The sequence below is a fragment of the Salvelinus fontinalis genome, chromosome 4 (assembly GCF_029448725.1).
Source record: "Salvelinus fontinalis isolate EN_2023a chromosome 4, ASM2944872v1, whole genome shotgun sequence".
NCBI classification, from domain to species: Eukaryota; Metazoa; Chordata; class Actinopteri; order Salmoniformes; family Salmonidae; genus Salvelinus; species Salvelinus fontinalis.
This window is the reverse complement of record NC_074668.1, coordinates 53,425,089-53,569,267: the sequence shown is the minus strand read 5'-3', so window position 1 is coordinate 53,569,267 and position 144,179 is coordinate 53,425,089. Positions and strand designations below refer to the sequence as shown.

The 144,179-nt window shown below is 39.7% G+C and overlaps 3 protein-coding genes and 1 pseudogene across 5 annotated transcripts; 2 read left to right on the top strand and 2 right to left on the bottom strand.

Annotated features, from left to right (window-relative positions):
- Positions 1–2,324: 2,324 nt before the first annotated feature.
- LOC129853995 (NLR family CARD domain-containing protein 3-like) lies at positions 2,325–17,909 on the top strand (annotated as a pseudogene).
- A 12,629-nt stretch (positions 17,910–30,538) lies between these two features.
- On the top strand, positions 30,539–39,580 carry LOC129853999 (uncharacterized). Its single transcript, XM_055920588.1, has 2 exons — positions 30,539–30,944; positions 37,200–39,580. The coding sequence occupies exon 2, from the start codon at positions 37,209–37,211 to the stop codon at positions 38,136–38,138; it is 930 nt and encodes a 309-aa protein (XP_055776563.1). The 5' UTR covers positions 30,539–30,944; positions 37,200–37,208; the 3' UTR covers positions 38,139–39,580.
- On the bottom strand, positions 39,529–68,924 carry LOC129853998 (uncharacterized). Of its 3 annotated transcripts, XM_055920585.1 has the most exons (9): positions 68,834–68,921; positions 67,203–67,263; positions 51,921–52,064; positions 51,172–51,303; positions 46,454–46,594; positions 43,331–43,447; positions 42,758–42,842; positions 42,400–42,628; positions 39,529–41,988 (listed from the first exon to the last, which is right to left on the bottom strand). In XM_055920585.1, the coding sequence occupies exons 3-9, from the start codon at positions 52,046–52,048 to the stop codon at positions 41,690–41,692; spliced, it is 1,131 nt and encodes a 376-aa protein (XP_055776560.1). In that variant the 5' UTR covers positions 52,049–52,064; positions 67,203–67,263; positions 68,834–68,921; the 3' UTR covers positions 39,529–41,689. The 3 variants fall into 3 exon arrangements, with proteins under 3 accessions (XP_055776560.1, XP_055776561.1, XP_055776562.1); XM_055920586.1 differs by lacking the exon at positions 67,203–67,263 and having other exon boundaries at positions 68,834–68,924; XM_055920587.1 differs by lacking the exons at positions 46,454–46,594; positions 51,172–51,303.
- A 9,217-nt stretch (positions 68,925–78,141) lies between these two features.
- On the bottom strand, positions 78,142–116,003 carry LOC129853993 (NLR family CARD domain-containing protein 3-like). The gene is made up of 13 exons (XM_055920581.1): positions 115,934–116,003; positions 112,434–112,703; positions 108,041–108,157; positions 105,594–105,710; positions 103,211–103,327; positions 100,828–100,944; positions 88,364–88,448; positions 88,006–88,234; positions 85,835–87,623; positions 85,377–85,550; positions 80,159–80,332; positions 79,924–79,970; positions 78,142–79,414 (listed from the first exon to the last, which is right to left on the bottom strand). The coding sequence occupies exons 2-13, from the start codon at positions 112,685–112,687 to the stop codon at positions 78,858–78,860; spliced, it is 3,777 nt and encodes a 1,258-aa protein (XP_055776556.1). The 5' UTR covers positions 112,688–112,703; positions 115,934–116,003; the 3' UTR covers positions 78,142–78,857.
- Between the last annotated feature and the right edge of the window lie 28,176 nt (positions 116,004–144,179).

Below are 144,179 nucleotides of genomic sequence, written 5' to 3'. Positions count from 1 at the left end.
ATTGCACTCTATACTGCATTACTATTGGCTCTGGTCAAGTAGTGCACTATATAGGGAATAGGGTTCCACTTGAGACAGAGCCTCAGACTTGAATCACTGGTCCTGGAGACTGCTAGTTGTTCATACGGTATTGTTTTTAATGATTAACCTTGAAATGCAGTGGACTGAATCAGGGTCACACAGTGTTTGTTGGAAGTCTTAAACAAATCTACTTTGAAACAAAGGTGTACACCTCTGGGCTTAAAACAAGAAGACACCTGTACCATGTCAGATATGGAGTTGAAATGTATTGGTTTTTCATCCCAATATGACACTTTATATACATCACAGTTGACTGAACTATAACAAAACCATTTGGCATAGAAACACCAGATTTTCGGCCTAAAAAAATGTATTATGTTAATTAAATATGAAATTATTAAAATTATGAATAACATTCCACCTATAAGGCCACTAGGTAATCTGACTGCAGGAAAGGACTGCAGGTAATATGTCACGTTCCTGACCTGTTTTCTCTTGTTTTTGTATGTGTTTAGTTGGTCAGGGCGTGAGTTGGGGTGGGCATTCTATGTTTTGTGTTTCTATGTTTAGGTTAGTGGTAATTAGCCTTATATGGTTCTCAATCAGGGACAGGTGTTTGACGTTTCCTCTGATTGAGAACCATATAAAGGTAGGCTGTTCACACTGTTTGTTTGTGGGTGGTTGTCTTCTGTGTCTGTGTATGTTGCACCACACGGGACTGTTTCGGTTCGTTCGTTCGTTCGTTTGTTGTAGTCTATACCTGTTCGTGCGTTCTTCGTCATTTTGTAAGTTCTCATAGTTCAGGTCTGTCTACGTCCGTTTGTTATTTTGTAGTTTGTTTAAGTATTTTTGTGTTTTCGTCTTTACTTTAATAAACATCATTATGTCAAACTATCACGCTGCGCTTTGGTCCAATCCCTACTCCTCCTCTTCTTCTGAAGAGGAGGAGAACAGCCGTTACATAATAATGATAAAATATGAATAACATTCCACCATGAGGTCACTAGGTAATCTGACTGCAGGAAAGGACTCCAGGTAAGGACTCCAGGTAATAATGATAAAATATGAATAACATTCCACCATGAAGTCACTAGGTAATCTGACTGCAGGAAAGGACTCCAGGTATTAATGATAAAATATGAATAACATTCCACCATGTGGTCACTAGGTAATCTGACTGCAGGAAAGGACTCCAGGTAAGGACTCCAGGTAATAATGATAAAATATGAATAACATTCCACCATGAGTTCACTAGGTAAGCTGACTGCAGGAAAGGACTCCAGGTAATAATGATACAATATGAATAACATTCCACCATGAGGTCACTAGGTAATCTGACTGCAGGAAAGGACTCCAGGCAATAATGATACAATATGAATAACATTCCACCATGAGGTCACTAGGTAATCTGACTGCAGGAAAGCAGTAGCTACACAGAGATGTTATTGTAAACCCATGGCTTTTCTCGTAAACAGGTTAAACTGGTTTTCTGATTATGATGACATGGGGTCAGTTTCACTAAACGTTAACAGAAATGATGGCGTCTTAAGTTAATCAGAAACAAAAATGACAAAGTTTCCTGACATTGGTGCGGTGAATAAACCGTTCCCAAGGTTTCTGTCTCAGCACAAAGGAACATCTCACTGACTTGACATGTTCTGGTTTTGAATTCAGGCTGCAAGGTAAAGATCCTACCAGGCATTATTCATGTATGATGTTGGTAGAATGTTGAAGTTGGGATAGTAGTAAGGATCCTACCAGGCATTATTCATGTATGATGTTGGTAGAATGTTGAAGTTGGGATAGTAGTAAGGATCCTACCAGGGATTATTCATGTATGATGTTGGTAGAATGTTGAAGTTGGGATAGTAGTAAGGATCCTACCAGGGATTATTCATGTATGATGTTGGTAGAATGTTGAAGTTGGGATAGTAGTAAGGATCCTACCAGGGATTATTCATGTATGATGTTGGTAGAATGTTGAAGTTGGGATAGTAGTAAGGATCCTACCAGGGATTATTCATGTAGGATTTTGGTAGAATGTTGTAGATACAGAGCCACTTGTCATCAAAAAGGTGCTCTCTCAGCACAACAAAAAAAATATAATTTACTTGACATATTCTGGTTGTGAATTCAGGCTACAAGGTAAGACTTTTCCCAGGGATTTTTGTAAAATGTGTAGAGAAATTAAATGTATGGTGTAATTTTTGTACAGTGAATGAAAGTGAAACACTCAGATCTAACAGTCCATTTCACCTGTGACAGCTACGTGACAGTTCAATCATACAAAATGGTGCTAACTGGGCGTAGGCAATAAAATTTAAAAACATATTGTTCATATATTCGTATATTGTGGATATTTTACAATTTGTATATTTTTTTATGTATTATAGTTCAATGACATGTTGGATCTCTGTTTAGGGGTCATTGATTAATAATGAGTCTCTCTGGGGAGAGAGAGGAGAGGGGCCCTGCCTCTAAAATTAGTCTCTCTGGGGAACATGACACCAAAGCTAAGAGGTGAGATGACAATTTTGTTTAAGAATGTATGAGCAGTTTATATCCAAAACGCTATATCCATAATTTTTTCACATTTGTGTTTTTTCATCAGAAATTAAGTATTCTGGGTACCTTCATGTGTGTGTAAAATATTACTTTTCTAAGATTCATAGATTTTGGTGTCTGATATTTTCTCCTAAACGTCAACTGAGCGGCGCAGAGACACCATTCAAATGTGTGCAGACTCGTTACAACCTCAGCTGTAAACACACATTGATTGTGTCCGTCTGTAACGAAAAGAAAGTGGTCTTAGTTAAATTCTATGAAATTATTTAGTATTTCTTTTTCATTTTGGGGGCTGAAAATCACAGCAAATATTGTTACATCACAGCAAGATGAAACTAATATTGTTACATTCTCTAGATTCTTCCATTTAAATTTGCACTATAGAGCGCCACAGTGGAGGTGTTATAATACCCATAACACCAAGCGGTCAAACAGGGAAATGGTTCCAATAGATTTATAGAGCCCCACAGTGGAGGTGTCATAATACCCATAATACCTAGCGGTCAAACAGGGAAATGGTTCCAATAGTTTTATAGAGCCCCACAGTGGAGGTGTCATAATACCCATAACACCTAGAGGTCAAACAGGGAAATGGTTCCGAAGTTTTTCCAAAAATAACATGAGCTGGTGCACACCCAGATAAAAAAAATATATGTGGAGGTGCTGACTAACGGCGAATAAGCTATAAGAAATTAGTGGCACACTCCATATATAAACTCCATATATAAACTCCCAGTAATTTATTGGGTAAATCACCAATGTTTCGGCATCACTGTGGCTTCTTCAGGGTGATGTCATGAATACTTGAACCAGGTTATGTAGACAAACAGTGCAATTAGTGCAAACAATGAAAATAGTGAGGGTTGTGTCATCATGATTAAGTTAATTAGAATGAATTAGTGAAACTGTTAAAAAACAATAGTTTATGGCATATTGAATATATCAGGCTATTGTTATCATATGAAAACATAATTGAATATTGTACATAACATTAGCACCAAAATACAATATTGTTTTGTTCAATTTCACATATTTAATTGTTTCCTATTTAATGTAATGTTTTGGTTCAACCTTAATGCATAATAAACATCATCAACAGGGGGACATATTGGGTGTACTGTGATAAGATGTAGAAAGAATATATCCATTTAAAAAAGAGAATTGTTCATAAGAAGGTCCTGAGATCAACGTCAATATTCAGACCACTAGGGGTCAATGTTTTTAGACAGGATATCCTGTCTCCCTTTGTAGTAGTAGGATCTCCATGTTACCTCCTCTCCTTGGTGGAGCAACATGCTCAATGCCTGTGTATTTGAGGGAGGAGATTGGATGGTTAGCTTCAACAAAGTGAGCTGCTACTGGATAGTCAGTGTTCTTACACCTGATTGAGCTGCGGTGTTCAGCTATGTGTTGTTTTAATTGTCTTAATAGTTTGTCCTACGTAGGCTTTTCCACATGAACAGGTGATCAGATATTTTACTCCTTTGGTCTTGCATGAGATGATACCTCTAACAGGGATGTTTCTACCTGTATGTGGGTGTCTGAAGAAGGATGTTTTCATAGTGCTATTGCACTGTGCGCATGAGCCACGTTTGTAGTTCCCATTTGGAATGAGTGTCAAGAGTGTCTGAGTGGTGTGCGTTTTGTTGTTGTTTTATACTAATACTTGGTGCAAAAGATGGTTGTTTTTCTTCTTTGGTTGATTTTTTTAGCAATTCCTCTCCTGGTTTGTGAGATATTTTCATCATTGCAGCATCAAGAGTTGTGTCTTTGTAGTCTCTCATTTTAGCTTTTAGCATTTTAGCATTGGTGTCAAAATCCTATAGTTTTTCCACTATACATTTTTCCCATAGAGAATTGTAGAAACACTTAAAATAAGAGATGTGTTTCGTGTAGGGTGGGGTGGCGCAGCAGTCCACGTGGGAAAATGTTGTCATCAAAGTTTGTCGATCTCTGGATTTATGGTGCTTCAAGAAAATCGGGAACTTTGAATTATGACATCAGTGATCTTCAGGTCGGAGCTCTAGAAAGAGGCCCGAGTTCCCCACTTGGAATATTGAGTTGGATGACTGTTCAAACTGTATTTTCTCAGTCGGAGCTAGTTTTATTTTAAAGTTTACAGTTGTACTGAACATACTGAAGTCTGAGATTTCCCAGTTTCCAGTTCTTTTGAACGCAGCAGAATAACAGGTGGGGCTCTGCACCTGAATAACAGGTTGCCACTGCTCTAAAGCAATTATATGTGGCACAGGAACCACTGACTGGCTGCATGTTTCTATTATCTATTATCTATTATTACAGCTGATGAGGTTATTATCCAGATACCTGCTGGTACCTCTTAACTGGTTAGGACAGCTGATGAGGTTATTATCCAGATACCTGCTGGTACCTCTTAACTGGTTAGGACAGCTGATGAGGTTATTATCCAGATACCTGCTGGTACCTCTTAACTGGTTAGGACAGCTCATGAGGTTATTATCCAGATACCTGCTGGTACCTCTTAACTGGTTAGGACAGCTCATGAGGTTATTATCCAGATACCTGCTGGTACCTCTTAACTGGTTAGGACAGCTCATGAGGTTATTATCCAGATACCTGCTGGTACCTCTTAACTGGTTAGGACAGCTCATGAGGTTATTATCCAGATACCTGCTGGTACCTCTTAACTGGTTAGGACAGCTCATGAGGTTATTATCCAGATACCTGCTGGTACCTCTTAACTGGCTTTAGGACAGCTCATGAGGCTATTATCCAGATACCTGCTGGTACCTCTTAAAACTGGCTAGGACAGCTGACGAGGTTATTATCCAGACACCTGCTGGTTCCTCTTAACTGGTTAGGACAGCTCATGAGGCTATTATCCAGATACCTGCTGGTACCTCTTACAGCTCATGAAGTGTCCTAAATATCTGACAACTAGATGGAACACTTGTGAATAAAGAGGCTTTAATGCATAACTTTATTGTATTCCCATAAGAGTAGAAATAAAGACTTGGTTTAGTTTATTGTGTTGCACTGCTCATGTCCCCGTACAGATCTGTCCGTGTCCACGTTTGCTGTGGTGCCAAGCATATTGTCCGGTTTCGCGCAGAGTGGGCTGAGGTGATCTTGGGGAACAACGATGGAGTTTGTGGCACCGTCCTCAAACAATTGCATGGCATGCTTTTGCTGTAAAGCCTATTGTAAACCGGTCAGTGCCGTTAGATTACCAAGAATTTAAGCTTTCAACCGATATAAGACACTTGTATGTACATACATTTGTATGATTATTTATTTGAATTGCGTGCCCTCCGGTTCCACTAGTGGGACGACAATCCCTAAGAACCTTGTAGGTAACTTGTTGTTGTTCTTATTATTATTAACAAACTAACAGATACTTGGTGCACAAGCTCAATGTTCGCCTGTGACACACCCCCACTTTGTGGTGATTCAGTCTTGATGATGGCTGGCGCATACCCATCAATCGTTAAACATTTTCTGGTCATGGTTAACCACATTTCAGAAAAGGTATACAACCTAAACATAACGCATGTCCTTGTTCTCTTTTTCAAGATGTGGCTGATTTTAAACAGCAAGAAGACTTTTTAAAATGAAGAAATAACGCTTTTTTTTTTAACTTGTTGTTTCTAAATGGCTGCTGAGTAATTTTAATATTCATTGAAATCTTAATTCGTAGGCATGGAATTGAGCGAATGCTGCCCAGGTTCACTGAGTTGCAAACCAAAAGGACAGGTCTAGCGCTTTGTTTTGTAGGTCTGACGCAGTTGCTACCTCAGATTATGAGCCTAGCAGGTGTCGTGAATGAGTTATGTAGTACTGTTAAAGGAATTCAATTCCTATATGTTCAATTAAAACCCTCTACCCATTCATAAGAATTTGTAAGATACTTATTAGCATAAAATGGACAGAAACCAGTCTCAAAATCAATCAATCAACAGCGTTTATTCTCGAGAGTACTGACCATAGTACAATTTACAGCAACTGCGTCAGACCTACAAATCAATGAGCTAGACCTGTCCATTTGGTTTGCAACTCAGTACAATTTACATCAGGTTATATAATAAAACTGACGTCATAGGTTTTAAAATGTCCTTCCTCCTCTCGGATACAATGGCAGTACAGTTAGCGTTCTTACATTGTCTGCCACCTGTTAAACAATCTACAACCAGCCCAAGGTCTCTCCCCTCCCTGGGTAGAGACAGAATGTCCTGTAACGAACACATCATTCCAGCCAGTCTGATGATAACTCCATTTGTTTCTAACAAGGAACGGAAAGTCCCTGTTCTGATTCTTGACTAAAACAACAAACATTATATTCAGTATTATGATTATAATAAGATTCATACATCCATACGGTAAAATAGTAGTATTCTGTTTAGTTATAATTCTAAGTCAAGTGTATAAATAATTTAGTCATTATTCATAAAAATCCCATAACAAGTACCCACAGATGGCCACAGGGAGGAGCAAGAGAGATATAAACCCATACTGTTTTTTGCCTTAAAAACCCTAAACCTAACAATCAATCAATCAAATGTATTTATAAAGCCCTTTTACATCAGCAGATGTCACAACGTGCTATACAGAAACTCTAATCAAACGTATTACCTATTGCAGCCTTACCTCCTAACCCGAGGTATAACCTATTTTAGTCTTAACCCCCGAACCCTAATTCTAGGGAAGGGTAGCCTTGAACAGCCTAGAACACTTTTAGAAACTATTTTAGTAATAATATTATGTTAGTAAATACCATTATAGTACAAAATAGCATTTTGATTATTTTATTATTTTATGATATTTATTATTCCAAGGCAGAACACTTGATCAACAAGCCACATTAGTTGTATTTTTCATATGTGGTTTGAACTGGGTGACTTAGTAACCTCTATGTGAAAGTCCAGCAAATGGCGTGGGATAGATGGGGCAGGTTTGAGACTGATCTAAGGAATTAACCAGAAAAATACACTTTATTTCTCAGCTGCCTCACCAATGTCTGTTTGTGAATTAATAACTTTGAATTGCTAAATTTACAATAGATGGCAGCATAAGACCACAAAGCATCAGTTATAGGCTACAAGCAGCAATATGATTGACATAAAATAGCATGCAACCACAGACTATATTTCCCATGATTTTCTAAAGTGGTCACTCATTACTTTAGTTAGCTATATATCTCGTATTAGGGCTGTGTTGCTTTTGAGAGAGCAAAACAACTGTAACTATTGCAGGTATTGAACCCCAGGTAAATTATCACTAGTCAGAACATCAACCTTAGTTTACATGCAGTATAAAAAATCATGTTAATATCTGATATTGCGAGTAAACAACCTCTGAATAGAAAAGACAAGAGTGTCTTCCAGCCCGCCAATAAATTACATCATGCAACCCTCCCGTAAATTTACCTCAACATGCCCCTGGAGAAGGCAGAGTGACGGCAAAAGCTTTTTAGCCGTGAAACAGATTAGTGTGAAGTAATATAAATATGATTCACTAGTGCGAGAAATAAAAACAGGTAATAATAAATATGAATCATATTTATATTACTTCACACTAATCTGTTTAATGTTTTTTCAGTCCTTCCTCTTGCGTTAGCAGTGTGGAAAGGGACAGAAAGAAGCACACAGGAGTTTTCCTGTGAGGGGGAGTGGTGTTGTATCCAGGGAGAAAACTAAACTAATCTTCTGAAATGTCATTTGTGGTCTTATGCTGCCATCTACTGGAATTATGTAGCAACTGCAGTACTACTGAATAATGTGTAATTCCTTACTAAAGTAGTAATTATTATAACCATTTATAGCAAAACAAACAATGAAACAGACATAAACCAAAAACCTCATACATTTAGTCATATATATATAAACTATTTTTTAGATGGGTGACATTATCTGCCAAAGTAACACCCCTGTAGACAAAGAAGAGCTCTCCAGTAGGTACTAAAACATTCAATGGACATTTTCTCAAAAGTGAGGTTACAAGTTTATCATCTTTCAAAGCAGAATTACTTTCCCATTGTTCCTCAACTGTAGTGTATGATATACCATTGTATAGCTCTGAGTCTCTACTTTTATCCAATGTGAAAAACAAAAGATTTAAAATGTTGCTACATAAGACCGAATTGATCCCAGACGGTCACATTTGAGTGAGGATGATATATAGCATTTTGCAAAAATAAACATTATTATTTGTCCCTCTGAAATGAAACCATCAAGGGATAGATTTTAAACAACTACAAGTCTGTCATTGAACAATCCCATGCCATGATTAGATAGTGAAAAAACACACCAATCTCTTTCATAATTTCTTTAAACAATTAAAGCAAATTTCCGAACATTTCTGAAAAAGGATATATAGCGTTTTGGAATGAAACTCTTCTTATGTTTCCCCATCTGAGCTCAGAGTAGATGAGAGACGTAATGTTTGTGTCTGTTGTGTTGAAGTCCAATCAAGCAGGAGAGGCCAGCCTCCCCTGTACCCAGCTGTGTGTCCATGAAGAGTGACAAGTCTATGGGTCATCCTATACGGTTTAGAGAAGGAGACTTTTCTATTGAACAAAGGTAAGAAGAACTCATGGGTCATGGTCAGTGAGTTAAACAACACTGTCTCTAGTCATTTCTCCTCTCCCATTTTCCCATTTCTGTTTGTTGTTTTTATAATCCTTAGGCTAATCCTTTTGTCCATTTTCATAGTCCTAAAACAAAATTAAGCAAACACAACATTCCCTCTGTGTGTGTGTGTGTGTGTGTGTGCACTCCCTGGATGAGAAGTTGTAATCTCATGTTTTGTCCACAGAAACCAACAGGAGAGAACAGAGTCAGAGATTCTCAGTGGTCAGTCTTCCCAGAGTTACCAAGCAGACCTGGCCTCCATATTCAGTGTATGTGGTCCTTTTATGCACATTTGTTTTTGTTTACCTCAAGTTAATCTGTCAATCTGTCAATCATTCATTAACCTCTCTGGAGTAGGGGGCAGTATTTTCACGTCTGGATGAATAGCGTGCCCATTTTAAACTGCCTGCTACTCAGGCCCAGAAGCTAGGATATGCATATAGATGTAGATTTGGATACAAAACACTCTAACGTTTCTAAAACTGTTAAAATAGCGTCTGTGAGTATAACAGAACTGAAATGGCAGGCGAAACCCTGAGGACAAACCACCCCCCCCAAAACAAATTCATCCTACCACTGTTTTCAATGTCTGTCAATTTTATTATAAGGTGAAATCCTCCCCGATTGCAGTACCTAGAGCTTCCACTAGATGTCAACAGTCTTTAGAAAGAGTTTCAGGCTGGTTTTTGCAAAAATGAGGTAGAAGTTGTAGTTTTTCTAAGTGGCTCCCATTTTGGCTGTAGTGTTTCCATGCGCATGGAAGAGAGTGCGTTCTTTTTGTTTATGTCCGATAAAGACAATAACGATTTTCCGTCTTAAATTTGATCATTTATTTACGTATTAGGGTACCTAAGATTTGATTATCAACGTTGTTTGACTTGTTTGGATAAGTTCATTGGTAACGTTTGGGAATCATTTTATGTGCATTTTGATGGAGGGAAACTGGTGGATTATTGACTGAAGCGCGCCAGCTAAACTGAGTTTTTATGGATATTAAGAAGTGTTTTGTTATCGAACAAAAGGACCATTTGTAATGTAACTGGGACCTTTTGGAGTGCCAACAGAAGAAGATCTTCAAAGGTAAGGAATATATTATATCGTTATTTCTGACTTTCGTGTCGCAACTGCCTGGTTGAAAAATGATTTGTCATGCATTTGTATGCGGGGCACTGTCCTCAGATAATCGCAAGGTGAGCTTCCGCCGTAAAGCCTTTTTGAAATCTGACACAGCAGCTGGATTAACAAGAAAATAAGGTTAATTTTTATGTATTACACGTATATTTTCATGAAAGTTAAATACTTGAATTTAGTATTTTTGAATCACTGCAATTTCACCGGATGTTGGCCAGTTGGGACGCTACCGTCCCACATATCCATAAGAAGTTAAAAGGCCTTCGCTTGAAAAAGCAGCTAATTTGTTTATGAGAAAGCATTTCTTCTCTTTCTAAACTTATTTACTATATTTATTTCAGTTGCTTGAAGAGAATATTATGACATTTGTGAAGAACAAGCTGAAGATGTTCAAGAAGATTCTTAGTCCAGAACTCCCAGAAGGCTCTGAGAGTCAGAAGCAGGATAAGGAAATGGTGGACACTGAAGCTGAGAAGCGGGAGAGCAGTGCAAGAGAGGGGGCTCTGAAGATCACACTGCACGTCCTGAGGAAAATAAACCAGAAGGAGCTTGCTGACATTCTGGAGTAAAGTAAGATCTGTCTGCCTCATGTTGAATTATGATTTAGAACATTTAAAAGCTGTAGCTAAAGTACAGCTAAAGTAGCTGTGTAACTCAATGATATTGTAGCAGCCTTAACACAACACCTAGTGACCTCATCAAGTAGCAGCAGGGATGTGTTGTGATTAATTTATAGAGAGAGAGAGACAACATTAATAATACCATCAATAATAATATAATCAGTCACACCAGTCTGTAATGCATTATGAAAAGATTTACACATTTATACTGTCAGTTGAGAGAATAAATTATTATAATTTTAAACTTTATAACAGTCCTACAATACTGTAGGCATTACAACAGACGTGATATTAATATCCTCTGTGTTATTTCTTCATTCAGATGAGCTTGCTGTGATTTGCCAACATGAACTCAAATCTAATCTAAGAAGTTTCAATGTGTATTTGAGGGGATCGCTAAACAAGGAAACCCAACACTTCTCAATAAGATCTACACAGAGCTCTACATCACAGAAGGTGGAACAGGAGAGGTCAATAATGAACATGAGCTGAGACAGATTGAGACAACAACCAGGAAACAAGCAAGACCAGAGACTGCAATCAAATGTAACGACATCTTCAAACCCTTAACTGGACAAGACAAACTTATCAGAACTGTGTTGACAAAGGGAGTCGCTGGCATTGGAAAAACGGTCTCTGTGCAGAAGTTCATTCTGGACTGGGCTGAAGGAAAAGCAAATCAGGATGTCCAATTTATATTTTCATTCCCTTTTCGGGAGCTGAATTTGATGAAAGAGGACAAACACACTTTCATTGAACTTCTTAATCACTTCTCAATGGAAACCAAACAATCAAGAATCTCCAACTATAACAAGTACAAAGTTCTGTTAATCTTTGATGGTCTGGATGAGTGCCGACTGCCCCTAGACTTCCAGAAGAACAAGATCTGTTGTGACGCCACAAAGTCAACCTCAGTGGATGTTCTGCTGACAAATCTCATCAAGGGAAATCTGCTTCCCTCTGCTTTCATCTGGATAACTACCCGACCTGCAGCAGCCAATAAGATCCCTTCAGGGTGTGTTGACCAGGTGACAGAGGTACAAGGGTTCAATGACCCACAGAAGGAGGAGTACTTCAGAAAGAGATTCAGTGATGAGGACATGGCAAGCAGAATCATCTCACACATAAAGACATCAAGGAGCCTCCACATCATGTGCCACATTCCAGTCTTCTGTTGGATTTCTGCAACAGTCCTTGAACACATGCTGGAACATAAGAGAGAAGAGATGCCCAAGACTCTGACAGAGATGTACACACACCTTGTGGTGTTTCATACCAAACAGAAGAATGAAAAGTATCTTGGGAAAGAAGAGACAGGTCCACACTGGAATAAAGAGAGCATTCTGTCACTGGGAAAACTGGCTTTTCAACAGCATGTGAATGGCAATCTGATTTCCTATGAAAAAGACCTGAAAGAGGCAGGCATTGATGTCAATGAAGCCTCTGTGTACTCAGGATTGTGCACAGATCTCTTTAAAGAGGAATGTGGGCTGTACCAGGACAAGGTGTACTGCTTTGTTCATCTGAGCATTCAGGAGTTTCTGGCTGCTGTATGTGTTCCTCTCATTCATCAACAATAATGCGAATCTGATGGCCGAACCGCAATCAACGTCCAGGAACCTTTCTGCGCTGTTTAGAGACAAGCCTAAAGTTACTGTCTACAAGAGAGCTGTGGATAAAGCCTTACAAAGTGAGACGGGAAACCTGGACCTTTTCCTCCGCTTCCTTCTGGGCCTCTCACTGGAGTGCAATTAGAAGCACTTACAAGGTCTACTAACAAAGACAAAAAACAGGTACAGAGCCATGAAGAAACAGTCAAGTACATCAAGAAGAAGATCAGGAAGAATCCCTCTCCAGAGAGGTGCATCAATCTGTTCCACTGTCTGAATGAACTGAATGACCATTCTCTAGTGGAGGAGATCCAAAGCTACCTGAGATCAGGAAGTCTCTCAGAAGCCAAACTGTCACCTGCTCAGTGGTCAGCTCTGGTCTTTGTGTTGCTGACTTCAGAAAAGGAGCTGGATGTGTTTGACCTGAAGAAATACTCCAGATCAGAGGAAGGTCTTCTGAGGCTGCTGCCAGTGGTCAAAGCCTCCAGAGCTGTTCGGTGAGTACATCAAATGACATATAAGAACTAATCATCAGGAAGAAATGTTCAGTTTAGAGAAAAACATGTATTATAATATGTATATAATTTTATATTGAAAAACATATTGAATTTCACATTGATTTTCACATTAGTATAACAATATGACCATACAATTCTCAGAGACGGAAGATGAATCTATATGTTGTTTGGGAGAATAAACCAAATGCATCTGACATGGTCCTTCTACTCGACTCATTAAATTAACAGTGTGTTTGTGAAGTCATGATGATCTCTTTGTCAGGCTGTCAGGCTGTCTAGTCACAGAGGAATGCTGTGCTTCTCTGGTCTCAGCTCTGAGGTCAAACCTCTCACACCTGAGAGAGCTGGATCTGAGTAACAATGACCTGAAGGATTCAGGAGTGAAGCTGCTCTCTGCTGGACTGGAGAATCCCCACTGTAAACTGGAGACTCTGAGGTCAGTATTTCTGTAGTTGGTCAACAAGTGATAATTGTTCACCAGATCCACATGTGTTTACCAGGCACACATAGTCCACACCATATGTGTTTGGACAGTGAAGCTTACAGTTTTACATTTGGTGCTATGCTCCAGCATTTGAGATATAATGTTTAATATTAGGTAACAGTACAGAATGTCACCTTTTATTTGAGGTTAATGGTGAGAGGTTAGTATGTTTTGTTGTAGCCACTGTTATTGGTAATGGTGAGAGGTTAGCATGTTTTGTTGTAGCCTCTGTTATTGGTAATGGTGAGAGATTAACATGTTTTGTTGTACTCTCTGTTATTGGTAATGGTGAGAGGTTAGCATGTTTTGTTGTAGCCTCTGTTATTGGTAATGGTGAGAGGTTAGCATGTTTTGTTGTAGCCTCTGTTATTGGTAATGGTGAGAGGTTAGCATGTTTTGTTGTAGCCTCTGTTATTGGTAATGGTGAGAGGTTAGCATGTTTTGTTGTAGCCTCTGTTATTGGTAATGGTAAACAACTCCCAAAAGACTCAACTAGTGGCTAGAGGTTTAGAGGAGCTGGCTGCTAAACAACTCCCGAAATACTCATCTAGTGGCTAGAGGTTTAGAGGAGCCGGCTGCTAAACAACTCCCAAAAGACTCAACTAGTGGCTAGAGGTTTAGAGGAGCTGGCTGCTAAACAACTCCCAAAAGACTCATCTAGTGGCTAGAGGTTTAGAGGAGCTGGCTGCTAAACAACTCCCAAAAGACTCACCTAGTGGCTAGAGGTTTAGAGGAGCTGGCTGCTAAACAACTCACAAAAGACTCACCGACATGCTCCTCAGAGTCACTCAGATTGCTGCTGACAGTGATCTGCCAGAAACAATGGAAACTTAATTCCATACACATCAAATCTAGATTTTTGCAGGGAAAAGAGCATCAAGGGACATTCACATCTGACCTCCGCCTGAAGCTAAGGGTGAAGGAACACTGTGGAAACTAACAAGGTGTGTATGGCCTGGCAGGTGCATCACTCTACTGGTACAGCAAAGTCAAGGCAACAATGCTGAGTACAGGTGGAAAAATGTCACAAGTGGATCCTGCAGTTTTCTATTGGCTTGACTGGAGTACTTGCCTGTCATGTTGATGACTTCATCTGGGGTGGCTCACAGACCTTTGCTACAACTGTGATTCCACACCTCAAAGCTGTTTTCCTTGTCGACCACAAAGGAGCAGCTTGCTGACTGTGACTAAAAAGGGAGCATCCGGTCTTGTGCTCCTAAAGACACTTAGTAATGGAAAGTGGCAGCTTGACTAATACAAATATAAACTGTGTCACACAACCCATTTGTAATGAGGAACTTAAATAATACTTGGGACATTTCATTATGTTGTTGTTTTATTTGTCTTTAAAGAAAAGTGGGAGATTGTTAAGTTCATGTTTTAAGTCTCCCTATATTTCTGTTACTACGGTGATATCACTCTGTTATTAGTACGCCTGGGAGTGTCAGTGTTGATGGACCTGGCCCGAGTGTCATGGTAACCATGTATTGTGGTAATACAGTTTAGTAAACCTTGTTCAACTGGAACATAGTCGTTGTGTCATTTTGATTGAACACTGTTTACTCAATACAATCTAAATCTGATACCTCACTGTGTAACGGGCTTCCTCCTTCTCCTCATCCGAAGAGGAGTAGCAAGGATTTGACCAACGTGCAGCGGGTTGTGGATGCATAATGATTTATTAACACAAAGACGAAACACGAAAACAAACACTTGGAAGGATACAAAATAACAAACCGACCTAAACAGACTTAAACTTAAGAACTCACATGTAACACGAATAACGCACGGACAGGGAAAACAGACTACACAAAAACCGAACGAACAAACATACCGAAACAGTCCCGTGTGGCGCAACATACACAGACACGGAAGACAACCACCCACAACAAACAATGTGAAACAACCTACCTTAATATGACTCTCAATTAGAGGAAACGCCAAACACCTGCCTCTAATTGAGAGCCATACCAGGCAACCCATTAACCCAACATAGAAAACACATAACATAGACTACCCACCCAAATTCACGCCCTGACCAATTAAACACATACCAAAACACTGGAGACACGCACCTCAAAGCTAGTACGGGGAGCAGGAACAGGGCACACTGGACTCTCGATGCGCACTATAGGCCTGGTGCGTGGTACCGGAACTGGAGGTACCGGGCTGAGGGCACGGGGAGAAGGAACAGTGCAGTGCGTACAGGGCTCTGGAGACGCACAGGTGGCTTAGTGCGTAGTGCCGGAACTGGAGGCACTGGGCTGGAGACACGCACCATAGGGAGAGTGCGTGGAGGAGGAACAGGGCTCTGGAGATGCACTGGAAGCCTGGTGCGTGGTGTAGGCACTGGTGGTACTGAACTGGGGCGGGAAGGTGGCGCCGGATATACCGGACCGTGTAGGCGTACTGGTTCCCTCGAGCACTGAGCCTGCCCAACCTTACCTGGTTGTATGCTCCCCTTCGCCTGACCAGTGGTGGGAGGTGGAATAACCCGCACCGGGCTATGTAGGCGAACCGGGGACACCATGCGTAAAGCTGGTGCCATGTAAGCCGGCCCAAGGAGACGTACTGGTGGCCAGATATGTAGAGCCGGCTTCATGGCACTTGGCTCAATGCTCATTCTAGCCCTACCAGTGCGGGGAGGTGGAATAACCCGTGTTATGCAGGCTATGCACAAGTACAGGAGACACCGTGCGCTCTACTGCGTAACACGGTGTCTGCCCGTACTCCCGCTCTCCACGGTTAGCCTGGGAAGTGGGCGCAGGTCTCCTACCTGCCCTAGACCCACTACCTCTTAGCCCCCCCCCAAGAAATTTTTGGGTTGTATTTGCGGGCTTTTCGGGCTTCCGTGCTAGACGCGTCCCCTCATAACGCCGGTTCCTCTCTCCAGTTTCCTCCGCTCTCCGATAAATCCATAAATCCTGCTTCGTGCGCTGTCCGTTAACCCGCTGCTTGATCCGGGTTTGGTGGGTGGTTCTGTAACGGGCTTCCTCCTTCTCATCCGAAGAGGAGTAGCAAGGATTTGACCAACGTGCAGCGGGTTGTGGATACATAATGATTTATTAACACAAAGACGAAACACGAAAACAAACACTTGGAAGGATACAAAATAACAAACCGACCTAAACAGACTTAAACTTAAGAACTTACATGTAACACGAAGAACGCACGGACGGGGAAAACAGACTACACAAAAACCGAACGAATAAACATACCGAAACAGTCCCGTGTGGCGCAACATACACAGACACGGAAGACAACCACCCACAACAAACAATGTGAAACAACCTACCTTAATATGACTCTCAATTAGAGGAAACGCCAAACACCTGCCTCTAATGGAGAGCCATACCAGGCAACCCATTAACCCAACATAGAAAACACATAACATAGACTACCCACCCAAATTCACGCCCTGACCAATTAAACACATACCAAAACAACAGAAAACAGGTCAGGAACGTGACACACTGTCAGAATAGATATGGTGTGGACTGTATACTCAATACAATCTAAATCTGATACCTCACTGTCTTTTGACTGATACTGCTTTTTAAACTAGTCTGATCAGTCTACTCAAACATTTGTACAATAAAAGTTTCTATCTACAAGCAATAATTTGATAATTTGTCATTTCTATTATTTGATACATTAATTTATGAATAGATATGGTAGGTTTCAGGACACTAATGTATCTGAATATGTATAACAATATATACTGCCACTATTTTCACCACCAAAGAATAGCAGTGTGATTTTAATATGATTTGACTCTTTGCAGGCTGTCAGGCTGTCTAGTCACAGAGGAAGGCTGTGCTTCTCTGGTCTCAGCTCTGAGGTCAAACCCCTCACACCTGAGAGAGCTGGACCTGAGCTACAATCACCCAGGAGACTCAGGAGTCAGACTGCTCTCTGCTGGACTGGAGGATCCACACTGCAGACTGGAGAAACTCAAGTATGTAGAGGGTTTATGTCAACGTTCATATCAGACATGTTTGACTTATAAGGCTAGTTAAGACGAACATTCTAAACACCACTTGGACAAAATTATATGCTGACTGTGTGTGTGTGTCCTGTGTGTGTGCGTGTGTGTGTGTGTGTGTGTGTGTGTGTGTGTGTGTGTGCGTCCTGTGTGTCCAGTGTGAAACATACTAGACTCATACACACACACCCATGACACACACATACACACTGGGCACACACTCTGGACACACTGTGTGTGTGTGTGTGTGAGAGTTCAGGTGTATCCCTCAATGACTGTCTGTTCTTCTGCTTACATCTAAAGTGTGGAACATGGTGGAGAGTACACAATGAAACCTGGGCTTAGAAAATGTGAGTGTTGACTGCTGTGAAGAATATGACTACGAATAAGTCTTAATTCAAGTTAAGTCAAAGTCAAAGACCACCATCATTACTTACGTGGTCATATTAAATATCAGCTGTAGTTCTACAGAAGCAGAAATCAGGGACACCAAAGTTTACAAAGAGTTGTTTTGACAATGTGTGTGTAATTACTAGGAATAAGTGTGTTTTATGTTACCATACAGTATAACATATGATCATTCAACAAGTCTCAAGTTACCTTAACTTCTCCTTTTGATACCTAGAAACATCTACATTAAATGAGTTAGTGAAAAGTGAGTTAACATTCTAAGGTGAATGATGATGATTTCTAATATTGTGTCAGGACACACACACTGGACACACACACACAGGACACACACAAACACCTCACAAACACTGGACGGACACACACACACACACACACATATACAGGACACACACACTGGACGGACACACACACACACACACACACACACATACACACACACTGGACGGACACACACACACACACAAAAACAGGACATACACACACACACACAGGACACACACACACTGGACACACACACTGGACACACACACACACACACACTAGACATACACACACACACACACACTGGACATACACACACGCACACAGGACACAGGACACACACACAGGACACACACACTGGACACACACACACACACATACACACACACTGGACGGACACACACACACACACAAAAACAGGACATACACACACACACACACACACAGGACACACACACACTGGACACACACACTGGACACACACACTGGACATACACACACGCACACAGGACACAGGACACACACACAGGACACACACACTGGACACACACACAAACACTGGATGGACACACACACACAGGACACACACACACATACAGGACACACACACATACAGGATACACACACTGGACACAAACACACACACACACCTCACAAACACTGGACGGACACACACACACACACACATACAGGACACACACACTGGACGGACACACACACACACATACACACACACACTGGACGGACACACACACACACACACACACACACACACACACACACACACACACACACACACACACACACACACACACACACACACACACACAAACAGGACATACACACACACTGCATACACACACATACACACACTGGACACACACACTGGACACACACAGGACACACACACACACAGGACACACACACTGGACACACACACGGGACACTGGACACACACAGGACACACACACTGGACACACATACACACACACACACACACTGGACGGACACACACACACACACACACACACACACACACACACACACACACACACACACACACACACACACACACACACACACACACACACACACACAAACAGGACATACACACACACACACACACACACACAAACAGGACATACACACACACTGCATACACACACATACACACACTGGACACACACACTGGACACACACAGGACACACACACTGGACACACACAGGACACACACACGGGACACTGGACACACACACACACACACTGGACGGACACACACACACAGGACACACACACACACTGGAGGGACACACACACACATACAGGACACACACACTGGACACAAACACAGACACACACGCTGGACACACACACACACACACACACAAACACTGGGTGGACACACATACACAGGACACACACACTGGACACACACAGGACACACACACTGGACACATTCACACTGTGTCCAGTGTGTCCAGGGCATACATATACCCGTAGTATATTCACTGTTTTGGCACACTAGGTAAGACCTGGGCGGACCACCCCCTGTATTTTGGTTAAGGCACCAGGTGGTGCTAAGTTAAGTAGTGGGTAGGCAGGTTAGAAAGGAGAGGGGGGGGTTTTGACATTTACTTTCTTTGCTTTGGTTCCGTCCAGCCCCTTTTCCCCATATTACCGTGTAAAGGAATAAAATCCTAGTAAACGGTCAATTCTGCCTTTTGTCGTCCTTTCTCACACCTACAGTCCAATACCTATTTCACTTCACAGGGAGTTGAGTTGCAGCAGAGTGTCTCAGAGGCGTGCGTAACATAATGGGGGCTCATCTGGGATTCTATTAAACCCACCGGACCCTGCTGCACTGAGCTCTCTGTGGTTAGTGATTGAGGTGTGATGGTGGGTTGTGAGTTTGGATGACTTGTTTAGTTTGTGTCTTCAGTAGATTGCTGTGTACAAGATGGCTGCCTCAGCCATCTCCAAGTTTTTTGAAGCGCCCTCTATTGATTGTTTGGTGAGGTTTCATAAAGTAGACCTTTAAGCTGTAGCTGACCATTATGGATTTGTTATCCCTGAGAAAGCCCTGAAGGCTGAGCTTTTGGTGATAGTCAGGGAGGGTTTATTGAGAGAACAAATTCTCTCATTGCAAGGAGAGGAGACGGGTAGACCTTCCGATGCCAAGTCGGAGGACAGGGCGGAGGAAGGGGTTGCTCGTTCCCCCTTTACATTGCCTCGATACGATCCTTTATCTTCTGCTTCAGGTCGTTCAGACTCGACCGCAAGGCTGAAGGTAAGGCTGGCCCGGTTAGAAATGCAGCAACAAGATAAGGAGAGACAGATGAATTTTGAACTTGAAACTAGGAAAATGGAAATCGACATGGAGCTAGACGTCGGCTCCAGTACGACTCCAAAAGCTGCTCATCATCAAACCCACTTCGATGTGAGTAAAAACATAGCTTTAGTCCCTCCATTTCGAGAGTCGGAAGTTGATTCCTATTTCTCTGCGTTTGAGCGTGTGGACGCTGCGCTGCATTGGCCACTTGAGGTTTGGCCGCTCCTGTTACAATGTAAATTGTCTGGGAAAGCCCAGGAAGTAGTAGCTGCTCTCTCCCTGGAAGACAGTTTACACTACGATACAGTTAAAACTACCGTGTTGCGGGCTTATGAGTTGGTGCCTGAAGCTTATAGACAGCGCTTCAGGAACCACAAGAAACCCTCTCACAGTACTTTTGTTGAGTTTGCAAGGGACAAAGAGTCTCTGTTTAATCGCTGGTGTTCAGCCAGCAAAGCTAACACCTTTGCTGATATTCGGGAGTTGATGCAGTTGGAGGATTTTATAAGCAACCTCCCTGATAGAATTGTAGTTCATTTAAATGAACAGAAAGTGGCAACATTGGCCCAGGCAGCAGTGTTGGCAGATGAGTACGCTTTGACACACAAGACTGTCTTTGGTGCACCTTGTTTTGAAGGTAGGCTGATTACGTCATCAGTGCCTCATTCAGGTCGCTTTTCCTCTGACAACCCTAAGTCTTTTCATGAAATCCGTGAATGTTTTTACTGTCACCAAAAGGGTCCCGTGATTGCGGACTGCCCAGTTTTGAAAAATAAACCGAAACAGTCCCAGTCACCGTCCCCAAAAAGGAAAAGTTTGGGTTTAATCAAGTCTTTGGCTCATCCGTTGGCCCGAGTTATTGATTCAGCATTGGAGAAACCGGATCCTGTCTATGCTCTGTTTATCTCTGCCGGTTGTGTTTCCTTAACTGGAGAACAAGCTGATCAAAAGCCCATTCAAATCTTACGAGACACCGGGGCGGCGCAGTCAGTAATCATTACTGATGCTTTACCCTGGTCGCCTGAAACGTATTGTGGCTCGCATGTCATATTACAGGGGATAGAGACAAAAAACGTACCTGTACCACTACACTGGGTCCACTTAGTGTCAGACTTGGTATCAGGACGTTTCCGTGTTGGTGTAGTGTCTACACTGCCAGTAAAAGGAGTCACATTGCTACTAGGGAATGCTATTGCTGGTGGTAACGTCACTCCTGTGTTAGAGGTAGTAGACAACCCAGAAATCAAAATTGCAGATGAGAAATTGGTTCAATTATTTCCCCATGTTTTTCCTGCTTGTGTGTTAACAAGGGCACAATCTCGCAAGCTTGGAGATGTGGTGGATTTGGCTAGTTCCATGTTTGAGAATGTTGAGGTAGAAGACAATGCACCGAGTATTCCTTCTGCAAGGCCAACAGTTTTTACTCCTGTAAAAACTAAGGAAGGGGACAGTGAAATCGCGCCCCAATTACATGACATTCTTTTGTCTGTCACCCCTGAGAAGGTGATTGAATGTCAAAAAGGAGACAAGTCTTCAAGTGTTTTGCTTCGGTAATTTCCATTGAGGAAGCTAAAACTAAGGAGACCGCCTACTTCATGGAAGCAGGAGTTTTGATGCGTAAATGGGCAGCTCATGACACCGTTAATGACTGGAGTGAAGTGTGTCAAGTTGTTGTTCCTACACCGTTCCGACAGCAGGTGCTGTCACTCGCCCATGACCAGGCGTGGTCTTCAGAGGCGTGCGTAACACGCACACTGGACACACACACTGGACACACACTGGACACACTGGACACACACACCAGACACACACACACTGGACACAAACACAGACACACACGCTGGACACACGTTAAAGTAACATTCTCAGAACATACTGCACTTGTTTTATACTGTTTTAGATGGATCCTCTGTTTAAACATTTAAACTCTTATAATAACACCGTTAAAATACCAATGTGATCATTTTTTGTATGTATTTTTATGTTGAAAAACAAATTGTACAATTATATATGGACATACGCTCCATAGTTGTACAAGGATATATTGTACTCCTCATAATAAAACATACTTGAAACAAGAAAAGCATGTTAATTGTGAAAACAATTTCGTTATTGATTTTACGTTGCCTCTGCCAGTCGCAGGTCAGATTCATGGCAAACGTCAACCTGCGACTCGTTGCATGTAACAAAAATTTATTGAAATAGGAAACAATTAAATATGTGAAATTTAATTAAATAATAATGTATGTTGATGCTAATATGAGGTACAATAATCAGTTATGTTTCTATATGACAACAATAGAGGAGATGGGGATACATATAATAGCCTAATATATTCAATATGCCATAAACTATTGTTTTTTTTAACAGTTTCACTCAATTCATTCTAATTAACTTAATCATTATGACACACCCCTCACTATTGTCATTGGTTGCACTAATTGCACTGTTTGTCTACATAACCTGGTCCAAGTATTCATGACACCACCCTGAAGAAGACACAGTGATGCTGAAACGTTGGTAAATAACCAATAAATTACTGGGAGTTTAAATATGGAGTGTGGGACTCTCTTTATTGTGATATTTGAGGGTCATTATAGCAACAGTGTTGTAATGCAGGGTCACTATAGCAACAGTGTTGTGATGCAGGGTCACTATAGCAACAGAGTGTTGTGATGAAGGGTCACTATAGCAACAGAGTGTTGTGATGCGGCCCGGTGGAATCTCTCCAGACCAGAGGACTGTCTTCTAGGAGTGGAACCCTGTGACGTCATCATCAGAGAGGGAGATTCTAGATGCACACTCTCTCAGCCTTCTCTCTGCTCTCTCTCGCTCTCTCTCTGCTCTTTCTGCGCTCTCTATGCTCTCTCTCTGCGCTGTCTGCTCTCTCTCTCTGCTCTCTCTGCTCTATTCTCTCTCTGCGCTCTCTCTCCACTCGCTCTGCTCTCTTTCTGCACTCTCTCTCTCTGCTCTCTCTCTCTGCTCTCTTTCTGCTCTCTGCTGTCTCTGCTCTTTCCCCCAATCTCTCGCTTTATATCTTAACAGTGGTGCAGTTTGAACAATCACCACTTGCTGGCAGTGTTAAACCAGAAGTGATGACAACAACATCACTGCATCGAGAGAGAGAGTCTAATATACTGATATACATTGCATTCAGAAAGTATTCAGACCCCTTGACTTAATCCACATTTTGTCACGTTACAGCCTTATTTTAAAATGTATTAAATTGTAATTTTTCCCTCATCAATCTACACACAATAACCCATAATTGCAAAGCAAAAACGTAATTTTATGTGTGCAAATGTATATTTAAAAAACACTTTAATATTGCATATTCATAATTATTCAGACCTTTTACTCAGTACTTTGTTGAAGCACCTTTGGCAGCGATTACAAACTTGATTCTTGAGTTTGATGCTACAAACGTGGCACATCTGTATTTGGGGAGTTTCTCCCATTCTTCTCTGCAGATCCTCTCAAGCTCTGTCAGGTTGGTTGGGGAGCGTTGCTGCACATCTATTTTCAAGTCTCTCCAGAGAATTTTGATTGGGGTCAAGTCTAGGCTCTGGCTGGGCCACTCAAGGACATTCAGAGGCTTGTCCCGAATCCACTCCTGCGTTGTCTTGGCTGTGTGCTTAGAATTGTTGTCCTTTTGGAAGATGAACCTTCATCCCAGTCTGTGTAAACTATACTGGGTGTGTAGATAGTTAGAATAGAGGGAAAGAGAGAGAGAGAGGGAGGGTAGAGAGTCAGAACAGTGAGAGAGAGGGAGGGTAGAGAGTCAGAACAGAGAGTTGGGGTTCAACGAGGAACCTCTTTAGTTGGTGGGGGTTCTTGCAGCAGCCTAGCTGCCCAACTGAAACATTTGGATTTGAAAGGACAGCAGGTTCAGGCACTAAACTGAAACTGTAAAGATCTCCTCAATTCAAGGTTAGCTTTGTCCCTTGTATGATCTACATTTATATTGTTTTATGATGATCAGACAGATCATATTCCATATTCATATTCCATATTTGTCCAAAACTTAATAAAAAAGAAAATGGACACAAATCAATGGATATCAATCAAAAAAGAGGTAAGAACATGTAATCTACCAGAACATGTAGTCTACCAGAATATGTAGTCTACCAGAACATGTAGTCCAGTAGAACATGTAGTCTAGTACAATATGTAATATATTACAATATGTAATCTATTAGAATATGTAGTGTGGTGGTTAATTTCTGTATTAACAATTGAGGAGAAACAAACGTCACACACCAGTCAGCGTTATACTTAAACTACATCTTTAATAATAAGAGCTTTGCAATAGCATTGACTTTCAACGATTCCCCATTTCTAATGAACCGTTGAGAGTAACAACACAAAAGTACAAAGATCTTTTAGAGCCAAGATACACCCCTCTCAACCTACATGACGAACAACAGATACATAGAATGGTCACAAGGTTAAGATTTGTATAAAAGATATCTATAATACATAGCGGACAGAATCTGCTATGTCAACAGTTTATTGTACAGACCAGTGTCTGGTCCTCCTACTCCAAACTGGAACCGTCTCTTCCTGGTACGGTATAGAACAGAAACATTAGCTCATCCAATGGCATAACTCAATTGTCAACTCCAGATACTCCCATCTCAAGTAAAACCCCTTCTTGACCCCACTCCTGGACAAGCTCACTGAGGGGAGTGAGCTCCAAATGTATACATTCTAATAACAAGTATATCACATTAGAATATTATGCAGATAAGACATCTTAATTATCGATGTTACCCAACTAATTCTGATTCATCCACCACAGGCAAAATCAGGGCCCCACAGAGTGTTTCTTGATAGTTTTTAAACCCTCCCGCTATCCTCGGCTAATTTTGACCCGCCACTGATCAACCCTCCCGCTGTCCTCGGGTGAAAATGACCCGCCACTGTGTTGAACCAAGTTTTATTTTATTTGTATATTTTGTGGATCATTTGTAAGAAGGAGGCAGTCAAACTTTCTTAAACATCAGTGAAAACCATCCCCTCCAAGATGTTATTCAACTTGAAAATTCAATGACCTGTCCTAGATTGACCCCAGTAGTACAAAAGTGAACTGTTGCCTTCATTCATGTACCCATGTAAGCTGTAGGAAACAAAAGATACTACTATTGCCACGGTTATACGTCCAAACATGTCCGTACATGTCCAGACATGTGGAGCAGTGAAAACACTCCCCTCCATGATATTATTCAAATTGAAATGTGATGACCTGTCCTAGACTGACCCCTGTAGTGCAAAAGTGAACTACACGTCCGTACATGTCCAGACATGTGAGGCAGTGAAAACAATCCCCTCTATGATATTATTCAACTTGAAATGTGATGACCTGTCCTAGACTGACCCCTGTAGTACAAAAGTGAACTACACGTCCGTACATGTCCAGACATGAGGAGCAGTGAAAACAATCCCCTCTATGATATTATTCAACTTGGAATGTGATGTTTCACTATGAAACTATTTGTGAATAGATTAAATGTAATTTCAGCTTTTAAATGAGAAAACGGTTTGTCATAGAGAAACTCTGCTCACTCAGAGGCCCCGCCCAAGTGAACAGACATTGGTTATAAACTATGAAACACGCCCTTCTCTCCCCTACTATATAAGCCCTGTTATGAAAATGTAACCTCCTGTTCCAAGGACAAGAGGACGGCGGTCCCCACGTTAAAAGGACAAGATCACCAACAGAACTAAGCCAACCTCGGCGTGAGATCTGGTTGAACGACAAGAACCTAACGAAATTAGCATCGAATTGCAACGTGAAGATGACGATCAACACACCGAAAGGATGAATTTCGACTATACCAGCCAGAATATAGCATGAGTTTAAAGTATGGCAACTTGGTGTGAACTTTGAACTCTTATTCACTAAAGAAGTGATACCTCCTAGCTGTTGCGTTAGCAACCGCAGCTGTAAAAGTGGGCTAGGAAAGGACGGACAAAGGACCCGTTCTACCACACGACGACGGTACTACCAAGTATTCGTTCTACCACCAGACATTATTCAAAGGACAACCCGGCCTTCCATCTACGACCAACCGATCGAAGCGCAGCTCAGAGTAAATATTTATTACATTTTCCTTTTCCAAATGGGCGGTTATTTAGAATGCATAAGATACTGTATTTACGGTAGCATAGCTGCCTAATGCATTCAAATGCCAATGGTTTGATTGCATGACAAAAAACAAATGAGTTTAATGTATTAAATATAGATATAGGCATCATCTTTGAGGAAGTTTATATGTAACTAAAATCAAATAAATATGTTACTTCTGACACCATTATCTAAAATGACATTATCTAACAGATCATTAAAAACAGCTTAAGATTGTCCATTAATAAGTTGCAATGTAACTGTTACATGAATAACACGACAATCAACAGAGAGTACACAATTTACTACCAATAATAATGACAGTATTCACGACACCAAAACTATGTACAATGCAACGATCTTAGATGAAGGAGAACAGGAAAAATCATGTTTTCAAAACAGGTGTGAAGTTAGTGGTAGAAAAATTCAGGTCCAGTCAGTCAAGTGGGTTTAAATATACAAATATTCTATTAACCTGGCATATTGAGCATTTAAAAACCATGCATATGCATTAAGGCTTGTCACGGCACAGACAACATGAGGGAGACAGACAACTGAATAGAAGACAGTAAAGTCTGCTTACGTGCGGTCTCAAAAGGAGGTAAATCCATTTGAATTCAATCACTTTTTGACAGCATCCCTTTTGATTGAAACACAACTGTCCATAAATGTTTGCCGATGGAAGAAGTGGTCAGAAAGTGACATTTTGGACCTTAATGCCAAAACATTCAGGAGATTAAGGTGCTCAAAGTTGACCCACTTTGCATACCCCACCAAACCATGAGGTATCCATGTCTTCATAACTTTAAAAGAGAAACGGTTGAATTTGATCTCATTCAACTTTTTACTGTAGTGTGCTAAATCAGGGTCCCACAGAGTGTTTCTTGATAGTCTTTAAAACCCTCCCGCTGTCCTCGAGTCAATGTGACCCGCCACTGTGATCAACCCTCCTGCTGTCCTTTGGTGAAAATGACCCGCCACTGTGTTGAACCTAGTTGTATTTTATTTGTATATTTTGTGGATCATTTGTAAGAAGGAGGCAGTCAAACTTTCTTTAACATCAGTGAAAACAATCCCCTCCATGATGTTATTCAACTTGAACATTCAATGACCTGTCCTAGACTGACCCCAGTAGTACAAAAGTGAACTGTTGCCTTCATTCATGTACCCATGTAAGCTGTAGGAAACAAAAGATACTACTATTGCCACGGGTACACGTCCAAACATGTCCGTACATGTCCAGACAAGTGGAGCAGTGAAAACAATCCCCTCTATGATATTATTCAACTTGAAATGTGATGACCTGTCCTAGACTGACCCCAGTAGTACAAAAGTGAACGGTTGCCTTTATTCATCTACCCATGTAAGCTGTAGGAAAGAAAATATATGAATATTGTCATCGGTACACGTCCAAACATGTCCGTACATGTCCAGACAAGTGGAGCAGTGAAAACTATCCCCTCTATGATAATATTCTACTTGAAATGTGATGACCTGTCCTAGACTGACCCCTGTAGTACAAAAGTGAACTACACGTCCGTACATGTCCAGACATGTGAGGCAGTGAAAACAATCCCCTCTATGATATTATTCAACTTGAAATGTGATGACCTGTCCTAGACTGACCCCTGTAGTACAAAAGTGAACTACACGTCCGTACATGTCCAGACATGAGGAGCAGTGAAAACAATCCCCTCTATGATATTATTCAACTTGGAATGTGATGACCTGTCCTAGACTGACCCCAGTAGTACAAAAGTGAACTACACGTCCATACATGTCCAGACATGTGGCGCAGTGAAAACAATCCCCTCTATGATATTATTCAACTTGGAATGTGATGTTTCACTATGAAACTATTTGTGAATAGATTAAATGTAATTTCAGCTTTTAACCTGTTGGGGATGGGGGCGCTGTTTAGACTATTTATGCTAATTTGGCTAATTTTTTAAACGGCTTCCCACAAAATCCTTGATCGTACAATATGCATATTATTATTATTATTGGATAGAAAACAGTCTATAGTTTCTATAGGAGTTGAAATTTTGTCTCTAAGTGGAACAGAGCCCATTCTACAGCAATTTCCCTGACATGGAGTCAGATTTGAGAAATGTTGGCCACTCTTCTGAAGTCAGTTAAAAGGGCACTGTCGTTGCTATGACTATACGGACACTTCTTACGTCTTCCCCTGGATGCCTTTACGTGATGACGATTCCAACGGGGTCGATTGCGCGTTCACAGGCCCTACAAATGAAAAAACACTGAAGCTAGTCATTCTTTGGGAGCTGCGTCATGAGCCTAGAGGACACCGGCGCGCACCTGTTCCAAGCGTTAGTTTAGCCTGTTATATTTCTCCGGTCATCTTTTCACTCGTTATAGGAGTTAAAAACATCATAAGGTAGTTAATTTAAAGCGTTTTATAGCAATTTATATCCGTTTAGTGCGATTTTGGGACATTTATTTTTGCAACGATGTGAAAAGTTGGGCACGCTTTTCAGTTCATCCCGAACGCAGTTGACATTTCCACATGGCAAGAGGACAGCTTTCCACCAAAAGACGATTTCTCCCAAGAAAGGATCCTTTGCCCAAGATACTGATGGAAGAACAGCTCAAGGTAGGACATTTTTATTATGATAAATCGTGTTTCTGTCGAAACATTTTAGTGGCTTAGGAAGCCATGTTTTTTGACGTAGCTTCGCTTGGCGCAAACTGTATTGAAAAGTAAGGATAATTTAAAAAATGTAATAACGCAATTGTATTAAGAATTAAATTGTCTATCAATCCCTGTCCACCCTATATTTTTTAGTCACGTTTATGAGTATTTATGTATAAGAGTAGATCACTGTCTAAGTGGCGCAAGGACTTTTTCTTTACCAGCTTGTCTACATTTCACATTGTCTAACCATGATTTTGGTGGCTAAATATAAACATTTTCGATCAAACTGTATATGCATGTTGTAATGTGATGTTACAGGAGTGTCATCGGAAGAATTCTGAGAAGGTTAGTGAAAAAATTAATATCTTTTGGCGATGTTGACTTTTATCGCTCACTTTGGCTAGAATCAATGCTGGGCTGCTAATTGCTATGTGCTAAGCTAATATAACGATTTATTGTGTTTTCGCTGTAAGACACTTAGAAAATCTGAAATATTGTCTGTATTCACAGGATCTGTGTCTTTCGATTCGTGTATGCTGTGTATTTTTACGAAATGTTTGATGATTAGTAGTTAGGTAAACACGTTGCTCATTGTAATTATTCTAGTCCATTTGTGATGGTGGGTGCAATTGTAAACTATGCCATCTACCTGAAATATGCACTTTTTTCTAACAAAACCTATCCCATACCATAAATATGTTATCAGACTGTCATCTAATGAGTTTTTTTGTTGGTTAGGGGCTATAAATATCTTAGTTTAGCCGAATTGGTGATGGCTACTGGTGTTGGTGGACAAATAAAAGATGGTGGATTATGCTAATGTGTTTTTAGGTAATAGATGTACATCTTTACATATTGTGTCTTCCCTGTAAAACATTTTAAAAATCGGAAATGTTGACTGGATTCACAAGATCTGTGTCTTTCATTAGCTGTATTGGACTTTAATGTGTGAAAGTTAAATATTTTAAAAAAATATTTTTTTTGAATTTCGCGGCACTGGTTTTTCAGTGGGGGGGGGGGGTGCCGCTAGCGCCACGCTGATCCTAGACAGGTTAAATGAGAAAACGGTTTGTCATAGAGAAACTCTGCTCACTCAGAGGCCCCGCCCAAGTGAACAGACATTGGTTATAAACTATGAAACACGCCCTTCCCTCCCCTACTATATAAGCTCTGTTATGAAAATGTAACCTCCTGTTCCAAGGACAAGAGGACGGCGGTCCCCACGTTAAAAGGACAAGATCACCAATAGAACTAAGCCAACCTCGGCGTGAGATCTGGTCGAACGACAAGAACCTAACGAAATTAGCATTGAATTACAACATGAAGATGACGATCAACACACCGAAAGGATGAATTTCGACTATACCAGCCAGAATATAGCATGAGTTTAAAGTATGGCAACTTGGTGTGAACTTTGAACTCTTATTCACTAAAGAAGTGATACCTCCTAGCTGTTGCGTTAGCAACCGCAGCTGTAAAAGTGGGCTAGGAAAGGACGGACAAAGGACCCGTTCTACCACACGACGACGGTACTACCAAGTATTCGTTCTACCACCAGACATTATTCAAAGGACAACCCGGCCTTCCATCTACGACCAACCGATCGAAGCGCAGCTCAGAGTAAATATTTATTACATTTTCCTTTTCCAAATGGGCGGTTATTTAGAATGCATAAGATACTGTATTTACGGTAGCATAGCTGCCTAATGCATTCAAATGCCAATGGTTTGATTGCATGACAAAAAACAAATGAGTTTAATGTATTAAATATAGATATAGGCATCATCTTTGAGGAAGTTTATATGTAACTAAAATCAAATAAATATGTTACTTCTGACACCATTATCTAAAATGTCATTATCTAACAGATCATTAAAAACAGCTTAAGTATTGTCCATTAAAAAGTTGCAATGTAACTGTTACATGAATAACACGACAACCAACATAGAGTACACAATTTACTACCAATAATAATGACAGTATCCACGACACCAAAACTATGTACAATGCAACTTAGATGAAGGAGAACAGGAAAAAGCATGTTTTCAAAACAGGTGTGAAGTTAGTGGTAGAAAAATTCAGGTCCAATCAGTCAAGTGGGTTTAAATATACAAATATTCTATTAACCTGGCATATTGAGCATTTAAAAAAAAAAACATGCATATGCATTAAGGCTTGTCACGGCACAGACAACATGAGGGAGACAGACAACTGAATAGACAACAGTCAAGTCTGCTTAGGTGCGGTCTCAAAAGGGGGTAAATCCATTTGAATTCAATCACTTTTTGACAGCATCCCTTTTGATTTAAACACAACTTTCCATAAATATTTGCCAATGGAAGAAGTGGTCAGAAAGTGACATTTTGGACCTTAATGCCAAAACATTCAGGAGATAAAGGTGCTCAAAGTTGACCCACTGCATACCCCACCAAACCATGAGACATCCATGTCTTCATAACTTTAAAAGAGAAACAAAAGTATACACCTCACACACATGGTTATGGACTTTAAAAAATAAGACACCTGTACTATGTCAGATATACATGTACTGTTTAAATGTATTCAATTATGAGTTTGCATCCCAATATCACACTTTAAATATATTAACAGTACAACATTTGGACACACCTACTCATTCAAGGTTTTTTTTCTTCATTTTTACTACTTTCTACATGAAACTATGAAATAACACATATGGAGTCATGTAGTAACCAAAAAAGTGTTAAACAAATCAAATATATTTTATACTTGAGATTCTTCAAAGTAGCCACTATTTGCCTTGATGACAGCTTTGCACACTCTTGGCAATCTCTCAACCAGCTTCACATGGAAAGCTTTTCCAACAGTCTTGAAGGAGTTCTCACATATGCTGAGCACTTGTTGGTAGCTTTTCCTTCACTCTGCGTTCCAACTCCTCCCAAACCATCTCAATTGGGTTGAGGCCGAGTGATTGTGGAGGCCAGGTCTAATGCAGCACTCCATCACTCTCATTATTGGTCAAATAGCCCTTACACAGCCTAGAGTTGTGTTGGGTCATTGTCCTGTTGAAAAACAAATTATATTCCCACTAATCGCAAACCAGATGGGATGGCATATCGCTGCAGAATGCTGTGGTAGCCATGCTGGTGAAGTGTGCCTTGAATTCAAAATAAATCACAGACAGTGTCACTAGCAAAGCACCCCCCACAACATCACACCTCCTCCTCCATGCTTCACGGTTGAAACCACACATGCAGAGATAATCCGTTCACCTACTCTGCTTCTCACAAAGACATGGCAGTTGGAACCAAATATCTCACATTTTGGACTCATCAGACCAAAGGACAAATTAAAATATACTTTGATTAGTTTAACACTTTTTTGCTTACAACATGATTCCATATGTGTTATTTCTGTCACGTTCCTGACCTATTGTTCCTTTTTCTGTTATTTATTTAGTTGGTCAGGGCGTGAGTTGGGGTGGGTTGTCTTTGTGTGTTTTGTCTAGTCTAGGGGTGTTGTATGTGTATGGGGTAGAGAAGAGTGAGGTTGTCTAGTTATGTCTATGGCTGCCTAGATTGGGTCTCAATCAGAGACAGCTGTCATTCATTGTCTCTGATTGGGAGCCATATTTAAGGCAGCCATAGGCAGTAGGCTTTTGTGGGTAGTTGTCTATGTTGAACGTTTGTTGCTTGTCTGTGCACTTACGTTATTTAGCTTCTTGTTAGTTTGTATATAGTGTTCGTTTTCTCTCTCTTCTCAATAAAAGAAGATGTATTTTGCACACGCTGCGCCTTGGTCCAATCTCTCTCAAGAAGACGATCGTGACAATTTCATAGTTTTGATGTCTTCGCTATTATTCTACAGTCTAGAAAATAGTAAAAATAATGAAAACCCTGGAATGAGCAGGTGTGTCCAAACTTTTGAACGGTACTGTACATCACAGAAGACTGAAATATAACAAATCTGTTTGTGATAGAAACACCAGGTTTTCGGCATTAACATCAATGACTGTTGATTATTTATGAAAAATATTACTAACATTTCACTCTTGAGGCCACCAGGTCGTTTAACTACAGGAAAGGGCTACAAGCTCACAAACAGTGTTGTCCAATTATTTATTAATTTATTTAAATGTTTTTTAAAATTATATTGACATTTTAAAACCTTTACTGTCATTTATATAAAACTTTTGTAATATATTCTCATAACATAGCTTAGACCCTATTTCATACCATCTGAGGTTTTTATGTTGTGCCAGCTATCGGTTGAGATACATGTTCTTGAATACAGGTGGTTGTCATTTCAATCATAGAAATAGAATGGACCTATCCCTTTAGACCTCTGCAATTTTATCTGGCGTAATTTTTATTATACCAGGCTAGACAGTTAAGAACAATTTTTTACAATGACAGCCTACCCCGGCCAAACCCTCCCCTAACCCGGACGACACTGGGCCAATTGTGCGCCATGCTATGGGACTCCCAATCACAGCCAGATGTGATATAGCCTGGATTCAAACCAGGTACTATAGTGATGCCTCTTGCACTGCGATGCAGTGCCTTAGACTGCTGCGTCACTCGGTCCCCAATGGTACAACATTGACGTTTAAATTGAATTTAAATGTTAACTTGTAATTACTACCACAAAAATGACAGCCGGTCCATCCACCGTTGAATGTCAATTTAAATGGTCATGCCTATTCTATTATCTATGTTTCTATAATTTCAATAGGTTCCCTATGGAGGTTTGACAGTATAATATAAAACGACATACAGTTGAAGTCAGAAGTTTGCATACACTTAGGTTGGAGTCATTAAACTCGTTTTTGAACCACTCCACAAATTTCTTCTCAACAAACTATAATTTTGGTAAGTCGGTTAGGACATCTACTTTGTGCAATACACAAGTCATTTTTCCAACAATTGTTTACAGACAGATTATTTCAATTATAATTCACTGTGTCACAATTCCAGTGGGTCAGAAGTTTAAATACACTAAGTTGACTGTGCCTTTAAACAGCTTTGAAAAGTACAGAAAATAATGTCAATGCTTTAGAAGCTTCTGATAGGCTAATTGACATAAAATGAGTCAATTGGAGGTGTACCTGTGGATGTATTTCAAGGCCTACCTTCAAACTCAGTGCCTCTTTGCTTGACATCATGAGCAGCCAAGACCTCCACAAGTCTGGTTCATCCTTGCGAGCAATTTCCAAACGCCTGAAGGTACCACGTTCATCTGTACAAACAATAGTATGCAAGTATAAACACCATGTGACATCGCAGCCGTCATACCACTCAGGAAGAAGACACTGTGCAAAAAGTGCGAAAAGTGCAAATCAATCCCTGAGCAAAAGCAAAGTTCTTGTGAAGATGCTGGAGGAAACAGGTACAAAAGTATCTATATTCACAGTAAAACGAGTTCTATATCGACAAAACATAAAAAGCCGCTCAGCAAGGAAGAAGCCACTGCTCCAAAACCGCCATAAAAAAGTCAGACTACTGTTTGCAAATGCACATGGGGACAAAAGTTATACTTTTTGGAGAAATGTCCTTTGGTCTGATGAAACAAAAATAGAACTACTTGGTCATAATGACCATCGTTATGTTCGGAGGAAAAAGTTTAGAGACCCCTATTGACTCAGATCTGTATAGAGACCCCTATTGATTCAGATCTGTATAGAGAACCCTATTGATTCAGATCTGTATAGAGATCCCTATTGACTCAGACCTGTATTGTGACCCCTATTGATTCAGATCTGTATAGCAACCCCCTTTGATTCAGATCTCTGCTGCAGAGTAGTGTTTGTCATGTTGCATTTGTGACACAATCTGTACTTTTGATGTTGAACATGATTCGGCAGCCTGATGTGGCAAAGGAGTTTATTTTCCATGTCTTGGTTGATGACCCAGGATTCAGAACCATAAAGTAGGACCCAGGATTCAGAACCATAAAGTAGGACCCAGGATTCAGAACCATAAGGTAGGACCCAGGATTCAGAACCATAAAGTAGGACCCAGGATTCAGAACCATAACGTAGGATCCTTTTCATCAAGTCAGTTCAACAAATTTCTGCCCTGTTAGAGCTGCCCCGGTCAACTGTAAGTGCTGTTATTGTGAAGTGGAAACATCTAGAAGCAACAACGGCTCACCCGCGAAGTGGTAGGCCACACAAGGTCACAGAACGGGACCGCCAAGTGCTGATGCGCTTTAAATTCGTCTTTCCTCGGTTGCAACACTCACTACCGAGTTCCAAACTGTCTCTGTAAGCAACGTCAGCACAATAACTGTTCATTGGGAGCTTCATGAAGTGGATTTCCATGGCCAAGCAGCCGCACCCAAGCCTAAGATCACCATGTGCAATGCCAAGCGTCTGCTGGAGTTGTGTAAAGCTCGCTACCATTGGACTCTGGAGTAGTGGAAACACGTTCTCTGGAGTGATGAATCACGCTTAATCATCTGGCAGTCCGACAGACGAATCTGGGTTTGGTGGATGCCAGGAGAACGCTACCTGCCTGAATGGAAGAACTTGACTGGCCTGCACAGAGCCCTGACCTCAAATGTATCAAACAACATTGGTATGAATTGGAACACCGACTGCGAGCCAGGCCTAATCGCCCAACATCAGTGCCCGACCTCCCTAATGCTCTTGTGGCTGAATGGAAGCAAGTCCCTACAGCAATGTTCCAACATCTAGTGAAAAACCTTCCCAGAAGAGTGGACCAACTCCATATTAATGCCCATGATTTTGGAATGAGATGTTCGACAAACATGTGTCCACATACTTTTGGTCATATAGTCTATATAACCTACATTGCATTATGCAACGATGACAGGGTGTGACTGTTTTAGTGACAGGGCATAAATATTTAACCAAGCAAACGTATTAGACATTTAATTGTAAACTGGGTGGTTCCAGCCCTGAATGCTGATTGGTTGACAGCTGTGGTATGTCAGACCGTATACCATGGGTATGACAAAACATGTATTTTTACTGTTCTAATTACGTTGGTAACCAGTTTACCACCTCTGTTTACCACCTCTGTGGTATATGACCAATATACCACGGCTAAGGGCTGTATCCAGGCACTCCGCAATGTCTTAGAACAGCCCTTGGCCGTGGTATATTGGCCATATACCACACCCCCTCGTGCCTTGTTGGTTAAGTGAAGACAAGAGATACAGTTAGTATTTGCTAGGTCTTACTTACTGAAACATACTCTCAAGTTAAGTACCCTACTGCACACAATGAAGGTATCCAAAGGATGCTTGTTTAGTTTGTGTTTTAGAATGATACATTTTAGTACATTTGTTTAGCTAATGGTTTGACTGAAAATGTTCCTAATTTAGTATTATTTATGTACCGTATAAAAGGAACACATTATACAGATGTTTTTGATTATAAATATATTTAGTTGTAGAGATGATTACTTCCAGGAGTTGTGTGCAATAGATATTATATCTTTGTCTAAAACACATTACAAACACTCAAATGATACAACTCATTACAATGGTATCTCTTTTTGAAAGTAATCTTATTTTGTTATAATTTTATTTTCATGTTTTGTTTGATATCCTGTATTGATTCTAGAAAAATATCAAATAGAAATAAACCTTGTGAACTTATTCTGTCTCACCCTGTTGTAACACACAATTAAATCTGCTATTATTCCATTGTAAGTTTGTGTTGTCTTTTGTCTTTGTAAATAAGCGACATAGCTTCAAAATGTTTACAACTATCATGTGGAGCTTAAGGACGTTCATATCGTTGCATACAGCTCCATCTAAACCTTTATATTAGAAAATGTGTCATTACCTCATAATGATGTTGTGCAAACAATCTAGTTAAATAAAGAGACACACGATTCATCTAATTGTCAACTTTCATCTTTTCAGGGAAAGAAAATGCAGCGACAAAACAAAAGAGAAAAAACGGAGACCTATTTCCGTGGGGAGCATAAGAGTATAGAATCAATGAAAATGGTGACCCCACTAAGTTGTAGACGTCTTATTTCAAAAGACATTCCACTGTACCCCAAAGCTGACAAAGCGGAATTTCACGTGGACAAAGTCTGTCATGTAACCACTCCAACAGGTCTGGCAGGAATCATGGATTTGAGTGGATTTACAGCAGGGCAAAGAGGGGGTTTCACATGGTGGGCTCTTCACATTACAGAAGGTGAAATTGAGGCAGCAGAGAATCGCTTCCTTGAAAAGGAACAGCTTTCCTTTGACCCAAAAACGGGTGAAGAAAAAAGACACAATCCATTCCTGAGGGAATTCACCACCTCCCCTGTCTTCCAAAAGGGATCTCGGTATGGGAACTTTAAGTTTACCTTCCCCTTGGAGGATCTCATGCAGATGTACACAGAGCAGATCTGTGAGGGAGAGAAGCCTGTCCTGAGAGTCTATGAAACCGTGTTTTACCGGCAGGAGATCATGTACGTTGTGGTTGTCCACGGTCCAGAGGTGACAGAGTTTGATGAGTACCCACTTCTTGCTGATGAGGATGATAAGGCAATATGCATTTATAAAGATGGTCAAATTGTCTGGCGTGCAGAAGCAATATGTGAAACCCATACAAAGAAGCTGATCATCAACAGAGAGAGTGGAACAGTTGAAACAGAAGAACTAGGACGTGGTTATGAGTATTTCATGTGGGACCATGTGACCCTGGCATTCCATCTGCCAGTTGACCGCACCCTCGTAGTTGAAGAGAGAGTATTAAAGGATAGACTCCATGCATGTGAGGGTATCACACCTTTTCTCCAGGATGAGTTGTTAACACTAGAGGAGGCAGAAGAAGTAGTCAATGGCATAAAGAATGCTATATAGGGACAGTGCTAGTGACAATGCTACATAGGGACAGTGCTAGTGACAATGCTACATAGGGACAGTGCTAGTGACAGTGCTATATAGGGACAGTGCTAGTGACAGTGCTATATAGGGACAGTGCTAGTGACAGTGCTATATAGGGACAGTGCTAGTGACAGTGCTATATAGGGACAGTGATCGTGACAGTGCTATATAGGGACAGTGCTAGTGACAGTGCTATATAGGGACAGTGCTAGTGACAGTGCTATATAGGGACAGTGCTAGTGACAGTGCTATATGGGGACAGTGCTCGTGACAGTGCTATATAGGGACAGTGCTAGTGACAGTGCTATATAGGGACAGTGCTAGTGACAATGCTACATAGGGACAGTGCTAGTGACAGTGCTACATAGGGACAGTGCTAGTGACAATGCTACATAGGGACAGTGCTAGTGACAGTGCTATATAGGGACAGTGCTAGTGACAGTGCTAGTGACAGTGCTATCTGGGGACAGTGCTAGTGACAGTGCTATATAGGGACAGTGCTAGTGACAGTGCTAGTGACAATGCTATATAGGGACAGTGCTAGTGACAGTGCTATATTGGGACATTCTAGTGACAGTGCTATATAGGAACAGTTATAGGGACAGTGCTAGGGACAGTTCTAGGGACAGTTTTAGGGACAGTTATAGGGACAGTTCAAGGGACAGCGCTAGGGGCAGTTCTATGGACAGTGCTAGGGACAGTTCTAGGGACAGTTTTAGGGACAGTTCTAGGGACAGTGTTAGGGACAGTTCTAGGGACAGTTCTAGGGACAGTGCTAGGGACATTTCTAGGGACAGTTCTAGAGACAGTTCTAGAGACAGTTCTAGGGACAGTTCTAGAGACAGTTCTAGAGACAGTTCTAGGGACAGTGCTAGGGACAGTTCTAGAGACAGTTCTAGAGACAGTTCTAGAGACAGTTCTAGGGACAGTGCTATATAGGGACCGTTCTAGGGACAGTTCTAGGGACAGTGCTAGTGCTGACTTCTCAGATCTCAGATAAAACTCTCTCTAGTCAGTTGAGAATGTGATGTGTATAAAAGGGGCTCAATCACACAACCCTGATAATGCTAGATAACAAAATTGCCTGGCAAAACTGTGCTACATTATAAACATTGTAAAAATGTATTTCCCTTTCTTTGTATTTGCTGATGTCTACTATATCTAATGCAAAACATGCAGTGTATATATATATTCGTTAATGAATTTCCCAATCCATTCCATTCCACATACTTTAGTCTTAAACTCTGTAATGATTTACATAGCAGAAAACTGGGCTTACTTTGGTTTCCCACCTTTTATGTTCATAATACTATACTGAATAATACATAGAATGGGGCAAACTGGTCCAGTTATGATGAATACCTCCTTTGTGTTGTATGTTAATGTTTAATGAAGTCAAATAAAACATGTTCATCACCCATTGACTATTTTTGATTGTTGTTTTACAGACATGACCATTTTTTCCTGAACAGAAAAACAGATAAGTTGAAATGTTTATTGACATCTTCTTCACTGGACAGAGAGGTGTAATCCTGTTTCAATGGTTATTGACATCTTCTTCACTGGACAGAGAGGTGTAACCCTGTTTCAATGGTTATTGACTTCTTCTTCCCTGGACAGAGAGGTGTAACCCTGTTTCAATGGTTATTGACATCTTCTTCACTGGACAGAGGTGTAATCCTCTTTCAATGGTTATTGACATCTTCTTCACTGGACAAAGAGGTGTAATCCTGTTTCAATGGTTATTTACATCTTCTTCACTGGGCAGATAGGTGTAACCCCGTTTCAATGGTTATTGACATCTTCTTCACTGGACAGAGGTGTAACCCCGTTTCAATGGTTATTGACATCTTCTTGACTGGGCAGAGAGGGGTAACCCTGTTTCAATGGTTATTGACATCTTCTTCACTGGACAGAGAGGTGTAATCCTGTTTCAATGGTTATTGACATCTTCTTCACTGGACAGAGAGGTGTAATCCTGTTTCAATGGTTATTGACATCTTCTTCACTGGACAGAGAGGTGTAATCCTGTTTCAATGGTTATTGACATCTTCTTCACTGGGCAGAGAGGGGGTGGAAACATACATACTGTACATACAGATAACCACACGTGCGCCCTGCAATTACATCTGTGACCCTGTGCATGTGACCAATGAAGTGAGCCAGTTCAGAAAGGAGTCCCATCAGCTGAGATGGTACCAATTAGATACTAGCACAATCACGCCTACCTTATTTGGTGGTCTATTTAACCTGACCGGGTCTGTTCACTCATCCTGCTGCCGCTTGATGCCACTGCCACTATGTGCTGGCTTCTTGCTCTGCATTTATGCTCCTGCTACTATGTGCTGGCTTCTTGCTCTGCATTGATGCTCCTGCTACAATGTGCTGGTTTCTTGCTCTGCATTGATGCTCCTGCTACTATGTGCTGGCTTCTTGCTCTGCATTGATGCTCCTGCTACTATGTGCTGGCTTCTTGCTCTGCATTGATGCTCCTGCTACTATGTGCTGGTTTCTTGCTCTGCATTGATGCTCCTGCTACTATGTGCTGGCTTCTTGCTCTGCATTGATGCTCCTGCTACTATGTGCTGGTTTCTTGCTCTGCATTGATGCTCCTGCTACTATGTGCTGGTTTCTTGCTCTGAAGTGATGCTCCTGCTACTATGTGCTGGCTTCTTGCTCCCACCACCACCCCAGCCTCTAACTGTTGGGTTCTGTGCTCCTGCCGGGGGGATTGGTAGAGTTTACCGCACTCACTGTTTGTAGGTAGTTTTATATAATGACACTTTCCTTGGGCAGTGAGAAACCCTGAAGGAGCAGAGACTATATCGCAAGGACTTGAATTATTAATTATTTAATGAATGGTTAAACATGTTTCTATGTTGTGTTTCCTTTCTGAAATAAACTCTAAACTAAACTAAACTAAATCCAGTGGATACGGTCCAAGACAACTATAGCCAGTGACATTCAATAGAAGTTGTTTATGAGTTATGTGCTCACCGTTTTACAGCTGCTGTACCATGAAGCTGGGAATGTACTGGTACGCAGCACCTCAGGTCAAAGGCCTTGCTTCAGGGCATGATGGCAGTGTGTGGCATGTGACATCAGATTACATTACAGTCATAATTACAGCTTGATTATAACGAGTCTTTCTGCAGGTTTAGAACTGTGCATACCGTGCCCTCTCTCTCCTAGACATCACTCCCAGCTTGTGTACTTCCACACCCCTGTCTGTACTTTCTGTAGAGGCTGGAGACCTAACAAATGGTTCATGTGGGTAGCAGGGAGGTCTGACCTACAGGGGGAGACCAGGGGAGAAAACATGACCAGGAGATGAGGACCAGAGAGGGACTGCTGGGAGAAAACAAGACCAGGAGATGAGGACCAGAGAGGGACTGCTGGGAGAAAACAAGACCAGGAGATGAGGACCAGAGAGGGACTGCTGGGAGAAAACAAGACCAGGAGATGAGGGCCAGAGAGGGACTGCTGGGAGAAAACATGACCAGGAGATCATCATGATCATCATGACTTCACTTTGTCAACACAGTTTTGATAAGCTTGTCTTGTCCAGTTAAGTGTTTGAAGATGTCGTTACATTTGATTGCAGTCTCTGGTCTTGCTTGTTTCCTGGTTGTTGTCTCAATTTGTCTCAGCTCATGTTCATTATTGACCTCTCCTGTTCCACCCTCTGTGATGTAGAGCTCTGTGTAGATCTTATTGAGAAGTGTTGGGTTTCCTTGTTTAGCGATCCCCTCAAATACACATTGAAACTTCTTCTTTAGATTAGATTTGAGTTCATGTTGGAAAATCACAGCAAGCTCATCTGAATCTAGAAATAACACAGAGGAAATTAATATGATGTCTGTTTTAATGCCTACAGTATTGTAGGACTGTTATAAAGTTTTACATTATAATAATTTATTCTATTAACTGTCTGTATAAATGTGTAAATGTTTTCATAATATGTTACAGACTATGGTGACTGATTATATTATTATTGGTATTATTGATGGTATTATTAATGTTGTCTCTCTCTCTCTTACTCTCTTTCTCTCTCTCCTCTGTCTCTCTGTCTAAATGAATCAACACAACACATCCCTGCTGCTACTTGATGAGGTCACTACGGTTTGTGTTGAGGCTGCTACAATATCATTGAGTTACACAGCTACTTTAGCTGTACTTTAGCTACAGCGTTTAAATGTTATAAGACATCATTCAACATGAGGCAGACAGATCTTACTTTTTTCCAGAATGTCAGCAAGATCCTTCTGGTTCATTTTCCTCAGGACGTGCTGTGTGATCTTCAGAGCCCCCTCTCTGGCACTGCTCTCCTGCTTCTCATCTTCAGCATCCACCACTTCCTTATCCTGCTTCTGACTCTCAAAGCCTTCTGGGAGTTCTGGACTAAGAATCCTCTTGAACATCTTCAGCTCGTTCTTCACAAATGTCATAATATTCTCTTCAAGCAACTGAAATAAATCAAGTAATTAAGTTAAGCAAGAGACAAAATTATTTCTCATTAACACATTAATGAATGATTGACAGATCAACTTTGCTTGAGGTAAACAAAAACAAATGTACATAACAGGACCACATACACAGAATATGGAGGCCAGGTCTGTTTGATGACTCTGGGAAGACTGAACACTGAGAATCTCTGACTCTGATCTCTCCTGTTGGTTTCTGTGGACAAAACATGAGATTACATCTCCTCATCCAGGGAGTACACGCACACACGCACGCACGCACGCACGCACGCACGCACGCACGCACGCACGCACGCACGCACGCACGCACGCACGCACGCACGCACGCACGCACGCACACACACACACACACACACACACACACACACACACACACACACACACACACACACACACACACACACACACACACACACACACACACGCAGACACACACACACGCAGACACACACACACGCAGACACACACACACGCAGACACACACGCACACACACACACACACACACACAGACAGGGAGGGAATGTTGTGTTTGTTTAATATTGTTTTAGGACTATGAAAATGGAAAAAAGGATTAGCCTATGGATTATGAAAACAACAAAAATAAATGGGGAAATGGGAGAGGTTGAAATGACTAGAGACAGTGTTGTTTAACTCACTGACCATGACCCATGAGTTCTCCTTACCTTTGTTCAGTAGAAAAGTCTCCCTCTCTGAAGTTTATAGGCTGACCCATAGACCAGTCACTCTTCATGGACACACAGCTGGGTACAGGGGAGGCTGGTCTCTTCCGCTTGATTGGTCTTCAACATAACAGAGACAAACATTACATCTCTCATCTACTCTGAGCTCAGATGGGGAAACATAAGAGTTTCATTCCAAAACGCTGTATATCCATTTTCAGAAACGTTCAAATACATTATGAAAGAGATGTGTTTTTTCACTATCTAATCATGGCATGGTGTTGTTCAATGACAGACATGTATTTGTTTAAAATCTATCACTTCATGGTTTCATTTCAGAGAGACAAATAATCGTGTTTTTTTGCAAAATGTTATATATCTGCCTCACTCTCAGAGAAATCAGTAGTACTGCTAGGTTTTACACAGTAATAATATATATCTGCTTCACTCTCAGAGAAATCAGTAGTACTGCTAGGTTTTACACAGTAATAATATATATCTGCCTCACTCTCAGAGAAATCAGTAGTACTGCTAGGTTTTACACAGTAATAATATATATCTGCCTCACTCGCAGAGAAATCAGTAGTACTGCTAGGTTTAAAAAAAGTCAAATGTAACAAAGAACTACATGTTTGATAAAGAACTCTACAAATGATACATTTGTGACGTCAATATATATACAGTTGAAGTCAGAAGTTTACATACACTTATGTTGGAGTCATTAAAACTCGCTTTTCAACCACTCCACAAATATCTTGTTAACAAACTATAGTTTTGGTAAGTCAGGTAGGATATCTACTTCGTGCATGACACAAGTAATTTTTCCAACAATTGTTTACAGACAGATTATTTCACTTATAATTCACTGTATGACAATTCCAGTGGGTCAGAAGTTTACATACACTAAGTTGACTATGCTTTTCAACAACTTGGAAAATTCCAGAAAATGATGTCATGGATTTAGAAGCTTCTGATAGGCTAATTGACATCAATTGAGTCAATTGGAGGTGTACCTGTGGATGTATTTCAAGGTCTACCTTCAAACTCAGTGCCTCTTTGCTTGACATCATGGTAAAATCAAAAGAAATCAGCCAAGACCTCAGATTTTCTTTTTTAGACCTCCACAAATCAGGTTCATCTTTGGGAGAAATTTCCAAACGCCTGAAGGTACAACTTTCATCTGTACAAACAATAGTACGCAAGTATAAACCCCATGGGACCACGCAGCCCTCATACCGCTCAGGAAGGAGACGCGTTCTGTCTCCTAGAGATGAACGTACTTTGGTGCGAAAAGTGTAAATCAATCCCAGAACAACAGCAAAGGACCTTGTGAAGATGCTGGAGGAAACAGGTACAAAAGTATCTATATCTACAGTAAAAGGAGTCCTATATTGACATAACCTGAAAGGCCACTCAGCAAGGAAGAAGCCACTGGTCCAAAACCGCTATTAAAAAGCCAGACTACGGTTTGCAACTGCACATGGGGACAAAGATCATACTTTTTGAAGAAATGTCCTCTGGTCTGAAGAAACAAAAATAGAACTGTTTGGCTATAATGACCATCGTTATGTTTGGAAGATAAAGGGGAAGCTTGCAAGCCGAAGAACACCATCCCAACTGTGAAGCACAGGGGTGGCAGCATCATGTTGTGGGGGTGCTTTGCTGCAGGAGGGACTGGTGCGCTTCACAAAATAGATGGCATCATGAGGCAGAACAATTATATGGATATATTGAAGCAACATCTCAATAAATCAGTCAGGAAGTTAAAGCTTGGTCTCAAATGGGTCTTCCAAACTGACAATGACCCCAAGCATACTTCCAAAGTTGTGGCAAAATGGCTTAAGGACAACAAAGTCAAGGTACTGGAGTGGCCATCACAAAGCCCTGACCTCAATCCTATAGAAAATGTGTGGGCAGAACTGAAAAAGCGTGTGCGAGCAAGGAGGCCTACAAACCTGACTCAGTTACACCAGCTCTGTCAGGAGGAATGGACCAAAATTCACCCAACATATTGTGTGAAGCTTGTGGAAGGCTACCCGAAACATTTGACCCAAGTTAAACAATTTAAAGGCAATACTACCAAATACTAATTGAGTGTTTGTAAACTTCTGACCCACTGGTAATGCGATGAAAGAAAGAAAAGCTGAAATAAATAATTCTCTACTATCATTCTGACATTTCACATTCCTCAAATAAAGTGGTGATCCTAACTGACCTAAGAAAGGGAATTTTTACTAGGATTAAATCAGGAATTGTGAAAAACTGAGTTTAAATGTGAATGTAAACTTCCAACCTCAACTGTATATATGTATATGTATATTTAAATTTTTTATTAAATACAGTAATATGAGATCTGTATGTAAAACATTTACTTCTGAATTCTGCAGATCTTTTTATCCAGGACCTGGTTTCCCAAAAACATCTTAAAGCTAAGTTCATTAAAACCTTCGTAGGAGCATTGTTAAATCTCCGAGCTGTTTCCCAAAACCATCGTTATTAATGTGGAACAGCTTAGTGCATCGTTAGATGCTTTTTTACCCTCCTGCATCACTTTAATCACAGAAGATCTCTGTTAAACATAAAATCACATGGTTTATCCGTCTCTCTGTGACTGCAGATAAATACAGAACAAAGTTGACTACAAATACAAAGTTGCAAATGTCTTTGCAATTGAAAGAAACAAGCGACGTATAAAATGATTTGCCTCAAATTATACATTTAAATGAAACTGAGATGACTGCATTAAAATATAAACAGTAGGCTATAGGCCTATTACAATCAGATTGAAATACGTTTTATGTTTTATTGAGTTCTATTTTGCTACTTGTAGACTACGGTCTGTAATTTGTCTCAATATTTTTTTTAAATGTGTAGCCTAACGCTTTGATGTGCCAAATCTGTGATTTAGTGCATTTTTATTAGGTAAGGATTAGAATAAGCTGCCTCAATATTTGTAGCCATAGGTGATAATATTTCTCTAGGGGCTGAGTATTGTGAACGAATTATAATGTTAAGGAAAGATTTAAAAGGAGCAATCTGATCTGAGAGCAGCAATCTGATCTGAGAGCAGCACTCCCTTTCTTTAGATCCTATCAGTATTGATACATGCTCCACCAGACGTGATACCTTGTCATGCCGCTTATCCCCTTTCTGCTGGTCGGCCTGCGGCTATGGAACCCAGATCTGTTCACCGGACGTGCTACCTTGTCCCGAACAGGCTGTTTAGGCTGTTTCGACTCTCTCTCTCTCTCTCTCTCTCTACCACACCTGCTGGCACGAGACGACCGTTAGACCCAATGACGTGTTTCTGCCAATGAGCTTCAAATCAAATCAAATTGTATTTCTCACATGCACCAAATACAACAGGTGTACACTTTACTGTGAAATTCTTACTTATGAGCCCTTTCCCAACAATGCAGATGAAAAAAGGAAATAGTAACACAATACAATAACAATAATGAGACTATAAGGAGTACCAGTACTGAGTCAATGTGCAGGGGTACCAGGTAGTTGAGGTAATAATGAGACTATAAGGAGTACCCGTACTGAGTCAATGTGCAGGGGTACCAGGTAGTTGAGGTAATAATGAGACTATAAGGAGTACCAGTACTGAGTCAATGTGCAGGGGTACCAGGTAGTTGAGGTAATAATGAGGCTATATTTGAGGTAATATGTACATGTAGGTAGGGGTAAAAGTGACTAGGCAATCAGGATAGAGATTACATCTCCACATCCAGGGAGTGCACACACACACTCAATCACAGACACACGTTGTGTTTGTTTATTATTGTTTTAGGACTATGAAAATGGAAGAAAGGATTAGAATATGGATTATGAAAATTTAACTTGGAATATTGTTATACTCAGCAGTATAGTATCTGAGGGGGGATAGAGACTGGTTGTTACATCAGTATTACTATAGTATCTGAGGGGGGATAGAGACTGGTTGTTACATCAGTATTACTATAGTATCTGAGGGGGGATAGAGACTGGTTGTTACATCAGTAATACTATAGTATCTGAGGGGGGATAGAGACTGGTTGTTACATCAGTATTACTATAGTATCTGAGGGGGGATAGAGACTGGTTGTTACATCAGTAATACTATAGTATCTGAGGGGTGATAGAGACTGGTTGTTACATCAGTAATACTATAGTATCTGAGGGGTGATAGAGACTGGTTGTTACATCAGTATTACTATAGTATCTGAGGGGGGATAGAGACTGGTTGTTACATCAGTATTACTATAGTATCTGAGGGGGGATAGAGACTGGTTGTTACATCAGTAATACTATAGTATCTGAGGGGTGATAGAGACTGGTTGTTACATCAGTATTACTATAGTATCTGAGGGGTGATAGAGACTGGTTGTTACATCAGTAATACTATAGTATCTGAGGGGTGATAGAGACTGGTTGTTACATCAGTATTACTATAGTATCTGAGGGGTGATAGAGACTGGTTGTTACATCAGTAATACTATAGTATCTGAGGGGTGATAGAGACTGGTTGTTACATCAGTATTACTATAGTATCTGAGGGGTGATAGAGACTGGTTGTTACATCAGTATTACTATAGTATCTGAGGGGTGATAGAGACTGGTTGTTACATCAGTAATACTATAGTATCTGAGGGGTGATAGAGACTGGTTGTTACATCAGTAATACTATAGTATCTGAGGGGTGATAGAGACTGGTTGTTACATCAGTAATACTATAGTATCTGAGGGGTGATAGAGACTGGTTGTTACATCAGTATTACTATAGTATCTGAGGGGTGATAGAGACTGGTTGTTACATCAGTAATACTATAGTATCTGAGGGGTGATAGAGACTGGTTGTTACATCAGTATTACTATAGTATCTGAGGGGTGATAGAGACTGGTTGTTACATCAGTATTACTATAGTATCTGAGGGGTGATAGAGACTGGTTGTTACATCAGTAATACTATAGTATCTGAGGGGGGATAGAGACTGGTTGTTACATCAGTAATACTATAGTATCTGAGGGGTGATAGAGACTGGTTGTTACATCAGTAATACTATAGTATCTGAGAGGTGATAGAGACTGGTTGTTACATCAGTAATACTATAGTATCTGAGGGGGGATATAGACTGGTTGTTACATCAGTAATACTATAGTATCTGAGGGGTGATAGAGACTGGTTGTTACATCAGTAATACTATAGTATCTGAGGGGTGATAGAGACTGGTTGTTACATCAGTAATACTATAGTATCTGAGAGGTGATAGAGACTGGTTGTTACATCAGTAATACTATAGTATCTGAGGGGGGATATAGACTGGTTGTTACATCAGTAATACTATAGTATCTGAGAGGTGATAGAGACTGGTTGTTACATCAGTAATACTATAGTATCTGAGGGGTGATAGAGACTGGTTGCTACATCAGTAATACTATAGTATCTGAGGGGTGATAGAGACTGGTTGTTACATCAGTAATACTATAGTATCTGAGGGGGGATAGAGACTGGTTGTTACATCAGTAATACTATAGTATCTGAGGGGGGATAGAGACTGGTTGTTACATCAGTAATACTATAGTATCTGAGGGGTGATAGAGACTGGTTGCTACATCAGTAATACTATAGTATCTGAGGGGTGATAGAGACTGGTTGTTACATCAGTAATACTATAGTATCTGAGGGGGGATAGAGACTGGTTGTTACATCAGTAATACTATAGTATCTGAGGGGGGATAGAGACTGGTTGTTACATCAGTAATACTATAGTATCTGAGGGGTGATAGAGACTGGTTGTTACATCAGTAATACTATAGTATCTGAGGGGTGATAGAGACTGGTTGCTACATCAGTAATACTATAGTATCTGAGGGGTGATAGAGACTGGTTGTTACATCAGTAATACTATAGTATCTGAGGGGGGATAGAGACTGGTTGTTACATCAGTAATACTATAGTATCTGAGGGGGGATAGAGACTGGTTGTTACATCAGTAATACTATAGTATCTGAGGGGTGATAGAGACTGGTTGTTACATCAGTAATACTATAGTATCTGAGGGGTGATAGAGACTGGTTGTTACATCAGTAATACTATAGTATCTGAGGGGTGATAGAGACTGGTTGCTACATCAGTAATACTATAGTATCTGAGGGGTGATAGAGACTGGTTGTTACATCAGTAATACTATAGTATCTGAGGGGTGATAGAGACTGGTTGTTACATCAGTAATACTATAGTATCTGAGGGGTGATAGAGACTGGTTGTTACATCAGTAATACTATAGTATCTGAGGGGTGATAGAGACTGGTTGCTACATCAGTAATACTATAGTATCTGAGGGGTGATAGAGACTGGTTGCTACATCAGTAATACTATAGTATCTGAGGGGTGATAGAGACTGGTTGTTACATCAGTAATACTATAGTATCTGAGGGGGGATAGAGACTGGTTGTTACATCAGTAATACTATAGTATCTGAGGGGGGATAGAGACTGGTTGTTACATCAGTAATACTATAGTATCTGAGGGGTGATAGAGACTGGTTGCTACATCAGTAATACTATAGTATCTGAGGGGTGATAGAGACTGGTTGTTACATCAGTAATACTATAGTATCTGAGGGGGGATAGAGACTGGTTGTTACATCAGTAATACTATAGTATCTGAGGGGGGATAGAGACTGGTTGTTACATCAGTAATACTATAGTATCTGAGAGGTGATAGAGACTGGTTGTTACATCAGTAATACTATAGTATCTGAGGGGTGATAGAGACTGGTTGTTACATCAGTAATACTATAGTATCTGAGGGGGGATAGAGACTGGTTGTTACATCAGTAATACTATAGTATCTGAGGGGGGATAGAGACTGGTTGTTACATCAGTAATACTATAGTATCTGAGGGGGGATAGAGACTGGTTGTTACATCAGTATTACTATAGTATCTGAGGGGTGATAGAGACTGGTTGCTACATCAGTAATACTATAGTATCTGAGGGGTGATAGAGACTGGTTGTTACATCAGTAATACTATAGTATCTGAGGGGTGATAGAGACTGGTTGTTACATCAGTAATACTATAGTATCTGAGGGGTGATAGAGACTGGTTGTTACATCAGTAATACTATAGTATCTGAGGGGTGATAGAGACTGGTTGTTACATCAGTAATACTATAGTATCTGAGGGGTGATAGAGACTGGTTGCTACATCAGTAATACTATAGTATCTGAGGGGTGATAGAGACTGGTTGTTACATCAGAAGTTGATGGTTATCTATAGGAGCCAGATGGCTGTGGAATGTGCTGGGTGGACGGGAGGAAGTCACGGGATATACGTGATACGGGTGGAGATCTTTGGATTAGGCATCAAGGGGGTTGAGGTCAGGTCAGATTCCTTTAAGGGAGAAACAATGGTTTATTACCCTATCATTTACATTTACATTTAAGTCATTTAGCAGACGCTCTTATCCAGAGCGACTTACAAATTGGAAAGTTCATACATATTCATCCTGGTCCCCCCGTGGGGAATGAACCCACAACCCTGGCGTTGCAAGCGCCATGCTCTACCAACTGAGCCACACTATCACTTCGTCTTCCTGTCGAACCATAAAAGATGTAAGGATTGGAGAGAAGGAGCAGTGCCTAAATTGGAGTATATACGCTTGTGGTGGTGGAAAAAATGTTTTGTCTGAATGCAGCTGTATTGACCCTCTGGGCAGAATAAACTTGGTTAAGCTTTCATAACTGTCCGTAGAGTTTTTTACTCTGAGAATTAGAACCTAACAAAAACAACAAAAATAAATGTGAAAATGGGAGAGGAGAAATGACTAGAGACAGTGTTGTTTAACTCACAGACCATGACCCATGAGTTCTTTTTACAGTAGAAAAGTCTCCCTCTCTGAAGTTTATAGGCTGACCCATAGACCAGTCACTCTTCATGGACACACATCTGGGTACAGGGGAGGCTGGTCTCTTCAGCTTGATTGGGCTTCAACACAACAGAGACAAACGTTATGTCTCTCATCTACTCTGAGCTCAGATGGGAAACGTAAGAAAAGTTCCATTCCAAAACGCTATATATCACTTTTCAGAAACGTTGGTAAATTATCTTTTATTGTTTAAATAAATTATTAAACCACTACAAGGCTTTAAAGTGTATACTTTCCACTTAGAAATGTCAGACTTGATTTGCCTTGATGAAAAATGGATTAACCCCAAAATGTCCCTTAATTATAATCCACAAAAAAATGCACATTTGCTGATATTTTCCTGCTGTGAGAAACTGGGTGAAATGAAGATATGGTATTTTAAGCTAGCTAGGTGAGACAACCACATATCACAGTCAAATATACAGGATACAAACGTTCCATTCCTGATAAACAATGGATATATAGATATCTAGGTGAGACAACAACATATCACAGTTAAATATACAGGATACAAACATTCCATTCCTGCTAAACAATGGAGATATAGCATTTTGTTTAAAAACACATTTTCATACACATCTAAAATCTAGAACAGTTAGAATGTACCCATAAGAAATAATTTATGATTGAAAAAACGTTTTAGAATATACATTCTTAAACAATATTGTCAGCTCACCTCTTAGTTTTGGTGTCATGTCCCCCAGAGAGACCCATTTTAGAGGCAGGGCCCCCTTCCTCTCTCTCCCCAGAGAGACTCCTTTTGGAGGCAGGGCCCCCCTCCTCTCTCTCCCCAGAGTGACTCATTTTAGATCACTGACCCCTAAACAGAGATCCAGCATGATGGTTATGGTTAACACAGTGACCCCTAAACAGAGATCCAACATGTTGGTTGTGGTTAACACAGTGACAACTAAACAGAGATCCAGCATGTTGGTTGTGGTTAACACAGTGACAACTAAACAGAGATCCAGCATGTTGGTTGTGGTTAACACAGTGACAACTAAACAGAGATCCAGCATGTTGCTTGTGGTTAACACAGTGACAACTAATTATTGAATGTCAATTGTTCTCATTTATTCATTATCTCTTAGAAATAAAACATTTACTAACAGACACATCCAAACAGTAAGGTGATTTAATGCAAGTACTTATTCTAGCCCAATGACTACTCAAAACCCGCCCACAAGGCCTGAAAACTAGGCCCAAAAAATTGCCCCTGATAGGCCTACATTTTATTTCAGATAGACTACAGTAGGCTGGGCAAGATGATTTAGCAGCTTGCTTAGTACAAATTGACATATTAATTTATTTAACATGAATAGCAAGGAGATTTTGAGGCAAGAAGTGCTTCTGTTACCCAGTAGCTTGCTGCAATTGACACTGGTCTGACCAATCGGATTCCACGTTTCAAGATTGCTTCGATCACGTGGACTCGGATATGTCCCGGGTTACCTCAGACAATAACATTGATATATACGCTGACTCGGTGAGCGAGTTCATAAGGAAGTGTTATACCCACTGTGACTATTATAACCTTCCCTAACCAGAAACCGTGGATTGATGGCAGCATTCGTGCAAAACTGAAAGCACGTACCACCGCATTTAATCATGAGAAGGCGACTGGAAACATGGCTGAAAACAAAAAGTGTAGTTATTCCCTCCGTAAGGCAATCAAACAAGCAAAGCGTCAGTACAGAGACAAAGTAGAGTCGCAATTCAACGGCTCAAACACGAGACCTATGTGGCAGGGTCTACAGACAATCACGGATTACAAAAAGAAAACCAGCCCCGTCACGGATATCGACGTCTTGCTCCTAGACAAATTAAGCAACTTCTTTGCTCGCTTTGAGGACAATACAGCGCCACCGACGTGGCCCGCTACCAAAGACTGTGGACTCTCCTTCTCCGTGGCCGAAGTGAGTAAAACATTTAAGCGAGTTAACCCTCGCAAGGCTGCCGGCCCAGACGGCATCCCTAGCCGCGTCCTCAGAGCATGTGCAGACCAGCTGGTTGGTGTGTTTACAGATATATTCAATCAATCCCTATCGCAGTCTGCTGTCCCCACATGCTTCAAGATGGCTACCATTGTTCCTGTTCCCAAGAAAGCAAAGATAACTGAACTAAATGACTATCGCCCCGTAGCACTCACTTCTGTCATCATGAAGTGCTTTGAGAAACTAGTCAAGGATCATATCACCTCCACCCTACCTGTCACCCTAGACCCACTCCAATTTGCTTACCACCCCAATAGGCCACAGACGATGCAATCGCCATCACACTGCACACTGGCCTATCCCATCTGGACAAGAGGAATACTTATGTAAGAATGCTGTTCATTGACGACAGCTCAGCATTCAACACCATAGTACCCTCCAAACTCATCATTTTTAAAAATGTATTTCACCTTTATTTAAACAGGTAGGCAAGTTGAGAACAAGTTCTCATTTACAATTGTGACATGGCCAAGATAAAGCAAAGCAGTTCGACACATACAACAACACAGAGTTACACATGGAGTAAAACAAACATACAGTCAATAATACAGTAGAAAAATAAGTCTATATACAATGTGAGCAAGTGAGGTGAGATAACTTCTACTTGGTCACAATTCCGGATCCGGGAGGACCCCCATCAGTAAAAAAGCTGACTAGCATAGCCTAGCATAGCGTCACAAGTAAATACTAGCATCTAAATATCATTAAATCACAAGTCCAAGACACCAGATTAAAGATACACATCTTGTGAATCCAGCCATCATTTCTGATTTTTAAAATGTTTTACAGGGAAGACACAATATGTAAATCTATTAGCTAACCACGATAGCAAAAGACACAACTTTTTTTATCCACCATTTCTTTCCTGCATAGGTAGCTATCACAATTTCGACCAAATAAAGATATAAATAGCCACTAACCAAGACACAACTTCATCAGATGACAGTCTGATAACATATTTATTGTATAGCATATGTTTTGTTAGAAAAATGTGCATATTTCAGGTATAAATCATAGTTTACCATTGCAGCCACCATCACAACTCTCACCAAAGCAACTAGAATAACTACAGAGACCAACGTGAATTACCTAAATACTCATCATAAAACATTTCTGAAAAATACACAGCGTACAGCAAATGAAAGACAAAGATCTTGTAAATCCAGCCAATATTTCAGATTTTTTAAGTGTTTTACAGCGAAAACACAATATAGCATTATATTAGCTTACTACAATAGCCAACCACACAACAGCATTGATTCAGGCCAACAATAGCGATAACGAATAAACCAGCAAAAGATATAAATTTTTTCACTAACCTTCTCAAACTTCTTCAGATGACAGTCCTATAACATCATATTACACAATACATATAGAGTTTGTTCGAAAATGTGCATATTTAGCGGCACAAATCGTGGTTATACAATTAGAATAGTAGCCAAGCTGCCAACAATATGTCGGGAGAAATCTTGGGAGAGGCACCTAATCTAATCATTAACTAATCCTAAACTTGACTAAAAAATACAGGTTGGACAGCAAATGAAAGATACATTAGTTCTTAATGCAATCGCTGTGTTAGATTTTTAAAATTAACGTTACTACGACATACAGCGTGCGTTAAAGCGAGACCGCACCGAAATTAATGGCGGAATATGAGTTTAACATTTTTCAACAGAACAAGGAATTAACATCATAAATAGTTCTTACTTTTTGATGAGCTCCCATCAGAATCTTGGGCAAGTTGTCCTTCTTCCAAAAGAATCGTTGCTCGGTTGTAGATTGTCGCCTTCAACATTGGAATTAGCAGTAAACATTAGCCATGTGGGCCAGACTGTGCCCAAGTCCATAGAACGCAGCACAAATAAATACCCGAAAATCGCAATATGCTGATATAAACTGATATAACTCGGTTTAAAATAACAACATTATGATGTCTTTAACACCTATATCGAATAAAAACAGAGCCGGATATATCTAAGGGCTATAACGGGAGCTTTCTAGAACGACATCCTGAGGTCCTTTTTGCTTCATGGCTAAGAGAAGAAAGGGAGAACCCCACGTTGCCAGCCCATTTATAAGGCCTCAGATCTGCCCAGCAACTCCATTTCAATTCTCACTATTCGCTGACATCCAGGGGAAGGCGTATGCAGTGCATCTCAACCAATAGAAGACAGGCAAATTAATAAACCGACCTCAGAACAGCCTGCAGAATTCAGCATTCTCACATCCTCATAGGAAAATTGCTCCAACTCGAGTTCTGTTTTACTCACAGATATAATTCAAACGGTTTTAGAAACTAGAGAGTGTTTTCTATCCAATAGTAATAATAATATGCATATTGTACGAGCAAGAATTGAGTACGAGGCAGTTTAACTTCTTGAGAATACAGGGGGTGCTGTTTTCGCATTAGTATAATTGCCTCTACAGATTAAACTGCCTCTTATTCAATTATTGCTGTTACTATATGCATATAACCATATACCATTGGATAGAAAACAAGCTATGGTTTCTAAAACCGTTTCAATTTTGTCTCTGAGTGAAACACAAGTCATTTGACAGCACTTTCCCTGAGCAAGAAGAAGATTGCAAGATGTGTATGCTCGCTTCAACGCTCTGCCTATATATGGTCACGCCACCTATGACCCGAAACACACTTCATTCGTCTTCCTCTGGGTGTCAGGAAGACGTCAGAGGAGAAATTTTTTGTTTATCTTGTACTGACGTGAAATAAGACCTATTTCTTTAGCGTGACCGACAACTTCCGGTTTTCTGAAACGCGCGTTTTAGAGGTGCAATTGTCTTTTGTTATGCTGCGGTTACGGATGAAAACTATCCCCGTCTCGAAGTTTGTTTGATACATGTGACCATATCATCTTAATGTATGTTTTTTCAATATAGTTTAATCAGATTATTTGAATTTTTTCGGGAGTTTTGCCGTGTTCCGTTCTGTGAGTTTTTTAACTTTGGACAGAACCGTGCTAGTCGACCAGTACCTACGCTAAATGAAGAGGGAAAGTTGCCATTGTGAATGGATTGAACGACTCATCAGGACTAAGGACACCTTTATCAACATTCTGATGAAAGATCAGCAATAGTAAGACCCAATTTACGATGTTATTTCATATATCTGTCGTGCATGTGAACTGGTCGGGCGCGCCCAGCTGGTTCTGGCTGGCGTGGCTATGCTAATTTAGCGCTACATTTTGTTTTCGCTATAAAACATTTAATAAATCTGAAATATTGTTTGGATTCACCAGATGTTGGGCTTTCAATATCTGTACGCTGTGTATTTTTTCTGAAATGTTTTAAGACAAGTAATTAGTTATATGAAGTTGGTCTCTGTAATTGTTCTGGCTGCATCAGCACTATATCAGATTGCAGCTGCAATGTAGAACTGTGATTTATACCTGAAAAATGCACATTTAAAAAAAAAAAACTATGCTATACCATAAATATGTTATCAGACTGTCATCTTATGAATTTGTTTGTTGGTTAGTGGCTATATATATTTTCATTTAGTCGAATTAGTGATAGCTACTGACGCAGGAAAAAACTGTTGGAGTAAGAAAATGGTATCTTTTGCTAACGTGTTTAGCTAATAGATTTACATATTGTGTCTTCCCTGTAAAACATTTAAAAAATCTGAAATGGTGGTTTTATTCACAAGATCTGTGTCTTTCATTGGGTGTCTTGGACTTGTGATTTAATGATATTTAGATGCTACTATTTAATTGTGACGCTATGCTAACGATGCTAATCAGTGTGGGGGGGGGGGTGGGGGGTGCTCCCGAATCCGGGTTAGGTACTCGGTAGAGGTTAATTTGGGAACGAAATTATTACAAAGTGCAAACACCACCCCCTTTTGAGAAAAGGATAAGGGAGGTAAAGGCAAAAAAGGCCATGGTGGCGAAGTAAATACAATATAGCAAGTAAAACACTGGAATGGTTGATTTGCAGTGGAAGAATGTGCAAAGTAGAGATAGAAATAATGGGGTGCAAAGGAGCAAAATAAATAAATAAATACAGTAGGGAAAGAGGTATTTGTTTGGGATAAATTATAGATTGGCTGTGTATAATGTGCAGTAATCTGTGAGCTGCTCTGACAGCTGGTGCTTAAAGCTAGTGAGGGAGGTAAGTGTTTCCAGTTTCAGAGATTTTTGTAGTTCGTTCCAGTCATTGGCAGCAGAGAACTAGAAGGAGAGGCGGCCAAAGGAAGAATTGGTTTTGGGGCTGACCAGAGAGATATACCTGCTGGAGCGCGTTTTACAGGTGTGTGCTGCTATGGTGACCAGCGAGCTGAGAAGGGGGGACTTTACCTAGCAGCGACTAGGTGCTAGGAGATGACCTGGAGCCAGTGGGTTTGGCGACGAGTATGAAGCGAGGGCCAGTCAACGAGAGCGTACAGGTCGCAGTGGTGGGTAGTATATGGGGCTTTGGTGACAAAACAGATGGCACTGTGATAGACTGCATCCAATTTATTGGGTAGGGTATTGGAGGCTATTTTGTAAATGATATCGCTGAAGTCGAGGATTGGTAGGATGGTCAGTTTTACAAGGGTATGTTTGGCAGCATGAGTGAAGGATGCTTTGTTGCGAAATAAGAAGCCAATTCTAGATTTAACTTTGGATTGGAGATGTTTGATGTGAGTCTGGAAGGAGATTTTACAGTCTAACCAGACACCTATGTATTTGTAGTTGTCCACATATTCTAAGTCAGAACCGTCCAGAGTAGTGATGTTGGACAGGCGGGCAGGTGCAGGCAGCGTTCGGTTGAAGAGCATTTATTTAGTTTTACTTGTATTTAAGAGCAATTGGAGGCCACGGAAGGAGAGTTGTATGGCATTGAAGCTCGCCTGGAGGGTTGTTAACACAGTATCCAAAGAAGGGCCAGAAGTATACAGAATGGTGTCGTCTGCGTAGAGGTGGATCAGAGACTCACCAGCAGCAAGAGCGACATCATTGATGTATACAGAGAAGAGAGTCGGTCCAAGAATTGAACCCTGTGTCACCCCCATAGAGACTGCCAGAGGCCCGGACAACAGACCCTCCGATTTGACACACTGAACTCTATCAGAGAAGTAGTTGGTGAACCAGGCGAGGCAATAATTTGAGAAACCAAGGCTGTCTAGTCTGCCGATGAGGATGTGGTGATTGACAGAGTCGAAAGCATGGCCAGGTCAATGAATACGGTTGCACAGTATTGTTTCTTATCGATGGCAGTTAAGATATCGTTTAGGACCTTGAGCGTGGCTGAGGTGCACGCATGACCAGCTCTGAAACCAGATTGCATAGCGGAGAAGGTATGGTGGGATTCGAAATGGTCAGTAATCTGTTTGTTGACTTGGCTTTCGAAGACCTTAGAAAGGCAGGGTAGGATAGATATAGGTCTGTAGCAGTTTGGGTCAAGAGTGTCTCCCCCTTTGAAGAGGGGGATGACCGCAGCTGCTTTCCAATCTTTGGGAATCTCAGACGTCACGAAAGAGAGGTTGAACAGGCTAGTAATAGGGGTGGCAACAATTTCGGCAGATAATTTTAGAAAGAAAGGGTCCAGATTGTCTAGCCCGGCTGATTTGTAGGGGTCCAGATTTTGCAGCTTTCAGAACATCAGCTGACTGGATTTGGGAGAAGGAGAAATGGGGAAGGCTTGGGCGAGTTGCTGTGGGAGGTACAGTGCTGTTGACCGGGGTATGGGTAGCCAGGTGGAAAGCATGGTCCTGTGCAACTGTGTCCTTGACATCCTGAGGGGCCACTCCAGGTGGTGAAGGTAGGAAACAACATCTCCACCCCTCTGACCCTCAACACTGGGGCCCCACAAAGGTGCGTCCTCAGCCCCCTCCTGTACTCCCTGTTCACCCACGACTGTGTTGCCATGCACGCCTCAAACTCAATCATCAAGTTTGCATCCAACACTACAGTGGTAGGCTTGATTACCAACAATGACGACAGGGAGGAGGTGAGAGCCCTCAGAGTGTGGTGTCAGGAAAATAACCTCTCACTCAACGTCAACAAAACAAAGGAGATGATCGTGGACTTCAGGAAACAGCAAAGGGAGCACCCCCTATCCACATCGATGGGACAGTAGTGAAGAAGGTGGAAAGTTCCTCTGTGTACATATCACCGACAAACTAAAATGGTCCACGCACACAGACAGTGTGGTGAAGAAGGGGCAACCAACCTCAGGAGGCTGAAAAAATGTGGCTTGTCACCAACAACCCTCACTAACTTTTACAGGTGCACAATTGAGAGCAACCTGTCGGGCTGTATCACCCCCTGGTACGGCAACTGCACCGCTCACAACCGCAGGGCTCTCCAGAGGGTAGTGGGGTCTGCACAACGCATCAACCGGGGTAAACTACCTGCCCTCCAGACAGTGGCGGTTCTAGCTTGTATGGCTCCCTGGGCGAACCCCCCCTTCAACGATAGGGATACAACTGCTACCGGAAGACCACACAGGACGTTGGAGGCTGGGCAAGTGCCTACAGAGAATTAACGTGTCCTCTGTTTTATTTACAAAAAAAACACACAAAAAAGAGGAAGACGACAACTGAAGTAAAAAGAAAATGTAAGTCTTTTTCAATTGTTATGACTTGACTGTTAAGAACTTAATGTTGTGCCGTTATGTTTGCACTTTCTATTGAAAAGGATGATGTTACGGAGTGTAGTTGATAGGTAATCGACTAGCTGGGCTGTTCCCTGGACTCTATGTGTAGGGACTTGTACAATGCTTGAACAAGGCTATTGAACTTGACATTTTTGTCTGTCTGTATTCTTTTATCCAACATATCATACTGCTGTCTGTCAGCAGCTCAAGTAGCAGTTCTACGAACTAGCAATATCTCATTCCAGGTATTAATTATCTTACTCTGTCCTTTAGAATAAATTATTTTTCAGAAATACTTACTTTATTTGTCATTTCTCTCCATATAGTGTTTTCTGCTCTGTCGTCTCAAAATGGATCCTGTACAAAATAACAAATTGACTTTCTGTTCCAACCTGATAATAGTGTTTTATTGGTGACTCCACTAGATGGTAGTACACAGCTTCTGTAACTAGACTTTACAACAACAGTGACCACATTTACATGCGCACCAATATCCCGTTATTATTCGGGATACTCAAATATTCTGTTTTTGAGATGTATGTACACATCTTATCCCATGTACTGTTGTTTCTGCTGTCTGCTCAGGCTGTTTCACATATCATATGTATTGTGTGATGATGTTCTCATCACATCTTATCCCATGTTCTGTTGTTTCTGTGGTCTGCTCAGGCTGTTTCACATATCATATGTGTTGTGTGATGATGTTCTCATCTGATTGTCAAAACAAATCACTTCTTAAAGTAGGCTACTTGTGCAGTTTGATCCACTGTAATAATGTATTTATCTGATACTCTGTACTGGACCGTGTAGCCTACTGGCTACTTTTACCCCTAATTTAGATACCTTTCTGTTTATAATTTTCTACATTTGGTAGGCCATTTGTTTGTCAATTATAGTTTGATACATGCAGCTTCTCTTCTGTCATAACTTGTTGCCCCAGAATACTAAATAAAGTAGTGCTCTCCAGAATAATGTTTTACATTGATAGACTAAATAAAGTAGTGATCTCCAGAATGTTTTACAGTGATAGACTAAATAAAGTAGTTCTCTCCAGAATAATGTTTTACATTGACAGACTAAATAAAGTAGTGCTCTCCAGAATAATGTTTTACATTGATAGAATTAATGCATTAGTAATCTACTAGTTAACACCGGTAAAGTTGACCGTTTAAGTTTAGGGACCGGGAGAAAACACAATAACTCCAGAAGAGTGGAAAGATTGTTCCTTTTCAAAATGTCCAAATGTCATCAGTATGAAGGGTTTAGTTTAGGGACCGGGGAGAAAACACAATAACTCCAGAACAGTGGAAAGATTGTTCCTGTGCAAAATGTACAAATGTCATCAGTATGAAGGGTTTAGTTTAGGGACCGGGGAGAAAACACAATAACTCCAGAACAGTGGAAAGATTGTTCCTTTTCAAAATGTCCAAATGTCATCAGTCTGAAGGGTTTAGTTAAGGGACCGGGGAGAAAACGCAATAACTCCAGAACAGTGGAAAGATTGTTCCTGTGCAAAATGTCCAAATGTCATCAGTCTGAACGGTTTTAAGGAACAGAAAAGCTGAGAAAATGATGAAACACGTTTCTGATGAGGTTGAAAATACTGTCTGCTTGCATCATAGTGTCAGAGATAACACCTTACACTCTCATTCACATTATCTCAAGAGATACTGTCTGCTTGCATCATAGTGTCAGAGATAACACCTTACACTCTCATTCACATTATCTCAAGAGATACTGTCTGCTTGCATCATAGTGTCAAAGATAACACCTTTCACTCTCATTCACATTATCTCAAGAGATACTGTCTGCTTGCATCATAGTGTCAGAGATAACACCTTACACTCTCATTCACATTATCTCAAGAAATACTGTCTGCTTGCATCATAGTGTCAGAGATAACACCTTACACTCTCATTCACATTATCTCAAGAGATACTGTCTGCTTGCATCATAGTGTCAGAGATAACACCTTACACTCTCATTCACATTATCTCAAGAGATACTGTCTGCTTGCATCATAGTGTCAGAGATAACACCTTACACTCTCATTCACATTATCTCAAGAAATACTGTCTGCTTGCATCATAGTGTCAGAGATAACACCTTACACTCTCATTCACATTATCTCAAGAAATACTGTCTGCTTGCATCATAGTGTCAGAGATAACACCTTACACTCTCATTCACATTATCTCAAGAGATACTGTCTGCTTGCATCATAGTGTCAGAGATAACACCTTACACTCTCATTCACATTATCTCAAGAGATACTGTCTGCTTGCATCCTAATGTCAGAGATAACACATTACACTCTCATTCACATTATCTCAAGAGATACTGTCTGCTTGCATCATAGTGTCAGAGATAACACCTTACACGCTCATTCACATTATCTCAAGAGATACTGTCTGCTTGCATCATAGTGTCAGAGATAACACCTTACACTCTCATTCACATTATCTCAAGAGATACTGTCTGCTTGCATCATAGTGTCAGAGATAACACCTTACACTCTCATTCACATTATCTCAAGAGATACTGTCTGCTTGCATCATAGTGTCAGAGATAACACCTTACACTCTCATTCACATTATCTCAAGAGATACTGTCTGCTTGCATCATAGTGTCAGAGATAACACCTTACACTCTCATTCACATTATCTCAAGAAATACTGTCTGCTTGCATCATAGTGTCAGAGATAACACCTTACACTCTCATTCACATTATCTCAAGAGATACTGTCTGCTTGCATCCTAATGTCAGAGATAACACATTACACTCTCATTCACATTATCTCAAGAGATACTGTCTGCTTGCATCATAGTGTCAGAGATAACACCTTACACGCTCATTCACATTATCTCAAGAGATACTGTCTGCTTGCATCATAGTGTCAGAGATAACACCTTACACTCTCATTCACATTATCTCAAGAGATACTGAAATAAATCATATTTACCCACCCCTGTTCCCCAGACTAAATGAACATGTTCCCCAGACTAAATTAACCCCTGTTCCCCAAACTAAATTAACATTTGTTGTTTCATTTAAATGCAAGAAATGCATAATTCTGCAGTTCATATTAGATTAGTTTATAGGCCTAGAGTCAGTGTCCAGATTTCAGTTACTATTCAATTCAACCCATATGAATTTAAATTAAATTATGTTTATTTATGGCTACAGGGATACTCGTGAACAGGATTTCAACGGTGCATGTGTGACAAAGTGAAAATGTAGTTTCCATCAACCTCACTCGCGATGCGCGCAACGTGGATATCAGAGAACACCGCAGTTCCGGGTAGAGTAGTGGGTGAAACCATTCACCTAAGAAAGAGGGGTGATATGAATAAAGATTCCTTTCATTATGTGTTGTCGAATTCATAAAAAAATATTTGCTGCCATTGTAGTAAGGTTGGTAATACGAGAGGTCTTCAGACTTACCATTTTTGTATTATTTTCCTTGAAAGAACAAGTAGTGGGTTTTGAGTGCTTCTCCCCTATTTGGAAAGTTGGTCTGCCTGCTGTTCAGTCTGAGATATTCTGAGAGCACGTCTCCTGCTGGACATAACTGTATAACACAATAGTGTATTTGGAAAACGAGTTCATATATCGCAAAGTCAAAAGCGAATGTGACAATGTATATGTTTATGTTGTATTTAAAGCATATTTCTGCAAGTTTATCTAGTGTCTGCTAGCTTAGCTAGCAATGTTAATGACGAGCTAACTAGCACCGTCAATCAGTGCACTGTAATGTCACGCTAGCTATTGCTAGCAGGTGATTTATTGGTAATTCAAGACTTCTTAATTGAAATATTAATTGAATGTTTATTTTCTTACTACCTTAAAAGGTTTATATAAAAGGGTTGTACTTGTGCTCTGTATTTATGGATTAATGTCACTTCCCATTGAGGGCATGTATCTTTACTGTTGCTCCTATCTAACAGTTATATTTTGTCCTACCTAACCAGTGAACGTGTGGCTGTGACCGTCCTGTCAACTCATTTTACATTTACATTTTAGTCATTGAGCAGACGCTCTTATCCAGAGCAATTTACAGTTGGTCCTGGTGACTCCTGGGCCCTTATTCATAAAGGAAGTGTCTCAGAGCTGATCTAGGATCAGGTCCCCTCTCCATGTAATCTGGTTCATTATGATCTAGGATCAGGTCACCCTCCATGTCATCTAATTCATTATGATCTAGTTGTCAGAGCTAGAGTGGTGTTTGTCAGAACATGAGACATCCCGAAAATCTGTCTTCTCACAAAATGTTGTGTAGAGTTGGAAACGGTTTGGCCAACAAACTATTATGATACCACTCTATTGTAAACTGAGACTCGTACGAACACGATGGTGTTCTCTATTTTGCTCTAGGAATTACAACAAACTAACAGGGTGGAAAGTGATATTAGGGGTACGCAGAAAATCTTTAATTAAATAATATGAATGAAAAATTAAGAACAAATTAATGAAATGTTATTTCTGTGTCAAATCGCCAACTGGCAACCCTTCCCTTATGGGGTTATTAATTGCCACATAAGCAAGCATTACAATAATTCACTGTGGAAATTAAATGATAATTCTCCTTCCAGTGTTCTCTGCACTGCGCATCACATGAATAATGAAAATGGAAGGTAAAAATCAATACATAATAGTAAATAAGGTGATGCAAACAATAATTACATCCCTAGAGCAGAACAATAATATACATACATACACACTGTATATATATACATACAGTACATACACACTGTATATACACTGCTCAAAAAAATAAAGGGAACACTTAAACAACACAATGTAACTCCAAGTCAATCACACTTCTGTGAAATCAAACTGTCCACTTAGGAAGCAACACTGATTGACAATAAATTTTACATGCTGTTGTGCAAATGGAATAGACAAAAGGTGGAAATTATAGGCAATTAGCAAGACACCCCCCAAAACAGGAGTGATTCTGCAGGTGGTGACCACAGACCACTTCTCAGTTCCTATGCTTCCTGGCTGATGTTTTGGTCACTTTTGAATGCTGGCGGTGCTCTCACTCTAGTGGTAGCATGAGACGGAGTCTACAACCCACACAAGTGGCTCAGGTAGTGCAATTCATCCAGGATGGCACATCAATGCGAACTGTGGCAAAAAGGTTTGCTGTGTCTGTCAGCGTAGTGTCCAGAGCATGCAGGTGCTACCAAGAGACAGGCCAGTACATCAGGAGACGTGGAGGAGGCCGTAGGAGGGCAACAACCCAGCAGCAGGACCGCTACCTCCGCCTTTGTGCAAGGAGGTGCACTGCCAGAGCCCTGCAAAATGACCTCCAGCAGGCCACAAATGTGCATGTGTCTGCTCAAACGGTCAGAAACAGACTCCATGAGGGTGGTATGAGGGCCCGACGTCCACAGGTGGGGGTTGTGCTTACAGCCCAACACCGTGCAGGACGTTTCGCATTTGCCAGAGAACACCAACATTGGCAAATTCGCCACTGGCGCCCTGTGCTCTTCACAGATGAAAGCAGGTTCACACTGAGCACATGAGCACATGTGACAGACGTGACAGAGTCTGGAGACGCCGTGGAGAACGTTCTGCTGCCTGCAACATCCTCCAGCATGACCGGTTTGGCGATGGGTCAGTCATGGTGTGGGGTGGCATTTCTTTGTGGGGCCGCACAGCCCTCCATGTGCTCGCCAGAGGTAGCCTGACTGCCATTAGGTACCGAGATGAGATCCTCAGACCCCTTGTGAGACAATATGATGACACATGCACATTTGTGGCCTGCTGGAGGTCATTTTGCAGGGCTCTGGCAGTGCACCTCCTTGCACTAAGGCGGAGGTACCGGTCCTGCTGCTGGGTTGTTGCCCTCCTACGGCCTCCTCCACGTCTCCTGATGTACTGGCCTGTCTCCTGGTAGCGCCTGCATGCTCTGGACACTACGCTGACAGACACAGCAAACCTTTTTGCCACAGTTCGCATTGATGTGCCATCCTGGATGAACTGCACTACCTGAGCCACTTGTGTGGGTTGTAGACTCCGTCTCATGCTACCACTAGAGTGAGAGCACCGCCAGCATTCAAAAGTGACCAAAACATCAGCCAGGAAGCATAGGAACTGAGAAGTGGTCTGTGGTCACCACCTGCAGAATCACTCCTGTTTTGGGGGGTGTCTTGCTAATTGCCTATAATTTCCACCTTTTGTCTATTCCATTTGCACAACAGCATGTACAATTTATTGTCAATCAGTGTTGCTTCCTAAGTGGACAGTTTGATTTCACAGAAGTGTGATTGACTTGGAGTTACATTGTGTTGTTTAAGTGTTCCCTTTATTTTTTTGAGCAGTGTATATACACATACATACATACACACTGTATATAAATACATATACAGATAAATAAATACAGAAAAAAAGAAACAAGGCATTTGAACCCAGTCTGGAACAAAGAGAAGATTCATATGGGAGACAAGTCTATACACAATCTATATACACACATACCATTTACCACATAGAAGATTCATATGGGAGACAAGCCTATACACAATCTATATACACACATACCATTTACCACATAGAAGCTAAATATTTTTACAATTTAATTATAGGTAGACATTTTTCTTATATTCAAGGCTTTATCTAAATATTCCACAAACGGAAATACACAATGGACAATTTTTTTTTTCAATTTCTCCCCATCACTCATCACATAATGCCAGGGTATATCTGCTGTGCTTTCTGGAATAAGAGCAAGTGTATATTGTGGTAGAAAGGGCAATAGAGGATAAAATCCGTTTCAATCTCTATTTCTTCGAGGTCACAATAGTTACATAGTCTTTCCTCCATTTCACCACAATACCGACCTGTTTCAATACACAGAGGCAATATCCCTGATCTGACCTGTTTCAATACACAGAGGCAATATCCCTGATCTGACCTGTTTCAATACACAGAGGCAATATCCCTGATCTTCCCTGTTTCAATACGCAGAGGCAATATCCCTGATCTTCCCTGTGCACATAGCGATCTCTTGCTTTTAGGTAGGTCATACATAATATATCTCTCTGTCACACCCTGACCTCAGAGAGCCGTTTTATTTCTCTATTTGGTTAGGTCAAGGTGTGATGTGGGGTGGGCATTCTATGTTTTGTTTTCTATGTTTCTTTATTTCTATGTTTTGGCCGGGTATGGTTCTCAATCAGGGACAGCTGTCTATCGTTGTCTCTGATTGGGAATCATACTTAGGTAGCCCTTTTTCCCTCCTTTCAGTGTGGGTAGTTGACTTTTGTTAGTGGCACTTTAGCCCTGTAAGCTTCACGGTTGTGTCTTTGTTTGTTGTTTTGTTGGCGACATTTTAAATAAAAGGAAAATGTACGCTCACCACGCTGCGCTTTGGTCTCATCCTTCCGACGACAACCGTGACACTCTCACACACCAATTCACTGTTAATCAAACAAAAGCTTCTCAATTTGGGTTTATGATTCCTCTCACACACCAATTCACTCTTAATCAAACAAAAGGTTCTCAAATCTGGGTTTATGATTCATCTCCTCCACCCATTTTATTTTCATATTGCATCAACAGTTGTTTTTTAATCATATCTATGTCTCCCTTAATTTGGTTTTGGTTCAGATGTTCACAGTCACACTGTTGAAAAAGCTCAGACATTTCAGTTGCCCGGGCTCTCCCTATTAGATAATAAATACAATAATCATGGAAAAAGTAATTGATGAAAGAGACTTCAACTAGGACTATAAAACAATGAAGAAATTGTTTAACATTTTGTTATTTTATGGCTTATATTTCTTGTGGAAGTTGATAAATAACATCTGGGGACAAAAAAGCCTACATCTTCTGACAAAAAGAGTTAAAATGCATAGAATTCCCTTTCAGGATCCATAATTTTGTGTTTTTAAGGTAAAGGACACTTTATATTTAAAGTCTTTTGGTATCCACATTTTACACTAAATAAGAACTGATATTTCCTGTGGACAGAAAAGTCACCGCATGGTAGGAATGACTCAGCAGCACTCCGACACTAGTTTACTGTATTCCACATGTTCCCTCTATTTTATTCTAGGTTATTAACCTGAAATACTCACTTTACTGTGAAACTCAATTGCAGTTTAGCGATTAAACTATGAGCTGCTCTGTCATCTCAAAATGGCCCTGTACAGATACTTTCTTATATTCAGATTCAACTGCAGTCAAGGCGTCACCCCTTCATATAACAACAGTAACCTGAGGGTGGCTCTAACAGTCACTCTCATGCGACAGCAGTAAATCATGACATTGTGCCGCATCTTGCTTCAATTTTATTATAGTCTTTCCTTCAAGATATCTCTCTTACATTATTTTTGCTAAACATATAATTTACTCGAAACCAGGTTTAGTTGTGTTTTTCCCCTCCTTATTGTGTGACTTTAATAATTGTAAACAGGCCTACAAACCCAAAATGTTTTAATTTGAGAAAGTTTAATATTTGAGGCATACAAATGAACAGTCTTAAAATATTTGATGATTAGTTGAATCAGGTGTGTAAGTGCTGGTAAGAACAAAAGGGTTGAGAAACCCTGAGATAAACATAAAACCGTATAATTGAAAAGCTCCTCCACCATCTTTACCAGACGTTTTACTGATAACATGTAAACCTACTGATTAGTTTCCACTTTGAAAACTGCAACTCAGCTCAAGTAGCAGTTCTAACTAGTAATATATCATTCCTAGTATTCATTCACATACTCTTTCCTTTAGAATTCATTATTATTCAGAAATACTTAAGACATCGTTTACGGATCTTTTTATTTGTAAAATTTCGTTTACTCAACTTTGCATTTTGATAATTATGGTTTACCACTTATCATGCGTTTCCAGCGTTAAGCCTAAATTCCATCGTGGAAACCGGGCACAGGTTGGTCAGCATGATAAAGAATCAAATCTCAAGCCTACTCTGTCTATTGAATGTCTGACTACGACCTAACTTTATAATAGTTATATGTAGCCAAGACTTACCAGATTCTGTCCGTCTGTCCTTCAAATAAACACATTTATCCTACTTCTAATGTTGCGGAGAAATGTGCGCTGCATTTTCCACAGTCGTTTTGTAACGGCGTAGACCACACAGTTACTTTCACTTTCATATTAGGAAATCACGTCCCTCCTGACGTCACTGGTGTATGGTAAATTATGACGACAGAACCCTGTGAGATCTACTAACTAGTAATAATATGTCATTCCAGGTATTTATTCTCTTACTCGGTCCTTTATTGTTCAGAAATACTTTATTTGTACTTCTCTCCATGTAGTGTTTTCTGCTCTGTCATCTCACCATGGATCCTGTACAAAAAACACCTTTACTTCCTGTTTCACTGAGCCGTCTCCCCACCCTGATAATAAAGTGTTTTGTTGGTTTCTTCCACTAGATGGTAGTAAAAACCTGCTGTAACTAGACTTTACAACAGTAAATGTTTGGTTTCTTGGTCCTGTTGACTCCTGGGAAGTGTCTCAGAGGAGGAGTGCTGATCTAGGATCAGGTCCCCCTGTCCATGTAATCTGATTCATTATGATCTAGAATCAGGCCCCCCCTCTCTCCATGTAATCTGATTCATTATGATCTAGGATCAGGTCCTCCTCTCCATGTGATCTGATTCATTATGATCTAGGAAAAGGTCCCCCTCTCCATGTAATCTGATTCATTATGATCTAGGATCAGGTCCCCCCTCTCCATGTAATCTGATTCATTGTGATCAAGGATCAGGTCCTCCTCTCCATGTAATCTGATTCATTATGATCTAGGATCAGGTCCCCCTCTCTATGTAATCTGATTCATTATGATCTAGGATCAGGTTCTCTCTCCATGTGATCTGATTCATTATGATCTAGGAAAAGGTCCCCCTCTCCATGTAATCTGATTCATTATGATCTAGGATCAGGTCCCCCCTCTCCATGTAAACTGATTCATTACGATCAAGGATCAGGTCCTCCTCTCCATGTAATCTGATTCATTATGATCTAGGATCAGGTCCCCCCTCTCCATGTAATCTGATTCATTGTGATCAAGGATCAGGTCCTCCTCTCCATGTAAACTGATTCATTACGATCAAGGATCAGGTCCTCCTCTCCATGTAATCTGATTCATTATGATCTAGGATCAGGTCCCCCCTCTCCATGTAATCTGATTCATTGTGATCAAGGATCAGGTCCTCCTCTCCATGTAATCTGATTCATTATGATCTAGGATCAGGTCCCCCTCTCTATGTAATCTGATTCATTATGATCTAGGATCAGGTCCTCCTCTCCATGTGATCTGATTCATTATGATCTAGGAAAAGGTCCCCCTCTCCATGTAATCTGATTCATTATGATCTAGGATCAGGTCCCCCCTCTCCATGTAAACTGATTCATTACGATCAAGGATCAGGTCCTCCTCTCCATGTAATCTGATTCATTATGATCTAGGATCAGGTCCCCCCTCTCCATGTAATCTGATTCATTGTGATCAAGGATCAGGTCCTCCTCTCCATGTAATCTGATTCATTATGATCTAGGATCAGGTCCCCCTCTCTATGTAATCTGATTCATTATGATCTAGGATCAGGTCCCCCTCTCCATGTAATCTGATTAATTATGATCAAGGATCAGGTCCCCCTCTCCATGTAATCTGATTCATTATGATCTAGGATTAGGTCCCTCCTCTCCGTGTAATCTGATTCATTATGATATAAAAGGCTAAACTGATCCTAGATCAGCTCTCCTACTCTTTATGAATACTGTCACAGGTGACTCCTCAAGATGAGGCTCATGATTTAAATGTTATATTCTTTAAGAATCCATTAGTATCATTCATTGATCTGTTTTGCCGTGAACAGATCTGTGAGGTCTTAACTTAAAGGTTCTATATAGACTTTATGGTCATTTTAATGGGGTTGAACATCCATCCCATCAGATTGTGTAAAGGATTTTATGAGTTCAGAAAAATACTTACTTGGAAGCATCTCTCTGACCTCACCCTGCTGAAACACATTCAAGTAAAGACCACATAGCTACAGTTATATGTCTGTTTCTACCCACTTTTACAGCCAATGTATGGGCTGGTATCCATAAGAATCAGTAGAATATACAGACTAGTTACCCACCTCCCAGTAGATGGAACACAGAACTTTATATATACAGACTAGTTAACCACCTCCCAGTAGATGGAACACCGAACTTTATATATACAGACTAGTTAACCACCTCCCAGTAGATGGAACACAGAACTTTATATATACAGACTAGTTAACCACCTCCCAGTAGATGGACCCACACAGAACTTTATATATGCAGACTAGTTAACCACCTCCCAGTAGATGGACCCCACACAGAACTTTTAGCAATGCAGCATCTTCAGTAACCAAGATTTCCAGACACTCTCTTCTTATGAACCAGTTGCTTTTAAATGAAAGTTTTTGTACAGAAAACCTGCGGCTACGGTAGGATTCTAGTCTTATCTGGGCTGCGCTTCTGTTCCAAGATAGTCAGGAACAGTCAGAGTCGGAGGGGGTTGTGGAGCCATTATCCTGACGGCGCTTGTGGAAGGGTGGGTAGACTCTGGACACGGAGCTAACTGGAGCTAGGCAGCATCAACAATGTTGGGCTTGCTGGCAGTCTCGCTGGTTTGATGATGGTGCTCATCGCTCTCCTTTGGCTTTGATTGGCTACTTTTTGTCCATTGTCTGACGAAGCCTATTGTGGTGAAACGTCAGGAGCTCATTTTTTTAAATGTACTTTTAATCTTTTTAGAAACTTTTAAATGAACCACGTGGATTCTGACTGGAGACTCAGATAAAACTAGACAAATACACTTTTCTTTTTGTCTTTTTGGGACCAAATAAATTGATACCAACAGTGGACAATTCCCAGCAAAAGCATGGGGCTACAACTGTTAAGAGGAGAGTAGAGGGAGTTTTCCCCTTGGAGAACCCAGTGTGAAACACTGAAGAAAAACATATTGGAGAATAACAACAATCTCAATCTGAAGCTCTAAAGAAAAAAGAGGAATTGTGAAAATCAGGAACACCATTCTTCCTCCTGCCCCACCTATTGTCCCTGTATGAATATTAATTGGCATCTAATTGAAGAACATACTGCTTTATAGATCCCGCCTGACAAACAATTGTTTGGGCCTTACTTTGAGCACTTGCCCTGGGCCTCCATCGAGTCTCCATGTGTCAAGCAGTACAGAGAAACACCCTCTAGATGACAGCAGAGGCTCTTGGATCTACCCTGTCTCACCACTGGGCCTCCGTTGAGTCTCCATGTGTCAAGCAGTACAGAGAAACACCCTCTAGATGACAGCAGAGGCTCTTGGATCTACCCTGTCTAACCACCAGTTTAGTGACCTTGTTCCATCAATATGTCCATACTACTTCACAACCGATTAGAGGTCTTGACCAGCAATGTCCCATTGGGCTCAACCAAGCCGAGAGTGAGGTTCTAGAAAGAGGACTGACTTTCATACCAACTCCTAAACAGGTGTACTGCGGGGAGCTCCGGAGGGATCTACACGTCTATCATAGAAGATTGAAGTTATCAGATCATTTTGAATATGAAACAGAGTTTCCTCAGATACTATTTCCATACCCCTCACATTGGGAATCTCAGTTGGAGTCAGTGTCAGAAACTATACAGACTCTTATAGGTAGGAATGTGGCTTCCTTTTATATTACAGTATGTGTCCTCAAATGTTCTGTAATTGTACTAATTGAATAATAATAATTGAATTTCACAATTCAGAACCAGACCTGTATATCAAAAGGTTAACCTTACAATAAATAAAACAAATCAAGCTGTAGAAATATAGTGATTAAACCTGCAGATAAGGGGCTCAGATTGTTGTTATGGATAAAGTGAATATCTTCTAGACGCCAATAGCCAATAGATAATGTTAAACGCTATGTTCCATTGTCCCACTCAACACAACCAGAAAACACAAAGATTAATCCAGGAGATAAATTGTATGAGGTTAAAATAAGTTTAAAATTAATGTGACATAAATGGTTATATTTATGGAAAGTACATGTTAATTGCATTAGCCTATCTTTATCGCTCATTTTCTCAAAATGACATGTTCCCCGTGCTCCAATTCATTTTTCTCAGTCTTCAGAGGATGTACATTCACATTATTCCACACACAGGTTCTTGGGTCTTATGGTCAGACTTTTACAGAGGCTTTTTTTGATATCTTGTGTCGTTTTGATGTTAAGTGTCATTTTATCTGTAAATATATGCAAAACATGCATCCATCATACATGTGAATAGTGTTTTTTAAATAATTCCATGAAATGAACATCTTTTGATAAACTGTTCTGTAAAAGTCTGACCATTGAGTGTCTTATCACAATAAAACAAAAACAAAAAACATTCTGCCTTGAAGCAATGTGTTGAAAAACGAATTCTCGTAATATGCAAATGAGCGCATATTTAATGAGGTTTTGCCTCATTTGCATATTTGCATGTTATAATAAATTTAATTTGTAATACAAAAAGATATAGTATTTATGTATACTTTAAACTGGTACATTTTCAGTCTGATGAGAGTAAAGGAAATAAATCCCTATTAGCCTGTGGTGCCTGGGTTTAAGAGCAACTGGGCTGGCAGGTATGATTTAGTTTCTCCCTGTTTCTGGCCCACACTCCAGTACAGTAGGTGGTGGTAATGCACAATAACGTTGGATGCCATCTGCTGTTAAACCCCACCGAAGAAGAAGAAGAAGAAGAAGAAGTAGTAGTAGTAGTAGTAGTAGTAGTAGTAGTAGCAGCAGTAGTAGTAGTAGGAGCAGTAGTAGTAGTAGTAGTAGTAGTAGCAGTAGCAGTAGTAGCAGTAGCAGTAGCAGTAGTAGTAGCAGTAGTAGTAGCAGTAGTAGTAGTAGTAGTGGTAGTAGTAGTAGTCGTAGTGGTAGTAGTAGTAGTCATAGCAGTAGCAGTAGTAGTAGCAGTAGCAGTAGCAGTAGTAGTAGAAGAAGAACACAGTTGAGTCATAAAACCAGGAAATGGTTCCGATCGTTTTTTCACCATTCATTTTTCCATCTGGGATTTTAGAACTACTTATGAGGTCTGTGTTTCATGTTGGCTTACCCTGACATGATGTTTTGATAACTGCACAAATCTCTCTCCAACAAGGAAACGTTTATCAATAACTGTCATTGCACATTTTTTGGAGTAAATTGAGGTGAATATATTGATAAAACTCACCTTCTCCAAGAGAGAATTACACGGCTATCAAAATGTAAGGTAAGCCTACACAAAACAAACAACTAACTCAAATTTTTGGTAAAATTCACAATGTGAAAAATGAATGGTGGAAAAACCATTGGAACCATTTCTGCGTTTTTCTGGGTATAATGACACGTCTACTGTGCCGGGATATATGGCTAATTTAACATGAAATCGTCAACCCTGTTATGGTCAACCATGTTACTTTATTTGGCACTTAATAGGCACTATAGACATTTATTTAACCTCTTGAGATGGGAAAACATGTTTATTAAATTAAACATATACTCTTCCGACATAATTTAAAAATTAGGTGAAAAAAAAAAAGTTTCACTACCCAAAAGGGACTAATTTTGTTGAACAGCCCATGTGATTTGCTCATATCATGAACGTGAAGGTAAGTTTGTAGCCTACTATGCAGTTACAAAATGGCTGTTGAAGTTATGGCGCACATTTCTTGGCAACATTAGAGGTCAGATAAATGTCTTGATTCGAATGAACACATGTTTTATAATTTCTCTAATTTTAAGGTCAACCCTGTCACGTGAAGTGAACCACAGATTATTATCCATTATATTAACCAGTAGGGATGAACATTTTTGAAAAAAGTTTAGAGTGAGATTTGCTATGTGAATTTCATTGCCCCTCTGGCACAATCCCTAGACAAAGGACTGGGGGTCTTTTACTGTTTTAAAGCTCATTTCCTGTAATTCGAACTGTTTTTACACGGTTTAGGCCAATGACCAGAGAGGAAAATGAGGTGTGTTCAGGGTGCACTCATAATTCAACGACTTTGTTACTTTGAGATTTTGTGGGGAGAAATGTAAAGTATGCTAGTGTTTATTAAACATACTTTTGAGGTGTTTTGACACTTTATTCAGACAGTAATGAGATTAAGAGGTTAACCTCTTAGCGTAGGGGTCAGATTATTATAATTATTTTAAATAACGTACCCAATGTAAACTGACATTTTCTCTGGCCCAGATCGTAGAATATGTATATAATTTACAGATTAGGATAGAAAACACTCCAAAGTTTCCAAAACTGTCAAAATATTGTCTGTGAGAAAAATAATACTTATTCTGCAAGCAAAATCCTGAGAAAAAGTAACCCGGAAGTGATATTTAAAAAAATATATATTTGTTTCCTGGCCTGTCTATTATCTATATCCAGATATTTTCAAAATCTGACACCATAGGTGGATAAACAACAAGCTAAGCTGTGTTTTGGTATATTTCACTTGTGATTGCATGATTATAAATATTTTTAGGAATATTTTTGAATTTGGCGCCCTGCAATTCAGCGGTTGTTTAGGAAAGTGAACCCGTATTCGGTATCCGTAGCGCAGAAAAGTTAAATAAAGATTAAAACATTTAAAAATTGAAATGACAGATTGCCTCTTATCCGCTTGTTGTCCCCTTATGCCATAGTTTGTGCATCTCAATTGTCATTAGAAACCACATTTGTTTAATTAAGCAAGTCAGCCATATCAGCTATGTTTTTTTAAAGACAGTAAATGAGGCTGAATGACCTGTTTCGCTGCCAGACAAGGCTCCGCTGATAGCCAGGTGAAGCAGATTTTGGGACAGGTTTATGTAGGCTGATTTTGGGTACCGTTTGTCACCATTATAGTGCAATGAATGTATTGTTGAATGTTGTGTAGTGTAGTGGCTTTGCTGGCATGCATCCTACTTGTTGTTTTGGCCCCACCATCTGTTGGGCAGATTTATGTAATCTGGTCTTCAGGAGATTTTATTAGATATTTTCTTTATTTAGTCTCATTCTTAACACAATGGGCTATAATATACGATAAGTCTGATAAATGGAACAATTCTGCTTCTTAACAATGGTCTATAATATACAGTAAGTCTGATCAGTGGAACAATTATCCCTCTTAAGAAAAAATTCTTATTTTCAATGACGGCCTAGGAACAGTGTGTTAACTGCCTTGTTCAGGGGCAGAACGACAGATTTTTACCTTGTCAGCTCAGGGATTCGATCTTGCAACCTTTCGTTTACTAGTCCAACGCTTTAACCAGTAGGCTACCTGCCGCCCCACAATTAATGAGCGAGCTAGGACGGATGTAGTCAATATAACGATTTGTTTAGCACTTGAAATGTACAGCGACAGAATTCATAACGTGGGCCGTTGTTACAGTGTTCTCCCTGTACACCAAGTCAGAACCGTAGGATAAATAAAGGGGGCACATAAGCAGACAATGAAAGCTCCTACAATAATCAATGATTACATTTCTCTAAAACAGGTTATAGGCTACATGTGCACCACCAAGTCAGAACAGTAGGTGAAATTAAGAGGGGAAAATAGACCAAATTCTTAGGGTGAGGCACATGGGCTACTAACATCTTACTACACAACATACACTTAGTATTACTTTCTTAGCTACAGTATACATATCTCCCTGGCATATTACATAATTTATGCAGCACCATAGAAGACATTTTTGGACTCACCTTGTTGTGCTGTGCTGTGCTCACTTGAACAGGAAAGTGGCACGTCGGCCCTTCGTGGGAAAATGTTGTCATCAAAGTCTGGCATTCTCTGGATTTATGGTGCTTTCAAAACAACTGGAACTCGAAAAAAAACAAGGTCAAATCATGATGACGTCATTGATCTTCAGGTCGTAGCTCTAGAAAGAGGCCTGATTTCCAATTCCGAGTTGGATGACCGTTCAAAACATATTTTCCTAGTCGGAGCTCGTTTATTCCCAACTTCCCAGTTGTCTTGAACTCACTGAAGTCAAGTTTTCGCCGTTCAGAGTTAACAGTTATTTTGACTGCGGCACAAATTATGTTTCATTGACAGCATGGCCATTGTTGAATGTTTATCATTTTAAACTTGGAAAAGAGACCCTTAATCCCAGATGTGGGACCACACAGCCACTCCACTGAATAGCAGGCTAGTGGTTGCTTTGCAATGCGTGTAGTTAGCCACTGTCACTGATTCCTTCCAAACCAGTCATTGTTGAATTTGCAATTTCCAACTTGTTGTGTAATGTTTATGTCCAATGGCCGATGAGCACAGATATGTTTTATCTATAATTTCTCTTCATTATTTATCTTCATGTGATTTGCCAGTAGATTGTCAACTTGATTCATGATGATGACTGCAAGCTTGCTAGCTAAGATTTTGAAGGTATGATGTTGACATGATCAGTCCAATCAAAGCTACTGTAGATATAACGTGATTTGACGTCATTTTATCTGTGGCCAATGACTTTGAGTCTTCTTGGATAGGCACTTCTAATGTAACTCTATGGCAGCACCCAAAGGGGCTCAAATTCTCCAGGTCTCCCCTTAGACTTGGAGGTGACGTAGTTTCCCCATGAGTGACAGAACACTGAGTCAATCACAGCGCAACGCTTGTATTTTCTGCTGGCTGCCCCTCCACCACTAAAAAGCACTGAACTAGGCTGAAACACCTACATTTTGGAGCTGCCTTTCTCAAGAAAACAAAAAAGAAACCATGTTTGTATACAGCTTTATTAATTCAATGATATATATATATTTTTTTTTTTACATTGTTTGCAAACTGATATGTGTCATGTAATAATGCCAAAATAACATGCAAAACAGGCAAGCCCCCAATTTTTGGGTGGGATTTTATTTATTTTGCTAAAGATTTGGGGCTCAAAACAGCCCCAGCTGCCCTGAATGACGGGTCGCCACTGCACCCGTAAGTGATTCATTGAGAGTCCTGCAATAATGAGGCTGGTCGACCCCACACTCTTGAGTGTTGGGCCAAGAGCTCTGACACAGAAACCAGCAGAGGTCTTATATAGTAGACCTATAAATGCTTAGTCATGGCTGGTTCCACCACAACTGACTCAATGTGTCGAACCTGTGGATGAGGTGGCCAAATATTCAGAGTCCTCTGTGTTCTCCTACGAGTACGAAGAACTGTTGGTTCTTAGAATAGAGGATGAAGAGAGACTTCGTTCGGAAAAGACACGTTTCAGAGAACAGAGGGTATGAACACGAGATGTGCACAGCTGTGGTGAATTAGGTACAGAGTTACGTGAAAACAGTAACTTACACAACCAGAGTAACAGGATTGTACACATCTTTATATTACATACACACCTTTATATTACATACACACCTATCCTTTATATTAACCTGAAAGTAATGCTAATACACATGTTTTATACCAAACACCCTGGATAGAGGGGTTAACACACTAGAGAGATATTCATACCAAACACCCTGGATAGAGGGGTTAACACACTAGAGAGATATTCATACCAAACACCCTGGATAGAGGGGTTAACACACTAGAGAGATATTCATACCAAACACCCTGGATAGAGGGGTTTACACACTAGAGAGATATTCATACCAAACACCCTGGATAGAGGGGTTAACACACTAGAGAGATATTCATACCAAACACCCTGGATAGAGGGGTTTACACACTAGAGAGAGATTCATACCAAACACCCTGGATAGAGGGGTTTACACACTAGAGAGATATTCATACCAAACACCCTGGATAGAGGGGTTTACACACTAGAGAGAGATTCATACCAAACACCCTGGATAGAGGGGTTTACACACTAGAGAGAGATTCATACCAAACACCCTGGATAGAGGGGTTTACACACTAGAGAGATATTCATACCAAACACCCTGGATAGAGGCGTTTACACACTAGAGAGATATTCATACCAAACACCCTGGATAGAGGGGTTTACACACTAGAGAGAGATTCTACATTGTTGCTCCAGTGTGTCTTACTGAACATGACCCTGATTAGAGTGAAACATCATGTTGTGTTTGACACAGGGACCAACTGACACAGGGACACTGACTCGCCATCATACCAAAACCTAAACCCTGGATAGAGGGGCTCAGTGAATGTGGAGGTGAATGTGTATAGGTGGGTCAGTGTGTCAGAGGAGACTACGTAGAAGGACAGAGTGCCGGCTGGCCAGTCCAGATACACTCCTACTCTGTGGGAGCTGGAGGGGCGGACGTCTATGATAATGGGATTATTGTTGTGACAGGCAATGTAACTGTTGTCATAGCAGAAAAGAGTCCAGGACACGTCATTGTATCCAAGACAAAGGTCATTATCCCTTCCTTTCCTACTGATTCCTTTATATGTCACTCCTATATCAACCCTTCTCCCACTCCACTCTACCTCCCAGTAACAGCGCCCAGTCAGACCCTCTCTACACAGCACCTGTTCATAGTTTTCAAATCTCTCTGGGTGATCAGGATACGGCTGCTTCTCTCTCCTGCATGTCACCTTTCTGTTCTCCTCAGACAGAGAGAGGCGTCTGTTTACTGTGTTTAGGTCCAGTGTGAGATCACAGACATCTGATGGATGAAACCAGACACAATATTAGAAATCATCATCATTCACAGAATGTTAACTCACTTTTCACTAATTCATTTAATGTAGATGTTTCTAGGTGTCAAAAGGAGAAGTTAAGGTAACTTGATACTTGTAGAATGATCATATGTTATACTGTATGGTAATATAAGACACATGTATTCCCAATAATTACACACACACACACACACACACACACACACACACACACACACACACACACACACACACACACACACACACACACACACACACACACACACACACACACACACACACACATTTCTTATGTAACACGAACATGCCACACACACAGACACACACATTGTTAAAGCAACTCTTTGTAAACCTTGGTGTCCTTGATTTCTGCTTCTGTAGAACTACAGCTGTTATTTAATATGACCAAGTAAGTAATGATTGTGGTCTTTGACTTTGACTTAACTTGAATTAAGACTTATTCTTAGTCATATTCGTCACAGCAGTCAACACTCACATTTTCTAAGCCCAGGTTTCATTGTGTTCTCTCCACCGTGTTCCACACTGTAGCGGTAAGCAGAAGAACAGACAGTAATTGAGTGACACACGGGAACTCACACACACAAACACATACACACACACAAACACAGTCTGGATATACCTTCGTCCAAGGGTGGTAAGAATATTTGTCTTAACTAGCCTTATAAGTCAAACATGTCTGATATGAACATTGACATAAACCCTCTACATACTTGAGTTTCTCCAGTCTGCAGTGTGGATCATCGAGTCCAGCAGAGAGCAGTCTGACTCCTGAGTCTCCTGGGTGATTGTAGCTCAGGTCCAGCTCTCTCAGGTGTGAGGGGTTTGACCTCAGAGCTGAGGCCAGAGAAGCACAGCCTTCCTCTGTGACTAGACAGTGTGACAGCCTGCAAAGAGTTAAACCATATTAAAACAAAAAACACTGATATTCTTTGGTGGTAAAAGTAGTGGCAGTACATTTGTTTCAACATTTTCAGATACATCAGAGTCCAAACATCTTCTATTCTTACGGACAATACAAGTGAAGTGACTCCAAAATGACAGGACATTATTCACCATTCAGTTTCTATTATGAAAAACATCCAAAACACAACCAAGACAAACTGCAAATGAATTCAACAAGTTAGTAGAATCACAAGCTTGATGTAATCACTGCAGGCATGGAATATGGGACCAAACACTCAACTTTTGAATAAATTAATTTGTACAAATTATTAAGACTAAACGGTAAAATATATATGTATGAATACCTTTAAATAAAAGGTGACATTCTGTACTGTAACCTAATATGAAACATTCTATCTCAATTTTTTTATATTTTTTATTTAACCAGCTATACTATTTGAGAACAAGTTCTCATTTGCAACTGCGACCTGGCCAAGATAAAGCAAAGCAGTTCGACACATACAACAATGCAGAGTTACACATGGAATGAACAAAACATACAGTCAATAATACAGTAGAAAAAAAAGTCTATATACAGTGAGTGCAAATTAGGTAAAATAAGGGAGTTAAGGCAATAAATAGGCCATGGTGGCGAAGTAATTACATCATAGCAAGTAAAACACTGGAATGGAAGGTGATACAGGGGTGCAAAGGAGCAAAATAAATAAATAAATACAGTATGAGATAGATAGATGGGCTGTAGACAGATGGGCTATGAACAGGTGCAGTGATCTGTGAGCTGCTCTGACAGCTGGTGCTTAAAGCTAGTGAGGGAGATGGGAATCTCCAACTTCAGTGATTTTTGCAGTTCGTTCCAGTCAGTGGCAGCAGAGAACTGGAAGGAAAGGCGACCGAAAGAGGAATTGGCTTTGGGGGTGACCAGTGAGATATACCTGCTGGAGCGCGTGCAACGAGTTATATGCTGCTATGGTGACCAGCGAGCTGAGATAAGGCAGGGGTTTACCTAGCAGAGACTTGTATCAATCAATCAATCAATTTTATTTTATATAGCCCTTCGTACATCAGCTAATATCTCGAAGTGCTGTACAGAAACCCAGCCTAAAACCCCAAACAGCTAGTAATGCAGGTGTAGAAGCACGGTGGCTAGGAAAAACTCCCTAGAAAGGCCAAAACCTAGGAAGAAACCTAGAGAGGAACCAGGCTATGAGGGGTGGCCAGTCCTCTTCTGGCTGTGCCGGGTGGAGATTATAACAGAACTATGCCAAGATGTTCAAAAATGTTCATAAGTGACAAGCATGGTCAAATAATAATCATGAATAATTTTCAGTTGGCTTTTCATAGCTGATCATTAAGAGTTGAAAAACAACAGGTCTGGGACAGGTGGCGGTTCCATAACCGCAGGCAGAACAGCTGAAACTGGAATAGCAGCAAGGCCAGGCGGACTGGGGACAGCAAGGAGTCACCACGGGCGGCAGTCCCGACGCATGGTCCCAGGGCCCAGGTCCTCCGAGAGAAAGAAAGAGAGAAGGAGAAAAAGGTAGATAACCTTTAGCCAGTGGGTTTGGCGACGAGGATGAAGCGAGGGCCAGCCAACGAGAGCGTACAGGTCGCAGTGGTGGGTAGTGTATGGGGCTTTGGTGACAAAACGGATGGCACTGTGATAGACTGCATCCAATTTGTTGAGCAGAGTGTTGGAGGCTATTTTATAGATGACATCACCGAAGTCGAGGATCGGTAGGATGGTCAGTTTTACGAGGGTATGTTTGGCAGCATGAGTGAAGGATGCTTTGTTGCGAAATAGGAAGCCAATTCTAGATTTAATTTTTGAAATGGAGATGCTTAATGTAAGTCTGTAAGGAGAGTTTACAGTCTAGCCAGACACCTAGGTATTTGTAGTTATCCACGTATTCTAAGTCAGAGCCGTCCAGAGTAGTGATGCTGGATGGGCGGGCAGGTGCAGGCAATGATCGGTTGAATAGCATGCATTTAGTTTTATTTGCGTTTAAGAGCATTTGGAGGCCATGGAAAGAGAGTTGTATGGCATTGAAGCTCATCTGAAGGTTTGTTAACACAGTGTCCAAAGAAGGGCCAGAAGTATACAGAATGGTGTCGTCTGCGTAGAGGTGGATCAGAGAATCCCCAGCAGCAAGAGCGACATCATTGATGTACACAGAGAAGAGAGTCGGCCCGAGAATTGAACCCTGTGGCACCCCCATAGAGACTGCCAGAGGTCCGGACAACAGGCCCTCCGATTTGACACCCTGAGCTCTATCAGAGAAGTAGTTGGTGAACCAGGCGAGGCAATCATTTGAGAAACCAAGGCTGTTGAGTCTGCCAATAAGAATGTGGTGATTGACAGAGTCGAAAGTCTTGGCCAGGTCGATGAATGCGGCTGCACAGTAATGTTTCTTATCGATGGCGGTTATTATATCGTTAAGGACCTTGAGCGTGGCTGAGGTGCACCCATGACAGGCTCTGAAACCAGATTGCATAGCGGAGAAGTTACGGTGTGATTCAAAATGGTCTTTAATCTGTTTGTTAACTTGGCTTTCGAAGACCTTAGAGATGCAGTGTAGGATAGATATAGGTCTGTAGCAGTTTGGGTCTAGAGTGTCTCCCCCTTTGAAGAGGGGGATGACCGTGGCAGCTTTCCAATCTTTGGGAATCTCAGACGATACGAATGAGAGGTTGAACAGGCTAGTATTAGGGGTTGCAACAATTTTGGCAGATAATTTTAGAAAGAGAGGGTCCAGATTGTCTAGCCCGGCTGATTTGTAGGGGTCCAGATTTTGCAGCTTTTTCAGAACATCAGCTATCTGGATTTGGGTGAAGGAGAAATGGTGGGGGCTTGGGCGGGTTGCTGTGGAGGGTGCCGGGCAGTTGACCGGGGTAGGGGTAGCCAGGTGGAAAGCATGGCCAGCCGTAGAGAAATGCTTATTGAAATTCTCAATTATAGTGGATTTGTCGGTTGTAACAGTGTTTCCTAACCTCAGAGCAGTGGGTAGCTGGGAGGAGGTGCTCTTAGTCTCCATGGACTTTACAGTGTCCCAGAACTTTTTTGAGTTTGTACTGCAGGATGCACATTTCTGTTTTAAAAAGCTAGCCTTAGCTTTCCTAACTGCCTGTATATACTGGTTCCTAACTTCCCTGAAAAGTTGCATATCACGGGGGCTATTCGATGCTAATGCAGAACGCCACAGGATGTTTTTGTGCTGGTCAAGGGCAGACAGGTCTGGAGTGAACCAAGGGCTATATCTATTCCTGGTTCTACATTTTTTGAATGGGGCATGCCTATTTAAGATGGTGAGGAAGGCACTTTTAAAGAATAACTAGGCATCCTCTACTGTCGGGATGAGGTCAATGTCATTCCAGGGTACCCCGGCCAGGTCGATTAGAAAGGCCTGCTCGCAGAAGTGTTTTAGGGAGCGTTTGACACTGATGAGGGGTGGTCGTTTGATCGCAGACCCATTACGGATGCCGGCAATGAGGCAGTGATCGCTGAGATCTTGGTTGAAAACAGCAGAGGTGTATTTGGGGGGCGAGTTAGTTAGGATGATATTTATGAGGGTGCCCGTGTTTATGGATTTGGGGTTATATCTGGTAGGTTCATTGATTAGTTGTGTGAGATTGACGGCATCAAGCTTAGATTGTAGAATGACCAGGGTGTTAAGCATGTCCCAGTTTAGATCACCTAGCAGCATGAGCTCAGAAGATAGATGGGGGGGGGGCAATCAAATCACATATGGTGTCGAGGGCACAGCTGGGGGCAGAGGGTGGTCTATAGCAAGCGACAACGGTGAGAGACTTGTTTCTGGAAAGGTACATTTTTAGAAGTAGAAGCTCGAATTGTTTGGGTACAGACCTGGATAGTAAGACAGAACTCTGCAGGTTAATTCATAAGGAAGGGATTATGTAGCATGAACAAGGAGTAATTAAAACATAATAAACACCATTCCAACTTAGTTGGAGAGGTATGTGGTGTGGGTTATAAAGTAAGCCAAAGAGATTGTTAAACTATGGTTGAACCGACTCAACTTAGCCCTGAGATGTTTAGATAAGGCAGTGAGTAACTTCATAGGTCTTCCATTATCTCGAGCTGTCTGCTAAAGTGGTAATAAATTATAGTGAACCTTCTAGAGTTAATGATCTAGTGATATTGTGTGTCATGTGTGTGCGCTGGTGAGTTGGAATGAACTTTTGAACCTGTTTTGTCTTGGTCAAGAGGAGGAGCTTTATTCTGTAACCAATGACGTCATGTTTTGTATATAAACTGTTGTTTGTGGTTAAATGGGAGCGCGCTCACGAGAATAAATACTATTATGTAATTTTAAAAAGACTGGACCCTGTCTATTTTATGTTAATAAGTATCTTACAAATTCTTAGAAATAGACAGATTGATTTTAATTAATGAGTACATGAAGGAATTATAAACTTCCCCTAACAGCAGCTTCAGAATGTATTCGATGGGCCTCATAAGCTAACAGTCCGTTGTGCTCTAGACAGTTAACATTCAGGGGACGCTGCGAAGGTCAGAATGTGAGAAGGTTCAGAGCTTGCGGTAGGAATCCGGGGATATGGAGAGAAAAATAGGTCCGGTATGCTCTGGTTGAATAGCGTTGTACAAACTGGCGAGAGCTTTCCGAGCTAAAGGTTAGCTGATGACCGTTAGCTGGCTAGCTTATGTTGGAGAGATTCCAGTAATAGAGGTAAAGAAAAATACTTTAGAGAAAAAGCAGGTCCATTGGGTGAGGTGGGTTGCAGGAGGGCATTTTGAAGTAAGGGTTTAGAAAAATATAAAAGATATGCTAAGAAAAAGCTACAAAAATATATATACATGGGACACGTCAAGACGAAGGACAAAGACGTCTGACTGCTACGCCATCTTGGATCCAAAACGCTGGAGACTAACACTGATTTTAAAACTGTTAGCTTCCAAACACAGATGGTGTGGACTATGTGTGCCTGGAAACACATGTGGATCTGGTGAACAGTTATCACTTGTTGACCAACTACAGGAATACTGACCTCAGAGTCTCCAGTTTACAGTGGGGATTCCCCAGTCCAGCAGAGAGCAGCTTCACTCCTGAATCCTTCAGGTCATTGTTACTCAGATCCAGCTCTCTCAGGTGTGAGGGGTTTGAACTCAGAGCTGAGACCAGAGAAGCACAGCCTTCCTCTGTGACTCCACAGCCTGACAGCCTGACAAAGAGATCATCATGACTTCACAAACACACTGTTGATTTAACGAGTAGTGTTGAAGGACAATGGCAGATGCATTTGTTTTATTCTCTCAAACAGCATATAGATTCATCTTCCGTCTCCTAGAATTGTATGGTCATATTGATATACTAATATGAAAATCAACGCATTTATTCAATATGTTTTTCAATATAATATTATATAAACACTTTAATACATATTTCTCTCTAAACTGAATATTTATTCCTGATGATTAGTACTTAAATGTAATTTTATTTACTCACAGAGCAGCTCTGGAGGCTTTGACCACTGGCAGCAGCCTCAGAAGACCTTCCTCTGATCTGGAGTATTTCTTCAGGTCAAACACATCCAGCTCCTTTTCTGAAGTCAGCAACACAAAGACCAGAGCTGACCACTGTGCAGGTGACAGGTTGGCTTCTGAGAGACTTCCTGATCTCAGGTAGCTTTGGATCTCCTCCACTAGAGAATGGTCATTCAGTTCATTCAGACAGTGGAACAGATTGATGCTCTTCTCTGGAGAGGGATTCTCCCTGATCTTCTTCTTGATGTACATCACTGTTTCTTCATGGCTCTCTGAGCTGCTTGACTTTGTCAGTAGACCTTGTAAGTGCTTCTGATTGGACTCCAGTGAGAGGCCCAGAAGGAAGCGGAGGAAAAGGTCCAGGTTTCCTGTCTCACTTTGTAAGGCTTCATCCACAGCACTCTTGTAGACAGTAACTTTACGATTGCGTCTTTTCTTCACAGAAAAGGACGTTGAATGCAGTTTGTCCATTAGATTCTCATTGTTGTTGATGAATGAGAGGAACACATATACAGCAGCCAGAAACTCCTGAATGCTCAGATGTACGAAGCAGTACACCTTGTCCTGGTACAGCCCACATTCCTCTTTAAAGAGTTGTGTGCACAATCCTGAGTACACTGAGGCTTCATTGACATCAATGCCAGCCTCTTTCAGGTCTTCTTCATAGAAAATCAGATTGCCCTTCACAAGCTGTTGAAAAGCCAGTTTTCCCAGTGACAGAATGCTCTCTTTATTCCAGTGTGGACCTGTCTCTTCGTTCCCAGGATACTTTTCATTCTTCTGTTTGGTATGAAACACCACAAGGTGTGTGTACATCTCAGTCAGAGTCTTGGGCATCTCTTCTCTCTTATGTTCCAGCATGTGTTCAAGGACTGTTGCAGAAATCCAACAGAAGACAGGAATGTGACACATGAGGTGGAGGCTCCTTGATGTCTTTATGTGTGAGATGATTCTGCTGGCCAGGTCCTCATCACTGAATCTCTTCCTGAAGTACTCCTCCTTCTGTGAGTCATTGAACCCTCGTACCTCTGTCACCTGGTCAACACACCCTGAAGGGATCTTGTTGGCTGCTGCAGGTCGGGTAGTTATCCAGATGAGAGCAGAGGGAAGCAGATTTCCATTGATGAGATTTGTCAGCAGAACATCCACTGAGGTTGACTTTATGACGTCACAACAGATCTTGTTCTTCTGGAAGTCTAGGGGCAGTCGGCACTCATCCAGACCATCAAAGATGAACATAACTTTGTATTTGTCGTAGTTGGAGATTCTTGATTGTTTGGTTTCCATTGAAAAGTGATTAAGAAGTTCAATCAAAGTGTGTTTGTCCTCTTTCATCAAATTCAGCTCCCGGAAAGGGAATGAAAATATAAATTGGACATCCTGATTTGCTTTCCCTTCAGCCCAGTCCAGAATGAACTTCTGCACAGAGACTGTTTTTCCAATGCCAGCGACTCCCTTTGTCAACACAGTTCTGATAGGTTTGTCTTGTCCAGTTAAGGGTTTGAAGATGTCGTTACATTTGATTGCAGTCTCTGGTCTTGCTTGTTTCCTGGCTGTTGTCTCAATCTGTCTCAGCTCATGTTCATTATTGACCTCTCCTGTTCCACCCTCTGTGATGTAGAGCTCTGTGTAGATCTTATTGAGAAGTGTTGGGTTTCCTTGTTTAGCGATCCCCTCAAATACACATTGAAACCTCTTCTTTAGATTAGATTTCAGTTCACGTTGGCAAATCACAGCAGGATCATCTGAATCTAGAAATAACACAGAGGATATTAATATTATGTCTGTTTTAATGCCTACAGTATTGTAGGACTGTTATAAAGTTTTAAATTAGAATCATGTATTCTCTTAACTGACTGTTTAAATGTGTGAATGATTTCATAATGCATTACAGACTGGTGTGACTGATTATATTGTTATTGGTATTATTGATGGTGTTATTAATGTTGTTTCTCTCTCTCTCTCTCTAAATTAATCACCACAACACATCCCTGCTGCTACTTGATGAGGTCACTAGGTGTTGTGTTAAGGCTGCTACAATATCATTGGGTTACACAGCTACGTTAGCTGTACTTTAGCTACAGCTTCTAAATGTTATAAAACATCATTCAACATGAGGCAGACAGATCTTACAGTTCTCCAGTGTGTCAGCAAGCTCCCTCTGGTTCATTTTCCTCAGAATGTGCAGCGTGATCTTCAGAGCCCCCTCTCTGGCACTGCTCTCCTGCTTCTCATCTTCAGTGTCCACCATTTCCTTATCCTGCTTCTGACTCTCAAAGCCTTCTGGGAGTTCTGGACTAAGAATCCTCTTGAACATCTTCAGCTCGTTCTTCACAAATGTCAAAATGTTCTCTTCAAGCACCTAAAATAAATAAAGTAAATAAGTTAAGCAAGAGACAAAATGCTTTCCCATTAACACATTAATGAATGATTGACAGATCAACTTTACTTGAGGTAAACAAAAACAAATGTATAGAACAGGACCACATACACTGAATATGGAGGCCAGGTCTGTTTGTTGACTCTGGGAAGACTGACGACTGAGAATCTCTGACTCTGATCTCTCTTGTTGGTTTCTGTGGACAAAACATGAGATTACATCTCCTCATCCAGAGTGCGCGCACACACACACACACACACACACACACACACACACACACACACACACACACACACACAGTGAGGGAATGTTGTGTTTGTTTAATATTGTTTTGACTTTTCATTTGTGAGAAGCTTTTTTTGCCCTCCCGCTTCACTTTAAACACAGATCTCCCTAAACATAGAATCTCCTAGTTTATCCATCTCCTTGTGACTGCTGATAAATTCAGAACAAAGTTGACTACAATTTCAAAGTTGCAAATGTCTTTGCAGTTGATACAAACAAGGGACATATAAAATGCTTCAAATGAAAACCAAGATGACTGGATTAAAATATAAAACAGTAGGCTATAGGCCTGTTTCAATCATATTGAAATATATTTAATCTTTAATATATTGAGTTCTATTTTGCTTCTTGTAGACTACTGTCTGTAATTTCTATCAAAATATTGTATGATGTGTAGCCTAACATAAACACAATGATGAACTATATCTGGGATTTAGTGCATTTGTATTGGGTAAACTGTAATATTTACAGCCATAGGTGTTAATAGAAGCTGATCCCTGGTCTGTATTGTGCAATAATTATAATATTGAGGAAAGATTTTAATGGAGAAAGCTGATCTGAGTGCAGCTCTCACTTTCTTTAGATCCTGTCAGTATTGATACATGCTCCACCGGATGTGATACCTTGTAGTGCTGCTGATCCAGTTTCTGCTGGTCTGCCTGTGGCTATGGAACCCTGACTTGTTCACCGGACGTGCTACCTGTCCCTGAACCTGCTGTTTCGACCCTCTCTCACCCTCTCGCTCTCTCGTCAGAGTGCATGCTGGGAGTGAGTCGGGAAGCAGGAACGATTGTGGGAGTGACTGGAATTCTTTTCACCATATTGGGTTTTTGGTGTGTATAAATATATATATTGATTAGTTGAGTTTTAAGGTTATATTGTCACACTAAGCACTTATAGGGGTGGGTGGGACCGTTGAGGTTGTTTTTCTCAAACGCATAATCAGCGTGTGGCTCGTTGCAATGGCCACTCACGGAGGTTTGGTGTTTGAAAAACTTAGTCGGCAGCATGGAGTAAAGATTCCGGCTGCGGCAGGGTGTTTGGTGTGAGAATGTAGTTTAGCAGTTGGCGCTATCATTGGGTATGATAGCATAAAATCAGCCTCAAGGACAAATAGCGCTGTAGTGATATGTCGTAGCTGAATCAGAATTAGTTAGGTAACATAGATAAATAAGATGTTTTATCTATTTTATACTTGTCATTAGAATGTCTTCTTTTGGACTATACCGTTGGCAGTTGCATTTTCCTTTCTCCTCTAGGGAAAAGTCACTTGGGGCCCAGAGAGGTGAGAGGTCAGGCTTGTCTTTTACATGTCTGGTAATATGCAGAATATCAGAAAGGGAGAAGTCAGGTTTGAACATTGTCTTGCATATGTGAATATATCTGTGAAATCATGTGAAGGGCTCCACTATGTCTGTACCACAGTCATTCCCTCATTTTCCCATTGGGGGGAGGAGTATGGCAGTGTCTGGAACCATTATACCACCCCTCTGATGTTGAACTTATCTTTCATAGTATATGACCTAGAGGTTCACTCCCCTTAGTGAGCTTCTCCAGGAGTGGGGAGAAGAGCGGGTGTATTTGAGATGGGAGTATCTAGAATTGACAATTGATATATGCCATTGGATGAGGTAATGTTTTGGTAATATGAACTACCAAGAACGAGAAGTAGAACCTCGTCTAAGAGACCAAACTGAACGATAATTTATAGCTAATGCTATCTGGCTATGGGATACTCCTCTTTCAAGTAAAAGGCCCTTTGTGAAGTTCCTAAGATCTGTGGTTCGTCATGTGAGTTCAGAGGGGTGTATCTTGGCTATAAAAGATAATAAGAATTATTTTGTTAAGCACTCTCAGAGAATTCATTTATAGACACTGAATTGATCTGAGAGTCAAAGGGCTATGGTGAAGCTCATATAATTAAAGATGGAATTTAAAATATAACTCTGACTTGTGTGTGGTTTGTAAACTCTCGTCATTTAGTAATACAGGAAATTACCACGACAGATATTGTTAGATTCCATTGAAAAGGTGAATACGATTGTTGAGAGTGGTGTTGTGTTGCGGGAGACACAGACGTCGGTATTCCCTCTTATGAATCCGGTGAAGAAAGTTATACTTTCTAACCTGCCCCCTTTTGTTAGAGATGATGTGTTGGAGCGAGAGTTCTCTCATCGTGGAATATATATATTTCACCTTTATTTAACCAGGTAAATTAGTTGAGAACATGTTCTCATTTACAACTGCGACCTGGCCAAGATAAAGCAAAGCAGTGTGACACAAACAACAACACAGAGTTACACATGGAATAAACAAGCGTACAGTCAATAACACAATAGAAAAAGAAAGTATATATAGGCCATAGTAGCGAAGTAATTACAATTTGGCAGGATAACACTGGAGTGATAAATGAGCAGATGATGATGTGCAAGTAGAGATACTGATGTGCAAAAGCGCAGAAAGTAAATAAAAACAGTATGGGAATGACGTTTGTAGATTGGGTGGGTTATTTATAGATGGAAGTTGTACAGCTGCAGCGATCGATTAGCTTCTCAGATAGCTGATGTTTAAAGTTAGTGAGGGAAATATAAGTCTCTAGCTACAGCGATTTCTGCAATTCGTTCCAGTCACTGGCAGCAGAAAACTGGAAGGAAAGGCGGCCGAAGGAGGTGTTGGCTTTGGGGATGACCAGTGAGATATACCTGCTGGAGCGCGTGCTGCGGGTGGGTGTTGTTATCGTGACCAGTGAGCTGAGATAAGGTGGAGCTTTACCTAGCATAGACTTATAGATGACCTGGAGCCAGTGGGTCTGGCGATGAATATGTAGCGAGGGCCAGCCGACTAGAGCATACAGGTCGCAGTGGTGGGTGGTGTATGGGGCTTTGGTGACAAAACGAAAGGTACTGTGATAAACTGCATCCAGTTTGCTGAGTAGAGTGTTGGGGGCTATTTTGTAAATGACATCGCCAAAGTCGAGGATTAGTAGGATAGTCAGTTTTATGTTTGGCGGCATAAATGAATGAGGCTTTATTGTGAAATATGAAGCCGATTCTAGCTTTTATTTTGGATTGCAGATGTTTAATATGAGTCTGGAAGGAGAGTTTATAGTCTAGCCAGACACCTAGGTATGTGTAGTTGTCCACATGTTCTAAGTCAGAACCGTCCAGAGTAGTGATGACCTTTAACTTCACTAGGGTAGGGGGCAGCATTCGGAATTTTGGATGAAATGCATGCCCAAATTGAACTGCCTGCTTCTCGGGCCCAGAAGATATGATATGCATATAACTGGTAGATTTGGATAGAAAACACTCTAAAGTTTCCAAAACTGTTAAAATAGTGTCTGTGAGTATAACAGAAATGATTTGGCAGGCAAAAACCTGAGACAAATCCATTCAGGAAGTAGTTTTTTTTTGTTGTAGTTTTCTATTCAATGCTATTACAGTATCCATTGACTTAGGACTCAAATTGCAGTTTCTATGCCTTCCACTAGATGTCAACAGTCTTTAGAAATTGTTTCAGGCTTGTATTCTGAAAAATTAAGAAGTAAGAGCAGTCGGAATGAGTGGACCCTAAAGTGTCACAGAGCTTTTTCATGCGCGCGACCGAGAGAGTGCCTTTCTTGTTAACCTTTTAAATTGACGACATTATTGTCCGGTTGAAATATTATCGATTATTTAGTCTAAAAACAACCTGAAGATTGAAAATAAACCTCATTTGACATGTTTCTATGAACTTTACGGATACAATTTGGATTTTTTTGTTTTCCTGTTTTGACTGCGTTTGAGCCTGTGGATTACTGAAGAAAACGCGTTAACAAAACAGAGGTTTTTGGATATAAAGAGACTTTATCGAACAAAAGGAACATTTATTGAGTATATTAATGTCTGCTTAGTGCAACCATATGAAGATCATCAAAGGTAAGGGATTAATTGTATCTTTATTTCTGACATGTGTAACTGTTCTACTTGGCTGGCTACTGTTTGTAATGATTTGTCTAGTGGGCTATGTTCTCAAATAATCGTAAGGTATGCTTTCGCCGAAAAGCTTTTTTTAAATCTGACACCGTGGTTGGATTCACAAGAAGTTAATCTTTAACTTCTTATGGCTGCAGGGGCAGTATTGAGTAGCCGGATAAAAGGTGCCCATTTCAAACGGCCTCGTACTCAATTCTTGCTCGTACAATATGCATATTATTATTACTATTGGATAGAAAACACTCTCTAGTTTCTAAAACCGTTTGAATTATATCTGTGAGTAAAACAGAACTCCTTTTGCAACAAACTTCCTGTCAGAAAGTGAAAAATCTGAAATCGATGCTCTGTTCTAGGACCTGCCTATAAATGTGCTTGATATGTATGAGTATACATGCACTTCATACGCCTTCCACTAGATGTCCCATAGGCTGTGAGAGGTGAAATGGGGTTTCTAGGTGTTTCTATGGTGAAAAGAGAGCTCTTGGAATGACATGACCCCAGAATTCCTCTGTCCAGGAAGCGCATAGAGGTCACCGGTAATGGCTTCTGAAAAGCAATCGTTATAGACGTGTTATATCTCCGGCTTTGATTTTATTTGATAAATGTGATCATATCATCGTAAAGTATGTTTTTTCAATATAGTTTCATCAGATTATTGAAATATTTTCGGGAGTTTAGGCGTCTTGCGTTCTCTGGGTATGGTGAAGATGGAGAGCTTCGCGCCACTTGGCTAGTTAGCTTGCTAATTCGAGAGGGAAGAAGGCCGTTCTAAAACCAAACAACGATTGTTCTGGACAAAGGACACCCTTGTACAACATTCTGATGGAAGATCATCAAAAGTAGGACCCATTTTATGATGATATTTCATATATCTGTCGGAATATGTTGACAATTATTTTGCGCCCAGATATTGGGCTCTCTCTCGTTATAACGTAAGCTGGATGTGGTAATGAAGTTATTTTTAGAATTCTAACACGGCGATTTCATTAAGAACTAATGTATCTATCATTTCCTATACAACATGTATTTTTTAGTAAAGTATATGAATAGTTATTTGGTCAGAATAGGTGAGTGTCATAAAAATATCCGGACATTCTAGGAAAAAGATGCTACGTTAGCACAATGTATAACCACGTATTTCAGCTCTAAATATGCACATTTTCGAACAAAAAAGAAGTGTATTGTATAACCTGATGTTATAGGACTGTCATCTGATGAAGCTTATCAAGGTTAGTCAAAAATTATATATCTTTTGCTGGTTTGTTACGATCGCTAACTTTTGCTGCGGGTAAATGGCTTGTGTTTCTGGCTATTGTGGTAAGCTAATATAACGCTATATTGTGTTTTCGCTGTAAAACATTTAAGAAATCGGAAATATTGGCTGGATTCACAAGATGCTTGTCTTTCATTTGCTGTACACTATGTATTTTTCAGAAATGTTTTATGATGAGTATTTAGGTATTTCACGTTGGTCTCTATAATTATTCTGGCTGCTTTCGGTGCAATTTCTGATTGTAGCTGCAATGTAAACTATGATTTATACCTGAAATATGCACATTTTTCGAACAAAACATAGATTTATTGAATAACATGTTATAAGACTGTCATCTGATGAAGTTGTTTGTTGGTTAGTTTGGTTGGTTCTTGGTTAGTTTGGTTGGTTTTGTGCATGCTACCTGTGCTGTGAAAAATGTTAGTGCTTTTTTGTATTTGGTGGTGAGTTAACATAAATATACGTGCTGTTTTCGCTGTAAAACATTTTAAAAATCGGACATGTTGGCTGGATTCACAAGATGTGTACCTTTCATTTGCTGTATTGGACTTGTTAATGTGTGAAAGTTAAATATTTCTAAAAAATATCTTTTTGAATTTCGCGCCATGCACTTAGACGGGCTGTTGTCATAAGTGTACCGACACCGCCCTGCAGCCATATTAAACCTATGTAAAATATGTTTTGTTTTCTGAATTTTTATATTGAGTATTTCTGTATTTGATTTTGGCGCCCAGCAGTTTCACTGGCTGTTGAAGAGGTGGGACGCTACCGTCTCACGTGCCCAAGAGAGGTTAAGAAAGCCTGTGATATCACACTTGGACTCGAGCTTGCCCACAGGGATACTATTGAGCTATCGGGTGTCGTGGAAAATTGCAAGATTATGTTATAATGCTTGTAAGATTATGTTATAACGCTTGTATTACATTATAATAGTTGTTACATTCGATAGAATAGAGTATTGTGTGTGTGTTCCACTGAGGATGGGCCTCTATGAGATAACACGGACAGAGGAGATTTACGATGTCTTTGGGGTGATAAAACCTAAAGGGCATTTGAGGTAACATGAGCTAATGTTGTTCCGTTCTATGCCGTACCAGGGAGAGACGGTTCCCTTTTGGAGTAGGGGGGGCCAGACACTGGTCTTTACAATGAGAACTGTTGACACAGCAGTAACTGTCTGCTATGTTTTATAGATATCTTTCATACAAATCTTAATCTTTGTGAACTGTTCCTAAGATCTGTGGTTCGTCAGTGTAAATTGAGAGGGGTGTATCTTGGCTATAAAAGATCTTTGTACTTTTCTGGTGGTACTTCTCAACGGTTCATTAGAAATAGTGAATTGTTGAAAGTCAAACGCTATTGCAAAGCTTATTATTATTATTACAGATGTAGTTTATGTATAACTCTGACTGGTGTGTGTTTGTAACTCTCCTCATTTGGTAAAGCAGAAAAATGCCACCACACGGGACATGCAGAACGCCAGAAAGGTGTTCACAAGGTCAGTGACACACGTGGAGGAAAAGGCTCACAAAAGTCACACTTTTCTGAGTCCCGTCTTCAAGGTTACACAAGAACAAAGCAGCCCACATCACAAAGGTCTAAGCCAAGTTGCTACAGATGTGGGGGAGATAATCATCAGTACAGTGAATGTCGATTCCAAAATGTAAAGTGCCACAATTGTGGAAAGGTTGGACATTTACAGAGAGTGTGTAAAGCTCCAAAACGCACAGCAAGAGCGCACAAAGTGTCAGAGAAATCTTCAGTCTGAGAAATGACAAACCAGTGACTCAGGCTACACTCACTAACATGCTGGAAAAGCACAAATAACTTTTCAAAGATGGCGACGGCGAAATACAAGATTTCACAGCAAAAGTCAGAGTGCAAGAAGGAACCAAGCCTATCTTTCACAAACCACGTCCAGTTCCCTATGCTCTTAAGGAAGCAGTAGAGAAGGATCTGGACCGCCTACAGAAGAATAACATCATCATCAAGTAGAGAGGAGCGACCTGTCCGCTCCGATCGTTGTAGTCCCAAAGAAAGACAAGACCGTCAGAATGTGCGGGGACTACAAGGTCACAGTAAATCGCTGCATACTACCAGAGGAATATTCACTACCAAACGCTGAAGATCTGTTTGCCACTCTAGCTGGTGGGAAGGTTTTCAGTAAGCTGGACCTTTTTGCTTATCAGCAACTAGAGCTGGATCCGGAGTCAGAACCAGTATCTGACCATCAATACACACAAGGGGCTATTCAGATTCAATCCCTTGGCCTATGGAATCTCGACAGCTCCAGCGATATTCGAACACACAATGGATCAGATCTTGGACGGTATAGACAATGTTGTGTGCTTCATGGACGACGTCCTCGTGTCAGCACCAACCATTGGAGAACACCTTGTAGTGCTGGACAAAGTGATGTCAAGACTGGAGAAATACGGAGTGAGAATGAAACGCAGCAAGTGTGAGTTCCTCCAGGACTCAGTGGAGTATCTCGGATACAAGATTGATGCACAAGGCCTGCACCCAACCAACAGCAAGGTGGAAGGAATCGTAAACGCGCCAGCACCAACAAATATCTCAGAGCTGAGGTCGTTTTTGGGGCTCCTGAACTATTACGGACAGTTTGTGGCAAACTTGTCCACATGTTTGCATCCGCTTCACCAACTGCTGCAGGCCAATACAAAGTGGAATTGGTTCCCACAATGTGAATAAGCATTCAAGACTTGCAAACAGCGTCTGCTAAAGAGCAAGTGACTTGCCTACTACGACACAGAGATGAAGCTGAGACTCGCGTGTGATGCATCTCCATATGGAGTAGGAGCCGTCATCTCACATGTTCTACCGTCAGGTGAAGAACACCCTATTGCATTTGCATCACGGACTCTGTCACCGTGAGACAAATTATGCTCAAATTGAGAAGGAAGCCCTGAGCATAATATTCGGAGTGAAGAAGTTTCACAAATACTTTCCTTAAGGAAGTTCCAACTCCTGACAGATCACAAGCCTCTGTCGGCCATCCTTGGACTAAAATCAGCCATACCAACCCTTGCTGCACTTCGAATGCAACGTTGGGCTTTTATATTGCTATCCTACAACTACGAGATCGAGTACAGACGGTCCAGTGATCACGCAAATGCAGATGCACTATCAAGACTACCAATAGTGACTCCGACAGTGAAGATGATAGAGCAATCTACCAGATCTCTCTCATCGACGAACTGCCCATATCTGCTTCAGACATAGCAGAGGAAATGAGGAAAGACACAGTGCTTTCCAAAGTCTTGTACTCAACATTAGGCGGTTGGCCAATCTTTGTAAATGACGATAACCTTCGTCCATTCATCGACAAGAAAGACCAGTTGTCCACTGATCAAGGATGTGTTCTGTGGGGATCAAGGGTGGTGGTACCTTACAAATTCCAGAGGAGACTGCTATCTGACCTGCATGAGGGACATCCAGGGATCACTCGAATGAAAGCACTCGCCCGCAGTTATCTGTGGTGGCCTGGACTGGATCAGGACATTCAACAGCATGTAGGCCACTGCTCACCTTGTGAAGCTGTTTGCAACAAGCCTGCTGCTGCACCTCTTCATCCATGGTCCTGGGCTGCTACACCATGGGATCGCATCCATGTGGATTACGCCGAGATTGACGAGCAACATTTCCTTGTTGTCGTCGATGTCCATTCCAAGTGGATGGAAGTGTTCCCTACTCAACTGACCACAGTTGAGAAGACCATCAATCTTCTCAGACACCTGTTTGCATCCTCTGGACTAGTCAAGGAGCTCGTATCGGACAATGGCCCTCCTTTCACGTCAAATGATTTTGAAATGTTTCTCAAGAACAACGGAGTAAGCCAAATCCTGTCACCACCTTACCATCTGATATCAAACGGAGCTGTGCAAACCTTTAAGAAGGCCTGAACTAGACTCGAGTTTCAGTCTGTGCCCACTCACCAAAGGCTTCCCCGGTTCCTGTTTACTTACCGTAACACACCACACACAGTAACAGAATGTACACCAGCTGTACTGTTTTTGAAACCACGTACCCACCTGACATTGTTGAAACCAGACTTGTCAAGCACTGTGCCAAAATCTAAATTGCACCTGGCTGGAATAATATATTATGGCCTTTCTCTTGCATTTCAAATATGACGGTACAAAGAAAATACAAAATAACGGTTGTTTTTTTCTTTGTATTATCTTTTACCAGATCTATTGTGTTATATTTTCCTACATTCCTTTCACATTTTAACAAACTTCAAAGTGTTTCCTTTCAAATGGTACCAAGAATATGCATATCCTTGCTTCAGGCTCTGAGCTACAGGCAGTTAGAATTGAGTATGTTCTGACTTACAATGATGGCCTACCCCGACAACGCTGGGCCAAAAAATTGCAAAACGGTGCTTGAAAGGGAGGAGATGGCATTGGTTGTTATCTCGTATGTGGTTGCCTCTGCAGTGTGGCTTGGTTGTCACCATCTGGCCTTCTGGCTAAATTACAGCCGATTATTATAGATTTATTTTGGGGATAAATATCATTGGGTTCCACAAAGTGTTTTGTACTTGTCAAAAGAGGAGGGGGGACAAGGTCTTGTACATCTTGTTAGTAGGGCTGCTGCTTTCCGGTTTCAGTTTATTCAAAGGTTGCTTTATGGACCGGAACATGTGGTTTGGAGAGGGTTGGCAGGTCTGGTATTACAGCAGGTCGGGGGATTAGGTTTAAAGAAGGCTTTATTTTTGGTTGATAGTAGACAGATTTCTAGGGAAGGAGTACCTCCGTTTTACAGAGGCCTTCTTAGGGTTTGGAGCGTAATGAAGGTGTTCAGACGCACTCCAGCGGAATCAGTGCATTGGCTGATGGAGGAACCTCTGGTGTATGGGGCGAGACTGGATTGTACAACTGCAGCTGTTCCACATTTCTCAATAAAATTAATCACTTACCTTTAAAGATCTTCATCTGGTTGCAATCACAAGGCTCCCAGCTACACAATAAATGTTTGTTTTGTTCGATAAAGTCCCTCTTTATATGCCAAAAACTCACTTGTTGGCTCGTTTTGTGCAGTAATCCACTGGCTCATAGGCGATCAAAACATGCAGACGAATACATCCTAATCGTACCGGTAAAGTTCGTCGAAACATGTCAAACGATGTTTTTTAACTAATCCTCAGGGTGTCAATTATCTAAATATCGATAATATTTCACTCAGAGAAAAGCATTTTCAATAGAAAGGAAAAAGAATGAAGAGCGCGCATACAGTCACGCGCGTAAACCAGTACCTCATGACTCCCCAGTCCCTTGACAGAAAGGTCTCATTCTTCTTCATTTTTCAGAAAACAAGCCTGAAACCATGTCTAAAGACTGTTGACTGGAAGCCATAGGAACTGCAATCTGGGCCCTAACCCCTTATATAGTCAAAAGGCCTTCAATTGAAAACCACTCACATCAAAAAAATCCAATTTCCTGGATGGATTTTCCTCTGGTTTTCGACTGCCATATCAGTTCTCTTATACTCACAGACATTATTTTAACAGTTTTAGAAACTTCAGAGTGTTTTCTATCCAATACTACTAATACTATTTTTTTCTATCCAATATTATATGCATATCCTAGCTTCTGGGCCTGAGTAACAGGCAGTTCACTTTGGGCACCTCATTCATCAAATCTTCTGAATACTGCCCCCTAGACCAAAGAAGTTAATTTCCAAAAAGGCACAGTGTGTCATTATTTGTGTTAAAAATTAAGTATAAAATAATGGTTTTATAAAAAGTCTCTCTCCCTCTCTACCACACCTGCTGTCTCGACCTCTGAATGCTCGACTATGAAAAGCCAACTGAAATTTGCTCCTGAGGTACTGACCTGTTGCAACCTCTATAACCACTGTGATTATTATTTGACCCTGCTGGACATCTATGAACATTTGACCAGCTTGAAGAACGATCTGGGTTTAATGGCAATAACCTCTTATAATCTCCGCCTGGCACAGCCAGAAGAGGACTGGCCACCCCTCAGAGCCTGGATCCTCTCTAGGTTTCTTCTTCCTGATTCCTCTCTACCCAGCACAGCCAGAAAAGGACTGGCCACCCCTCAGAGCCTGGTTCCTCTCTACCCAGCACAGCCAGAAGAGGACTGGCCACCCCTCAGAGCCTGGTTCCTCTCTAGGTTTCTTCCCAGGTTCCTGCCTTTCTAGGGAGTTTTTCCTAGCCATCACGCTTCAACATCCAAACATGATCTGTTCAGCACGAGACGACCGTTAGACCCAATGACGTGTTTCTGACAAGGAGCTTCAAATCAAATCAAATTGTATTTCTCACATCCGAATACAACAGGTGTAAACTTTACCGTGAAATGCTTACTAACGAGCCCTTTCCCAACAATGCAGTTAAAAAGTAAAAAAAATAAGCTAAAGGAAAAAGGAAAAAGTAACACAATAAAATAACAATAATGAGACTATAAGGAGTACCAGTACTGAGTCAATGTGCAGGGGTACCAGGTAGTTGAGGTAATAATGAGGCTATAAGGAGTACCAGTACTGAGTCAATGTGCAGGGGTACCAGGTAGTTGAGGTAATAATGAGACTATAAGAAGTACCAGTACTGAGTCAATGTGCAGGGGTACCAGGTAGTTGAGGTAATAATGAGACTATAAGAAGTACCAGTACTGAGTCAATGTGCAGGGGTACCAGGTAGTTGAGGTAATAATGAGACTATAAGAAGTACCAGTACTGAGTCAATGTGCAGGGGTACCAGGTAGTTGAGGTAATAATGAGACAATAAGAAGTACCAGTACTGAGTCAATGTGCAAGTAAAAGTGACTAGACAATCAGGATAAAGATTACATCTACTCATCCAGGGAGTGCACAAACACATACACAAAGGGAGGGAATGTTGTGTTTGTTTAATATTGTTTTAGAACTATGAAAATGGACTAAAGGATTAGCCTATGGATTATGAAAACAACAAAAATAAATGGAAAAAATGGGAGAGAAATGACTAGAGACAGTGTTGTTTAACTCACTGACCATGACCCATGAGTTCTTCTTACCTTTGTTCAGTAGAAAAGTCTCCCTCTCTAAACCGTATAGGATGACCCATAGACTTGTCACTCTTCATGGACACACAGCTGGGTACAGGGGAGGCTGGTCTCTCCTGCTTGATTGGACTTCAACACAAAAGAGGCAAACATTACATCTCTCATCTACTCTGAGCTCAGATGGGGAAACAAGAGTTTAACTCCAAACTGCTATATATCCCTTTTCAGAAATGTTCATAAATAATATTTTATTGTTTAAAGAAATTGTGAGATTGGTGTGGTTTTTCACTATCTAATCATTGCATGGGATTGTTCAATGAGTTTTTTTTTGCTAATTGCTGTTAATCTGCCTCACTCTCAAGTGTGACCATCCGGCTCAATTCGGTCTTATGTTGCAACATTTGAAATTTTCTTTTTTACATTGGATAAAAGTAGAGACTCTGGGCTAGAAAATGGTATATCATACACTGCAGTTGAGGAACAATGGGAAAGTAATTCTGATTTGAAAGATGATAAACTTGTAACCTCACTTTTTAGATATCGATAATATTTCACCCAGAGAAAAGCATTTTCAATAGAAAGGAAAAATAATGAAGAGCGCGCATACAGTCACGCGCGTAAACCAGTACCTCATGACTCCCCAGTCCCCTGACAGAAAGGTCTCATTCTTCTTCATTTTTCAGAAAACAAGCCTGAATCCATGTCTAAAGACTGTTGACATCTAGTGGAAGCCATAGGAACTGCAATCTGGGCCCTAACCCCTTATATAGTCAAAAGGCCTTCAATTGAATACCACTCACATCAAAAAAATCAAATTTCCTGGATGGATTTTCCTCTGGTTTTTGACTGCCATATCAGTTCTCTTATACTCACAGACATTATTTTAACAGTTTTAGAAACTTCAGAGTGTTTTCTATCCAATACTACTAATACTATTTTTTTCTATCCAATATTATATGCATATCCTAGCTTCTGGGCCTGAGTAACAGGCAGTTCACTTTGGGCACCTCATTCATCAAATCTTCCGAATACTGCCCCCTAGACCAAAGAAGTTAATTTCCAAAAAGGTGTGTCATTATTTGTGTTAAAAATTAAGTATAAAATAATGGTTTTATAAAAAGTCTCTCTCCCTCTCTACCACACCTGCTGTCTCGACCTCTGAATGCGCGACTATGAAAAGCCAACTGAAAATTGCTCCTGAGGTACTGACCTGTTGCAACCTTTATAACCACTGTGATTATTATTTGACCCTGCTGGACATCTATGAACATTTGACCAGCTTGAAGAACGATCTGGGTTTAATGGCAATAACCTCTTATAATCTCCGCCTGGCACAGCCAGAAGAGGACTGGCCACCCCTCAGAGCCTGGATCCTCTCTAGGTTTCTTCTTCCTGATTCCTCTCTACCCAGCACAGCCAGAAAAGGACTGGCCACCCCTCAGAGCCTGGTTCCTCTCTACCCAGCACAGCCAGAAGAGGACTGGCCACCCCTCAGAGCCTGGTTCCTCTCTAGGTTTCTTCCCAGGTTCCTGCCTTTCTAGGGAGTTTTTCCTAGCCATCATGCTTCAACATCCAAACATGATCTGTTCAGCACGAGACGACCGTTAGACCCAATGACGTGTTTCTGACAAGGAGCTTCAAATCAAATCAAATTGTATTTCTCACATCCGAATACAACAGGTGTAAACTTTACCGTGAAATGCTTACTAACGAGCCCTTTCCCAACAATGCAGTTAAAAAGTAAAAAAAATAAGCTAAAGGAAAAAGGAAAAAGTAACACAATAAAATAACAATAATGAGACTATAAGGAGTACCAGTACTGAGTCAATGTGCAGGGGTACCAGGTAGTTGAGGTAATAATGAGGCTATAAGGAGTACCAGTACTGAGTCAATGTGCAGGGGTACCAGGTAGTTGAGGTAATAATGAGACTATAAGAAGTACCAGTACTGAGTCAATGTGCAGGGGTACCAGGTAGTTGAGGTAATAATGAGACTATAAGAAGTACCAGTACTGAGTCAATGTGCAGGGGTACCAGGTAGTTGAGGTAATAATGAGACTATAAGAAGTACCAGTACTGAGTCAATGTGCAGGGGTACCAGGTAGTTGAGGTAATAATGAGACAATAAGAAGTACCAGTACTGAGTCAATGTGCAAGTAAAAGTGACTAGACAATCAGGATAAAGATTACATCTACTCATCCAGGGAGTGCACAAACACATACACACAGGGAGGGAATGTTGTGTTTGTTTAATATTGTTTTAGAACTATGAAAATGGACTAAAGGATTAGCCTATGGATTATGAAAACAACAAAAATAAATGGAAAAAATGGGAGAGAAATGACTAGAGACAGTGTTGTTTAACTCACTGACCATGACCCATGAGTTCTTCTTACCTTTGTTCAGTAGAAAAGTCTCCCTCTCTAAACCGTATAGGATGACCCATAGACTTGTCACTCTTCATGGACACACAGCTGGGTACAGGGGAGGCTGGTCTCTCCTGCTTGATTGGACTTCAACACAAAAGAGACAAACATTACATCTCTCATCTACTCTGAGCTCAGATGGGGAAACAAGAGTTTAACTCCAAACTGCTATATATCCCTTTTCAGAAATGTTCATAAATAATATTTTATTGTTTAAAGAAATTGTGAGATTGGTGTGGTTTTTCACTATCTAATCATTGCATGGGATTGTTCAATGAGTTTTTTTTTGCTAATTGCTGTTAATCTGCCTCACTCTCAAGTGTGACCATCCGGCTCAATTCGGTCTTATGTTGTAACATTTGAAATTTTCTTTTTTACATTGGATAAAAGTAGAGACTCTGGGCTAGAAAATGGTATATCATACACTGCAGTTGAGGAACAATGGGAAAGTAATTCTGATTTGAAAGATGATAAACTTGTAACCTCACTTTTTAGATATCGATAATATTTCACCCAGAGAAAAGCATTTTCAATAGAAAGGAAAAAGAATGAAGAGCGCGCATACAGTCACGCGCGTAAACCAGTACCTCATGACTCCCCAGTCCCCTGACAGAAAGGTCTCATTCTTCTTCATTTTTCAGAAAACAAGCCTGAATCCATGTCTAAAGACTGTTGACATCTAGTGGAAGCCATAGGAACTGCAATCTGGGCCCTAACCCCTTATATAGTCAAAAGGCCTTCAATTGAATACCACTCACATCAAAAAAATCAAATTTCCTGGATGGATTTTCCTCTGGTTTTTGACTGCCATATCAGTTCTCTTATACTCACAGACATTATTTTAACAGTTTTAGAAACTTCAGAGTGTTTTCTATCCAATACTACTAATACTATTTTTTTCTATCCAATATTATATGCATATCCTAGCTTCTGGGCCTGAGTAACAGGCAGTTCACTTTGGGCACCTCATTCATCAAATCTTCCGAATACTGCCCCCTAGACCAAAGAAGTTAATTTCCAAAAAGGTGTGTCATTATTTGTGTTAAAAATTAAGTATAAAATAATGGTTTTATAAAAAGTCTCTCTCCCTCTCTACCACACCTGCTGTCTCGACCTCTGAATGCGCGACTATGAAAAGCCAACTGAAAATTGCTCCTGAGGTACTGACCTGTTGCAACCTCTATAACCACTGTGATTATTATTTGACCCTGCTGGACATCTATGAACATTTGACCAGCTTGAAGAACGATCTGGGTTTAATGGCAATAACCTCTTATAATCTCCGCCTGGCACAGCCAGAAGAGGACTGGCCACCCCTCAGAGCCTGGATCCTCTCTAGGTTTCTTCTTCCTGATTCCTCTCTACCCAGCACAGCCAGAAAAGGACTGGCCACCCCTCAGAGCCTGGTTCCTCTCTACCCAGCACAGCCAGAAGAGGACTGGCCACCCCTCAGAGCCTGGTTCCTCTCTAGGTTTCTTCCCAGGTTCCTGCCTTTCTAGGGAGTTTTTCCTAGCCATCATGCTTCAACATCCAAACATGATCTGTTCAGCACGAGACGACCGTTAGACCCAATGACGTGTTTCTGACAAGGAGCTTCAAATCAAATCAAATTGTATTTCTCACATCCGAATACAACAGGTGTAAACTTTACCGTGAAATGCTTACTAACGAGCCCTTTCCCAACAATGCAGTTAAAAAGTAAAAAAAATAAGCTAAAGGAAAAAGGAAAAAGTAACACAATAAAATAACAATAATGAGACTATAAGGAGTACCAGTACTGAGTCAATGTGCAGGGGTACCAGGTAGTTGAGGTAATAATGAGGCTATAAGGAGTACCAGTACTGAGTCAATGTGCAGGGGTACCAGGTAGTTGAGGTAATAATGAGACTATAAGAAGTACCAGTACTGAGTCAATGTGCAGGGGTACCAGGTAGTTGAGGTAATAATGAGACTATAAGAAGTACCAGTACTGAGTCAATGTGCAGGGGTACCAGGTAGTTGAGGTAATAATGAGACTATAAGAAGTACCAGTACTGAGTCAATGTGCAGGGGTACCAGGTAGTTGAGGTAATAATGAGACAATAAGAAGTACCAGTACTGAGTCAATGTGCAAGTAAAAGTGACTAGACAATCAGGATAAAGATTACATCTACTCATCCAGGGAGTGCACAAACACATACACACAGGGAGGGAATGTTGTGTTTGTTTAATATTGTTTTAGAACTATGAAAATGGACTAAAGGATTAGCCTATGGATTATGAAAACAACAAAAATAAATGGAAAAAATGGGAGAGAAATGACTAGAGACAGTGTTGTTTAACTCACTGACCATGACCCATGAGTTCTTCTTACCTTTGTTCAGTAGAAAAGTCTCCCTCTCTAAACCGTATAGGATGACCCATAGACTTGTCACTCTTCATGGACACACAGCTGGGTACAGGGGAGGCTGGTCTCTCCTGCTTGATTGGACTTCAACACAAAAGAGACAAACATTACATCTCTCATCTACTCTGAGCTCAGATGGGGAAACAAGAGTTTAACTCCAAACTGCTATATATCCCTTTTCAGAAATGTTCATAAATAATATTTTATTGTTTAAAGAAATTGTGAGATTGGTGTGGTTTTTCACTATCTAATCATTGCATGGGATTGTTCAATGAGTTTTTTTTTGCTAATTGCTGTTAATCTGCCTCACTCTCAAGTGTGACCATCCGGCTCAATTCGGTCTTATGTTGCAACATTTTAAATTTTCTTTTTTACATTGGATAAAAGTAGAGACTCTGGGCTAGAAAATGGTATATCATACACTGCAGTTGAGGAACAATGGGAAAGTAATTCTGATTTGAAAGATGATAAACTTGTAACCTCACTTTTTAGATATCGATAATATTTCACCCAGAGAAAAGCATTTTCAATAGAAAGGAAAAAGAATGAAGAGCGCGCATACAGTCACGCGCGTAAACCAGTACCTCATGACTCCCCAGTCCCCTGACAGAAAGGTCTCATTCTTCTTCATTTTTCAGAAAACAAGCCTGAATCCATGTCTAAAGACTGTTGACATCTAGTGGAAGCCATAGGAACTGCAATCTGGGCCCTAACCCCTTATATAGTCAAAAGGCCTTCAATTGAATACCACTCACATCAAAAAAATCAAATTTCCTGGATGGATTTTCCTCTGGTTTTTGACTGCCATATCAGTTCTCTTATACTCACAGACATTATTTTAACAGTTTTAGAAACTTCAGAGTGTTTTCTATCCAATACTACTAATACTATTTTTTTCTATCCAATATTATATGCATATCCTAGCTTCTGGGCCTGAGTAACAGGCAGTTCACTTTGGGCACCTCATTCATCAAATCTTCCGAATACTGCCCCCTAGACCAAAGAAGTTAATTTCCAAAAAGGTGTGTCATTATTTGTGTTAAAAATTAAGTATAAAATAATGGTTTTATAAAAAGTCTCTCTCCCTCTCTACCACACCTGCTGTCTCGACCTCTGAATGCGCGACTATGAAAAGCCAACTGAAAATTGCTCCTGAGGTACTGACCTGTTGCAACCTCTATAACCACTGTGATTATTATTTGACCCTGCTGGACATCTATGAACATTTGACCAGCTTGAAGAACGATCTGGGTTTAATGGCAATAACCTCTTATAATCTCCGCCTGGCACAGCCAGAAGAGGACTGGCCACCCCTCAGAGCCTGGATCCTCTCTAGGTTTCTTCTTCCTGATTCCTCTCTACCCAGCACAGCCAGAAAAGGACTGGCCACCCCTCAGAGCCTGGTTCCTCTCTACCCAGCACAGCCAGAAGAGGACTGGCCACCCCTCAGAGCCTGGTTCCTCTCTAGGTTTCTTCCCAGGTTCCTGCCTTTCTAGGGAGTTTTTCCTAGCCATCATGCTTCAACATCCAAACATGATCTGTTCAGCACGAGACGACCGTTAGACCCAATGACGTGTTTCTGACAAGGAGCTTCAAATCAAATCAAATTGTATTTCTCACATCCGAATACAACAGGTGTAAACTTTACCGTGAAATGCTTACTAACGAGCCCTTTCCCAACAATGCAGTTAAAAAGTAAAAAAAATAAGCTAAAGGAAAAAGGAAAAAGTAACACAATAAAATAACAATAATGAGACTATAAGGAGTACCAGTACTGAGTCAATGTGCAGGGGTACCAGGTAGTTGAGGTAATAATGAGGCTATAAGGAGTACCAGTACTGAGTCAATGTGCAGGGGTACCAGGTAGTTGAGGTAATAATGAGACTATAAGAAGTACCAGTACTGAGTCAATGTGCAGGGGTACCAGGTAGTTGAGGTAATAATGAGACTATAAGAAGTACCAGTACTGAGTCAATGTGCAGGGGTACCAGGTAGTTGAGGTAATAATGAGACTATAAGAAGTACCAGTACTGAGTCAATGTGCAGGGGTACCAGGTAGTTGAGGTAATAATGAGACTATAAGGAGTACCAGTACTGAGTCAATGTGCAGGGGTACCAGGTAGTTGAGGTAATAATGAGACTATAAGGAGTACCAGTACTGAGTCAATGTGCAAGTAAAAGTGACTAGACAATCAGGATAAAGATTACATCTACTCATCCAGGGAGTGCACAAACACATACACACAGGGAGGGAATGTTGTGTTTGTTTAATATTGTTTTAGAACTATGAAAATGGACTAAAGGATTAGCCTATGGATTATGAAAACAACAAAAATAAATGGAAAAAATGGGAGAGAAATGACTAGAGACAGTGTTGTTTAACTCACTGACCATGACCCATGAGTTCTTCTTACCTTTGTTCAGTAGAAAAGTCTCCCTCTCTAAACCGTATAGGATGACCCATAGACTTGTCACTCTTCATGGACACACAGCTGGGTACAGGGGAGGCTGGTCTCTCCTGCTTGATTGGACTTCAACACAAAAGAGACAAACATTACATCTCTCATCTACTCTGAGCTCAGATGGGGAAACAAGAGTTTAACTCCAAACTGCTATATATCCCTTTTCAGAAATGTTCATAAATAATCTTTTATTGTTTAAAGAAATTGTGAGATTGGTGTGGTTTTTCACTATCTAATCATGGCATGGGATTGTTCAATGAGTTTTCTTTTGCTAATTGCTGTTAATCTGCCTCACTCTCAAGTGTGACCATCCGGCTCAATTCGGTCTTATGTTGCAAAATTTGAAAATGTCTTTTTTACATTGGATAAAAGTAGAGACTCTGGGCTAGAAAATGGTATATCATACACTGCAGTTGAGGAACAATGGGAAAGTAATTCTGATTTGAAAGATGATAAACTTGTAACCTCACTTTTTAGAAAATGACCCTTGAATGTTTTGGTATTTACTGGAGAGCTCTTCTTTGTCTACAGAGCTGTTACTTTGGCAGATAATGTCGCCCATCTTAATATGTTTTATTTTATTTAACCTTCAACTAGGCAAGTCAATTTTTATTTACAATGACAGCCTACCAAAAGGCAAAAGGCTTCCTGTGGGGACGAGGGCTGGGATTAAAAATAAATAAAATATAACATATATATAGGACAAAACACACATCACGACAAGAGAGACAATCCAACACCACATAAAGAGAGACCTACGACAACAACATAGCAAGGCAGCAACACACGAGAACACAATACATTCATTGTCAAATTCATCAACCAGCATCGACCCGCTCTGCCTTCTCCAGGGGCATGTTGAGGTAAATTTACTAACTGGGAGGGTTGCGTGATGTAATTTATTGGTGGGCTGGAAGACGCACTCTTGTCTTTCCGATTATGAGGTTGTTTACTCGCAATATCAGATATTAACATTAGTTTTTATAATGCATGTATACTGAGGTTGAGGTTCTGACTAGTGATAATTTACCCAGTGTTCAATACCTACTATAGTCACTATTTATTTGCTCTCCCAAAAGCAACACAGCCCTAATACGAGATATACAGCTAACTAAAGTAATGAGTGATCATTTTAGAAAATCATGGGACATATAGTCTGTGGTTGCATGCTATTTTACGTCAATCCTATTGCTGCTTGTAGCCTATAACTGATGCTTTGTGGTCTTATGCCTCCATCTATTGGAAATATTTAGCAATTAAAAGTTATTAATTCATGTACAGACATTGGTGATGCAGCTGATAAATAAAGTGTATTTTTCTTGTTAATTCCTTAGATCTCAAACCTGCCCCACCTATCCCACACCAATTTCAAACCAGTTCACACCACATTTGAAAAATAAAACTAATGTGTCTTGTTGTGTTCTGCCCTGCAATAATAAATATAATAAATGCTTAGACAGGTTTAGATTAACAAAATAATCTAAATGCTATTTATTTATATTATTGTATTTACTAACATAATATTATTACTAAAATAATTTTGAAATGTTTTCTAGGCTTCCCTACCCTAGAATTAGGGTTAAGGTTAAGGCTATAATAGGTTATACCTAGGGTTAGGGGTCAAGGCTAAAACAGGTTATGCCTAGAGTTAGCGGTTAAGGCTAAAATAGGTTATACGTAGGGTTAGGGGTTAAGGCTAAAATAGGTTATACCTAGGACTAGGGATTAAGGTTAAAATAGGTTATACCTAGGACTAGGGGTTAAGGCTAAAATAGGTTATACCTAGAGTTAGGGGTTAAGGTAAAAATAGGTAATGCGTAGGGTTAGGGTTTAGGGTTAAGGCTAATGTAGGTCATATGTAGGGTTAGAGTTTCTGTAGAGTACTTTGTGACATCTGCTGATGTAAAAGGGCTTTATAAATACATTTGATTGATTGTTGGGTTTGGGGTTTTTAAGGCAAAAAACAGTATGTGTTTCTCTCTCTTGCTCCTCCCTGTGGCCTTCTGTGGGTACTACATAACTAATTCGCAACACTTGCTAGGCTCATAAATCTGAGGTAGCAACTTCATCAGATCTACAAATCTACAAATGAGCTAGACCTATTCATTTGGTTTGCAACTCAGTGAACCTGTGCAGCATTCGCTCAATTCGATGTCTAGGAACGAAGATTTCGATGCATATCAAATTACCCAGCAGCCACCCTGTTAGCCCGCAGATGGATTCTATTGGATTGGAAAATTATCAATCCTCCCTTAGCATCTCTTTGGCTCAAAGATCTGATGCTGTTCCCAAAATTAGAAAAAATTAAGTATGCCATTCGAGGGTCAACCAACTCATTTTATTCCACCTGGGACCCGATGATATCCTATTTTGAAAGGCTCCAAACACTTCCTCCAGATTAGTACTCTTGTCCCCAACCCCACCCCTTGAGATTACTGCTATAGGCCTCTACGACCACCTAATCACTTTTGACTCACACTGACTCACATTTTTGCTTGTATTAAAGTAACATTGTTGTATACTTTTGTTTTCTGATATGTACATCAATGGCTTTGCCTTTCTTTGTAAATGTGTTTGGAGGCATTCTGGGGGAGGGGGTGGCGCTCGAAGACAAAAAAGATAGAAATGTACAATGTCTTCACACATTCTCTTTGTGAATAAAAATATTATATTAAAAAATAATATTACCCAGCAGCCTTTAACATATCGTCAAAAGAAAGTGTCATTCTTAATTAACAAAATGTCTTTTGACTGTTTAAATCGCCCACATCTTGAAAAACAGGACAGGAACACGCTTTTTGCTTAGGTTTTATACCTTTTTTTGAAAACAAATATGGTTAACCATGACCAGAACATTTTTAATGTTTGATGGCTATGCGCCAGCTACCACTGGCACTGCAGGTCATCAAAACGTGTAACCAGGCGAACAGTGAACGTACTCACAAAGTAGCTCTCCACGGTTAATGCCGCTAGGGTTAATTGATAACGATAGCGAAGCTGACATTGTGACGCTGAACATGTAGCTGAGAATAGAACGTTCAGAAGGTGTGTAGGTGCCACGGTGCTCAATAGAACTAATAGGAGCTGAAAGGGTGACAAATGACCTGAAACAAGGCCTGTTTTTTCACGATTACTTCATAACTAGGAACATAACGTAATATTATAATAAATAATAATAAAAAATGTTGTTTCACGGTTACTTTTTAAATTGGGACATAATGTAATATTATGAAACTGGGCTCCATGGCAGATGCAATGAACTAGTTGTTATCAGAAAAAAACATTGTTAAAAATATCATGTGTCCAGCCTACTTGAGCCGCCACGAAAATAATATTCAAAAGTTCGGTCCTTGGACACAGAGGGGTTAAACACTAAAGTAACCGTCCATCTAGTGAAGAGAGGAGAACCGGACAGATGTAGCCAGCATCCGTCAACGAGAGAGGGAGAAGCCCTCCACGGGATTTAACAGGTGGAAGAAACAACCGGGGAGCTCCATCGGTCCACAAGAAATGCAGGCTACACTCATACTTTCCCTGACCGTAAAGCAAAAAGCAAATTGAGCAATAAGCTTCGGCGTCTCAACACTGTAGCGAACTTCGTCATTGTTCCCCAAGATCACTTCAGCCCACACGTTGTTAAAAATACAATCCTAAATTGGGCATGGCTATAAATTGGGCAATTGAAGGCATCTAGGGCGTAATATTTTGTTGGATGAAAATGAACATTGTATGCAAAGTCGTAGGCAAAATTATTGGCAAGGGACTTGATGCCTACTATGCCAAAGCTATTTAGAGTTGTTAAACGGGTGTGAAGAGTGTGTTGATATAACGGTAATATTATCAAAACCTTACTTGTAACAACCAGCAGAATTGGTTAAAAAAATAAATACATGCCAACATATTAGTCAATATTTAGGAGTAGGCAAAGTGGTCGTGTCGTGAAAATTCTATCAAATGTCTAACTTTGCAATGAGTACAGTCAGGGTGCCGTGGAACCCCTGCAGTACCTCCGCAGACCCCGGATTGAGAACCCCTGATTTAGCAGACGCTCGCTCTTATCCAGCGCGATTTAGAATAAGTGCATTCATTTTAGGGTAGGTAGGTGAGACAACCACATATCTCAGTCAAATATACAGGATAAGAACATTCCATTCCAGCTAAACATTGCATATATAGCGTTTTGCTAAGAAACACATTTTCAAACACATCTGAAATCTATTTATTACAAATCTGAGATAAGTAATATTGAAGGTACCCAAGAGCAATTATTTCTGATTAAAAAACAAACGTGAAAAATTGTGTAAATAGCATTTTGGAAATAAACTCTTAATAATTATAATCTCACCTCTTGGTGTCATGTTCCCCAGAGAGACTCATTTTAGTGGCAGGGCCCCCCTCCTCTCTCTCCCCAGAGAGTCTCATTTTAGTGGCAGGTCCCTCCTCTCTCTCCCCAGAGAGACTCATTTTAGAGGCAGGGCCCCCCTTCTCTCTCTCCCCAGAGAGACTCATTTTAGAGGCAGGGCCCACCTCCTCTCCCTCCCCAGAGAGACTCATTTTAGAGGCAGGGCCCTCCTCCTCTCTCTCCCCAGAGAGACTCATTTTAGAGAACTGAAACCTAAACAGAGATCCAACATGTTGATTGTGGTTCACACAGTAATTCTTGAATGTCAATTGTTCTCATTTATTAATTATATCTTATAAAACATTTACTAACAGACATATTAAAACAGTCAGGTTATTTAATGCAATCACATGGACATGTAGTTGTGACTGATATTTGTAGTTGTGACATCTCATCTCCATGGTAACTGTCAATAATAATAATAATAATAAGTTACTGTTTGTTAAGGTAGTTCTAGACACTACAGCAACAATAATAATGATCATAATACGTCACTGTTTGTTAAGGTAGTTCTAGACAGTACAGCAACAACAATAATAATAGTAAGTCACTTTGTTAATCTTCTTGTCAATACGGGGGCGCTGTTTCCACTTTGGAAAAAATCGTGCCCAAATTAAACTGCCTCGTACTCTATTCTAGATCATACAATATGCATATTATTATTACTATTGGATAGAAAACACTCTCAAGTTTCTAAAACTGTTTGAATTATATCTGTGAGTAAAACAGAACTCATTTTGCAGCAAACTTCCATACAGGAAGTGAAAAATCTGAAAACGATGCTCTGTTCCAGGGCCTGCCTATTCAATTGCCTTATATTTACCGATATGCATGCACTTCATACGCCTTCCACTAGATGTCAACAGGCAGTGGAAGGTGGAATGGGGTGTCTAGCTTGATCTGAGGTCGAACAAGAGCTTTTGGAGTGGCAGGTCAGGAATTTCCTTTCTCTACCAAGACGCGCGAAGCACCTCCATATTGTCTTCTGATAAGCGTTCGGTTTACATGGCGAATATCTCCGGCTCTGATTTTATTTGATACATGTGTTAATAACATCGTAAAGTATGTTTTTTCAACCGAGTTTTATCAGATTATTCAACGTTTATTGGGACTTTTGGAGTTTTCCGTTCTTTGTGTCAAGAAAAGATGGGCATGTTCGCGCCACATGGCTAGCTAAGGTTGCTAATTCGACAGGAGAAAAGGACATTCTAAAACCAAACAATGATTTATTCTGGACCAAGGACTCCTTGTACAAAATTCTGATGGAAGCTCAGCAAAAGTAAGAACAATTTATGATGTTATTTCATATTTCTGTGGAAAATGTTGATTACTATTCTCTGCCGTTTTGGCGAGTGCTGTCTCGCAATAACGCAAGCTGTTTGTTATGGTAAAGTTATTTTTAAAAATCTAACACAGCGGTTGCATTAAGAACCAGTGTATCTTTCATTTGCCATACCACAAGTATTTTTATGTAAAGTTTATGATGAGTTATTTGGTCAGATTAGGTGAATGTCCAAGATAGCGCCGGACATTCTGGTGAATCGATGCTACGTATTCACAATGTATAACCACGGTTTGCAGCTCTAAATATGCACATTTTCGAACAAAACATAAGTGTATTGTATAACCTGATGTTATAAGACTGTCATCTGATGAAGTTGGTCGAGGTTAGTGATTAATTTTATATCTTTTGCTGGTTTTTGCGAATGCTATCTTTGCGGTGAATAAATGCGTTTTGTGTGTTTGGCTATTGTGGTAAGCTAATATAATGCTATATTGTGTTTTCGCTGTAAAACACTTAAAAAATCGGAAATATTGGCTGGATTCACAAGATGTTATCTTTCATTTGCTGTACACCGTGTATTTTTCATAAATGTTTTATGATGAGTATTTAGGTATTTCACGTTGCTCTCTGTAATTATTCTGGCTGCTTTGGTGATATTTTTGATGGTAGCTGCAATGTAAAACTATGATTTATACCTCAAATATGCACATTTTCGAACAAAACATAAATTTATTGTATAACATGTTATAAGACTGTCATCTGATGAAGTTGTTTCTTGGTTAGTGACTAATTATATCTCTATTTGGTCGGTTTTGTGATAGCTACCTATGCGGTAGAAACATGGTGAAAATATGCTGTTGAGTCTTTGGCTATTGTGGTTAGCTAATAGAAATACATATTGTGTTTTCGCTGTAAAACATTTTAAAAATCGGAAATGATGGCTGGATTCACAAGATGTTTATTTTTCATTTGCTGTATTGGACTTGTGATTTCATGAAATTATATTATATGATATCCCTGTCGCTTTAGGCTAGGCTATGCTAGTCAGCTTTTTTGATGAGGAGGATCCCGGATCCGGGAGGGTGACTCGTTAGAGGTTTTAAGGTAGTTCTAGACACTACAGCAACAATAATAATAATAATAATAAGTCACTGTTTGTTAAGGTAGTTATAGACCGTACAGCAACAATAATAATAATAATAAGTCACTGTTTGTTAAGGTAGTTCTAGACAGTACAGCAACAATAACAATAATAATAATAATAAGTCACTGTTTGATAAGATAGTTAAAGACAGTACAGCAACACAAGGTCATGTCTCACACTTATTTGTATTCACTAACAGTAGGCTATTTATTGTCTTTCAATCTGTTCTTTTCTCAATGTATCTGAGAATATAGACAGAAGGGCTAAAACGGACATGATTGATCTGAGGGGGAAAGCTTTGATCCATTCTGAAAGTTTATTTTCAACAAGTAAGAGATTTTATATAATGTAAAGTAGACTAGGTTATAATGTATAACAGCAGTTTGTTAGTGATATGTAGATGTTATATTATGTAAAGTAGACTAGGTTATAATGTATAGTAGTGGGTTGTTAGTGATATGTAGATGTTATATTATGTAAAGTAGGCTAGGTTATAATGTATAGGAGTGGGTTGTTAGTGATATGTAGACGTTATATTATGTAAAGTAGACTAGGCTATAATGTATAGTAGTGGTTTGTTAGTGATATGCATATCAAGGTCTATACCTCGGCTATACCCTACATATCATAGATGACCAGCCTAAACCTGTTCACATCAGTTAACATAATGTTATAGGTCTATCAGTAGCAGGACAGATAATGTACCGTATTTAGCCTAATCTATAGCCTACATAACATAGATGACCAGCCTAAACCTGTTCAGATCAGTTCACAGAGAACATTAGGTTTGTCTCAAACCTACTCTGACTATTGAATGTCTGACGTTGACCTAACCTTATAATAGTTTGTAGGTAGCCTAGACCTACAGTACGATAGTCTGCCCGTCTTTCCTACATACCAACACATTTATTCAATGTTACCGAGAAATATGTGCCACAGTTTCAACAGCCATTTTGTAACTGCGTAGGCTACAAACATACTTTTAATTTTATATGAGGAAATCACATAACTTACAGTCACTGGTGCAGCCGGCTGTTTTCTTGCAGATGAAGTAGCTTTCATAGGCAACTCATTCAACCAGCCTAAACAACAGTAAATAAAATATGTCAAATGGTCAAAAGTGGATCCTGATATAGCCATATACATTAGAGAGAGGTATATTGCTACAGATGTTGGATCTTCATTTTAACCAGTTTGCTACAGCAGGAGAATAATCCTGCAGCAACAGGTCATTTGCATTATGATGTAGATTACCATCTGGCACATGAAGACTAAAGGACTATGATGTGGCCCTCACCAACTGGCCATCTGGCCCATAGAGACTAAAGGACTATGCTGTGGCCCTCACCAACTGGCCATCTGGCCCATAGAGACTAAAGGACTATGCTGTGGCCCTCACCAACTGGCCATCTGGCCCATAGAGACTAAAGGACTATGCTGTGGCCCTCACCAACTGGCCATCTGGCCCATAGAGACTAAAGGACTATGCTGTGGCCCTCACCAACTGGCCATCTGGCCCATAGAGACTAAAGGACTATGCTGTGGCCCTCACCAACTGGCCATCTGGCCCATAGAGACGAAAGGACTATGCTGTGGCCCTCACCAACTGGCCATCTGGCCCATAGAGACTAAAGGACTATGCTGTGGCCCTCACCAACTGGCCATCTGGCCCATAGAGACGAAAGGACTATGCTGTGGCCCTCACCAACTGGCCATCTGGCCCATAGAGACTAAAGGACTATGCTGTGGCCCTCACCAACTGGCCACCTGGCCCATAGAGACTAAATGACTATGCACTGCACACCACATCAAGCCATCTCTGAACTGTACACTAAATAACTGCACTATACTACATTAGCTCTCTGTTCATCTCTCTTAGATATATATATTCTCTTATAGCTCTATGCTCACTCTACCTAGTTGTGTATAATGTTGAACGGAAACTTTGTGTAATATCTTCTGTCTGTATTCTGTCTCTATATGTTGTCTATCACTAGCAGCACCATATCACCATGTAAAATGATGTGTACATATGTAGGAACTTATTTTGATCAAACCCCATTGCAGAAGAACTTTCCTGCAATGCAGGAAAAGTAAAACTTGTAGTGTATTTGGCTTCAGAAGTTTTAATTTCAGACTTGAGTTTCCCTTAAGAAAAATGTGTCAACACGTAAAAATTGTCCATTAATTATAATTCACATAATAATTCACATTTCCTGTTGATGCAGGAATATTTTCCTGCTGTAGTAAACTGACTCAAATTAAGATCCTACATCTGTATGCGCAAATATACTTGGTGAATAAAGGTAATTGTGATTCTGCAAAGGTTGAGTCTCTAGATTCCCTTGCTGCTCTGGAGAAATAATGAAATGGTTGTCATGGTGATTTAAACTGGGACTGGTTGTCTCCCAACTCTGAGACAGGGACTGGTTATCTCCCAACTCTGAGACAGGGGCTGGTTGTCTCCCAACTCTGAGACAGGGGCTGGTTATCTCCCAACTCTGAGACAGGGACTGGTTATCTCCCAACTCTGAGGACATGTCATTGTGATGCCATTTGTTACATTTCACCTAATTGATAAAGGCAGCTACAAGGCTGAACCCAGAAGACAACTCTAAATCAACACATACTTATGTTATCCTAACATCCTTTCACTCATACTATTGTGTCTCTTTGTTCAACAGGTAGTCTATGGTATTAATAGTGTAGCAAACAGAGGGGCAGGGCAGTGAATCCAGGTCACTGGCGAAAAAGGCAAACACCCTACGCATCGCAGCAATAGGGTTTAACCCAGTATCAGTATAAATAGGGTTAACCCAGTATCAGTATAAATAGGGTTAACCCAGTATCAGTATGAATAGGGTTAACCCAGTATATGTATCAGTAGGGTTAACCCAGTATCAGTATAAATAGTGTTAACCCAGTATCAGTATGAATAGGGTTAACCCAGTATCAGTATCAGTAGGGTTAACCCAGTATCAGTATAAATAGTGTTAACCCAGTATCAGTATGAATAGGGTTAACCCAGTATCAGTATGAATAGGGTTAACCCAGTATAAGTATCAATAGTGTTAACCCAGTATCAGTATCAATAGGGTTAATCCAGTATCAGTATAAATAGTGTTAACCCAGTATTAGTATGAATAGGGTTAACCCAGTATCAGAATAAGTAGGGTTAACCCAGTTTCAGTATGAATAGGGTTAACCCAGTATCAGTATAAATAGTGTTAACCCAGTATAAGTATAAATAGTGTTAACCCAGTTTCAGTATCAACTGGGTTAACCCAGTATCAGTATAAATAGGGTTAACCCGGTATCAGTATGAATAGTGTTAACCAAGTATCAGTGTAAACAGGGTTAACCCAGTATCAGTATAAATAGGTTTAACCCAGTATCAGTGTAAACAGTGTTAACCCAGTACCAGTATAAATAGGGTTAACCCAGTATCAGTATAAATAGGGTTAACCCTATATCAGTATAAATAGGGTTAACCCAGTATCAGTGTAAACAGGGTTAACCCAGTATCAGTATAAACAGGGTTAACCCAGTATCAGTATAAATAGGGTTAACCCAGTATCAGTATAAATAGTGTTAACCCTGTATCAGTATAAATAGGGTTAACCCAGTATCAGTATAAATAGGGTTAACCCAGTATCAGTATAAATTGTGTTAACCCAGTATCAGTATAAATTGTGTTAACCCAGTATCAGTATAAATTGTGTTAACCCAGTATCAGTATAAATTTGTGTTAACCCTGTATCAGTATAAATAGGGTTAACCCAGTATCAGTATAAATAGGGTTAACCCAGTATCAGTATAAATAGTGTTAACCCTGTATCAGTATAAATAGGGTTAACCCTATATCAGTATAAATAGGGTTAACCCAGTATCAGTGTAAACAGGGTTAACCCAGTATCAGTGTAAACAGGGTTAACCCAGTATCAGTATAAACAGGGTTAACCCAGTATCAGTATAAATAGGGTTAACCCAGTATCAGTATAAATAGTGTTAACCCAGTAACAGTATCAATAGGGTTAACCCAGTATCAGTATCAATAGGGTTAACCCAGTATCAGTATAAATTGTGTTAACCCTGTATCAGTATAAATAGGGTTAACCCAGTATCAGTATAAATAGGGTTAACCCAGTATCAGTATAAATAGGGTTAACCCAGTATCAGTATCAATAGGGTTAACCAGTATCAGTATGAATAGGGTTAACCCAGTACTAGTGTCAGGACTCTCACCTTGTAGCCTGAATTCACAACCAGAACATGTCAAGTCATTGAGATATTTTCCGTTCTGCTGAGAGAGCACCTTACTGATGACGAGCGCTCTGTATTTTCTTATGGATGAGGCCTGAGCTGGAATGTGACACTAAATGAAGCTGGCTAACTTTAGAAAACCAGTATATCTAGTTTGCATCATAGTACACCCCTCAGGCTACGTTCAGGTTTCAGCATCAGGCAGGTATAAACAGCAGAGTCGTAGGCTACAACCTGGGTTGTATTCATTCGTTTACTCCACAGCCAAACGTTTTGAAATGTTACAGAAACAGTTTACTCCAAACGCTGTACAATGTGGACTAAACGGTTTCTGTTTCCAAACGTTTTGCTACGGTGGGCACTAATGAATACACACAACTTGTTTTGAGGAAGTGTAATTTATTTTTAGGCTTTCCACAATATTTATTTGTCTCTCTTTCACACAACATACCTTCCTGAGTGAAAAGCATTAACAGTAGATTAGAAAGCGAAAATGTTTGTTTGTTGCTTGTTGTGTTTTAAGCCTGTTTTGAGAAACAAGTCTATAGACCTATGATACAGTACACTCTTAGAATAAACGGTTCCAAGCGGATCCTCCGGCTGTCCCCATGAGAGATTATTTTGGGTTCCAGGTAAACCCCTTCTTGCTTCCATGTAGGACCCTCTGTGGAAAGGGTTCTGTATGGAACCCAAAAGGGTTCTACCTAGTACCAAAAAGGGTTCTACAAAGGGTTCTCCTATGGGGACAGCCAAATAACCCTTTTAGATTCTAGATAGTGTAGGAGCGATCACCCTGGGGTACACAGATGGGCACAGAACGAATTCTCCCCACGCATCTAATTTATATCGAAAACATTTTAAGGAGAGTAGGACTATTATAACACTGTCCACCAAAAATATAATCAACTATATGAAAACACAGAACAATATAGTCAACTATATGAATACACATAACAATATCATCAACTATATGAATACACATGACAATATCATCAACTATATGAATACACATAACAATATCAGCAACTATATGAATATACATAACAATATAATCAACTATATGAATACACATAACAATATCATCAACTATATGAATACACATAACAATATCATCAACTATATGAATACACATAACAATATCATCAACTATATGAATACACATAACAATATCATCAACTATATTAATACACATAACAATATCATCAACTATATGAATACACATAACAATATCATCAACTATATGAATACACATAACAATATCATCAACTATTTTAACACACATAACAATCGTCGTCTTACCTTTTATCTCTCAATAGAAACAGAGTCTGAATGATCATTAGGTCGTAGAAAGGGACTTTTGTTTGCTCAACTCATTTAAATATCAGGTTCTGCCTGTTTTCTCTCCCACTCCCTCCCTCTCTCTCTCTCTCTCTTTCTCTCCCTTTCTCTCTCTCTCTCTCTCTCTCTCTCTCTCTCTCTCTCTCTCTCTCTCTCTCTCTCTCTCTCTCTCTCTCTCTCTCTCTCTCTCTCTCTCTCTCTCTCTCTGTCCCTTTCCCTCTCTTTCCCTCTTGAAACGTAAAAACTTTATTGCCAAAGACACAACAGAATGGCTTTTCTAGAGGTGTTGTTTTCCTGAGTGGTCTAGTCTCAGTCAAGACCTATATTTGCTAGTTCATATTTGCTTGTTCATATTACTTTTAAAATGTGTAGTAGGTTGTGTATATCTGTTTGAAAATACATCCAATTGAATCCCTTTTTAGATTAAAAGTTTAAGGCAGCAGAAGGTGAATAAAGTTCAAGCTGGGGTAGACTTTCTATAGACAATGTAGGTGACCTTTAATTGGTTGTCAGGGGGGAGGGTCAGAGATACAGAGACAGGCAAAAGGGAAATCAGATAGAAAAAAGTGAGTACTAAGAGTGAATACTGCCTAAAATTTGCAATCCAAAAAGGTCAAGGGGATACTGGGGTAGCTTAACATAAAGTAGGCGACTCATATTCTATTCTTCTGAAATACATTATCTTCAAATCATGTTTCTTTAGACCTGCCTAAAATAAATAATGGATTTATTGTGATGGTGAATATAACATTTTTACTTTTTTAAATGTAGATGTTCCAAAGGTGCTCATCAGTGGTTTGTATGAGGCTTGTAGACAGTGGTTTGTATGAGGCTTGTAGACAGTGGTTTGTATGAGGCTTGTATACAGTGGTTTGTATAAGGCTTGTATACAGTGGTTTGTATGAGGCTTGTAGACAGTGGTTTGTATGAGGCTTGAAGACAGAGTTTTGTATGAGGCTTGTAGACAGTGGTTTGTATGAGGCTTGTAGACAGTGGTTTGTATGAGGCTTGTAGTCAGTGGATTGTATGAGGCTTGTAGTCAGTGGTTTGTATGAGGCTTGTAGACAGTGGTTTGTATGAGGCTTGTAGACAGTGGTTTGTATGAGGCTTGTAGACAGTGGTTTGTATGAGGCTTGTAGACAGTGGTTTGTATGAGACTTGTAGACAGTGGTTTGTATGAGGCTTGAAGACAGTGGTTTGTATGAGGCTTGAAGACAGTGGTTTGTATGAGGCTTGTAGACAGTGGTTTGTATGAGGCTTGAAGACAGTGGTTTGTATGAGGCTTGTAGACAGTGGTTTGTATGAGGCTTGTAGACAGTGGTTTGTATGAGGCTTGTAGTCAGTGGATTGTATGAGGCTTGTAGTCAGTGGTTTGTATGAGGCTTGTAGACAGTGGTTTGTATGAGGCTTGTAGACAGTGGTTTGTATGAGGCTTGTAGACAGTGGTTTGTATGAGGCTTGTAGACAGTGGTTTGTATGAGGCTTGTAGACAGTGGTTTGTATGAGGCTTGTAGTCAGTGGATTGTATGAGGCTTGTAGTCAGTGGTTTGTATGAGGCTTGTAGACAGTGGTTTGTATGAGGCTTGTAGACAGTGGTTTGTATGAGGCTTGTAGACAGTGGTTTGTATGAGGCTTGTAGACAGTGGAGGACTGGAGTTGATAAACGTTTTTATGTTAATTAGCAGTAATTTACCTTGAGGCTTTTGCATGACAATAACCGGCTGACAGTCACAGCTCTTGGTCTGTGTCTGGGTCTCCAACATCATGACCTCCACAGCTCCAGGTCTGTGTCTGGGTCTCCTACATTCATGACCTCCACAGCTCCAGGTCTGTGTCTGTGGTCCCCTACATCATGACCTCCACAGCTCCAGGTCTGTGTCTGTGTCTCCTACATCATGACCTCCACAGCTCCAGGTCTGTGTCTGGGTCTCCTACATCATGACCTCAACAGCTCCAGGTCTGTGTCTGGGTCTCCTACATCATGACCTCCACAGCTCCAGGTCTGTGTCTGGGCCTCCTACATCATGACAGCTCCAGGTCTGTGTCTGGGTCTCCTACATCATGACCTCCACAGCTCCAGGTCTGTGTCTGGGTATCCTACATCATGACCTCCACAGCTCCAGGTCTGTGTCTGGGTCTCCTACATCATGACTGCTCCAGGTCTGTGTCTGTGTCTCCTACATCATGACAGCTCCAGGTCTGTGTCTGGGTCTCCGACATCATGACAGCTCCAGGTCTGTGTCTGGGTCTCCTACATCATGACCTCCACAGCTCCAGGTCTGTGTCTGGGTCTCCTACATCATGACCTCCACAGCTCTAGGTCTGTGTCTGTGTCTCCTACATCATGACCTCCACAGCTCAAGGTCTGTGTCTGGGTCTTCTACATCATGACCTCCACAGCTCTAGGTCTGTGTCTGGGTCTCCTACATCATGACCTCCACAGCTCCAGGTCTGTGTCTGGGTCTCCTACATCATGACCTCCACAGCTCCAGGTCTGTGTCTGGGTCTCCTACATCATGACAGCTCTAGGTCTGTGTCTGGGTCTCCTACATCATGACTCCACAGCTTCAGGTCTGTGTCTGGGTCTCCTACATCATGACCTCCACAGCTCCAGGTCTCTGTCTGGGTCTCCTACATCATGACCTCCACAGCTCCAGGTCTGTGTCTCCTACATCATGACTTCCACAGCTCTAGGTCTGTTTCTGGGTCTCCTATATCATTACCTCCACAGCTCTAGGTCTGTGTCTGGGTCTCCTACATCATGACCTCCACAGCTCTAGGTCTGTGTCTGGGTCTCCTACATCATGACCTCCACAGCTCCAGGTCTGTGTCTGGGTCTCCTACATCATGACAGCTCTAGGTCTGTGTCTGGGTCTCCTACATCATGACCTCCACAGCTCCAGGTCTGTGTCTGGGTCTCCTACATCATCCTCTTCACTATCATTTCCTCCTGACTGCTGCTGTTCTAAGTGCTCCACTGACCTGCTGTTGTCATCTGTCCTCCTGGACCTGTAGAACAATGGACCTGTAGAATGTAATTAGTCATAAGACCTCTATGATTCATTTCATTTTGTCAGTTCTACCAGCTAAAGTGAGATTTTTGATTACATAACATTTGAGAACATATCATTTAAGGGCCTACTTATTTTTCATGTTTTGTTCACCTACAATCTAAACACAAATCTGGCCATTTTTTCCCCTCCCTTCCTGGCTGCCCTCCCCCTTCCCTTCTCAGTTCCAGTGTGTTTAATATATACACATGATATACACTGTGTGTACAAAACATTAGGAATACCTGTTTATTCCATGACATAGACTGACCAGGTGAATCCAGGTGAAAGATATGATCCCTTATTGATGTCACCCAGGGCTGTGTCGGTCATGACATTTTGTCAGCCGGTGATTGTCTTGCTGATAACTGACAGTCTCATGGTAATTGACCCTTAATTAACATCAACACATTAAGCATCTCCTGGATTCCACGCACAGCCTACAAGCCACGGATGCAGACCTTTAGAACATCTATATTTAAAAAGTCTAATAACTCCATGTAATATAGCCTACACCATCACAATAACTCCAAGTAATATATTCTACACCATCACAATAACTCCAAGTAATATATTCTACACCATCACAATAACTCCATGTAATATATTCTACACCATCACAATAACTCCATGTAATATATTCTACACAATCACAATAACTCCATGTAATATAGCCTACACCATCACAATAACTCCATGTAATATAGCCTACACCATCACAATAACTCCATGTAATATAGCCTACACCATCACAATAACTCCATGTAATATATTCTACACCATCACAATAACTCCATTGTAATATATTCTACACCATCACAATAACTCCATGTAATATAGCCTACACCATCACAATAACTCCATGTAATATATTCTACACCATCACAATAACTCCATGTGATATATTCTACACCATCACAATAACTCCATGTAATATAGCCTACACCATCACAATAACTCCATGTAATATAGCCTACACCATCACAATAACTCCATGTAATATAGCCTACACCATCACAATAACTCCATGTAATATAGCCTACACCATCACAATAACTCCATGTAATATAGCCTACACCATCACAATAACTCCATGTAATATATTCTACACCATCACAATAACTCCATTGTAATATATTCTACACCATCACAATAACTCCATGTAATATAGCCTACACCATCACAATAACTCCATGTAATATATTCTACACCATCACAATAACTCCATGTGATATATTCTACACCATCACAATAACTCCATGTAATATAGCCTACACCATCACAATAACTCCATGTAATATAGCCTACACCATCACAATAACTCCATGTAATATATTCTACACCATCACAATAACTCCATGTAATATAGCCTACACCATCACAATAACTCCATGTAATATATTCTATACCATCACAATAACTCCATGTAATATATTCTACACCATCACAATAACTCCATTGTAATATATTCTACACCATCACAATAACTCCATGTAATATAGCCTACACCATCACAATAACTCCATGTAATATATTCTACACCATCACAATAACTCCATGTGATATATTCTACACCATCACAATAACTCCATGTAATATATTCTACACCATCACAATAACTCCATGTAATATAGCCAACACCATCACAATAACTCCATGTAATATAGCCTACACCATCACAATAACTCCATGTAATATAGCCTACACCATCACAATAACTCCATGTAATATAGTCTACACCATCACAATAACTCCATGTAATATAGCCTACACCATCACAATAACTCCATGTAGTATAGCCTACACCATCACAATAACTCCATGTAATATATTCTACACCATCACAATAACTCCATGTAATATAGCATACACCATCACAATAACTCCATGTAATATATTCTACACCATCACAATAACTCCATGTAATATATTCTACACCATCACAATAACTACATGTAATATATTCTACACCATCACAATAACTCCATGTAATATATTCTACACCATCACAATAACTCCATGTAATATATTCTATACCATCACAATAACTCCATGTAATATAGCCTACACCATCACAATAACTCCATGTAATATATTCTACACCATCACAATAACTCCATGTAATATAGCCTACACCATCACAATAACTCCATGTAATATAGCCTACACCATCACAATAACTCCATGTAATATATTCTACACCATCACAATAACTCCATGTAATATAGCCTACACCATCACAATAACTCCATGTAATATAGCCTACACCATCACAATAACTCCATGTAATATAGCCTACACCATCACAATAACTCCATGTAATATAGCCTACACCATCACAATAACTCCATGTAATATAGCCTACACCATCACAATAACTCCATGTAATATAGCCTACACCATCACAATAACTCCATGTAATATAGCCTACACCATCACAATAACTCCATGTAATATAGCCTACACCATCACAATAACTCCATGTAATATATTCTACACCATCACAATAACTCCATGTAATATAGCCTACACCATCCCAATAACTCCATGTAATATAGCCTACACCATCACAATAACTCCATGTAATATAGCCTACACCATCACAATAACTCCATGTAATATAGCCTACACCATCACAATAACTCCATGTAATATATTCTACACCATCACAATAACTCCATGTAATATATTCTACACCATCACAATAACTCCATGTAATATATTCTACACCATCACAATAACTCCATGTAATATATTCTACACCATCACAATAACTCCATGTAATATATTCTACACCATCACAATAACTCCATGTAATATATTCTACACCATCACAATAACTCCATGTAATATAGCCTACACCATCACAATAACTCCATGTAATATATTCTATACCATCACAATAACTCCATGTAATATAGCCTACACCATCACAATAACTCCATGTAATATATTCTACACCATCACAATAAATCCATGTAATATATTCTACACCATCACAATAACTCCATGTAATATAGCCTACGCCATCACAATAACTCCATGTATTATAGCCTACACCATCACAATAACTCCATGTAATATATTCTACACCATCACAATAACTCCATGTAATATAGCCTACACCATCACAATAACTCCATGTAGTATAGCCTACACCATCACAATAACTCCATGTAATATATTCTACACCATCACAATAACTCCATGTGATATATTCTACACCATCACAATAACTCCATGTAATATATTCTACACCATCACAATAACTCCATGTAATATATTCTACACCATCACAATAACTCCATGTAATATATTCTACACCATCACAATAACTCCATGTAATATAGCCTACACCATCACAATAACTCCATGTAATATATTCTACACCATCACAATAACTCCATGTAATATATTCTACACCATCACAATAACTCCATGTAATATATTCTACACCATCACAATAACTCCATGTAATATAGCCTACACCATCACAATAACTCCATGTAATATAGCCTACACCATCACAATAACTCCATGTAATATAGCCTACACCATCACAATAACTCCATGTAATATAGTCTACACCATCACAATAACTCCATGTAATATAGCCTACACCATCACAATAACTCCATGTAATATAGCCTACACCATCACAATAACTCCATGTAATATATTCTACACCATCACAATAACTCCATGTAATATAGCCTACACCATCACAATAACTCCATGTAATATATTCTACACCATCACAATAACTCCATGTAATATATTCTACACCATCACAATAACTCCATGTAATATATTCTACACCATCACAATAACTCCATGTAATATATTCTACACCATCACAATAACTCCATGTAATATATTCTATACCATCACAATAACTCCATGTAATATAGCCTACACCATCACAATAACTCCATGTAATATATTCTACACCATCACAATAACTCCATGTAATATAGCCTACACCATCACAATAACTCCATGTAATATAGCCTACACCATCACAATAACTCCATGTAATATATTCTACACCATCACAATAACTCCATGTAATATAGCCTACACCATCACAATAACTCCATGTAATATAGCCTACACCATCACAATAACTCCATGTAATATAGCCTACACCATCACAATAACTCCATGTAATATAGCCTACACCATCACAATAACTCCATGTAATATAGCCTACACCATCACAATAACTCCATGTAATATAGCCTACACCATCACAATAACTCCATGTAATATAGCCTACACCATCACAATAACTCCATGTAATATAGCCTACACCATCACAATAACTCCATGTAATATATTCTACACCATCACAATAACTCCATGTAATATAGCCTACACCATCACAATAACTCCATGTAATATAGCCTACACCATCACAATAACTCCATGTAATATAGCCTACACCATCACAATAACTCCATGTAATATAGCCTACACCATCACAATAACTCCATGTAATATATTCTACACCATCACAATAACTCCATGTAATATATTCTACACCATCACAATAACTCCATGTAATATAGCCTACACCATCACAATAACTCCATGTAATATATTCTACACCATCACAATAACTCCATGTAATATATTCTACACCATCACAATAACTCCATGTAATATATTCTACACCATCACAATAACTCCATGTAATATATTCTACACCATCACAATAACTCCATGTAATATATTCTACACCATCACAATAACTCCATGTAATATATTCTACACCATCACAATAACTCCATGTAATATAGCCTACACCATCACAATAACTCCATGTAATATATTCTACACCATCACAATAACTCCATGTAATATAGCCTACACCATCACAATAACTCCATGTAATATATTCTACACCATCACAATAACTCCATGTAATATATTCTACACCATCACAATAACTCCATGTAATATAGCCTACACCATCACAATAACTCCATGTAATATATTCTACACCATCACAATAACTCCATGTAATATAGCCTACACCATCACAATAACTCCATGTAATATATTCTACACCATCACAATAACTCCATGTAATATAGCCTACACCATCACAATAACTCCATGTAATATAGCCTACACCATCACAATAACTCCATGTAATATAGCCTACACCATCACAATAACTCCATGTAATATAGTCTACACCATCACAATAACTCCATGTAATATAGCCTACACCATCACAATAACTCCATGTAATATAGCCTACACCATCACAATAACTCCATGTAATATATTCTACACCATCACAATAACTCCATGTAATATAGCCTACACCATCACAATAACTCCATGTAATATATTCTACACCATCACAATAACTCCATGTAATATATTCTACACCATCACAATAACTCCATGTAATATATTCTACACCATCACAATAACTCCATGTAATATATTCTACACCATCACAATAACTCCATGTAATATATTCTACACCATCACAATAACTCCATGTAATATAGCCTACACCATCACAATAACTCCATGTAATATATTCTACACCATCACAATAACTCCATGTAATATAGCCTACACCATCACAATAACTCCATGTAATATAGCCTACACCATCACAATAACTCCATGTAATATATTCTACACCATCACAATAACTCCATGTAATATAGCCTACACCATCACAATAACTCCATGTAATATAGCCTACACCATCACAATAACTCCATGTAATATAGCCTACACCATCACAATAACTCCATGTAATATAGCCTACACCATCACAATAACTCCATGTAATATAGCCTACACCATCACAATAACTCCATGTAATATAGCCTACACCATCACAATAACTCCATGTAATATAGCCTACACCATCACAATAACTCCATGTAATATAGCCTACACCATCACAATAACTCCATGTAATATATTCTACACCATCACAATAACTCCATGTAATATAGCCTACACCATCACAATAACTCCATGTAATATAGCCTACACCATCACAATAACTCCATGTAATATAGCCTACACCATCACAATAACTCCATGTAATATATTCTACACCATCACAATAACTCCATGTAATATAGCCTACACCATCACAATAACTCCATGTAATATAGCCTACACCATCACAATAACTCCATGTAATATATTCTACACCATCACAATAACTCCATGTAATATATTCTACACCATCACAATAACTCCATGTAATATATTCTACACCATCACAATAACTCCATGTAATATATTCTACACCATCACAATAACTCCATGTAATATATTCTACACCATCACAATAACTCCATGTAATATATTCTACACCATCACAATAACTCCATGTAATATAGCCTACACCATCACAATAACTCCATGTAATATAGCCTACACCATCACAATAACTCCATGTAATATAGCCTACACCATCACAATAACTCCATGTAATATATTCTACACCATCACAATAACTCCATGTAATATAGCCTACACCATCACAATAACTCCATGTAATATAGCCTACACCATCACAATAACTCCATGTAATATAGCCTACACCATCACAATAACTCCATGTAATATAGCCTACACCATCACAATAACTCCATGTAATATAGCCTACACCATCACAATAACTCCATGTAATATAGCCTACACCATCACAATAACTCCATGTAATATAGCCTACACCATCACAATAACTCCATGTAATATAGCCTACACCATCACAATAACTCCATGTAATATAGCCTACACCATCACAATAACTCCATGTAATATAGCCTACACCATCACAATAACTCCATGTAATATAGCCTACACCATCACAATAACTCCATGTAATATATTCTACACCATCACAATAACTCCATGTAATATAGCCTACACCATCACAATAACTCCATGTAATATATTCTACACCATCACAATAACTCCATGTAATATAGCCTACACCATCACAATAACTCCATGTAATATATTCTACACCATCACAATAACTCCATGTAATATATTCTACACCATCACAATAACTCCATGTAATATATTCTACACCATCACAATAACTCCATGTAATATATTCTACACCATCACAATAACTCCATGTAATATATTCTACACCATCACAATAACTCCATGTAATATATTCTATACCATCACAATAACTCCATGTAATATAGCCTACACCATCACAATAACTCCATGTAATATATTCTACACCATCACAATAACTCCATGTAATATATTCTACACCATCACAATAACTCCATGTAATATATTCTACACCATCACAATAACTCCATGTAATATATTCTACACCATCACAATAACTCCATGTAATATATTCTACACCATCACAATAACTCCATGTAATATATTCTACACCATCACAATAACTCCATGTAATATAGCCTACACCATCACAATAACTCCATGTAATATAGCCTACACCATCACAATAACTCCATGTAATATATTCTACACCATCACAATAACTCCATGTAATATATTCTACACCATCACAATAACTCCATGTAATATATTCTACACCATCACAATAACTCCATGTAATATATTCTACACCATCACAATAACTCCATGTAATATAGCCTACACCATCACAATAACTCCATGTAATATATTCTACACCATCACAATAACTCCATGTAATATAGCCTACACCATCACAATAACTCCATGTAATATAGCCTACACCATCACAATAACTCCATGTAATATAGCCTACACCATCACAATAACTCCATGTAATATAGCCTACACCATCACAATAACTCCATGTAATATAGCCTACACCATCACAATAACTCCATGTAATATAGCCTACACCATCACAATAACTCCATGTAATATAGCCTACACCATCACAATAACTCCATGTAATATAGCCTACACCATCACAATAACTCCATGTAATATAGCCTACACCATCACAATAACTCCATGTAATATAGCCTACACCATCACAATAACTCCATGTAATATAGCCTACACCATCACAATAACTCCATGTAATATAGCCTACACCATCACAATAACTCCATGTAATATAGCCTACACCATCACAATAACTCCATGTAATATAGCCTACACCATCACAATAACTCCATGTAATATAGCCTACACCATCACAATAACTCCATGTAATATATTCTAAACCATCACAACAACTCCATGTAATATAGCTTACACCATCACAATAGCTCCATGTAATATATTCTAACCATCACAACAACTCCAGGTAATATAGCCTACACCATCACAATAACTCCATGTAATATATTCTACACCATCACAATAACTCCATGTAATATAGCCTACACCATCACAATAACTCCATGTAATATATTCTACACCATCACAATAACTCCATGTAATATAGCCTACACCATCACAATAACTCCATGTAATATATTCTACACCATCACAATAACTCCATGTAATATATTCTACACCATCACAATAACTCCATGTAATATAGCCTACACCATCACAATAACTCCATGTAATATATTCTACACCATCACAATAACTCCATGTAATATAGCCTACACCATCACAATAACTCCATGTAATATAGCCTACACCATCACAATATCTCCATGTAATATAGCCTACACCATCACAATAACTCCATGTAATATATTCTACACCATCACAATAACTCCATGTAATATAGCCTACACCATCACAATAACTCCATGTAATATATTCTACACCATCACAATAACTCCATGTAATATAGCCTACACCATCACAATAACTCCATGTAATATATTCTACACCATCACAATAACTCCATGTAATATATTCTACACCATCACAATAACTCCATGTAATATATTCTACACCATCACAATAACTCCATGTAATATATTCTACACCATCACAATAACTCCATGTAATATATTCTACACCATCACAATAACTCCATGTAATATATTCTACACCATCACAATAACTCCATGTAATATAGCCTACACCATCACAATAACTCCATGTAATATATTCTACACCATCACAATAACTCCATGTAATATAGCCTACACCATCACAATAACTCCATGTAATATAGCCTACACCATCACAATAACTCCATGTAATATATTCTACACCATCACAATAACTCCATGTAATATAGCCTACACCATCACAATAACTCCATGTAATATAGCCTACACCATCACAATAACTCCATGTAATATAGCCTACACCATCACAATAACTCCATGTAATATAGCCTACACCATCACAATAACTCCATGTAATATAGCCTACACCATCACAATAACTCCATGTAATATAGCCTACACCATCACAATAACTCCATGTAATATAGCCTACACCATCACAATAACTCCATGTAATATAGCCTACACCATCACAATAACTCCATGTAATATATTCTACACCATCACAGTAACTCCATGTAATATAGCCTACACCATCACAATAACTCCATGTAATATAGCCTACACCATCACAATATCTCCATGTAATATAGCCTACACCATCACAATAACTCCATGTAATATAGCCTACACCATCACAATAACTCCATGTAATATAGCCTACACCATCACAATAACTCCATGTAATATAGCCTACACCATCACAATAACTCCATGTAATATATTCTAAACCATCACAACAACTCCATGTAATATAGCTTACACCATCACAATAGCTCCATGTAATATATTCTGAACCATCACAACAACTCCAGGTAATATAGCCTACACCATCACAATAACTCCATGTAATATATTCTACACCATCACAATAACTCCATGTAATATAATCTACACCATCACAATAACTCCATGTAATATATTCTACACCATCACAATAACTCCATGTAATATATTCTACACCATCACAATAACTCCATGTAATATATTCTACACCATCACAATAACTCCATGTAATATATTCTATACCATCACAATAACTCCATGTAATATAGCCTACACCATCACAATAACTCCATGTAATATATTCTACACCATCACAATAACTCCATGTAATATAGCCTACACCATCACAATAACTCCATGTAATATAGCCTACACCATCACAATAACTCCATGTAATATAGCCTACACCATCACAATAACTCCATGTAATATAGCCTACACCATCACAATAACTCCATGTAATATAGCCTACACCATCACAATAACTCCATGTAATATAGCCTACACCATCACAATAACTCCATGTAATATAGCCTACACCATCACAATAACTCCATGTAATATAGCCTACACCATCACAATAACTCCATGTAATATAGCCTACACCATCACAATAACTCCATGTAATATAGCCTACACCATCACAATAACTCCATGTAATATAGCCTACACCATCCCAATAACTCCATGTAATATATTCTACACCATCACAATAACTCCATGTAATATAGCCTACACCATCACAATAACTCCATGTAATATAGCCTACACCATCACAATAACTCCATGTAATATAGCCTACACCATCACAATAACTCCATGTAATATAGCCTACACCATCACAATAACTCCATGTAATATATTCTACACCATCACAATAACTCCATGTAATATATTCTACACCATCACAATAACTCCATGTAATATAGCCTACACCATCACAATAACTCCATGTAATATAGCCTACACCATCACAATAACTCCATGTAATATATTCTACACCATCACAATAACTCCATGTAATATATTCTACACCATCACAATAACTCCATGTAATATATTCTACACCATCACAATAACTCCATGTAATATATTCTACACCATCACAATAACTCCATGTAATATATTCTACACCATCACAATAACTCCATGTAATATAGCCTACACCATCACAATAACTCCATGTAATATATTCTACACCATCACAATAACTCCATGTAATATAGCCTACACCATCACAATAACTCCATGTAATATATTCTACACCATCACAATAAATCCATGTAATATATTCTACACCATCACAATAACTCCATGTAATATAGCCTACGCCATCACAATAACTCCATGTATTATAGCCTACACCATCACAATAACTCCATGTAATATATTCTACACCATCACAATAACTCCATGTAATATAGCCTACACCATCACAATAACTCCATGTAGTATAGCCTACACCATCACAATAACTCCATGTAATATATTCTACACCATCACAATAACTCCATGTGATATATTCTACACCATCACAATAACTCCATGTAATATATTCTACACCATCACAATAACTCCATGTAATATATTCTACACCATCACAATAACTCCATGTAATATATTCTACACCATCACAATAACTCCATGTAATATATTCTACACCATCACAATAACTCCATGTAATATATTCTACACCATCACAATAACTCCATGTAATATAGCCTACACCATCACAATAACTCCATGTAATATAGCCTACACCATCACAATAACTCCATGTAATATAGCCTACACCATCACAATAACTCCATGTAATATATTCTACACCATCACAATAACTCCATGTAATATAGCCTACACCATCACAATAACTCCATGTAATATAGCCTACACCATCACAATAACTCCATGTAATATAGCCTACACCATCACAATAACTCCATGTAATATAGCCTACACCATCACAATAACTCCATGTAATATAGCCTACACCATCACAATAACTCCATGTAATATAGCCTACACCATCACAATAACTCCATGTAATATAGCCTACACCATCACAATAACTCCATGTAATATAGCCTACACCATCACAATATCTCCATGTAATATAGCCTACACCATCACAATAACTCCATGTAATATAGCCTACACCATCACAATAACTCCATGTAATATAGCCTACACCATCACAATAACTCCATGTAATATAGCCTACACCATCACAATAACTCCATGTAATATATTCTAAACCATCACAACAACTCCATGTAATATAGCTTACACCATCACAATAGCTCCATGTAATATATTCTGAACCATCACAACAACTCCAGGTAATATAGCCTACACCATCACAATAACTCCATGTAATATATTCTACACCATCACAATAACTCCATGTAATATAATCTACACCATCACAATAACTCCATGTAATATATTCTACACCATCACAATAACTCCATGTAATATATTCTACACCATCACAATAACTCCATGTAATATATTCTACACCATCACAATAACTCCATGTAATATATTCTATACCATCACAATAACTCCATGTAATATAGCCTACACCATCACAATAACTCCATGTAATATATTCTACACCATCACAATAACTCCATGTAATATAGCCTACACCATCACAATAACTCCATGTAATATAGCCTACACCATCACAATAACTCCATGTAATATATTCTACACCATCACAATAACTCCATGTAATATAGCCTACACCATCACAATAACTCCATGTAATATAGCCTACACCATCACAATAACTCCATGTAATATAGCCTACACCATCACAATAACTCCATGTAATATAGCCTACACCATCACAATAACTCCATGTAATATAGCCTACACCATCACAATAACTCCATGTAATATAGCCTACACCATCACAATAACTCCATGTAATATAGCCTACACCATCACAATAACTCCATGTAATATATTCTACACCATCACAGTAACTCCATGTAATATAGCCTACACCATCACAATAACTCCATGTAATATAGCCTACACCATCACAATATCTCCATGTAATATAGCCTACACCATCACAATAACTCCATGTAATATAGCCTACACCATCACAATAACTCCATGTAATATAGCCTACACCATCACAATAACTCCATGTAATATAGCCTACACCATCACAATAACTCCATGTAATATATTCTAAACCATCACAACAACTCCATGTAATATAGCTTACACCATCACAATAGCTCCATGTAATATATTCTACACCATCACAATAACTACATGTAATATATTCTACACCATCACAATAACTCCATGTAATATATTCTACACCATCACAATAACTCCATGTAATATATTCTATACCATCACAATAACTCCATGTAATATAGCCTACACCATCACAATAACTCCATGTAATATATTCTACACCATCACAATAACTCCATGTAATATAGCCTACACCATCACAATAACTCCATGTAATATAGCCTACACCATCACAATAACTCCATGTAATATATTCTACACCATCACAATAACTCCATGTAATATAGCCTACACCATCACAATAACTCCATGTAATATAGCCTACACCATCACAATAACTCCATGTAATATAGCATACACCATCACAATAACTCCATGTAATATATTCTACACCATCACAATAACTCCATGTAATATAGCCTACACCATCACAATAACTCCATGTAATATAGCCTACACCATCACAATAACTCCATGTAATATAGCCTACACCATCACAATAACTCCATGTAATATAGCCTACACCATCCCAATAACTCCATGTAATACATTCTACACCATCACAATAACTCCATGTAATATAGCCTACACCATCCCAATAACTCCATGTAATATAGCCTACACCATCACAATAACTCCATGTAATATAGCCTACACCATCACAATAACTCCATGTAATATAGCCTACACCATCACAATAACTCCATGTAATATATTCTACACCATCACAATAACTCCATGTAATATAGCCTACACCATCACAATAACTCCATGTAATATATTCTACACCATCACAATAAATCCATGTAATATATTCTACACCATCACAATAACTCCATGTAATATAGCCTACGCCATCACAATATCTCCATGTATTATAGCCTACACCATCACAATAACTCCATGTAATATATTCTACACCATCACAATAACTCCATGTAATATAGCCTACACCATCACAATAACTCCATGTAGTATAGCCTACACCATCACAATAACTCCATGTAATATATTCTACACCATCACAATAACTCCATGTGATATATTCTACACCATCACAATAACTCCATGTGATATATTCTACACCATCACAATAACTCCATGTAATATATTCTACACCATCACAATAACTCCATGTAATATATTCTACACCATCACAATAACTCCATGTAATATATTCTACACCATCACAATAACTCCATGTAATATATTCTACACCATCACAATAACTCCATGTAATATATTCTACACCATCACAATAACTCCATGTAATATAGCCTACACCATCACAATAACTCCATGTAATATAGCCTACACCATCACAATAACTCCATGTAATATAGCCTACACCATCACAATAACTCCATGTAATATATTCTACACCATCACAATTACTCCATGTAATATAGCCTACACCATCACAATAACTCCATGTAATATAGCCTACACCATCACAATAACTCCATGTAATATAGCCTACACCATCACAATAACTCCATGTAATATAGCCTACACCATCACAATAACTCCATGTAATATAGCCTACACCATCACAATAACTCCATGTAATATAGCCTACACCATCACAATAACTCCATGTAATATAGCCTACACCATCACAATAACTCCATGTAATATAGCCTACACCATCACAATAACTCCATGTAATATATTCTACACCATCACAGTAACTCCATGTAATATAGCCTACACCATCACAATAACTCCATGTAATATAGCCTACACCATCACAATATCTCCATGTAATATAGCCTACACCATCACAATAACTCCATGTAATATAGCCTACACCATCACAATAACTCCATGTAATATAGCCTACACCATCACAATAACTCCATGTAATATAGCCTACACCATCACAATAACTCCATGTAATATATTCTAAACCATCACAACAACTCCATGTAATATAGCTTACACCATCACAATAGCTCCATGTAATATATTCTAAACCATCACAACAACTCCAGGTAATATAGCCTACACCATCACAATAACTCCATGTAATATAGCCTACACCATCACAATAACTCCATGTAATATAGCCTACACCATCACATAACTCCATGTAATATAGCATACACCATCACAATAACTCCATGTAATATAGCCTACACCATCACAATAACTCCATGTAATATAGCCTACACCATCACAATAACTCCATGTAATATAGCCTACACCATCACAATAACTCCATGTAATATAGCCTACACCATCACAATAACTCCATGTAATATATTCTACACCATCACAATAACTCCATGTAATATATTCTACACCATCACAATAACTCCATGTAATATAGCCTACACCATCACAATATCTCCATGTAATATAGCCTACACCATCACAATAACTCCATGTAATATATTCTACACCATCACAATAACTCCATGTAATATAGCCTACACCATCACAATAACTCCATGTAATATAGCCTACACCATCACAATAACTCCATGTAATATATTCTACACCATCACAATAACTCCATGTAATATATTCTACACCATCACAATAACTCCATGTAATATATTCTACACCATCACAATAACTCCATGTAATATATTCTACACCATCACAATAACTCCATGTAATATATTCTACACCATCACAATAACTCCATGTAATATATTCTACACCATCACAATAACTCCATGTAATATATTCTACACCATCACAATAACTCCATGTAATATATTCTACACCATCACAATAACTCCATGTAATATAGCCTACACCATCACAATAACTCCATGTAATATAGCCTACACCATCACAATAACTCCATGTAATATAGCCTACACCATCACAATAACTCCATGTAATATATTCTACACCATCACAATTACTCCATGTAATATAGCCTACACCATCACAATAACTCCATGTAATATAGCCTACACCATCACAATAACTCCATGTAATATAGCCTACACCATCACAATAACTCCATGTAATATAGCCTACACCATCACAATAACTCCATGTAATATAGCCTACACCATCACAATAACTCCATGTAATATAGCCTACACCATCACAATAACTCCATGTAATATAGCCTACACCATCACAATAACTCCATGTAATATAGCCTACACCATCACAATAACTCCATGTAATATATTCTACACCATCACAGTAACTCCATGTAATATAGCCTACACCATCACAATAACTCCATGTAATATAGCCTACACCATCACAATAACTCCATGTAATATAGCCTACACCATCACAATAACTCCATGTAATATAGCCTACACCATCACAATAACTCCATGTAATATAGCCTACACCATCACAATAACTCCATGTAATATAGCCTACACCATCACAATAACTCCATGTAATATATTCTAAACCATCACAACAACTCCATGTAATATAGCTTACACCATCACAATAGCTCCATGTAATATATTCTAAACCATCACAACAACTCCAGGTAATATAGCCTACACCATCACAATAACTCCATGTAATATAGCCTACACCATCACAATAACTCCATGTAATATAGCCTACACCATCACAATAACTCCATGTAATATAGCCTACACCATCACAATAACTCCATGTAATATAGCCTACACCATCACAATAACTCCATGTAATATAGCCTACACCATCACAATAACTCCATGTAATATAGCCTACACCATCACAATAACTCCATGTAATATAGCCTACACCATCACAATAACTCCATGTAATATAGCCTACACCATCACAATAACTCCATGTAATATATTCTACACCATCACAGTAACTCCATGTAATATAGCCTACACCATCACAATAACTCCATGTAATATAGCCTACACCATCACAATATCTCCATGTAATATAGCCTACACCATCACAATAACTCCATGTAATATAGCCTACACCATCACAATAACTCCATGTAATATAGCCTACACCATCACAATAACTCCATGTAATATAGCCTACACCATCACAATAACTCCATGTAATATATTCTAAACCATCACAACAACTCCATGTAATATAGCTTACACCATCACAATAGCTCCATGTAATATATTCTACACCATCACAATAACTACATGTAATATATTCTACACCATCACAATAACTCCATGTAATATATTCTACACCATCACAATAACTCCATGTAATATATTCTATACCATCACAATAACTCCATGTAATATAGCCTACACCATCACAATAACTCCATGTAATATATTCTACACCATCACAATAACTCCATGTAATATAGCCTACACCATCACAATAACTCCATGTAATATAGCCTACACCATCACAATAACTCCATGTAATATATTCTACACCATCACAATAACTCCATGTAATATAGCCTACACCATCACAATAACTCCATGTAATATAGCCTACACCATCACAATAACTCCATGTAATATAGCATACACCATCACAATAACTCCATGTAATATATTCTACACCATCACAATAACTCCATGTAATATAGCCTACACCATCACAATAACTCCATGTAATATAGCCTACACCATCACAATAACTCCATGTAATATAGCCTACACCATCACAATAACTCCATGTAATATAGCCTACACCATCCCAATAACTCCATGTAATACATTCTACACCATCACAATAACTCCATGTAATATAGCCTACACCATCCCAATAACTCCATGTAATATAGCCTACACCATCACAATAACTCCATGTAATATAGCCTACACCATCACAATAACTCCATGTAATATAGCCTACACCATCACAATAACTCCATGTAATATATTCTACACCATCACAATAACTCCATGTAATATAGCCTACACCATCACAATAACTCCATGTAATATATTCTACACCATCACAATAACTCCATGTAATATATTCTACACCATCACAATAACTCCATGTAATATAGCCTACGCCATCACAATATCTCCATGTATTATAGCCTACACCATCACAATAACTCCATGTAATATATTCTACACCATCACAATAACTCCATGTAATATAGCCTACACCATCACAATAACTCCATGTAATATATTCTACACCATCACAATAACTCCATGTAATATAGCCTACACCATCACAATAACTCCATGTAATATAGCCTACACCATCACAATAACTCCATGTAATATAGCCTACACCATCACAATAACTCCATGTAATATAGCCTACACCATCACAATAACTCCATGTAATATATTCTAAACCATCACAACAACTCCATGTAATATAGCTTACACCATCACAATAGCTCCATGTAATATATTCTAAACCATCACAACAACTCCAGGTAATATAGCCTACACCATCACAATAACTCCATGTAATATAGCCTACACCATCACAATAACTCCATGTAATATAGCCTACACCATCACAATAACTCCATGTAATATAGCCTACACCATCACAATAACTCCATGTAATATAGCCTACACCATCACAATAACTCCATGTAATATAGCCTACACCATCACAATAACTCCATGTAATATAGCCTACACCATCACAATAACTCCATGTAATATAGCCTACACCATCACAATAACTCCATGTAATATAGCCTACACCATCACAATAACTCCATGTAATATATTCTACACCATCACAGTAACTCCATGTAATATAGCCTACACCATCACAATAACTCCATGTAATATAGCCTACACCATCACAATATCTCCATGTAATATAGCCTACACCATCACAATAACTCCATGTAATATAGCCTACACCATCACAATAACTCCATGTAATATAGCCTACACCATCACAATAACTCCATGTAATATAGCCTACACCATCACAATAACTCCATGTAATATATTCTAAACCATCACAACAACTCCATGTAATATAGCTTACACCATCACAATAGCTCCATGTAATATATTCTACACCATCACAATAACTACATGTAATATATTCTACACCATCACAATAACTCCATGTAATATATTCTACACCATCACAATAACTCCATGTAATATATTCTATACCATCACAATAACTCCATGTAATATAGCCTACACCATCACAATAACTCCATGTAATATATTCTACACCATCACAATAACTCCATGTAATATAGCCTACACCATCACAATAACTCCATGTAATATAGCCTACACCATCACAATAACTCCATGTAATATATTCTACACCATCACAATAACTCCATGTAATATAGCCTACACCATCACAATAACTCCATGTAATATAGCCTACACCATCACAATAACTCCATGTAATATAGCATACACCATCACAATAACTCCATGTAATATATTCTACACCATCACAATAACTCCATGTAATATAGCCTACACCATCACAATAACTCCATGTAATATAGCCTACACCATCACAATAACTCCATGTAATATAGCCTACACCATCACAATAACTCCATGTAATATAGCCTACACCATCCCAATAACTCCATGTAATACATTCTACACCATCACAATAACTCCATGTAATATAGCCTACACCATCCCAATAACTCCATGTAATATAGCCTACACCATCACAATAACTCCATGTAATATAGCCTACACCATCTCAATAACTCCATGTAATATAGCCTACACCATCACAATAACTCCATGTAATATATTCTACACCATCACAATAACTCCATGTAATATAGCCTACACCATCACAATAACTCCATGTAATATATTCTACACCATCACAATAAATCCATGTAATATATTCTACACCATCACAATAACTCCATGTAATATAGCCTACGCCATCACAATATCTCCATGTATTATAGCCTACACCATCACAATAACTCCATGTAATATATTCTACACCATCACAATAACTCCATGTAATATAGCCTACACCATCACAATAACTCCATGTAGTATAGCCTACACCATCACAATAACTCCATGTAATATATTCTACACCATCACAATAACTCCATGTGATATATTCTACACCATCACAATAACTCCATGTGATATATTCTACACCATCACAATAACTCCATGTAATATATTCTACACCATCACAATAACTCCATGTAATATATTCTACACCATCACAATAACTCCATGTAATATATTCTACACCATCACAATAACTCCATGTAATATATTCTACACCATCACAATAACTCCATGTAATATATTCTACACCATCACAATAACTCCATGTAATATAGCCTACACCATCACAATAACTCCATGTAATATAGCCTACACCATCACAATAACTCCATGTAATATAGCCTACACCATCACAATAACTCCATGTAATATATTCTACACCATCACAATTACTCCATGTAATATAGCCTACACCATCACAATAACTCCATGTAATATAGCCTACACCATCACAATAACTCCATGTAATATAGCCTACACCATCACAATAACTCCATGTAATATAGCCTACACCATCACAATAACTCCATGTAATATAGCCTACACCATCACAATAACTCCATGTAATATAGCCTACACCATCACAATAACTCCATGTAATATAGCCTACACCATCACAATAACTCCATGTAATATAGCC

Excerpts from the sequence above, each read along its gene's own strand:
- LOC129853998 (XM_055920586.1), bottom strand. The coding sequence starts at position 52,048 with ATGAGTCACTCTGGGGAGAGAGAGGAGGGGGGCCCTGCCTCCAAAAGG. Across the intron at positions 51,304-51,920 it reads CATGACACCAAAACTAAGAG|CCCAATCAAGCTGAAGAGAC; the intron begins GTGAGCTGACAA and ends GTTGTGTTGAAG. Across the intron at positions 41,989-42,399 it reads TGCTGACATTCTGGAAAAAA|ATTCAGATGAGCTTGCTGTG; the intron begins GTAAGATCTGTC and ends TGTTATTTCTAG.
- LOC129853993 (XM_055920581.1), bottom strand. The coding sequence starts at position 112,687 with ATGAGTCTCTCTGGGGAGAGAGAGGAGGAGGGCCCTGCCTCTAAAATG. Across the intron at positions 88,235-88,363 it reads ACCTGGCCTCCATATTCAGT|GTGCTTGAAGAGAACATTTT; the intron begins GTATGTGGTCCT and ends TATTTATTTTAG. Across the intron at positions 87,624-88,005 it reads TGCTGACACACTGGAGAACT|ATTCAGATGATCCTGCTGTG; the intron begins GTAAGATCTGTC and ends TGTTATTTCTAG.
- LOC129853999 (XM_055920588.1), top strand. The coding sequence starts at position 37,209 with ATGCAGCGACAAAACAAAAGAGAAAAAACGGAGACCTATTTCCGTGGG.